The sequence below is a fragment of the Chelonia mydas genome, chromosome 5 (genome assembly GCF_015237465.2).
Source record: "Chelonia mydas isolate rCheMyd1 chromosome 5, rCheMyd1.pri.v2, whole genome shotgun sequence".
In the NCBI taxonomy this organism is placed as follows: domain Eukaryota; kingdom Metazoa; phylum Chordata; order Testudines; family Cheloniidae; genus Chelonia; species Chelonia mydas.
The window spans coordinates 117,561,452-117,690,354 of NC_051245.2; the positions used below are offsets into that span (position 1 = coordinate 117,561,452).

Sequence of the window (128,903 nt, forward strand, 5' to 3'; positions counted from 1 at the left end):
TGTACAAGGTGCAGTTGTGTGTGCAGTGTACTTTATTTCAGAAGAAAAAAAAAAAAAACCCCAACATGGCCTTAGTGAACTCTTGCTATTCCTTATGGTTTCTGCACTTTACCAAAGCTCGGGCAGTGAGCTGCCCAGCATTGTACACTGGGAGGGTTTCCTGTGCACTTTGGTAGCTTTGATAAATAGCTCAAAAGGTAAGACACTGCTTATTATGTAACTTTCAGCCTCACAGCCCAGTCCTGCCTTTGCTCACATTCATGCAACTCTGCTGACCCCAGCAGGCCAGAAGTGGCCATCAGTGCAATCTATACTAACTGGCAGTAACCCAGCTCAAGGGGGTAGCTGAAAGATGAGACAGTGGCTTCAACTGCTCCATTGGGTTGGGGACGGAGCGAGGACACCAGCCATATATGACTCATGCATAACATTAATGCCAGCTTTGAAGGTTGGAAAGTGCTGGGTAGTTGAAATTTTGACACAGCAATAGGGAAAAAATTACCAGTTGCTTCCAAGAACAGGTCATGCACCTTTATTTAATGTTACCTTTTTGGTAAGTGGGAGGGTTTTCTTTCAATCAGTCCATTTACATACGTCAACATCCAAGTACCGATCGCAATGAATTCGATGGAGACCTTGCAACATTAGAAAACTTTTCTTAATATACATCCATTTAAGCAAGAGCTTGCAGGTTAGAACGAGTGCTAGTGTCAGCCTTGCCCACCTCACTCTTGGTATACAAAGCAGCATTGCAGCAGCACAAGAAATGCCCACCTTGGGCAAAGTACAGTGTGGTTTACATAGTGCAATCACTTTCAGAGGAAAAACTCTAGGAAGGCCACATCTGTTTGTTTGTTTTTTTTTTCCTGTCAAGTTTATAAATGAAAAGGGGGGTGGACCTCAGACCTTGGTTTAAATTCATATCAACTTCTGTGCAGGTAGGTTCTGTGTATAGGCACATGCTTTAGAAGAATTCTGAATCTGTACTTTTGATCATTAAAAACATATTGCTTTATGAGTCAGAGATTCAAATACTCCATCTCCAGCTTCCCAATAATCCTGGCCCCAGCTGTCAATAGAATTTCTAGAACCTGTTCTTCTATGAACTATGCACCCCTGGCAGAATATGGCAGCTAGCCCAGTTGCTCTACCTATAGCTACATAATAATCTTAGGTACTGCCTCACAATACACATGTCCCTGCTGAAATCAAGAGACTGGGAGTGCTTGGTTTACCGTAACCGTCTGTTACTTTGAACTAAAGAACAAGTCAGACAAACAACGGTGACGGCAAAGCAACAAGGGGAATTCTCATTCCTACAAAAATGAGCTCTTGTGAAAAGATTTCATGGAAGGCCAGTTGTTTAAATGGTACCATCTTATGCAAGTGATTTGCCCAATAAGCTTTTAAAATTTACAGATGTGCTTGGTAATCCAAACAATGTAAACAAACAGCAGCTCCCTGCCACTAAGTCGTAGATCAAATGTTTTAGCACCAGCTCCGAGGGATTGCCTAGCATGTGCTAATACAAGATGCGGTAGCGCTGGCTGAGGTCTCAGATACAGAAGTGCCGTAAGAGGCTTACCCCACCGTTGGCTGACATTTTCTGATCAGATGAGTATGGACTGCACTGCCCCTTCCCCTAGGTACCACATCAGACTATTAAGCTAATACAGTAGCAAAACCATTGAACGTGAACTAGCACAGACCTGAGGGAAAGGCAGGTACTGAACACTCAATCCTGACTGTGCCAGCAACCCGGAGCAATGACTGTTGGCAAGGTTATTTGCAAGATTCTCTCCCCCTGTAAGGTTAAGTCAGAAAGGGATGGGAAGGAGTCCTTAAGAAAACAACAAGACTTTCTCTGCTGAAATCCATGGCTGTGAGGTTGCCAACACTCATGATTTTATTTCATAATCAGCACCGCGGTGCCCTACCCACGCTAAGGTTACAGGGGTCATTTTACATTTCTAAAGCCTGTCGTCACAGCATCCAGGTTTCCGCCTTTTGTCTGAGAAGAGAAAGAGCGGGGTCAGGGTAGCGTGGCCATTTAATTAAATAGAATTTTTACTCCATGTTAATGCAGATATGGTCTTTCTTATTAAGTGCAAATTAAAAGTATTTTCTAGAAACCAGTGTGAGCTGGCGACTGATAGATTATTCAGTTTGTTACAAACATTGAGAAGTCTACATTGTTACAGCTTTCCAAAGCAAGAACAGAGTTACAAACATGAAAAAAAAAAAAAAAAAAAAACACTATTACTATAAAAATTTCCATCATGGCAAACTGAACACTCTGGAAAAACATTTTCTAGAAAAAGTTTGGGGGTGGGGAGAGTGTCATTTTTTGCTGCAGTTAAGGAGTGTCATGCAAAACAACTTTGAGAAGAGCAGTGTCCCCTACCTGTCCTGTCTTACAGATCCAAACCACCTCAGCCCCAGACAGCTCATTAAAGTGCTCTTTCACGTGCATACTTTTGGAGAAAATCATTGTTGTTTAAAATGTGGGAGGCAGGGATCCGTTAGCTGTGAAGGGGGGCATGGATTTGCTAAATCCACTCTGAAGTCAGAGATGGAGGAAATAAGTCAACAATATTCTGCATTTCACAAAGGGTGGGAGCGTGTGCCAGGGAGGACCAGACTGGGCTAGCCGTGAGATGGGAGTTCTGGGATGAAATTTTGCCCCCAGTGAAGTCAGTGGGGGTTCAACCCTTGTTAATGGAGGCAGGATTTCAACCCTTGTTAATACAAATATTAGTTGCCCCCGATCTCCTGGAGAGACTTAAAGAATCACTATTTGGGCACCAAGTATTAAACCTCCACATGCAAGGTACGGTGAAAAGAAAATAAGCATTTAAACTTTCCAGAGCTGTTGGTTCTTCAGCCACCTTCAACAATTCTTTACAGGGGCATTTGGGATCCAGAGTAAATTAAGTTACATCCTTTGCCTATTTTAAGAATCAGATGCTTCTTGCCCTTAATACTTCTTTTAGGTTACACACCTATAAGTCTTTTAGGGCACATCATTAGAGGTATTTACTGATCCAACTATTTTTTTCCACAACTTAAAAGTTGTTTACTAACCAGCTGCTTAAAACAGTAAAAATACAGTTAATGGGGAACAGAATTTAAGGCATTTTTTTATTTTGGCCAAGGAATGATGCATGCTACAGATTAATCTTCATTTCCCCACTTGGTTTTCAGATCACACTGCACTTGTTTTTGTTTTACATGGCACTTTGCTCTTGGTGTTTTATAATTTAGTCAAGGTTTTCAAGTGTTTTCTTCAAAAAAGATGCTTTCTCTTGCAGCTCAGGTCTGCTGTCCAATACCATGGTAGTAAGGGAGCCAATGAGGAGCTCTCTGCTTTCCAGCGGCAGGCTGTCCCATTGTTTAGATTCTGCGTGGATAAAAGGAGACAAGCAGCTGCATTTTCAAATGAATACCCGAATGATGCAAAGTAACTAGGCCCCCGGACATCGTAAAACAGGAACCGCTTCGAGTTCTACGCATGATCCAAATCGCTATTCAGGGAGGAGATCCTGCAGGATTATCAACCATATGGGGAAAGTTCAGCCTGCCTTACACAGATGCAAGTCCCATGGACTTCAACAGGAGCTGTGCCCACCAAGGCCTGGCTAAATGTGGTTCACAGGGCTCAGCATGAAGGAAAGAAGGGCTTGGGGGGCATTTCTTTCTCACTTCATGGTTGCTCCAAGTGAATCACGGAGAAGCCAGAAGAGCAGCAAGAAAAAGGAATACACAGCCCTCTTCCACTAAAGGAGACACATGGAGCTAGAGCAGGAACCTAAAGGCTCAACAGGAGAAAGTTCACTAAATAAAGAGCAACTGCAGCCATGTAGGACGCTTAAAGGAACACACCTGTTTAGGCCTTAAAGGGGATGGAACCCCAAACTGAGAGGCTAAATTCAGCACAGGTGTTACAAGAAGAGGAGAAGCACTTCCTGCACAGCAAAGCCTCCTCCAGCCCTCCAGGGGGCAGGCAGCATTTCCACCAATGCCAGCCATGGAGCAGCACAGAAGGGACAGAGCACAATGCAAAATCTGGCACCTTGAGTCTGAGACAGAGCTGGAGAAAGAACCTCAACATCCTGACTCCCAGGCCTGTGCTTTCTCCACCTAACTCTCCGTCTTGAAGGGTTCTCACACCAAGGGGGGCATACCTTGGATTCCCAACCTTGGATTCATCCACAGCTTCTCCAACCATAACTCAGAATTTCTCCCTCCCACTTTTCCCGCCTCCACCCCATGTCAGTGCTGCGCAGTCCTTCCAGGTGAGAAGGGCTACATGCAGGGGGTCGACGTTGCTCCTAAATCACCCAGCAGAGTAAATGCAGAGCAACAAAAGGCATCGCCTTCTCCGCCCTTACAGGCCTTGGGGCCACACACTGAGCTGGAATCTCAGACTCGGATCTTCCGCATGATAAGCAGACAAAGAACCTCACCTTTAAGTCTGGTGAGCAGCAGTTCTATCACAGACAACGCTTCTGTTCTGATGGAGGTGTAGCTCCTATTTTCTATGGAGAAAGAATGCAGCCAACTTTCAAAGCTGAGTATACATCAGTGGCACAAATACAGCTTTAGCCATTTGTTGCCACAAAGTACTTTAGCTTTTGTAGCTCCAAACACTTCTGTCCATCATATGGCCAGCTCAGAAATCCCCACGGATAGTCAGGTGTATTAACAGCAGAGAGTCTGCAAAGACACAGACTCCCCCACCATGTTAGAAAAGCATCATGCATCGCCTTCTGGTACAGTGCCCACAGTGCAACCATTCCACATGTTAAAGACCAATTGGAGGCTAACAAACACCAGTGAAATTTTAATACAGTCATAGTCCTACATCGGAGCCCTTCAGAAACAACTCTTTATGTAGAGGAGTCTCCTTTCAATAAACTTGTGGCTTGGTAATGCTTAAAATAACCATCCGGGTATTTCCTAAATCAATAGGGTATTAGGTTATATGGGCTTTCACCCAACGTCACCAGAGACCAAGTTGTTTTCCTGTGACCATAACTTGCACAAGCACTTCCATGGTCCTCAGCCCCTGGGGTGACATCCTTATCCCCACACTGGCCCCTTTGAGCCACATAAAAGGACGGAAGTGGCATAAAGAGGCCCTAAGAGCCCTATATCTGCCCAGGGGTCGATTCCCCAACACAGACACTGCAGACAGCCTTAGGGCGCCTTCCTTGGCCATGGGGTTGGGTGCAGGAGAGGCGTGTTGGGAGCATAGCAGGACTGGGAGGGCACGAACATGGCCTCTCTTAAAAGGTGCACCACAGACTCGCATCTCTGGTTTCTTTTTGCAGCCCATCATCTCCCACCATTCTGAGAGGTCTGGGAAGGGGCTGCTCCCCTTCACTCTGCAGGTCCTGGAGGTGCTTCACGGCTGGTCATACCCCCTCCTCCCACTTGCTGCCAGATCTCCGACCTCTGCAGCAGTGAAGTGACAGTTCATTTGCGCCAATCTCTTTATTGTTTCCTGCCCTTTCCGGGCAGCAGTGGGCCTCTTCTCTGATCTCAAGCCTCCCTCCCTCTTCCTTGGTGGGGGTCTGTGCAGCTCCAGCCCCTGGAGCCTCCACTGCAATGCCTTTCTGCTGAGCTCCTTTGCCCCCTTACTGGCATGGCACCGCAGCTGCACGAAGGCCAGGGGAGATCCAAACAGTGCTCTGCCCATGAGGGAGCCTTCCCAGGATCAGCAGAGGGCGAATTATGCCCAGCCTCCTCCCATGCAACCAACCCTAGTGCCCGCATGGGCATGAGGCTCTGAGTCAGACAGACAAGCTAGGACCCCTCCCCACGACTCCACCCCGAGAAGCCTGACCAGGAGACCCAGGGCAGAACAGGGAGAGGCTCTGAGGAGGACTTCATCCAGATGACCCAGGGGTAAATCTGGGAATGGGCCTTGAGCACCCTCAGGGCTTATATCCAGCCTTCCCACCACCCCCAGTTCGAGTCAGAAAACGGTGATAATGAGATCCCATCTCCTGCTCAAGAAGAATGGGATCCTGAAGGAGCACACAGCTAGGGAGAAATTTCTCCGGGCTCTGCACAAAGCAAGCCACGTCTGGGTTGCACTCTGGTCACCATCTCCAGCAAATCTCGCCAGAAAGTCAAAAAAGTCCACAAGGAATAAAAAGTGGGAGGAAAAAGAACAAAATAATCCAGAAGAGACACCTCCGAGTCAGCCTATTCCTCCTCTGCCGAGGAAGGAGAGCTTCCGGGCTCCAAATCTGTGCAAGACTTGGGAAAAAATGCAAAAATTTTTTTTCCCTCTGAGAAGTTTGAGGCCATGTGCAAGAAGGTTTTGGCCACAGTCCAGATCGAACCTCAGCAGGCTTCCGAGGATGAGCCTAAAAGCAAATACCTTCCCTCCAAATCCTCCCCCGAAGCAGCAAGTCCCCTGCGCTCCTTCTTCAAAGACATAATCAGGGACAAGTCTGACACAGGTTAAATGTAGCAGCGATCACGACCTTTGGTTCTATTAGCTGCAAGAACCAGAGAATGCTCTCACTGAAGCCCAAAAGACCAATGCCACAGAAACCTCCCTAGCTAGGGACATGGTTATTCCTTAAGAAGGGGAATTGTTCCCTAAGGACCTAACGGACAGGAGAGTGGAAGCCATGATTTTTAGTGCTTGATTTTTAAGCTTAACTTCATAACTTTAACATGAAAAATCCCGAACTGAATAAACACAGTGGATTTATGGCTTACTACAACAATCTATAACCCACTAAACTATCCTACCCTCTAGCTTCTTCCCCGCCCCCTTATGACCGGAGAAGTGTGTTAATGGGCCACTTTTCCTTGAATGGTCCCTTGAAATATGTATTAACTCCTGCTAAACAATCTGTTCCGCCTTGTACTTAGCTGTGATATTTCCCAGACCCGAAAAACAGCTCCGTGTAAGCTCGACTGCTTGTCTCTCGCCAACAGAAGTTGGTCCAATAAAAGATCTTACCTCATCCACCTTGGCTCTCTAATATCCTGGGACCAACGTGGCTAAAACAACACTGCACGTGACTTTTTATACAGCTTTGAAATGACTCATCTGATGGCCAGCACACATTGCACTGCAGCTTTGAACTGCCTCCAGAAACTGCAGAGTGCGAGGAGCAACCCAGACATATTAGAATTATGGGAGACGCTGCTAGCAGAAAGGAAATTCTTGGGTAAGAAAATTTCCATCCTAGACAATGATCATGGATATATAGGGCCAAAATAGTCTGTGGTACAACTCCATTGACTTTGAGGGAACTACACCAGAGATAAATATGGGCTATTGTTTCAGGTGTGAACTTGGCCAAGCTATAAAAAGTCTGAATGAAGAGACTGGGAAAATTATGTTTCATTCAGTTCTCCAGTCCTACGTGACTCATCTTCTGCAAGGAGAACTCTTAAGGGGGAAGTTATGGATTTGTAGAAAGTACAGTCCTGGAAGGAGCCACACAGCAATCTACCACCTCCAAAATCAAGGTATTTACTATTGGAGAGGAAGGGGTGTGCCTGCTCTAAAGGAGTCTGACACTTCTGGTCAAAGCGTCATGGGCAATACTGTCTTCAACAGCCAACCCAAGGGAGGGAGATTAAAGGGAACTCAAGGTTGTGGGCGATAACGTTACAGATTACACTTCACTGAACGTGTCCCGAGAGAGAGGTTCAAAGCCAGCTCCCAGAAGACAAGCATTTAAACAACCTGTTCATCACCAGCCACCTGCTGGGAAAATATATTTACCTAATGAGTGTGTGATAGATGAGCAGGTTTCCAACAGGATTTCTGTCAAAGCCCCGGGGTCTGAGTGCGCCTCTTCAAAAAGCATTAACCTAGCAAATTTAAAAGCAGTGTGAGACTCATTGTGCCGAAGGAAACAAGCCACTCTACGGATCTGCTTGGCTGACTCTGAGGAATCATTACAGCCAACGTAATAGTGCATTTGTCACAATTTCATGAAAAGGACGAAATGCCTGAGTGAAGGCAGGAAATAAAAGTGAAGTACAAGCAGGAAAATTACCCTTGAAAATAGGCGTTCATGGCCTGTAGCACTCCAAGCTGCACTTTCCACGTACTGAGTTTCAGACGCTCACACATTAATTTGCACAGCTCTTGCCAATAGCAGCCTGAAAACAACAAATTAGGGTGGCATTACATTAATAAGGGGAAGGCAGATGTGTACTTTCCCTACTTCACACTAATATCGCTGTCTATGCCCATGCTCCAAATTAGATCAGTCACTGCAAGGAGCTCAAAACACCCTCCTCCCACAAAGGACCCTGAAACCCTGGTTGATCCTGACGGGGCAACACTTCCATACATGGAGGCCTAATCACAGGCAACCAAATCCACATTCTGTCATCTCAGTAAAAAGGGGCCTGATCATTCAGAGATGCTGAGCCCCTGAAGTTCCTGTTGACATGAGTGGAAACAGTGGGTGCTCAGCATCTGGGAAAACCAGACCACTTATTTAGGTGTCTTGCTTCAGACACCCCCAGTTAGGAAACATTGGCCTACACGTCCCATCACATCACTCTACACCTTCGACACAGCCTGGTATATGGCACTGAGTGCACTTGTAAGGACTCTTCAGGGGTTGGCCTGGGCAAAGACAGACTGTGCAGTGTACATTTGTTGGAGTGCAAAAGACAGAGCATCTTCCCCAATTACTGTAAATTACTGCCAGGATTGCAGCAACCGACCCCACTGCTCAAGCAAATGGCTCTTGAAAGCCCTGGACATTCCTCCGCATCCCTCAGCGTGCTTTCTGGTTGAGTCCCTTTTTAAAGCAAATACTCTTTGATCCACACACTGCCAGCTTTGCTCATTATTTGTCTGATCCAACTTACGCTGCGTCTCCAGATTCCTAGGCCAGGCCTTGCCCAAACTCTCAAAGGCACAGAGCAGAGATTCCATCTGAAGCTCCTTTTCTTTTTCGTTCTCATCATCATCATTCTTTGGTGAACCGGCTCCTACGCTCTCATGAGAATTCTGGAGAGGTACCAGTAATGGGGGGAAGGATATTATGCTTTGTTTATTCCACAGGACGCTTTCCTAACAAACAGCCCTTGTATCTAGTCATTATATAATCCACCCACACCACACATTTAGAGAACCTCAATTCACTGACGTTCTGTTGCCATCAGGAAAAGCTACAGAAATGTTACTAATTTCTATGCTGTCTTTCATCCAGAAGGACCCCAAAGCGCTTTAACAACACAGGGCCGAATTTTCACAGGGGCAGCATGTTTGTAGTTCCCATTGACTTCAGCCCAACCTGCAGATGCTCAGCACTTGAAAAAAATCACACTCTTCAGGATTCAGATGGGGGGACTGCAACCAGCAGACATCGCACTGCGCAACTGTGGGTTTGGAGGAGAAATGCTATGAAAACACAGTGGGCAAATCCCTGTGGTTTGAGACAGTGTCATGGAATCTTTAGTTTCCAGCAGAGCAGCCAGGGACTTGGGTTTTAATGTCTTTCTGGAGAAGCACCGCACCGCACGCCGGAAACCACACACAACTCCAGTTTAGCCCCTCATCCTTCCAGTGAAACTAAGTCTAGACAAATCAAAAAAGTGGGGACAAGGAAAACCTTGTGAGATTACAAGTGGGAGACGTTCACACCTGTACTGGACCAGTCTGAATGGGGAGAGCTTTTCAAACCATCAGCCCTGAGGAGAAAAAGAGCCCCATGGACATGACTTCACCCGGGCAGGCCTACCACCGCCAGCTGGTTTTAAAAACAAAGTAAATCAAAAAGCTGAAGCGTCACCTTCTTTATCATCGGAAAGACGATGTCCGCCAGCTCCTGGAACCGGTCTTCCTTTGTCGCTTTCAGCACGTCTGCCGTACATCTGAGAGCTACCATCTTGTACTTGAGGTTCTCTTTGCGACACTCTTTCAGGACAGCCTGGACAACATCATTGACGCTGGGCTGATTAGGCACAGACATCTGCAACTCTGCACTGAAACACCAGAAGCACATGGAAGGTCAAACACAAGTTACACCCCTCTGAGGCTGTTTGTTAAGTAAGCAGCTCCGACACCTTGAACCCAGGACCCCACACCTTTTACTGCCACAATTCACAGACTTTCCATCCTTTTTATTTTAATACAGGTTAAATAAAATGGGTTATTCCAAACACACAGAGTCTTACTGGTGCCAGTGAAAAGCTCAGAGCCTGATTGGGCCCTTTTCTAGGCCTAAGGGGCACGGCTGGTTCACAGTGCTCTAGACAAGATCTTCTGGCCATCCCCAAAAACATCCAGTAATTTGCCTGGAGAAGATGCAGCCCTTGGAGGTGCGTTCTAATGGCACTCTCCTCTGGGAAGTTTTTCTTGGAAGAGGGAGGGGTTCCTTGTCATTTGGTGGAGTCTAGGGCATTTGCAAATGGGAAAAATGCTGTCCCGTTAGCTCCAGAGTGTGCAAATCTCCATCAGAGGCAGGGAAATCCTTCTCCCAGCATTCACCAGCGTACATACACGCACCCTCCGTTCTAAGGGCAATGTTTCACTCTCTGTGGCTTCATTCACTCTCCCTTCCTTCCCATAAGTACATTTCTGTACCTGAGCTCTTCCTCAGTCTTGCAGTATCTGTTGTTTCCTCTTCTTCTTCCTCACACTTGTCCCACTTCCTGTGTTCTTCCTCCTCACACTTTCAATACAACCCTCATGTCATTTCCTCCTCCGTCCCCCCTCCCTCTGTCTTTCCCACCCCTGTAATCCACTCGCCCATCCATTCACCACCGTCACCATCCCACTTCTCCCATCCTGTCCCTACATCCACTGAGGAGCTCTGCTGCCAACTCCGGCTTCTGCCCAACAGCCCCCAGCCCGAGATCAGAGGGGAGAGGAGATAAAGAGTCTATGTCCAGGGGGAGATTAGGGTGGCATCCAGTTCCGGTTACCTGCATGCAGAGACAACGCTGGCGATTGCTTTCAGCAGCTCCTCCTGTGAGCATTAAAACAAAAGTGAGATGTGCTCATGAGAACAACTTCACGGTGAGACAGTGCTTTCCTCCTGCACAGTTTTCACTGGTATCCCTAACTCTGTGGCTCAGACTCAGATGCTGGAGAAGCATCCAAATGCCACTCACCTCTACAAGGGGCACATTCTTTCCATCACGCCACTATAAACTGCACTGTTTTAATCTCATCCTCCCCACTCACTCATTCTTCCCGCGGAAAACTAGCTGACTAGATGCCTACATTCCAAAAACATGACACAGCCGGGTTCTCACTCACACTGTCCTGGCTGCGAAACTGGGCCTTAAAGTGTGTCTAAATGCGTGCTGCCAGAGGAATAGAAAGTAGTCTGAAGAACCAGATTCTCATTTCCATTAAGGTTTTTTTGTTTTGTTTTTTTTAACTCCATGTGCTTACGTATGCTACTTGGTGCACTTATTTCCATTACCGACTGGGCATAGCCAGAGTTTTCCCATTTCCACCACCTTTAGTTACTCTGGTTCCATGCCTTGTCATTTAAAAACATTCACAAGTCCCACTCGCTCTAAATCAAACAGGAACAAAGCAGTTTGGGTATCTGATCTATTAAACAGCCACATGCTCAAGCCAGAAAACCTCAGTGCCCCTCTTTGTATCATATGAACACACAGGACAGGAAGGGTCCATCAACCAAAGCAAGATACATTTGGAATCACACTCCCTTCAGGGATGGGAATGTTTATGGCTCGCTATGTTCCATTTCTGGCTAAGGGACTGAACACCTGAGCCTCTCTCAATCCACTTGGCCCCATTTGTTTACCTTTCCTGTCCACGTTCTTCCAGACAGACCTTGCAACAATGCACCAACCACCATTCCCAGATGGGGCGGCACCAGGGAACCAGTTTGTTTGGCAATAGATGCCATGGCAGCCGCTCCCTGGGCTTTCATCTTCCAAGACGGGGACTGCAGAGCCTTCTGGGTAATGGCGATCAACTCCTGCATATACAACCTAATGCCACCATAAGTGCCTGTGTATCAAACACAGAGAAAAGCTGTAATTTTAGGACATCAAAGGGAAAAAAAGCTGATCCTCAAGCAGTAAAAGGATTCTCCTCTTCTGGCTGTGAGCTGAGTCACCACAGTAACCTCCAGATGACTCATCGTAGGGCCAAGTAACTGGGAGTCATTCCAGCTCCTCCTCACCATGTTTGCTAAATCCTTCAGAACTGATTTAAGAGGGTCTTTAATACACAATTGAACAGGAGAGCCAATCTCCATCGCTTGATCTCTCTTGTCAATTTCCAGGGACATTTTATTTTTCTTCAAAAACCATATCCCTTACTAAATTTGATGGCTGCAGTTCCTCAGGTCCTGGGGAAGAGGTCTGCAACAGTAACCTACTGACTGGTTGGGACTTTTGAAACCAGATCACTAAACAGCAGAGAAAGAGCACGCAAGTCACTCACAAGGGGCAAATTACACAGCTGCATCGTCCTTCATCCCAGGACATAAAGCTGTTGAAACTGGTATCCAGAGCCCTCCTATTGGGTAACACCCACTCTTTGGAGTTAATACTATGAGCACCACCTACTAGACCCCAAACCAAAAGAGATCTCCAATTTCAATCAGGCTAGCACAGGCACTGGGCATCAGCCTTAATACCCCTCCCTACATCAGTACCTGCAGAGAGAGCAAATTTCATTCCATGAAGCTTTTGAATGCTGGGGCTGAGATTTTCAAAAATATCTAAGGTATCCCCCATTACAGTAGCATCCAGCGCCTCACAACCTGTAATTCATGTATATCCATCACGTGTTGTCCCCATTTTGCATATGGGAAACTGAGGCACAAAGAGGCTAAGTGACTTGCCCAAGGTCACACAGGTTTTGTGTGGGAGAGCAGGAAACTAAACAGGCATCTCCCAGACCCGAGGCTACAGCTGTAATCATTGGGTCATCCTTCTTGATAAAAAGGCGGCCGAAAGATAGTAGCCTACACCCTGATTTAAGCACCTAAATAAGCAGCTTGATTTTTTTTTTTTTTTTTTTTAAACAAGCATTGGCACCTAGCAACTCCCACTGAAGCCATCTTGTCACCCAACCCTCCCTACAATATCTGGAAAGTGCGAAAGGTGGGCAGGGTCTCTGGTAGGAAATTAAGGTTTGGTTGGGTTTGGTTTTAAAATAAAAAAAATTAAATTAAAAAAAGCATAGTTAGGGTGACCAGCAAGTCCTATTAAAAACAGGTCCCTAAAGATACAATATTAGTGTTTTCAATTGATATCAAAATGCATGGTTAAAAATAACCCTGCAAATTTTCCCACACTTTTCAAAAATTTTCTGCAGAAAAGACAGTTACCTTTTTCCGAAACTGGTGTTCTTCGAGATGTGTTGCTGATGTCCATGCCACATGAGGTGTGTGTGCTTGCCACGTACACTAGTGCCGGAAGTTTTTCCCTCAGTGGTATCCGCAGTGGACGGCTCTGGCACCCCCTGGAACGGCGCACACATGCCGTGGTATAAGGGGCGCCGCCAGCTCCCCCAACTCTCAGTTCCTTCTTGCCGGAAACTCCGACAGTGGGAAAAGAGGGCGGGTTGTGGAATGGACATGAGCAACACATCTCGAAGAACACCAGTTACAGAAAACGTAACCGTCTTTTCTTCTTCGAGTGCTTGCTCAGGTCCATTCCACGTTAGGCGACTCCCAAGCAGTGCCAACAGAGGCACCGGGTAGGACGAGTAGATTGCAACACAGCCCTGCCGAACCAAGCGTCGTCCCTGGCCTGCTGAGTGATGGCATAATGCGCCGTGAACCAAGGACCACATCACAGCCCTGGAAACGTCCTGGATGGGAACGTGTGCCAGGAAGGCTGCCGAGGACGCCTGAGCTCTGGTCAAGTGGGTCCTCACAATCAGCGGCAGCAGTGGGACCTGTGCCAGCTCGTAACAGTCTGGATGCAAGAGGTGATCCAGCTGGAAATCCTCTGCGAGGACACCAGAAGGCCCTTTACCCTGTCCGCTGTCGCGATGAAGAGCTGCGTCAACCTGCGGAAAAGCTTGGCACGCTCCAGGTAAAACGCCAGGGAACGTCTGACGTCCAGGGCGTGCAGCCTCCTTTTCTCGCTAATGGTGTGTGGCTTGGGACAAAACACAGGGAGGAAGATGTCTGCCTTCCATGTTAATCAGGACACCACATTTGGCAGAAAGGCTGGATGGGGTTGCAGTGGGACTTTGTCCTTGTAGAATACCATATATGGTGGCTCCAATATCAGGGTTTTAAGCTCTGACACTCGCCTCGCGGATGTTATGGCCACAAGGAATGCGTCCTTCCATGACTGGTGGGAGAGGGAGCAGGAGCCGATAGGTTCAAAGGGCTGGCCCGTGAGCCCAGAAAGAACCAAGTTAAGGTTCCACTGTGGGACAGGCGCCCGCGTCGGTGGGAAGAGTCTCTCGAGGCCTCTCAGGAATTGGACAGACATGTCTTGTGAGAACACCATCTGACACTGGATCAGCGGATGAAAAGCGGAGATAGCAGCAAGATGCACCCTGATGGAAGAGCGGGCCAGCCCCTGGTTCTTAAAATGGAGCAGGTAATCTAAGACAGATTGTAAGAAGGAGCACGACGGAGAGATGCTACGCTCAGACGCCCAGTGGGAGAACCTCATCCACTTAGCCGGGTAGGTTGCTCTAGTGGAAGACTTCCTGCTTTCCAGGAGGACGTGCTGGACCACGTTAGAGCAGGTCCACTCCTCCAAGTTCAACCACGCAACATCCACGCTGTGAGGTTGAGGGGAGCGAGGTTGGGGTGAAGGAGATGCCCGTGATCCTGGGAGAGCAGATCTGGTCAGTCGGGAAGGGCCAGGGAGTGGCCACCACCAGGTCCATCAGTGTGCCGAACCAATGTTGGCCATGCCGGGGTGACCATGATGACTTCGGCCTTGTCTCTCGACCTTTGACAGGACTCTGCTGATGAGTGGGATTGGAGGGAACGCGTACATCAGTTTCCTCCGACCATGACAGGAGGAAGGTGTCGGAGAGGGAGCACTTGCCCAGGCCCTGCAGGGAACAGAAGAGATGACATTTCCTGTTCTGTCTGGTGGCGAACAGGTCCACTCAGGGAGCTCCCCACCTCTGGAAGAGTGTCTGGGCTACCTCTGGATCAAGCAACCACTCATGGTGAAAGAAAAGACCTGCTGAGGCGATCTGCCAGCGTGTTCCTGACACCGGGGAGGTGACAGGCTTCCAGGTGGATCGTGTGGTCGATGCAGAAATCCCACAATCTGAGAGCCTCTTGGCAGAGCGCCGAAGAGCGTGCTCCCACCTGCCTGTTGACGTACAACATCGAGGCTGTACTGTCCATCAACACTCTCACCACCTTGCCTGCTAGATGCGGTAGAAAGACTCCGCAGGCCAAGTGTACTGCTCTGAGCTCTTTGACGATTATATGCAACGTCCTCTGGGGACCACATGCCCTGGATCTGGAGGCCACCAAGATGCACTCCCCAGCCGAAGTCCAAGGTGTCCAATATCAACTCAATTACGTGACAAGGGTTGTCAAATGGAACTCCTTCCAGGACCGCCCTGCGGTTACTTCACCATTGTAGCGAGCTAAGTAGTGTCAGTGGGATGGTAATGACCTTTTCGAAGTGATCTCTAGACTGAGAATAGACCGTCGCCAGTCACTGCTGTAAGGGCCGCATCCGGAGCCTGGCATGGGGGACAACGTATGTGCACGCTGCCATGTGGCCCAACCGGCTCAGGCAAACCCTGGCCGTGGTCAGGGGAACGCGGAGACTCCCACGATGAGGTTCACCAACGCTTGGAACCTCTCCTGCGGCAGGAACACTCTGGCACAGATAGAGTTGAGCACCGCTCCAATGAATTCTATCCTCTGCATCGGAACGAACATCGGCTTTTTGTCGTTTACCAGCAGGCCCAGGGATCGGCACGCGGCCTGCAGCACCGCAACATCCCTTTGGACTTGGGACTTTGAGCGGCCTTTGACGAGCCAGTCGTTGAGGTACAGGTAGATCTGGACACCTCGACGTCTGAGGTAAGCGGCTATTACCGACATGCACTTGGAGAACACCCTCGGTGCTGACGCGAGACTGAATGGGAGGAGTGCGAACTGATAGTGGTCAGGTCCCACTGTGAAACGTAGGAAGCTTCTGTGACCTCGAAAGATCGCTTTGTGGAAATATGCGTCCTTCAATTTGAGGTCGGCATACCAGTCTCACAGATCCAGGGACAGGATGATTGAGGCCAAGGAGACCAAGCGGAACTTCAGATTCTTCAAGTATTTGTTGAGGTTTTGCAGGTTCAGGATGGGCCATAGACCACCCTTGGCCTTCGGGATTAGAAAGTACCGGGAATAGAACCCTTTGTTCCTGTACTCGTGAGGAACCTTTTCCACTGCACCCAACTGCAGCAACCCTTCTACCTCCCGTGCAAGAAGACTCTTGTGAGAGGTGTCCCTGAAGAGGGATGGGGAAGGGGGGCTACAAAGAAACTGGAGGATATAACCCTGTACCAAAGTATTGAGGATCCAGCAGTTCGAAGTTAGAGGTCCATGCGGGGAGGAAAAAAAAAAAGGTGGTTGGAGAACAGCAGGAAAGACAGATCTGGGCTATAGTCTGGTAGGTCACCCTCGGACGCACCCTCAAAATGCCCACTTGCCCCCCTGCTTATTGCGGGTCGAGCCCAATTGGGCAAAGCGGGGAGGTGGGTGGCTCGGGCAGTGCTTGTAGCCCCTGCTCTTTTTGTGGGGTGGCTCCTGCTGGGGTGGGCTCCCTTGACCCTGAGATGGCTGTGGTTTGAGCCACTTACGGGCTGGACCAGGGACGTACAGCCCTGGAGTTTTCAGGGTGGTGCTTTCGGTCCATGCAGCTTTGGTCTGCAAACAGCCTGCTCTGCAAACAGGGCCTGGCCGTTGAAGGGGAGGTCCTGCATCAACTGCTGAGCCTCAGTCGACAGACCTGAGAGGAGCAGCCAGGATGCCCTCTGCATGGAGATGGCAGAGGCCATGGTGCAAGCCATGGAGTCCGCTGCGTCTGAAGCTGCCTGGAGGGCTGCTCTGGCCACAGCCATGCCCTCCTCGAGGATCGCCCGGAATTCCTTCCTGGACCCTTCGGGCAGCGAGACCTTGAATTTGGCCATGGCCTGCCACATGTTGTAGTCGCAGCGGCTAAGGAGGGCTTGGTGGTTGGCCACTCTCAACTGAAGACTGGAAGACGAATCAAGTTTTCGCACAAACAGACCCAGCCTCTTCAAGTCTTTATTCTTGGGCATAGCCCTGGGTTGACCCTGCCTCTCCCTCTGGTTAACTGCCTCAACTACGACGGAGTTTGTGGCTGGGTAAGTATAGAGATACTCGTGGCCTTTAGCTGGCACAAAATATTTGTGCTCAGCTCTTTTTGAAATGAGTGCCAGGGAGGAGGGGGTTTGCCATAGGGTATTAATAATTTTCAATACCTCTTCATATGGGGTAAAGCCACCCTGGCAGCAGTGTGCCCTCTAATTTTTCCCACCCATGTGCGGAATGAATTTTGTTATGTGCACCAATGTGGAGGCGATGTGACACTCTGGCTGGGAGTGTGCGCTTTAGGGTGGGGCTGGGGATGAGAAGCTCGGGGCTGGGATGCAGGGTGAAGATGGGGGGGGTGAGGGTTCTGGCTGGGGGTGGGGTGTGGCCGGGAATGAGGGGTTTGGGGTGCAGGACTTCCCCCAACTCTTTCTCCCCACAGCAGCACCTGGGCTGTGGGGCCGGGGGGAGAGGCGCTTCTCCCCAGTCCTGGCAGGTCAGGGGACAGCCCCGAACCGAGCCACCCTGCTCAACCAATCGGTCGCGTGATCGGTGCCAAGGCATGGAGACATGAAGGGTCAGTCTTGACGGTCACGCCGCGGAGTGCGTGCCTCTGAAGGTCTGTGCCAGGTCACTGGCAAGCCACACCTTGAATCCTGCTGTCGGTGCCCAGGCTCCGGAGACCGAAGAGGGCTTCTCTGAGCCTGCCTCCCTACTTCCGAGGCATGATGGCTCCGTGCGGGCGAGTGCTGGCGGGACGTCTCCCACGATGGGGAGTGGAGCCGCTGAGGCGGGGACATGCAGAATGGTCCCAAAGTCAGTTTAGCCCTGGGCCTGGGTACCGCCAGAGCCAGTGTGGGCGGCACCGGTAGCGTCAGGATCTCCTGCGCTGCCTGCAGGTCCTTGGGCATCGACGGGACTTCGAGTAGACAAAGGCCCTCATCACTGTCTGGTGTGGCAGGCATAGTACGGGATGGGCTAGACCGCTCGAATGGAGCTGGGGACTGACTCCCTGATGGAGGCGTTGAGCTGCCCAGCATGAGTCTTGGCTCTCCTCTGGCCCTCTCCTTTCCCTTATGGGAAGTGGGAGATGTTTCCCTCACGATACTCTTGGGCTTCTTGGCCGGGAACAGGGATCGGTGCCAGCTTGTAGATGGCACCAGCGGGGCGCTCCGCACCAACGCTGCAGTTCTTGGGGCTAAGTCAGACCTGTGCTCCGGTGCCAAGGTCAGCACCGACTCCATCAGGAGTGCCCTGAGATGGATGTCTCTCCCCTTTTTTGTTCAGGGTTTAAATGATTTACAGATGCAACACTTGTTGCTTATGTGTCTTTCACCTAGACACCTTAAACAATTACCATGCGGGTCGCTGATGGGCATAGGCTGCTTACAATGATCGCATGGCTTAAAGCCTGGGGACCGGGGCGGGGACCAGGGCATGCCCCGGCCCTAGGCTGAGTCCTGTCTGGGACCAACTAACTAGAACTAACACTGGGGTAACCAGACAGCAAGTGTGAAAAATTGGGACGGGGGTGAGGGGTAATAGGAGCCGATATAAGAAAAAGACCCAAAAATGGGGGCTGTCCCTATAAAATCGGATCACCCTCACTAACACTAAGGGTAACTATTAACTATATACAACTGTTTTACAGGAAAAAACGTTCGTGAGACACACTGAACAAAGCGAAAAGCTAACCAAAGCAGCAGACGTTCCAGCACCATCACTGGCGGCAAGAAGGAACTGAGGGTGGGGGGAGCTGGCGGCGCCCCTTATACCGCGGCATGTGCGCACCGCTCCAGGGGGCACCAGAGCTGGTCCACTACGGATACCACGGAGGGAAAAACTTCTGGCACTGGTGCATGTGGCGAGCACACACACACCTAACATGGAATGGACACGAACAGGCATTTGAATTAGAATTAAAGGTTAAATTTTTCGCATATTTTACGGATGATGTTTCCTCTAGATTCCCAGCAACCCCAGCAATAAGCAAGTGTCTACCGATCTCCCGGTCAACTTACCAGGTACATTTTCCTGCCACACTTCGGTCCACAGATTAGAATCATCCTTCTCTCCTTTCTCTTCATCTGGGACCTCATGCATGCCCAGAAATGCGAGAGGCAAGACCTGTTTGGCATGGTTCTTCAACACATCCGGGCTGTAGCGCCCGATGGCATGAACAGTTAAAGCACAGCCTATCCTATAGATTGGTTCTGAAGGACAAGGGGAGAAAATAATGACACAGTTTGGTCATTTGGAGCCAGAGACTTCTCTTCCTCGCTGGTGAGAATCCAGAGTGACTCCACGGAAGCAGGGGAGGGAGTCCCATGGGTGTATAGGAGAGGAGCAGCATTATGTTTTCCATTAGTTATTCATCTAGTAAATTTACACATTAGTGCACTGCATGAATGGGGATGAAAAATACTAGAACACGCCTTGACCAGCATCTCCCACACCCAGGAGCTGGTTCCCTGCATCGTATGGTAAGCCTGAAATACCACCAAAAACCACATACCTTCCTTCTCCATGTACCAGCTGTTGAGCTTCTGCAGTAGTTTCTCAGTGCTACTATCCCGGGAGGTCTTTAAAAAAAGTCAGAGAGAGACTCAAATCATTTAAATACACGTAACCATCCTCCTCCCCAAAAAACCAATATAATAAATACAATTGAAAGACACCAGCTCACCCGAACTAGATGCCCCATCGCAAATGCAAAAGACTTCTGCACCACGCTGTTGCGATCAGTCAGCCCACTGAGTAAAGCACTCATGAGTTTGCCTGTTTGAAAAGAGACAGGATTGATTCTGCTAACGCAAACTTGGACTTGTACTGCTGTGGGTTAGAGTGCCTGTATTTTATTACATCATTTCTGTTTCTGCATCAGTCACTTCCTTTAGTTTGTTAATTATGCATGAAAAAGTGTCCTTTAACAGGATGATAAAACTCCATCTGGCCCCATGTAAACACGCAAAACTGAAACCGGTTAGAACAGCTGTCACGGGAGCGTAGCCAGGAGGACAATACTGCTGTTCTGCAGCTAGTGACACGCATAGCCATAGCTGATCTATAAGGGCATCTGGTTTCAGCACCATTGTCCCCCAGCCCATTCAACTATATTTCCTTCTCGTAACGTAGACGAGACCTGCCCAAGGCTCCCAAATCGTGATAAAGCCTTGGATGCTCCAACAGCAGCTGTGTCCCTCATTAGGTGGCCAGTCGGGGCTGAACACAAGGCTTTCAGGTCTCACAGCATGAGCCCCTACTTCCGGAGCTGAAGAAGCAACTCCATCAGCTTGAAGGCAGTAGCAGACTTATAAGCATGAGCGAGTCCCTACAGCAGAACAAAGACACTGCTGGCCAGTGCATTAAACAAGATTTTGGCACAGTTGGGCAGCACTGCTGAAGTCCCATTCCAGGGCGGAAACGTGCTCTAGCTGTGTCAGGGGGACAGCCCTGTTACACCCTTAATCCCTGGTCATGCTGGTGAAGGAAAATGTGCTCGCAACTGCAGTTAAAACACAGCTATCGCTAGTCTGCGTCAGACATGGCAGGGAGAGGCCCTAGGCCCATTGCTGAGCCACACCCTCAACCCCTTTTAGGGCTTATCCTACAACCCTTTTCTGCGTGAAGCAGCTCCGAGGGAGGGCCAGGGAACACAAAGAGCACTCTGTGCTGGCAGCAAATAGCGACAGTGGAAACCAGGCTATTCAGAAAAGAGTCTAAACGCATCTGAAAGCAAACCTTACCTGAGTACGGCGTTAAGTCCTGGGGACACTGAGTGGTTAGGGACACAATGACGCTAGCACAGCCTCCCTGAAAGGTCGCAAGAGAAAAATCAAGGTTATTAGCTTATCCTACAGAATCCACCAGCTGCACAACAAAGGTGAGTTTATTAGTACACATGTAGAGAAACAAGTAACGTGGGTGGACAGGAATCCCGATCGGAAAGGTGCAGTTTTCAGCTATTACAAGCACATCATAAGGTTGCCGTTGCAGCATTTTGCCTCCCCCACCGCCCAAGTCTTAGTAATGCTGCACACATACCTTAGTGCCCAGGCCTATTCCACTTCTGATCAGCTCACACAGCCTAGGAACCAGCTCACCCAGGACAGACACATCCAGATACTGCAAGCACTATGGAAAGGGAAGGGATGAAAGAGTACACCTTGAGGCGAAGACACTGAAGCCAGGTCTGTGCCATAAACAGAAAAGATGCAATCTGCTTGTTCTTCACTGCACTTGGGAGCTCACTGTAGCGTACAGCACTCATTTGAAAGGGACACTGTCAGGCCCCAAATACAGATTAGCAGCCTGATTCATCACGCAGTTACACCCGTTGTACACTGGGGTGACCCCACTGAAACCAACGGTTGCCCCGTTGTAGAGCTGGTGCATCAAAGTGCTGAATTGGGCCCTTGGTAGCGGTTTTATTTTACATAGTCTTAAAAATACAAAGTAAATAAATTTGTGGGTGTAAATTTTGGTGGGGACATGAACATTCCCCAGCAACCATGTGAAACCTCAATACCGCAGCACTAATGCATCAGAACCAGACAATGCTGAGATTATTTCCAACCTCAATCATCTAAGATGTTAATAGCAAATGGAAGGAAATTTCTCTTCTAAAAACCATGATTTTTTAAACAATCATGTCTCCGGAACACCAGAAACCCCAACAAAAGCATAGCACTTTCCTCCGCTTCCTTCCTAGGGTTTCTATAGATTTAAGTCAGTAATAAAAAAAGAAGCATTCCCATTCCAAGTTACATTGCTCATGGAGTTATGCTGACAGTACAGAAACCCTCAGATTATTAGGACGTTTGGCAACATTGTCACCAAAGGTAAGACTGAGCCATTAGGTGGAGCCCAAGCATGGTGCGTCAGCTGGAGGCCTTGTGTCTCACGGACAGCCCTCCAAGGCCAATACATCCTGTGAGCAATTTGCTATTGCCCTTTACCAGGGAGTCTGCTTCTCCGAGCCACATGAAATTGTGTCCACATGAGCAAGGGATGCACAGAAGACAAGATGGCTTCATTTCCCTTTACACCAGATGGCTGTGCTGTGAGCAGGGCCTGTCTTTGTGGGGCCTGTGCCTGAATACTGCAGGGAGTACTGCGGTCTCGGTGAGACCCAGAGAGCACCCAAGGCAGGGGGCAGCACAGTCACACAGCAGGGAGGAGGTGGGAAGACACCAGCAGCAGCCGCCTCTTCTCTCCCAGCCGGGGGGAGACAGCAGCAGCCGCTGAAGTCTTTAGGGCACCAGCACATACACTGTCACATACAGCCTTTTATCCACAGGTGCTTTAGAGACCACATCACTGAGCCCACAATGGCACGGAACAGCCACAGCACCTCACACAACAGAGGTTTTATTAAGAACAACTGGGACAGCCGCCAGCGCCGGTGTTTATATTCCTGTCTGCCTTCATGTCACAGGCTGGGTAAAGAGTGGCGGTCACAGCCCTATCCCTTCTGAAGACAGCCACAGAGTTCAAACCGAAGAAGAGGCCACAGCTGTACTTTTCACTCAGACGGCAGCTCCTCCAGCAGAACAGCATCCCATGACAGCGTGCCTGGGCACCAGTGAAGACTGAACTCAGGAAAAACAGGTGTGGAATACTGAATAACCTACACCATTTCAATAGCAGCTGGATTTTCCCCAAAGGTTTCCCACTGAAGTACTGTCCTGGCCCAGATCTAAATGTCTAAAGCACTAAAAACCACTGGTAGGACAGAAGAAAGGGAAAAACAACAGAGCTCTGAGCCAGTGTCCAAGAGCAATTCCCTCACACTGCCTCCTGTGGACCCAAGCTGGGAACAAATTAGGAGTGCAGATCCTCAGGCAAATGGAGACAAGGCTAACTACAGAGGAGAAGCATTTCGACTCTTGAAGAAGGGGAGGAGTCCCTCCATGCTAGCATTCAGCATCCCCCTGAAACTGTTGGGTCTCCCACGGAGCAGCATTAGTTGTCACCCTTAAGAACAAAACAAACACTCCTATGCTCTTCACCACATCATGGGCAGCTCCTCAGCTGGTGCCAACTGTCGCAGCTCTACTGACCTCAATGGAACCATGACAATGGACACCAGATGAGGATCACCCCATGTGTCTGCATGGCAGCTGCTATGATGCAGAAGGAAGGCCAGTCGCCTCCTGTATGAGGTATTGGGGGGGAGGGGGGAGAGAAGGCATTAACCAAATGAAGAGGTGGACAAGAGCCCATACCCGTGGAACTCTGACAATCAAATGAATGGTTGTCTGATAAAAGCCTGAAGAGAAGTTCCCCATCATGTTACCACTTTGATCATTATCCACCCTCCCACAAGTCTACTTTAGGACCTTTCCTAAATCAAATACCTACCATATTAATTGTTTCCATCATGGGAGACGATTTAGCAGCACTAAGTCTTGCACTATCCATTGCAGCCTAAAGGAAACCGAACAAACAAAACAGACTGAATCTGAAGGCAGTGGAAAAAGCCACCAAATCTGAGCATCAAATGGAACGTGATTCCCCACAAACTCTGACTCGGGCATGTTTTCAGATAAATAGCAGATGTCAGCAATGGGGCCTTGGGAGATCACAGTAGTCTAATACCCCTCTCCATTAGGAAAGCCCAGGGTTTAATGACAGTGCTGAAAACACCCCAGTCTGATCTACACTGGAGTTTACACTATAACTAGCAACGGTGCTTCAGAGGTAGCATTTCTGGGAAACAGGTGCCAGGTTTGTTAGTGTAGATGCAGCCTACATACTTACAGAGGTCTCTGGCTGTTCCAGAACTTTTTACTCAGGGCTGAAGTCAGATTTACTAACAGTTATTGTCAGGACTGCTTTTTTCCCTTTATGAAAGATTGGGGGCACACAAGGCATTTAAAAAAATCCGCCAGTAACTCCATGGTTCTCTGTGTCATATACAAACAACAGTTCAGTAGATACATTAGCTAATTCCCTTAACACCCTGGGATGCCTCTCATGGAGAGTTGCTGCTTTGTTTTGTGTCTGTGGGAGCCTTGAAGCTCTAAATCCTTGTGAAACAGCTGTGAAAGCATCCTCCATGGTTGTTACACTTACTTTCTCCTGATCCGTAGCACGGAGACTCAAATAATTGAGAACCTGGGGTTCCAACACGCTTAACGACTCCAACAAAGCTGGAATGAGCTTTGGTGCATGAGGCTTCAGCATAACACCAGCACTTTTACTGATCTTCACAAGAGTGTTAATGCTGGAAAAAAATTGAAGCTCATGTCATCACAGAGCCTGTACAACTTAATCATTTACAAAAGCCCTTTCCCCAGGGGTAGCTGGTATCCATGGTAACTCTGTTCTGACACACCACCAGATTCAGATCTGCTGCCTCGGTGGGAATCTGGAGTATGTCTGTGAATGTAATTTTCCTGTGTCTTTTCTATTTAACGGAGACCAGAATCTTGCCTAGAGTCTCTACTGATACTCACACATTGTTCAGGCTATTTTATCCTCTTGTCCAGATTGCCTGGCATATCCAGTGTGTTGCAAAGATAATATTATTTAGACACATTTGAACACAGAAACAGGAAGCAGCTAAATTATTAGATTAAGAGACACTATGTAAAATCAGCTCAGGGACTTCAGTCATCTCTGCACAAGTAAAACCCCCACCGTTTAAAACAATATGTTCAACCGCATCACTCCATTCCACACAGGCTGCTTCTCTCTCACACATTCCATTTGTTATACCCTCCCTCAAACAATTATTGGCTCAAGACGTGTGCTCATGGACTGTCACTTGAAAATCAGGAAGGCAACAAAGTACTTTCAGACTCTCACAAGGAAGAAAACAATTCGTGAGAGATTTGTTACGGTTTGTTGTTTTTTAATCTTGCTGGATAATAACTGTGATAGACGCATGCCAGTTGGGTACAGCAGAGTAGTAGAAGGCAGATATACTGGCCACTGGAGAAGCAGTTTTCCGTTCCCTGACTGACCAGAGCAGGGGCTGCTCTGGGCTAGGGTGGACATATGACTCCAATTAGCCTGCAAAGAGTCAGTTGAAGCCGTTAGGCTAATGAGAACACGTGACTCCAATTAACCTGCACAGAGTCAGGTGAGGCTGTTAAGCTAATTTGAACACCTGACTCTAATTAAGGCCCTTCTGATAGTATAGAAGGGCTCACTCCAGTCAGGCTGAAGAGAGTCAGGGAGCCAGAGGAGAGGAAGTGCGGCTGAAGGGCTGGATAATGAAGACATCCTCAAACCACTGGAAAGGGAGCCCCAAGGTAAGGGTGAAGAAGGCGTTAAGAGAGAGACGTGGGTGAGCTGTGGGGAAGTGGCCCAGGGAAATGTAGCAACTCTGGCGGTGAAAGGTCTGCTGCCAACAGCTACTGCCATTAGGGTCCCTGGGCCAGAACCCAGAGTAGAGGGCAGGCCCGGGTTCCACTCAACCCGCCACTACAGAAACACCTTCTGGGAGGGGAAGACAGACCCCTGTCAGGACAGGAGGCTAAACTGTTCTTCAATAATCCATAGGGACAACAGAGACTGTGGGAGTTCTCTCACCAACCTCCTTGCTGGCTTATGATGAAAAGAGCTCAGTAGACTGTACCCTGGCCCTAGAGAGAGAAGGGCTACGTGAAGGGTCGCAGTGAGCCTCTGAGGCTAGCATAAACCACCTGGAAGCGCAAGACCCATGGGGACAAGGTCAGAGCTCTGCAACATAATGTTAATGGGATCATATTATTTCAGACCGCTTCACTTCAGCTTTTAGCTAACTTCAGAACCTTGGTTACTGCTTCATTTACTTCACTAGCAAAAGGATTACAAAATAATAATCAACGGCAATATGTGCCATTCTTTCACCTCAAAGGATCCTAAAGGGAGACAGAAAGTAAAATATATGTATTTAGTACCACTGAAATGCAGCCACCTCTGGAGTGTGCACAACCAGCACAACGAATGCTGAAAAAGAGCGATGAAGAGGGAGCAGTGGAGAAATGTTGGCCAAGGAGACACATGGGTAAATACCTTTTCATGAGCACTTTACATGTGCACACAGAGCAGACACATCATCAGCTTGTGAAGACCCATAGAAGAGTCTCACATACTACAAACTGCATGGGGGTCAGTTTACTTGCTGCAGAAATATGGAAAGCTGTATTGACTCCTGCTGAGATGTGAACCTGTGCAACCCCAGAGAGTCTTTAATTTGTTGTCCGCAGATTTTACTTGAACACTGGACTCAGTAGCTCCTCTCCTTAGACCAAAGGGGAGGGGGCCTTTGGATGCCCCCAGGAACTCAACAGGTGCAGAGAGGCTAGATATTCTGAATTTGATACTTACACCATTGCACCAGCCCTCTGTTTAGTTAAAGAAATTGCACTCTAGGAAACAACTAGAATTCTCTGAGCTGCTGTTTTAACTGGATGAAAGCAGGGGGAGGTGAGAGGGTTGTTTTTTCTGGGGATGGGGAGAGGGGATTAAAATGGGAACTGATTATTGGACACGCTGCAGTTCAGGTGAATAAACCGAATCCCCTTGGAACAAACACAAGCCCAATCCCAAGGGAATTCACAGGATGTAAAACAAACCTCAGAGCCCGAACTTCAGTCACTGTGCTCATCATCCCTTTGTCCAGCAGGCAGGGGAGCAACACTGCTATAGTTCTCTGGCCCGCTGCGCCTTTGGAGGGGTCGCACATCTTCACACACACCTAAGGATAAATAGAGTCAACATCACAAACTGCTAAATCTTTCCTCAGATTTAACCCAAAGCCTTCCCGCATGCAACGGGAAAAGTTACAGAGGAACCAGAGCCAGGAGACTGGGTCACATTCAGACTTGGTGTACGTAGGTGCAGCCCACTGAAGTCAACGCAGTTGTGCCTGATCATGTCAGGTCTGGGTTTGCCCATTATATCACCATTATTTTTGTATGGGGGATTACACGCTCAGCCAAATTCCAGCTCACTGCTATCCCGATATTTGCTCCTGAATGGGGACATGGAGACACGAACTGTGCCGTCCTCCAAACCCAGGCATGGCATCGCCCTGGCCCTCAACAATTGGATCTAGTAAAGGTCAGAATGGAAACACGGCTGCTGTGCAGGTTATTTCAGCCAGATTGGCCCAAATGGTCAATGGCTGCAACAGTAGTTGCCAAATTAGGAGAGTCTCAAACGCCAGGAAGGGCAGCTAAACCCTCTTTAGTCAGCTCCATTTCTATGTGCACTATATACTGTACATACCACCACTCTAACCCTCTAGAAAAAGAAGGGCACACAGGGAAGCAGATTTCAGATGTCTTCCTCCAACGTGCCACATTGATTTCAACAGGGGTTATCAGTGTGTACGGGATGCAGGATCACACCTATATTTATCTCCACTGGGCTATAACGTAACATTGCACCTTAGTACCAGGGTAGTTTCTATGACAGTAATTTATAATCAAAGGCCATTCTTGGACAGGTGGAAATGAACTATTATACACCACCACATACAACACACCCACCGCATACACAGTCTGCAATGAAGAAGTTCAATTTTACCTTACTTAAAGTTTTCAAGGCTAGTTCTGCTGCTTTTCGTACAGACTCCTACAGAAGAAGTTAAAATTCCATTAATAATTTTATTTAAACTTTTTACTTTATCATTATTGACCTGTCTGGAAAGTCCAAACAAGTATTGACTAATCTGATTCATAACCTGTAGGTTACGTTTAAAAGATCTGTTTGTGTATGGTCAACCTCTTATCACTATTTGTGTATTTACTTTGTTCAGATTCCAAAAAATGGGAACCATGCGCTATGAAATCAATTTGATCCTGATTTATGGCTGGCTGTCATTTTTCCATTTAAAGGAGTTCCCATGCTTTGTTCCTCCATGCCACTAATGTTAGAGGATCCGTCCTTTTCCAAAAGGAAGCATAAAATCTCTCCTGTATGCTTTATTCTCTACTCAGAAGCATTGCTGAGGAATTCGGTTATATGCTGTTTTTACCAACATCATATTTAGGACTGGTTTTATTTGGCCTTTCACTACACAGCAAAAATGATGCAGTTCCAGCTGAGTTTGTGAAAGTGACAAGGCCTAACCTCCACACCTTCAATCACAGCACAATTTCAGATGCAAAGAAGCTTTAGTCCTGCTTGAACAGGCAAAGCTGGATGTTAGAAAATATAAGGATTGATCCTGTAGGACGCTGAACACACTGGCCTGCAGAAACACTTAAGCGTGTGCTTCACTTTCACACGTGAGCGATCCCAGTTGGACTACTCATGTGCTTGAAGTTAAGCATTCGCTTAAGTGTTGTGCTGGGTCAGGGCCAGACAGTTCAGCACTTTGCAAGATTGAGCATAAGAGAAATGGAAAACAGGGTGTGCTGTATCCGCACCTCCAAACCGACTTGCTCTCCCAGAACTGCACAAGGTGCTCTGGATAAGCCAAGTGGAAAAGCTCTCAGAAGGAATCCCAACACTATAAGGAAACCATATGAAGAATTTCCCAAGCATTTTACTCACTGGGACCTGAACAGTGGTGAGCACCTATGACTTCCATTGGCTTCAGTGAGAGCTGGGGATGCTCTCAGGACCAGCCCCTAGCTAGTAACTGATACTTCGCAGAGCTACTTTTCTAAACTTGCAGCAGATGGGATATTCCCTCCAGATTTGATAATTACACTTTTTGTAAGAGCTGACAATTTAACAGGAAGCTCTATTACCTTAATATCATCTTGCACTCGGAATAGGGTTTCCCAGATTTCTGGAAGTTTGTCAATAATGTCATCCAGTGGTCGACCTCTTAATAAGTCATTCAGTGCTAGACAGCTGCAAACACAATTTTGTTTCAGACAGGGATACAATACAATACAGGAATAAAATACTAAAAGCCAAAACACCACAAAAAGTCCCACCACACATTATTCTTATCTAAACTTACTTCCAAAGGCAGGCCGTCCTTGGCAGGAAAGACCTCTGGGTCTGACTCTCATTTACATTAAAGCCACTTTGCATCATTTTGGCAGTGTAAAGGGGCCTGAGAATCAATGAAAACGTCACACATACCTACTAAAAAGCCCCTTTACACTGTCAAAAAGATGCAACGTGACCTTTGTGTAGATGAGAATCAGGCCCCTCTGTCTCCAGAATAAAGCAGTAGGCTCATGAAGCTCTATCTCCTTCAACAGATACCTTCATTATATTTCCCGGCCCTGATTCACCACTGCTTTCCTCCAGCTTGACTACATTTGATTTTGGAGGAGTGACACTGGCATAAAACTAGATTAAGGAAGTGGTGAATCACACCCGACAACTGCTACTCACCGCCTTCTCCGACAAGCCTGCTTCCTCATTCAGTAAGGATCTGCTTCATTGCACATTTAAAAAAATGTGTATATACCAAAGTACAACACAAAAGCCCACACATTGCAACCTGCTTCCCTTTACAACACAAGCAGATGGTAATTAGAGAAACTACCATAAATGCAATTTGGTTTCAAATCCTTGTAACTCACCTGGATCAAAACCAGTTTTCACCCAGACACCAACAGTACATTATATGCTGCAATAAAAGACCCCACAGCACCGAGTCTCAGAATCTGGGTCAGCTGATTCAGGCTTCATCCTCCTTGCGGGGTGTCAGAGCCCAGGCTTCAGGCCAAGCCTGAATGTCTAACCTGCTGTTTTATAGCCTGAACCCCAGAGCCTGAGTCAGCTGACCCAGACCTGTCACTGAACTTTCACTGCAGGGGAGACACCGCTCCCTATGAGGGGTCTGAGTGTCCACATGAGGCAGCACTAACGCTCTTCACATAAAGATGGCAATCTTTTTTCCTTAAACAATGAGGACAGCATTTTATTCTCCCCACTCCTGTATTTCTCCAGAACTGCTGAACTAGTTTGGGTCCAACTTTTAACAACAATAAGAATGCAGCCTTTGGCAGAGACCAGCCCTGGAAAACTTCAGCCAGAAAAGTGAAAACTGGAGAAAGTTATGAGCAACTGAAAAAGATGGTTTATAACGGAAATGCTTAAGCAACCTTAATTACAGCTGCTGTAATCCAGCTGTAGGTTTATTTTCTAGCCAGAGTATGATATTCTAATGAGTCCCTCTAAGTCTGGGTGGGGAGGTGGAAGGAGGCATTCGATGGATCAGGTTTGGAGCACAGATTCGATATTTATGCTGGTTTACTGATGAGCTATAATCAAAAAATGTTTAACTAACAGCAGCTCATGTATCTAACTGCACCCTCCTATCACCAAATCCTTATACTACACACTGATAAATGGATTGTCCATAGACTCTGACCATGACACAGGATACAACCACACTTCAAAACCCCTCCCAAAACCCAACCAAGCACACCGCACACAGAGTGTGCCTCAGAGCCCAGGTCAACCAACTCGGGCTCATGCTACGGAGCTAAAAAAAAAAAAAAAAAAAAAGCAGTGCAGACATTTCTGCTTGGGCTGGAGCCTGGGCTCGGAGTCGCTCCCCGCTCGCCATGTTTCAGAGCCTGGGCTCCAGCCAGAGCATGTACATGGCTGTTTTTAGCCCTGCAGCACAAGCCCGAGTCAGCTGACCCCGGTTCTGAGCCTCACTGCTGCAGGTTTTAGTTTGCAGTGTAGACATACCCTGAAACTTTTCAGGCTCTGGGACGCCCAAGAACTTTGCAATCAGAAGACCCTTTTCTTCAGAGCCTTTAGCCCAGTATCGCAGCAGGGCTGAATGGGATCCAACACTGAAACACAAGGTGTTGCGGTACATCCTACCGCAGCACGACTCTATTCTGGGGGTGGGTTCCGTTCTGCCCCCTTCCTCCTCCCCACCCCTCGGCCCTTTTCCTTTCTAAATTCACTAAAATTTCTAAAGACTTGCTGGCAGTTTTGTTTAAAGAGGAAGAGGTCACTGTTCAACTATACCTGGATTCTCTGATCCTCCACATGTTGCTGGTCAGATTGTTGATCAGATCATCCAGAATCTCCTTCATGTATTTATCAACCTGGTGGAAGAAAAGAAAAAATCATAGACAAGTAGCAGCCTGCAGCTTCCCACCAAGGCTCTGGCCTTGCAACTGGATCCACATACACGGGTGTGACTGCATGATTGGGACAGTAGCAAGCAAAAGTCCAGGTCTTTAGCTAGTACCTGCCAAGATTTTCCACCTTTCTAAGAAAGGTCTTTGTGGACGAGAGACAGTGCCCCCAGAGATACCAGCCAAAGTACAGCAAATCCTGATCAACTGGGAAAGGCCAGAGCTGACCTTGCATGAGCCTATTCTGCTCGGGCTGGCTCTCTTGTTCCAGTTTGGAAGGGACTTCCCCTCTGCTGATTCAGAGCCCAAGACTGAGGGGAGCCACATTAGCCACGTGGAGGAGGGAAAGGCTAGAGCCCTCCAGCCCTTTTGTTATGGAGAGGTTTGGAAGCAGAAATAAACAGGTCTCTAGAGCCTCTGAATCTGCTTATGGAGTTTCTTATGGGGAGAGATAGGATTGGGGCTAAGAAGAAAACTCACTAATCTATTCCAGAGTTTCAGGAGCCTAGTACTGAGCTCTCCTACCTCCTGTAGCTTGGGGACAGCTTCTTCCACTGAGTCAGCATCTGCCTCTTCCAATGAGCCACCTCCTCGCCACTTCAGGGAAGCTGATCAGCTGATCTTTGGCTGCCACAACCCCAGAACCCTCTTCAGCCACTGACGGGTGAACTGTACCCTCACAAAGCAGCAGGGGCCCCTAGGAGCTTCTCATAAGAAAGGCAGGAAGTGCTGCAACCCCCTAATTTATGGGGCATCAGAGCTTGAATGTGGCCCTTGCAGATGAGCTCAGGAAGGTCCTTCCATGCATAACAGGGAGCGTGGAGACATCTGTGCATCTTCCATTTCTCCCAATAAATTCCACATCCCCAGTTCTATTTGGCTATGTTAGGACCTACTCTACATAGCGACGGGTTTCCTCCTCCTCATACAGCACAGATCATCAGTGCCTTTCACAAAATGCTCCTCAGCTACTTCTTGCAGAGAATCCCGTTGAGATGCTCAAGCACGTAGCTTTGCACTCCAACACCCTACAGACCCAAATGGAACACGAGAACTCATGCTCACTGACCGCAGATTTGTCGGTGACAAGCGCGTTCCAAATGCTGGTCATAGCCTGTCGAATGCCCATGTTGGGATCAAACTGGTAACGATAGAGACGGGGGACCAGCTGGGGCAAAAACGGAGCTAGCTGCTCGCCAGCCTTTGTAGCGATCACGTTGAAACCGAACGCTGCTCCCTAAAAGGAGGAAGAATGGATGTATTTGATTCATTTCAGCGGACAAGTGCATCTATATTACTTGTTTAGGGCCCAATCCTGAGCCCACTGAAGTCAACGGCAAAGCTTCCACAGAGATAAGCAATGTAGGATCAGATCCCTGTTGCACCACTGATTTGTCATTGCTCAGTTATGTTCCCTATGTTATCTGGTTAGTATAAAAGTGAAGCCAAATATTGACCTTAAGGATCAATCACACAGATTTGAGCCACACCGTCAGCCTCCCAACAGGTAATGCAGTACATGTGCAGCGAAGGGAGGATAACTTAATGACATATCACATATTCTCTCTCCCTCACTCTTCTTCATTTTGAGGCATCTCCTCAGCCCTCTGATCTAGAGATGGTGAGTGAGGGGGATATACATCTGTGCGGCAGTGAGCATTACAATAAGCAGCAAATTTTCCAAAGAAAACGTGTTCCCAAAAGGAATTGGCCAGGTCGGAGTTTTCCCTGCACACACACTGTGTTGCATTTATAAAAACAGGGACTTTAAAAAAAATTAAAAAAAAAAAATCTCAGGTTATAAGGAGAGAGAGAGAGAGAGCTCGCGAGCGAGCACTTCTCTGCATTTCTTTAAGATGCTTGGGATTACTGCTTTGTATTCATCAGGGTTTAGAGGAACTCAGATGGCACTACTTCATCAGCCTACTGCAGTCGGAAAGCGGGACTGTCAACCACTAGGCTGACGTGTAGCTATTCACCCAAGTAGTCCCAGTAACATGGGTGTAACCAAGCAAAGTAACGGCTCAGCAGTTGAAGTAAGAGGTTCAGAGTCTAGCCCACAGTGACGATTGTTTGCATTGCTACAGTCCGTACTGTATCACAGCTGGCATTTAGCTACAGAGAGAATCTTGTGTCACAATTTTTTTTGAAAAGCATGGCAAGTAAATACAAAGAAACTCAGTCTTCATTTCCCCTACTGCGGCAGGGATCTAAGATCAGTGGCAAATCATAAGGCTACTGTAAGAGGGTGGCAGAATCTACGACCCCACTGAGGACGGAGTGCTCTTCTGTTAGCAGACATTAGAATCCAGCATAAAGTTGCTGTGTAAATTCTGCTGACTCATTACAGCAGGTGCAGCTTGTTAACTCCACCAGGCTACAAGAGAAAGGTGTGAACCTCTGGTTATAGGAATCAAAGGCCAGAGATAGGGAGGTCCTGCAGGAAACACCGTGACTAGTCAAGCTTTGGAAGAAAGCTTAGGCAGAGGCTTACGGTCTGCTTAAAGTGGAGTTTCCAATAAAGCCAAATCACAGCAAGGGAGCAAGTGGTGAACTTGTGCAGAGCAGACAGGGTATTTGAAGTATACAGGAGCACTGCCTGCTTGGTTATTAAAACAGCTTATTTTGTATTTCAAATGGGCTAATGAAAAAGGATATCACATTAATAAAATCTTAATTTAAAAATGTTAAAATAAACAAAAATATTTTTTTAAATTAGTTAGAATGAATAGGAATTATGGTTATTTGACTTCAGGAAGCATGACAAGTCACATTTTGGCTTCGATAAAGGGTATAATGGCTGAAGAATGTGAGTAGTTGATCTTTTGGTAAATAAAGTTAAGAGCATTATTTCAAGGACAGTGATTAAAACAGCTGGTGTGCTGTGACCAGTGCTTATCACAATCGTCTCACTGCTACCTTGTGCTCCACGTCCTTTTTGTCAAATCCACCTGTTTTTTGCCATAAATTTAGGATTTGAGCTCTTCTTGTTAAATATTTGTACAGAAGCTACCACACTGGGCCCCAGCCCCTATTTGTTACCACAGTACAAATAATAAATAACAACAACAACTATAATTAATTACACAGTGGAATGTGGATTCAAGCAATACAAATAGTATTAAGATTTGTTGCAATAATTTGAAGAAATCTGTAATGCACCACTTCACATGCTGGTAGAGTCACACTAGAACACAGTATCTATGGCCAGAAATTGCACACCAATTGTTAGAAGAGGAATAATGCAATTATTGTTTTTTTGTTTGTTTGGTTTTTTTTGGGGGGGGGGGGCGGTTTACAACTCACATAGGTATTTGCATTGTTGTATCAAGTTACCTTGCGCGAGTTCCACATGGCATGGTGGTTGGCCAGATTCATGAATTTGTACACCAGGTCTGGTTGGCTGAGGTCACTAGCCAGTGAACAAAGCTCCTTGTAGGTAGAGAGACCCTGACTTGGGAAGGCAGGAAGGAAAAATTAGTGTAGCTTTTCAGTCACAGACAGCGCCATGATACCTATAACTCCCACCGAATCAAGTCATACCCTGGAGCAGAATTTAGTAAGTAATTCAGCGAAGATATAAACATGTGTCCAATCAGTACCCCAGAGAAAGAGCTACAGTAACCATTAGAGAGGTAACGAGTAACACAATCAAAATTCTAGACAAATAAAATCCCAGGAAGGGAGGATTTACAAGAGGAGTATATAGCTCTATAACAGCAGTTCGGAGCAGAATTGCACCTGTCTCATGGAAAAGTCATCACTAAACCTACCCATCTGGGGTTTTGCCAAGGGCTCCCTGGAACACCACTGTTTCTCCAGTCACTTCGTGTTTGACCCTAGTGGTAAAACAGGCCCAGCATTAGATTTTCCGTGCATTGTCTGGGAACAGGCTATCGTTCACACGCTGTACATTCAAATACCAATGAATTTGTTTTGCTGTATTTGCCTGGTAAATTCTTGTTCGTTGGGTCCCGATCATGCAGACTTCTGTGCATGCTTAACCTCATACACTGCAAGGAGTCCCGCTGACTCCAGCAAGGCAGAACATTACACACATGTTTAAATCTTTGAAAGGTCAGGGTCCTACTGTTCAAGTCCAAGTTAAAAGATGCAACGTATATAAACAGCTGCTTTTTACTTCTAACTGTATCTGTTCCCATTCACTGGGGCCAAGGATCCAAACACATATTTAGACAAGGTCTCTATCCCATTCCAAAGGGCAAAATACAATTTTCATCTGCCTCTTAGTCCCAGCTACCACTGGAATTTTCCCTATATTGCCCCACTATCCTAATTTATGGTCCTCTGAAGTTAGTGGCAACACTCCCATTGATTTCTGTGGGAGTTTTTCTAACCTTTGTCTAACCTAACTGCTTCCTCCTCTCAGCAGGAGAGCTATCCACTCTACCGCAGAACCATCAATGCTTGCTATGTGGTCATTTTAGCTATAATCAAACATTTTTTAAAATATCAAAAATATTAGAAATATAACAGCAAAATTTAATTTCCAGCCATTATTCCTAGCACCAAGCAAGCAAGGGGACTCCCCTGCAGAGAGCTGCCTGGACTCTAAATAACCCAAAGCAGAAAGGACTTTGGACTCTTTTGCACAAAAAAAGAAATAGTTCTTCGTTAAAACTTGATCAGCACAAGATGCATTTGACCCACAAGGCAAACCCCAAAACACCTTTTTAACATTTCAACCATTCAGCACAGCTCAATAGGCTAGAGTTCATTGTACTTAGTTATCACACTGTCAGACACGTGGGGAGTAGGTGAAAGTTGACTTCCACCATTCTGATCCTAAGAGACCTCTCTCCACAGACTGTCTCTCTCTCACACACACACACTTACTTTCAAAGTGGTTACACACACTGCAAGTTCTGTGCTCACCATACCTTTTCCCAGTCATAAGCGTATCAACAAGCGTGGTGACCAGCTCCTGTTGATCTTGTTCACTACCTAGTTCATACACTAGCCCAAGGCCTTTTGAAGCAACATCTTGGCTAAGTTCTGCAACAGATTTCATACAATAAAAGCCAAGTGTGTAAGTAGTAAGAAAAATACCAATGAAGAGAGACAATTAAAATAGGAGCTAAAAAAATGGGATCTATGACATAGTTAAATGACATCAAAGGTGCTGGGGCCTAATCCAAAGCCCAGGGAAATGAACAGAAAGACTCCCCCTACTGAGTTCCTTGGGCTTTCGTTTAGCCCCCTAGGCACCATTTCTTCAACTGGACCTATGCAGGTGGACCCCTGTAAGGATTTAAATGGGGCACAGCCAAAGGTCTTGCCCATGCGGATCCAACTGCAGGGCTGGAGCCCTGGTACACAAACCAAACAGGGGAGCCCCATTGGTCTCCACGACACTATAATCCCAGGAGATGGGGAAAGCCTGCCTTCCAATGGAAATGTTGATGCAAACAGGTTAAGGGAGAGAGAAATGTTTCATTTGACATTTCTGCAAACAACAGCATGCAAATGTGTCCATTTTCCAGTAAAAATTATATTTCTACAAACATCTCGCAGGGCTGAACAATAACGGTTTAAATGGTTTTATGTAACTACACTGAATAGCAAAAATTCTCTCCCCTCTGTTAAGAAACTGTTTGTTCAAAGACAAAGCACATAGATATGGTATTACTTACCATCATTATCAGACAGAACTGAAACAAATGCACTTTGAATCTCCTTGAGATGAGACTGAAAGATGAAAGAAGAACATGTCTTTTTTTATTCTGGGTTTTTACCTCCATTCAATTCCATCTAACAGGGTCTAGCAGATACATTCAGACTATTTTACTGCTGTCACAATCATAGTTCAAACAGACATTACAAGAACTGCACTCATTTCCTGAGAAATTAGAAACAGGCCACCTGAAGTTCTGAAATTATAATACTTTGCATTTATCCAACATCTTGCCTCCAACCTCAAAGCAATTTACTAAGTGTTACTCCCTTTTTTTAGATGGGGAAAGAAAGGATTTTTTGCGGGGGGCAAGGAGAGGGGGAGTGTCAAGTAACTTGTCCCAGGCTACAAACTGAGTAAGTCAGAAAGAGAACCCATATCTCCAAACTCCTAGCCCCTGTCCTCATCAGAAGATCATACTGCTTCCTTGAAGACCCATTATTTAGATGAGAACTCTGCAAAAATAACCTGATGTGGGGCAAGTGTGCGAGTTTGAAATTTAGTAATAGTTTAAACCTATGTAGCATCTTTCATCCCAAAGCATTTTGTCAACTATGCACAGGCACATTGCTGCTGAAATTCATCAACCTTGGGTTGGAAGGTGGCAGCCAACTGGATCATCATTGCCTATTGCATCAGAGTGGTGGGGAGGGGAAATTTTGGCCAAAACCACTGGGGTAAACTCCTGTACTTAGGCAGGGGACCAGGGAATCTTTAGTGGTCATACAGAGTGGATAGGCCCTCAGTTTTAAGGTCTCATCCAAAAGATCCCAAACACAATATCAGCTTATCTGCCTTTGCAGGACAGAACTGACCCTGCGGTTCCAAGTAGTCTGGAAAATCCAAACCTGATTTATTCTTAGAGATTTAGCGTTCTGCAAAGAGAAATTCTTTAAAATGCCAGTGACACCAACCCCCTTCGCCTAAGGGAACATGTCTTTGGGGTCGTATCCTGCAGTCCTTATGGAAACAAAACCCACACTGACTTCAATGGAAGTTAAGGAGCCTATTAAGGATTTAGGAGCAGTGTCATCCCATGGGGCATGCAGGGGTCACATGAAGATCTCAGCGAGTCCATAAGGAAGGAAAGAGGCAAGAGCGGCGAGGAGAGAGAAAGAAGGCAGCAAGGCAGAGGCAGGTTTTCACCTTAATTTCTTTGTGCGTACTCAGCTTCTTCACCAGCGACAAAAGCCAGATGCAGGCTGCCTGCCTGACATGGGGGTTAGGGCTGACAATGTGCTTATTCAAAACGAGGTCCAAAACCCAGGGGACCACGTCGTTCACTTTCACGTCTGTTTGAATGGAAGAAGACAATAAGGACCATTACATTGACACTGAAACACACACATGCTTATCGTCACTTAATGCAGTCAATCAACTCATTGATAGCTCTTCACTATGGTGTAAGCACTCACCCTGCACCGTCAAACTGCTTACTCAGGAAAAGTCCTGCGGGAGTCAATGGGAGTGTTGAATGAGTAAGGAGTGTTGAATAGGCACCTCTTGGCCAGTCTTAAAATATCCTTGGCCAAGACTCTGAACATCTGGTACAGGTTTGAAAAACCCACAACAGTCCTTGGACTAATAGGAATGGTGCAGACTATGACTGAACGTTTTAGGGTTTTCTTAGTACCAAATTCCCCAGAGTGACTCAAGCTAGCTTCTACCTGATCCTGCAAACACATATACATGTGCTTAACACTAGGCACAATTGAGATCAACAGGACTACTCATGCCTATAAAGTTAAGCATGACTGTGAGCGTTTGCAGGAATGGGGCCTAAGATTGAACCTATGGTTTTTGTAGGCAGCATTTTTCATGCTCACTTTCTTCCATATCCAAAAATCCGACTAGCAAACAAAATGTGCACTTGGGTGCATAAAATTGGGTAGATATCCAAGTCCATGCACACGCAAATGCAGTTTGTTCATAGCAATCCAAGCGTTTGTGTAGAAAACCTCTGGCAAGAAAAACCGAAGATTCCGTTTTAAAGTCTGCTTTGGGAAATTTGGCTCTAACTGTTTTAAAGGACTTATACATATTAGATATGAAATGAGCATGGGAGAGCATAATAAATGATCAAAGCAAAAAGCAGTTAATTGTATATTAGTAAGAAGCCGATTTAAACAGCACACACTTCGAAAATCTTTTTATTGTCTCTCGATATTTTTCAGATTGGTCAAACGGGGGGGGGAGCCACTAAATAGTAAAAAACAGGCAAACTGATTGGTGAAGGGACCAAACCTGCAAGGTACTGAGCACCACCTGGGAACTGCTAAGAGCTACTCCCACTAATTAGAATCAGTGTCCCAGAAGTGCTCAGCTCCATGCAGGACAGGGCCCTCAGGTTCTTCATTCCACCTCCAAATCTCCCACATCAACAATGTATACCTGCAGGAGGAGTATACTCTTCCTCGGTGACCATCCAAGCATCACGGGCAGCCACTGAGCTGGTTCCTATTGCAGCACTGGTAATGGCTTCACCAACGGTGAACTGAAGTTCTATTTGCTTGGCCTGAAAAATACAATAGGTCCTTGCTAAATAATCACCTTGTTACTGACCGACCCCAACAATTCCCACCCCAGTTCCGAGTAAAGCGGCACAGTCAAGTGGCATTTTGCAGAGATTTTCAAAGCTCCCTAGTTTGGATGCTCAGCCACCAATTGATGGCAATTCAGGGTACAAACCCCCAGGGCAACTTTGAAAACCTCAGGCCTTTACTTTTACAAAATGCTTTATGGACTATTTGACAGCCTGCTATAAAGTATTCCTGGAAGTCATTACAACTGTTCTGCGTTTGTCCAAACCAGGGAACAAAGGTGATGCAGCGTCCTTGACTGAACAACAAAAGGTTTATTCCCTTTATTCAGCTCTCACAGTCATTCGTGTGAAACATTGAGGTTTTATTGTACTAGGCAGAAGTAAAATAAAAGATTCCCCTACCCACCACTTCAGGGAACAAACTGCTGTTAAATGTTCTACCCAGACACACTGAAAAGCTGAGCAGCACATTCTAACTTCAAGAGATGGAAAGAAATTCTTTTCCCCTCACAAGGGACACGCAAGTAAGATTTAGCTTTGTTCTGTGTCCCTCTACCACTTCCTCTCTATTCCTTTTACCTGCATCAGGAGCGGAGCAGGCACTGAACTTTGCTACTAGTTTAATTTATACATATATAATTTTTTACTATTACCTGTAGCCCTAAGGCCTAATTTTCAAAGCTGCTGAGCACCTACAGTTCCCACTGACTTCAATTAGAGCAACAGCGTCTCAGTTCTTAGCAGAATCAGTCCCTCAGCTTACAGTCTTTCACAATTAGTTTCCTGCAAGCTCAGATAAATCCTTGTGCTCAGGTAAACATTTTATACAGGAAGCTCTCCAGTCCTCGGAGAAGTTCTAGGAAGAGAAGCGCTGCCTTTTGAAAGACCCACTTTGAAGATACAAATGTCATTTTTGTTGCTTTTATGATCATGTCATATTACAGGGCTTGGCCACGGCAGCAGATCTGATATTCACTAGTCACCTCTGAATTTGCTAACTGCTAAATGTGATTATGATCAACTGAGAACGGGAAAGCCAACCTGCAAATGTAGAACACTACCCTAATGTGGAAGGAGTTTTTCATTCTTCCTTCCAGCATCTCATTCAATAAATTAGCAACTCTGAAATACTGTACAGTATGGAACAAAATACATTTCCAACACAGAGCAGAGTTCCGGGATTAACAAAAAAAAATATTGCTTATTTTTTCTAAAATGATAAATTTAACCGAGCTACACCACTCAATGTCTTTCCAATACAATTTCTGTCCTTTGTTTAAAATTTGTCACAGGACCAAGATATTCTGACATTCAGTGTGTATATTTAGTACATTTTAAAAGACCAGATTTTCCAGAAGTGGCCTCTAAAAGGGCCCGTTAACACAAGCACTTACACCTGTGCTTAACTTTACAGACGTAAGCAATCCCATGGACAATATGTATGTAAGTGTGTACAAGCCTGGGAGCTAAAACTGAGGCCACAGGTTTTACATGCACAAAACTTCTCCTCACCCTCTACCAGCCTGCTTTGCAAACAGAAAGAACAGATCTGAAAAATGGAATGAGTCACTTCAAAGAGCAGCTCCCTTTTCCCTTTGTAAATGTGGCCCAAAGTATTCAGAAGGCTAATACAAATTGGAACACTCACTGAAGTGTAAGGGATAACGTTACTGCCTTACCTCCACAGAATCCATTAGTCCTTGCAGCAGTAGTTTCTGGTGGGGAAAGTCTCCATCTCCCACTGGAAAGTAACCCAGCGTTTGTATTGCTCGCTCTTTCATCTTAAAAATAGAATCACAAGATTTTACTCATAAACCCAGCAGGCACTTTTTCCAACATATATGCCTCCTAATTTGAAACCCAGAGCTTTTATTATTACTCTTTTACACCTTCCCACTGAGTTTAATCACCAGCAGTCATAGATTCCTAGAAATCAGAGATGGGGAAAACCTACTAGGTCATGCAGTACATCCTCCTGTCAGTGCATAACTTTTCCCTACAGCACAGCACGAGCTGGACAAAAAACCCACTGGAAAATGTCTCAAGTGGTGGCGTTTCCCCTCATTCCATTTGAGGTCGAGTTCAGGGCCTAGTCCCTTTCACGCAGTACTGTTAGAGAAGTTCTTCCTGATTCTCAGCCACAATATCCTATTTTCTTAGTTTCATCCCAAGAAGAGAAAAACCACAACAAATATTATTATTTATTCAAGGGATTTTCTAATCCCTTAGCTTTTGGCCTAACTCTCCTACACTGAAGCCAAGGGTAAAACTCCTATTGACTTCAGTGGGAGCAGAGTTAAACCAAGGCTGAGTGCTTTTTGAAAATGTCATCACCAAGGCTGTAAGGGTGATGTCTCTCTTAGCTTGATAGGTAATCACGTTAGCGTCAGTTTAACCCGAAACAAACAAGAACAAACACGGAGAGAAAATATGCCAGAAACAAAATTAACAAACCAACAAATCTTACCTTATTTGTTTCCTTGCCAGAAGGGATTCTGGTCAATAAACTTTCAACAAGATGCAGCTTTGTAAACCCGGTGCCTTCGCTGGGAATTGGCAAGGGGCCGTTCCTGCCAATTTCCCCCAGTGCTGTACAAGCAGCAACTGCCAGGAGCGGAGAGGTGCTGTCCAAAAAGGAACCTACAGAGAACCAACAGGATGACTTGCTTTTTGTCCCTACAACCTGAGTGCAGTCAGAAGTATAATTTTTTTTTTTTAAACAAGAGGCCAGGTTTTGCTCTCCTGTATAACAGAGAGAATCAGGAATGAAGTCAGAGTTACAATGGAGTAAAACCAATTTAAATGAGAGAAGAATATACCACAAAGGTACATCTGTGTGCATCTGCTCGTCTCTTACATGGGAGTCTATTTCTTAATTAATATTGGAGCAGTGAACATTGTTTACATCTGATCAGACAACAGTGATGGAGACATTCTTAAAGACCGTCAAATCCATCAGACAGGTGTTATTCAGCATCAAGGCCACTATCAGTAGATGCAGCCAACCTGAGACACATCCTGAACCAGTTGTGACTGGAAACTATGCTTACATAAATTCTCATATCAAGAACCAACAGTGCCAAGGTGCAATATAATAGCCAAGAGCAAAGTTACCTATTGTTTCTGTTGTGGTCTTTATGAGCTGGTCTTGTTCTGGCATGACAACAATATTTGGCTCTTCAATGTCATGCATCTCCATCATCCTGGTTTTCCTTTTGGCCAGGTACCTTCCTACAGTGAATCCCAAAGCCAACAAGGATCCATGTTGGATCTCCGGGTTCTACAGACAATACCAACATGGTAGGAAATCTACATAGACACAATCATGTGTTTTACATAAAGCGTACATGAAAAGACAGATGTATAGGTAGGCCCGCTGGAAAGGTACAGCATGAAAATTCTGAGCTATTGCCAAGCCTATGGGGCTCTCCATAGGTTGTCGATACTGTCAATATTTTCTGCACAATTTAGGCTTCCGGGGAGATTTTCAATAGCTAAGGGATTTAGGAGCAGAAGACCCACAGAAGGTCACAGAAGGTCACTCTGCTCCTAAATTGCTTAGGATTTTTTGAAAGCCTCCCCCTCAAGTTACCAGGAGAAAAAAGCCATCTGTAATCCTTTAGTTTATAAATATATCCTTCTGCATGTGAGCAGTGCTGTCTTCCCCAGTTTACACACACAAGAGACTGAAACAAGGGGACAAGTTCTGCTCTTGCGTACTCCAGATAAAATCCCTTCAATTCAGTTACTCAGAATTCACAAGTGAGTGCACAATCTGGTCCAGTCATTCTAGATGAGGTTAAAGCAAGAACGTTAATTATTTCAGTGTTGATCTTTGAATTAGAAATGTCTAGTTAATGTGTTTATCCAGTAGTCTGGATTCATTTGAAAGGATACTCTGCAGGAATAAGGCTTCAGGATTTAAAAGATGCAAACAACAGAATTGCTTTGCTTTTTTTTTTTTTTAATTTAAGTTTTTGTTTGATCCTCAACATATTACTCTAAGAAGGAAGGGAAAAAGAGTAGATCTAGGGGGGGACTGGAAGATCTCAAAGAGGGAATGAAAGTTCTCGCAAAAAGTATTTCTTTTAAGAGAAGACTGAGTAAAATAAAGACTATTTTGTTTCTCATGGCTCAGCTTAGCTTTAAACATGGGAGTAGTCCCATTTGACTTCAAAAAGAACATGGTGTTAAGGTACTAGTAAAATAGCAGATTACTGAGATCTATGTAAGGATTAAAATCAAATTAGTTCTTTGGGGAAACATATCTTAGGGAGCTAACTCTTTCCTTAGACTGCGGTAGGTGAGTCGCATCAAGAAAATTATTTGCCTGGTTTCTTTAAGGAGGGGCGGGAGGGTTTGAATTCCTCATTGTTTGCAATCCTATTAGTCAAGGAACTCAGGTAAGCTCCAGAGATATGAATAATGAGAGGAGGAGTGGGGCTCAGAGGGAGGGAAGGAAGCCCCATACAGTTGTGATAACAGTCATAGGAGGTGAAGGCTGTGGACCCTTAAAACCATGCCCTACATAGCAAAGGCTCCTGGGTAGGAGAAAGCTTTCACTGGCCTGCGGTGAAGGGAGGGAGCTATAGCTTAGCCAGGGGAAGGGCAATGGCTGACCAGCTAAATACTTTCTAAAATCTGTGCTTACCTTTAATTGCTCATCAATAAAAACAAAAACTTATAACTGCCTGAGGTAGCTGGTGCAACCCATTATCATGCAATAGGATGACGACTATTTAACTGACTAAACTTCTTAATAATGGTTCCTAACGGTCCTGGTTGTGCTTAGGAGAAATGTCAAATACTGACTGAGTACAGTTTCAATTATGTATTTACTTAGAAAAATAGTTCTACTCAAATATAGCAACGTTTTTTCCTACCTCCAACAAGTAACTGACTAATTCAATGGTGCTTTTCCATATTAAAAAAAAAAATCACTAAGTAATAAATTCTGGACTGCTATAAGATTAACATCTTCAATTAAAATGTTGCAATTAAAAAATAATACAAGAAATGGATAAAGAGAATGTAATTACATGATTGTCTTTTGCGGTCTTGATCAGTTGCTGTACAGAGGACTTCAGTTCATTTCCAGACATTGTAGACAACACTACAGAATACAACAGTGCTGCCAGCTCACGCATCTCTTCCTTGTTTGTATTCATCAGACTCTGTACATTTTAAAAAAAAACAAAAAACAAACAACAAAGAGGGAGCATACTTCACTGATGGTCTAGCTTTAATACATTAGCACACCGTTCAGATGCAACTACGCACCTACACTCCATATTTTACTCTAACCTCTTTTTTACCCTTGGAATATAATTATCATCACTAAGTAACTTGCTTAGGACCCAGTTCAGCAAAGCACTCATGCTTAGGTTTAAGCATGAATAGTCCTGTTGCCCTCAAGGGGGCTACTCACATGTTTACAGTTAGCGTGATGCTTAAATGCTTTGCTGAATCGGGTATTTAAAAAAGAAACTTCATGTTCCCCAGCCACGGGGAGCTAAAAACTCCATGGAATTGTACGAGACAAAATTCCTGTCTTGTACTATTCCATAGTGCCACAGAGTACATTTTCCTTTCGTTTGCTCTTTCCTCCTCACATGATAAAGGAAAAAAAGCTGAAGAGATTAAACCTACTTAATGCGAAGGCTGCAAATGTAACAGACACAGAAGTCAAGAAATGGAAAAGTCACAGTTCTCTCAGCAACATTAATTCACCCATGTTATTTGTATGGAGTATTTTTTATTACGTAGACTGTTAAAAAGGTCTGGTTATTATGGCAGTGTTAGCATAACAAACATAATATAAACATTTGTTTCCTAACTTGTGTTTTTAAGTTTATAACCTTACTCTTTGCATTTAACTCTACACACACACACGCGCGCGCGCTTGTGTGTGTGTGTGTGTAGAGAGCGATAAATGCAAAAAGTAGGGTTATAAACTTAAACAACATTCTCAGGTCACCAGAACCCTTCAGTTCGAATTGTGTGTGTGTGTGTAAATACACACACATACACACTTCAGACTGAAGGATTCAGGTGACCTGAGATCATCAGAAAAAAAAAAAAAAAAAAAAGAGGTTTATCACCACCAGAATACTGCCAATGGAGTTACATAGCTTGATTCAAAACTTACATCAGTATATTAGACTGCCCTCCACCCACCCACCTCAAGAGAGCTGCCAGAGCAGCTCCTCTCACTGGTAGATTCTTTGAGGGGGAAGTCCTCCTACCCGTGAACTACCAAAGAATGGAACTGCTCTGATTGATACAAGTGAAAGTTCTGGCCCTCAGGGTATGTCTATACTGCACTAAGACACCGGCAGCTGGCCCATGTCAGGTGACTTGGGCTTGCGGGGCTCTGGCTATGGGGCTGTTTAATTGCAGTGTAGATGTCTGGCTTGGGCTTTAGGCTGGGATTTGGAACCCATGAGTGGGGAGGGTCCCAGAGCCTGGGCTCCGGTGCAAGCATAAAATGTCTACACTGCAGTTAAACAGTAGCCCAAGCCAGTTGTCACAGGCGAGCCATAGCTGTTTAACTGCTGTGTAGACATACCCCTCAGAGTCTACCAATGTGAGGGAATATAGGGTATGTCTACACTGCAGCTGGGAACATGCTCCCTGTTGTAGGAGCAGCAGTGATCTGTATGCTCTGTATAACCTGTATGTTCAAGAGGTTCCCGCCCCCCCTTTTTTTTCTCCTCTCCCTCTTTGAATACCTGTGAAGTGGCTTTCCCCTTCCCCCTCCCTCCTGGAATGCTTGCGGGATGAATGGGCTGGTTGAACAGCTGGAAGATCGGAAGAGCTCCCAGGTAGACAAGGTGTCTGGGACTCTGATTAGGCAGCAATCGCACGCCCAATGCATGGACAGTGCCCGAGGTGGAGTGTGACCAACCACACGCAGCCAAGTCAGCTCTAGTTGTGGGCCGTGAGGAGCAGGTCCTTAAAAGGGGAAGGGGCCATGTGCTCAGGAGTGCACTCACAAGCTTGTACCTCCTGTGAAGGCCCTTCGCCCGGACGGCCTGGCCAGTGGTTCGCCACATTGCATTCCATTGTGCCCCAGGAAGACTTACCTTCATCACACCATCCATCGCTGCGCTGCAGGACACTTACCTTGAAGGATCCTGACATCGCCAGTGCCGTGCCTGTCCTGGGAGCGTGAGTATGCGAGTGTGACCCCCACCCTTCTTTTGAGCTTAGCTATCAGTATAATAAACGTGCTGCTTTCTGCCAAACTCTGGTGGGTCATTAGTCTTCCCTACGCTTACTAGCTGGCCCAATTTTGGGTAACACTCCCCAGCACAAGGAGACAGACAGGCGCTACCTCTGCTTGGGCTAGCACACTAAAAATAGCCATGTAGCTGGGGGTAGCATGGGCATCAGCTTGGGCTAGCGCCCTGGGTATGTACTTGAGTGGCTAGCCTGAGCCACCACCAGTGCTATCCCCAGCTACTATGCTAATTTTACCATGTTAGCTCAAGCAGAGCGACCACGAGACTATCAGCCCACGCAGGAAAGCACACTCCCAGCTGCAGTGTAGATATACACTTAGTAGCATCAGTCTAAAACTATGATCTACCAAACATATACCAGGTCACAGAGTAATGAACTGAAAGAGAGAGAACCGTGCGAACTAAACCCGCAATAGACTTAGAAAATAAAAATGCTGCAAAAAAGAATCTTTCACTCCTCAAGATTACTGATCAGCTAATCAGCTACCTGGAAAATTATTAGGCCTTGAAATGTCAGATTTTGCGAAGGTGAACAGAAAAAAAATCCACGTGTGTGCAACGTACCTTTATCCAATCTATTTTGTCTGCAAATCTGGTAGCTAGTTTTTCTGGATACACCGAAACAACTTCTAGAAGACAGTACATAACTGGCAAACCTAAAGAGTAATTAAAGAATCAAGTTAAGGAAAATGAAATGCAATTTTTTCTATTTACAACTAATAGTAAAAACAGGCAAATGATGCCACATCAAGCAGTTTAATGCAAATTTAAAGACCCCAGATAAAGTTACGACTGACTTTCCGTATTATTTCGGAGTACTCTCTCTCTTATGGATGTCAGACAGGCAAATATGCGTATTTCTAGTAAACTGTTTTAAAGGTACACAAGCAGTTTGTGATGAAACTTTAAATTGCCTCAGATATCTGATGAAGAGTGTCATTCCACAAGGGCACAGGCATGGACTTTTGTTTTTGCCAGTGGGTGTTGGCTCCTCTCCCTTCCCATGTGAGTGGGGCCTCAGAGGGAAGAGGCGAGGCGGGGCAGGGGCAAGGGCAGGGCCTCGGGGGGCCGGGCCACAGTCCAGGCACTGGGGCAAACAAAAGATGAATCTGACCCTGTGGGTGATGAGCACCATCTACTTTTTTCAGTGGGTGCTTGAGCCCCAGAGCACCCACGGAGTTGGCGTCTATGTACACGGGAACTGTTCAGGTATGCAAAGACTGTAATAAACACTGACAATGGCCTGAAAATTCTGACACCCCAATTTAACAGATAATGTTGTGGCGCTCTCTCCCCTTAATCCCTTTCACAATTGTGTGCGAGGGAATAACTCTAAACCACAAACTGGCCTAAGACAGTTTGGGTTAGTTCTCCTTACAACCTATGGTCACTGAAGCAAAGTTCAGGGTATTGAGTATTCAGAGTATTGAGAACTTCAGAAGTTCTAGAAAGAGCTTTTTTTCTTTCCTCAGCACCATGGCCTATGGTTCCTCACCTCCAACACCAGACAACAGCTGCTGAAGAAGGCCAATATAGATTTGCACTGGGTTGGTTTCTCCACTTTTTGAGGAAGATGAAGAGGACGAGGAAGATATGAAGTTGCCAGACAGGAGGTTCCTGATATAACGGCCAATTGCCGGAGCATGGTCTTGCATGTCAGCTAAGCTCTGAGAGGCTGGCACCACACCTGCACTATGAGCAAGACACATTCGCAGGTACAAGACTATCTAAACAGAGAAGAGAACAAGATAGGCTTAAGGTATCTCACAGGGAAACAGGAGTCAGATCCAGCAGGCGCCCCAGTCGTCAGTCCTCTGGGCGGGGGTGCAACCAAAAATTGTAACTCAAAGGGTGTGCTCAGCTCAAAAAAGTTTGAAAACTGCTGGATTAAGTCATATGGGTCAAATAAAAAGGTGCTTCTAAACAGGTGTAACTTGCATCTTTTCTCAGCATGTAAGTTACACCAATTTAGCATCCCTTAGCCCACATTGTGTAAGTAACACATCACCTCTGAATTTGGTTCATGGAGTCTAAGGCTCATCATTGACATCAGGACCACCCCACCTGCTACCAAGCTATAAGAGCAATGTCTCGGGGGTGCGGCGTCTTCGGTCTTTGATTTCCCACAGTTGGGGGAGACCGTCAGTGCCTTCTCTTGAGACGTTAGGATGCTAGGTGTGTTCAAGGAGGCACTGTCAATATATCCTCCTCAGAAAACCATCCCTTGCCAGTGACACACCAACTACCGACCTAACTCAAATCTCCCTTTTTAGGGAAGATTATGGAGGAGGTTGTGGCAAAGTCAGTCAGGTAAAGGCCCCAGAATTCCTTAAAGAACTGAACCTAGATTGCCCGAGTCCCAGGTTAGTGCCTTACATCCTATCACCGCTGTTCTCCCAGTGTCCCACAGGTTAAATAACGACATGTAAGAATGTGTCGCTATTGCCGTGAGACAGACACAATTACCTCTCCAAATGTAGCAGGATTGAAAGGCAGGACTGCAGTTCCGGTCATGTATTTAGCAGGAGTTTTCATTCGGTGAGAGGCCTAAGTAACAAACACATAGATTTAGCAGGGGTACACTCCAGACTGTAAATGGTATATACTTAGTAATAATATTTTCTGCTGCAACTAATTGTACCACTATCTTCCATTCAGCAAATGTAATTATAAACAAAACGCTGTGCATTTGCATAATGCATTTAACCAGAAGATCTCAAAAGTGCTTCAGAATAATTAATTAAGCCTCACAACTGGAGCTGGAATTTTCTTCCTAAAAATTTCAGACCAAATTATTCAAAACACACCATTTAATTTCAAAAATTTCAGACCAAATTCCAAAAAGTCTTCCGAGACTGCCAGCTCAGACTGGCAAGAAGCCAGGAAGCTTAGGAGCCAGCAGGAAACCTGCCTGGTTTCCCATGGAAACTCATCAAAATCAACACATTCCCACAGAATGTTTTAATTCCAACAATTCAATATCTTCCAAGAGTAAAAGGTTCCGTCAGACAGCTTCCAACCAGCCCTACTTTCAACACCCCAGTAAGGTAGGCAGATATTAATTTATCAGCATGTACGATGGCTCTAGACCTGGATTCAACAATTGTGGAGTCAATTATGTCCTCAAATTCTTTGCTTAATTGGGGCCCTAATGAGGCACAGACAGCTTAAGCAAGCGTCCAAAGTCAAATGAGTGAATGAGTGGAAGACTTTGGATCAGAGTCCACGACTCAAGACTCTCGAAACACTGGATCTTACTCCTCCTTTAAATTTAGTTCTCTAGATTTTGAGGACAAGAGTTAAATTAAGTCATTTTGCACACTGATCCTGGCCGTAAAGTGTTCCTTACATGGACCAGCTCCAGCACACATTTATTATTCACCACTTGCATATGAGAAACAAACGTAAAGGTGTCTCAGCAACGGGGAAAAATTGGTCTTGATGCTTCTGTTAAAGACAGACCTGAATAATGATGGGGGTGTGAACATGGGGTTCTCCTGTTTATTTTTCACACTAGAAACTCAGGTTGTGTCTAAGCTGAAGGACTCTGCGATCCTGAGTGAACTAGTGACATCACAAGAGCCACGAGAACAAAAAAGTGAACTGAAAGGGATTTTTAGTCACATTGATGAAAATTCTGGGGGTTTTTTTAAACACCTGTTTAACTGGAACGACTCCTATTTTGGATAAAGGAAGTCCTTGCTAGAAATTCAACGCCATCTCCCCTCAGTTCAATGAGATTTGCTGAGGACGCAAAGTTGGGGGGTATTATCCATACACGGGCGGATGGTAATATTATACTGCAGGACCTTGAAGACTGGAGAAACAGAAATGGGATGAAATTCAATAGCACAAAGTGCTTAGTGTCTAATATGAACCACCAGTTTGTAGCAGAAATTCTTCAGTGGAAGTGACAGAGGAGGAGAGTGACCTAGGTGTACTGGTCAATTACAGGATGACTATGTGCAACCAATGTGATGCAGCTATGAAAAAGGCAAACGGGATTCTAGGATGTATCAGGAGAGGCATTTCCAGTGGGGATAGGGAAGCATTAATGCCATTGTACAAGGCACTGGTAGAACCACATTTGGAATACAGGGTACAATTTTGTTCACCCATGTTCAAGAAAGATGAATTCAAACTGGAGTAGGTGCAGAGAAGAGCAAGTAGAATGATCAAGGCCAATGAAGGATCTAACTTATGAGATGAGACTGGAAGAGTCTGGCTTGTTTAGCTTAACAAACGGTGCTGAGAGGGGATATGACTGCTCTCTAAAAATACATCAGGGAGAGTGAAGAGCTATTTAAGTTAAAGGACAATGCTGATATAAGAACAAATGTGTATAAATTCATAGCCACGAATTTATCTTATGTGCCTAAATCTCATGCTTCAGGACTTCTGCCAGTCACCTGCAGGGGGTCAGGAAGGAATTTTCCCTCAATGCATTCTGGATTTATTTTAATCTCCCTCCTCTGAAGCATCAGAGTTGGCCAGGGTTGGAGATGGGCCACTGGACAGGATGGGCCAGGGCTCTGAGGTGGCACCAAGCATTCTCTCTCTCAGCTACTTGGCTAACTGGTTCTTGTTTACATGCTCAGGATCTGGGTCAGGAAGGAATTTCCCCCAGGTTGAACTGGCAGTGACCTTAGGGGTTTTTGCCTTCTTCTGCAGCGGGTCATTTGCAGGGATTATCTGGATACATCTCAATCGTTTCCCTGCCATTACAGGGACCTTGGGCACTAGCACATCTCAGTCCCTCCCATGCTTTGCCTGGGGCACATAATATAGATTAGTTTCCTGTGGGCTACAATACTTTTGTCTAATTCCATTCGTTGGGTTTAGCGTGCTGGCGTTGGTAACTAGTGGTATACAGAATTTCAGACTAGATGACCTGGTGATCCCTTCTGGCCTTAAACTCTATGACTATGACATTGAAGTATCAGCTGTCACAATAAACATCCCTGAGACCTCCCAGAGGTCCTGCTAGAAAGGCAGTTAAGTTCCAATTTGACATCCCTGATATTCCTAAGGAAGAAAAAAAACATGCAAAAAAAACCCTTTTAAAACAAGTCATTTCAGACTTTTTACTTCATAAGAAAAGCAAAGAAGGGCACAAGCCCATTATTTAAATCTGTACAGGTCACCTTTAAGTGCACACGGAGGGGAACAAACTGCTAGAGCAGTATGTCACGTCAGGCCCTGGGGCATCTCACACTGTAGGACTCACACAATGTCATTTTCATTTTTCCACTGAGTTAGTATGAAGATGAGTAATTAATCCTTTGAGTTAATAGCAACCTCCTTCATTTGTTCCATTTTCTCTCTCCATATATTGTAATGCTTTTACATGCTATACAATATATTCCTCCCTTTCTCTGGGCCAGACAATACATGGTCTTTGTTCCTTTAAGAATAGTGTGTGTGAAGTAACTGCTTGTGTAAGGTGCTGGATGACCGGCCCCGGACATTGAACTCTCCCCACATAACTGATTCAGCACAAGCCGCAGCAGTTCAAGCTTTCCCCGCTGACCTAAAGCAGTTATTTCAAAGGATCAGTTTCCATAGCCCTGTTTAACCTTTTGTTTCTTTGCCAAGGTGGTCAGTAATGGTGCCTATTAGGACCAACTGAGAGGGAGGTTCTTGCAATCTCAAATCTGCTCTTTACTCGAACTTCAGCTAACACCACTGCCTTGGGGGTAAAAAAGCCTGCAATCATTACAAGCCCTGCCGCTGTAATCACCCGTGCTGCGGTAATGTACCTTGTCTTGAATGTAATGGACCATTTCTGGGAAGGAAGGCATCTGTTTACCAGCACTTTCCTTTTCATTTTTACCAGGAAACATTCTCAGTACACGCTGGGCTTCTCCATGCACCTCCTCCCGTCTTTCAAGGGGAAAAATGAGAAAGGAAGGTCATTTGCACATGAGCACAGAACGAATGTTATTTAACAAACAACAAGTGAATTTCTTGGGGAAAGAGAGGGCTTTTAAGGAAAGAAGCTTTTTTAAACACTGCAGAGAACCAGCTCCAGGTTACAGAATATAAACAGCCTTTTGATTCTGGAAGAAAGGAGACTGGATGATAAAAGACTTTCTTGGCTTACATATCACAGTGTTCTCAAGCTTACCAGGCTAGCATCTTAACCAACCTATATAAACTGCCTTCAGTTTCCAGTCTTTCTACTCCCCCACCACAGAAGTTTTGTTTTCCCTCTCTTCACCTCTTCTTTTTCCCCATTTTATGCCCTGCCCTTAGCTGACCCATTGCTAGTCCTCTCACAAAGTACTTATCTGAACCAGCAGTTCCCCAGGCATCACTAACCCAATGCCGTGCAAGACATGCTAGCTGCAACGGAATTACTTAGCTTGATTTAATTATATGATGGGTTGGTAAATCAAAGCTTGAGCACTTCAAGTTTTGACATTGTCAGTCCATCCTTACCCATGGTTAAAGTGTTGTTTTCCCATCCTTCACCCCACATTATTTTTCTGGTTTAAATTAAAAGACAAAAGTACCCCGTGAAAGATTTTGATTTCTCTTCTTCCTCCCTAGTTTGCCAAGATAAGGCAGAGCTACAGGTCTCTGCAAGTCTGCCATTACAATGGCAACACAATGGCCAATTTCCAAACAACTGCATTGAATTTATTTATTTATTTTAACCCAGATGCAAAGTTAACACCTCCTGAAACTTACGGATCTCCTGCAGCTAAAAGCAGTAAGTATCTGGAAGGAATGTGATCGGAAGGGAACACTGTGCTTGCAAATTTCACGGCCACCTGACGTACTTGGACTTCAGGCTTAAAAAAATTAAATAAATAAAAATCATTAGCCCATCACAACAGAAAGCTTTTTAAACCAAGGCAATTGCATGAAAGAAAAACCTTAAGATGAACCTAAATAGTTGTTTCAACAATAAAAAAAAGTTTACTTCAGTTGGAAAAGGAAATAATTGTTTTGCCCCTATAAGTTACAGATACAGACAAATTAGACGTATGTGCTTGTACAGTATCTGCCACAGTGGGTCTTGATCTTGGTTGGGACTTCTAGTTTCTACTATAATGCAAACAATAATTTGCAGCCAAAAACAAAGGATTTCTATGTGGTATGCATGCAAACAGATATCTAAACCATCTTCACTTTAGATCTGATCCAATTAAGCCGAAAGTAATTATGGAGGTGCAAGGAAACATGGAAGTGCATTTGGAAACATATCTAGTCACAGCATCCACCATAAATGTTTTTAGCAACATCCTTTTTCATAGACATTTTGTGACAATTCCTATGGAACACAGTGGCTATGCTGGGGATTTAAACATTTTCTTCAAGATCAGAAGAGGTCATAATTCTTCCTTCTATTATGTTACACACCATTCTGTGTTACTTCTGCCCCAGAGGAACAAACACGGTCCTGTGAAGGTTCCAATCCTAAACTGTTACTGAAGTGAAAAGAACACAACACTGAAGTAGCTACTCAAATTAACACTGAAAAGGTTATTGTACTTGAAATTGACCAGCATTAACAGTATTCTTATCTGGTACACTACTGTGTCTCAACCCCTACTTCGACAATTCAAGGCCACCTCTCTAAACCAATTCTTGGTGCAGCAAGACACAGAAAAAACACCACCAGTTTTTGCAGTAAGCACAGTGTGAATAGTTAAATGTGTAATTACACACACACACTCTCACTCTCTTACTATTAGGAATCATGGGCCACGATCTCAAACCCTTAATCATCTACACAGTTAAAAAACAAGAACTTGCAGGATTAGACCATAACAAATAGAACTGCAAATAGGATCACAGTAGCCAGAGATGAAAAAAAGAACTATTAGCTCAGTGAGTCCCAGCCTCTCTACAAGGTCTGGATAGCATCTCCAGATGTAGGACAGGTTCTTTCTTAAAAGAATACTCTCTTGAGGCTCAGATATCTAGAATTGCAAGGGCAAAACTGTCACGTATTTGCACACCTAGTTTTGCACAGGTAAATGTGTATATCACAGGAAATGCACGCACAGCTATCCCTACCATTGCAGAACCTCCAGGTACACATTAGCTGCACAGCTACAAGCAATTCTGAAAAGACAGGCCTGGACAGGGACATTTTTTTTTTGGCGGGGGGGGAGAAAGGTGCACTGATATCATGATTCCAGTCGCTAGAACATTTTCAGATTGTTTCACTTCATTACATGGAAAGCCTCTGCATAGATGTAACAGCACAAGGAAAATGGAAGAGCGAACCTCTCTAACAAGACACAGCGGAGACTGTGTTAGAGGTTAGAGCTGAGTGAATCACTGGTTTTTTTTTGGTTAGTTTCAAGCTGAAAACAGAATTTGGGTGGGGTGTAGAAGGTTTTCCTTGAAGAAATTAAAAACAAAAACAAACGAAAAACAAAAACAAAAGTATTTGGATCAAATGAAATGTTTCAAATGTCAACTTGAAATGACCACATTTTCTAAACAAAATGTTTCAACGCTTCTGGGAAAAAAAAAAACAAAACCACACAACTTTTTTTCTGGCCAAAACTATTCCCCGACTCACAAATGGATTCAGAGCCCTGAAAAATGCATTTTTAGTGAAAATGTCTATTAACTGAAAAATATTTTCTTCGCTCTACAGGAGATACCACACAGATCTCTCTTCTTTAAAAAATGATAGTTATCCCTAATAAAATACCTTTATTAGGTATGAAGCCACAAGAGCCTCCATAAGCGTACGCTGTGCTCCTTCCAAACTACTGTATGCTCCAACCATCATAGACAAGGCCTCCTGAATAGCCAGCCTGGTATCGGGCTCTTCCTGCAACATGAAAACCAGAGGATTCATTACTCTCCAGCGTGTCCCCCAAACATTAAATAATAACCTTCTCCCAAACCCACGTGATCACCTACCTTGCACAAAGCTTCAAAAAACTGCTGGACAAGAGCTATGTCCTTGGTAAACAGCTGAGGCATTCGACTGAAATAGAATCATTTGAGAAGGTTTTTTAAAAAGAATTTGAGAGCAAAGCCATATCCACACTCTGCATTTCACTTCCCTCATCTCTTTACAACTCACCTCTACCTCCAAGCATCATCTCATGTTCTAAATTATCCACCTCCACCACTGGGCAATTATTCCCATTAACAACCGCTCAGCATGGCTCAGAAATCAAGATATTCTATGAAACAGTCAATTTGATAGCCAGTGTGGAGGTCCACTTTTGAACACACAGCTCACAGAGTTCATGCGTGCTAACCTCTGCTAAAAGTCATAAATGAACAAACCTGCAGCAATCTAGAGAAGCGAACCATTTTTAGATCCTCTCTGCATGCTTCCAAGAACTACCATCAGTCATTCCTAGCATAACGATCAACCACCAACATGCTTCATTTTACAGATGCAGAGATGACACAAGACAGTGCTTCTCCACACGCTGTGCTCTGTTGCAAATGGCCATGTGGCACGACACTAACACGCCAGCCTGCTGACAGAGTTACAAATTGCTTTGGAAAAAATATCCGACATCCCGTTACTTAAAATACACTTTAGTTACCTGGAGAGTTTTCCAACAGCTGAATAGGCCATTGACAGCAGTTTGGGGTCCTTGAATTATAAAACAATAAAAAGCCCAGTCAGCAGAGAGCCAGGAGAGAGAGAAACACAGACACCTATCCCTTACAATTATGCCTTTACTTTACATCCTGTCTCCTAACCTTTGAAACATGTTCCGGAGACATTGAGCCCCAGAAAATAATCAAATCCCAGAGCTAAGCACCTTGTAAATGAAGAACAGATGCGTTACGTTCTTCCCACGGAAACGGAAAATTACACCAAAAAAGCTGCCTTGATCTTTCAAGAAAGAAAAGCTGCTGGGATTTGATAGGTCTGTGAAATGGCCAGCAAGTGACAGACACCTTTCATTGAGCCCACCCACCTTGCCACAGAGCCTCTCACCAGTCACACAACAGGTTCAGGGTCCCCGGGCAAACAATTATTTAAACGCTTGGCTCCGGTAGCACCCATCCAACCATTTCTTAAATGCATACCCACCACACCCTTCGTAAGGAAAGGAAAGGCCCATCCCTCCTCCTATCGGTACACCTTGCCTGGCAGCCTTATTGGAGTCACTGGGACTAGGAAGGGGTCTGCATGATCAGGCACTGGTAACGTGCTTTAGAAAAACCACAAGTTTGCTTTATGAAATGACACTGGGAAAACCTGCATTGTGTTTTGGGCCAGAGTACGACACCCTTAGTTATGGCTGGTAGTACCTGTTGAAATGATACCATCCCTACCCCGCCTTGGGTCCCACTGACTTCACATGGAGGAAGGCATTACTCAGGGAAAGTCTAGAGGAACATCTAGTGCATGGCAAGCTGGGGTGTCAATCAAACTGGCCTGCTCCACAGTAACTGGCCGCGTAGACCCTGCCGCTGAGCACAAAGGAACTTTTAGCGTGCGGCAGCAGGACCCACGCGGCCAGTTAGCGTGCAGCAGGCTAGTGTGGGGTAGATTTGCACCCGTCTGCCGCGCACTGAGTGTTCACCTACATAAGCCCTCAGCCTGAGTTAGGGTATCGCAATCAGGCCCGTGCAGCGCCTAGCATGAAGGAGTCTAGGTCCATGACTTCGGCTCCCAGGTCCTTTCACAATACCAGGAGTGAATAACAATCGCTGCAAGGTTACCCTGGCCCATCACCACTGATTGGAACTGCAGCACTATGGTCCACTAAAGACTCTACAAACACTATCAATGCACCTTACACAAGGGAGAGAGATTTTAATTATACACCCAGCATTTACTAGCACCCCTCTCACCCTGTTTCCTCCTTGCTTTCTTTACGTAACGTGCATCTAATGCTGTTTTCCTTTGTTTACCAAACTCCCTCATGTCTCAGCAACATTTACATTCCTGCATCCCCTCACCTACTCCTCTCACTGCCTCCCTGCCCTACTCCCCTGTTATTTTCCTGTCCTCACCACTACCACCCCCGCCTCCATCTGTGAGGCTTTTGGCGTTTAAATTGGTAGTTAACAAAAACACCCCGAATCAGAAGGTTATTAAACGTGTCTGGTTCAACTTCGCTTGTTACAGCCTCAGCTTTCCCTTTGCAAGCTCAGCCCAGAGAGGAGTGACATGTTGCTGATGCACAATGGAGAAGCATCCAGAGGACCTGATAAAAGTGGTTTCCGCTCCCACCGTTGGCAAGAGATGGACATACCCTTGCAACATGGTCTACAATCTAAGTTTGGCCCATTAGCTGCTCCTGGGAGGTAAGCTACAATTGTGGCTACGTGCAGTCTTCTGCCTTTGTTAGGGTAGAAAGTTGGACCTTATCCCCTCCGATGCAGACTGCACACACTAACCAATGCTTTGTATTAAGTGATGGTATACTTCTGTATTAAACAACTGCAGTGCACTCTGCTTGGGACTACGCCTGAAGACCACTACATGGAAGTTTCATCAGGCAGTGAGTGACACCAAGGTCATACTTAAAGTTATACATGGGCTTAAGTACCTCCCTGGATCTGGGCATGAGAGAATAAAGTCCCAGTCCTGCAAATAGTTACGCATATGCTAACTTCAAGTACATGAATAGTCCCATTGAAGTCTTGCAATCAACATGACTGCTCACATGCATGTGCATAAGTGTTTGCAAGACTGGGAGCCAAATGACTTGCCAAAGGTCATACAGGAAATTTATGGAAGAGCGGGGAATGTAGTCCAGGCCTCTTGGGTCACAGTTCAGTACCACGAGATCACCTTTCCTCTCTCTGACCTATCTGCTGAAAATATTTCCTTATACTTTCTTTTAAAATAAACATCATGCAAGAGTAATGAGGTATAAGAATCAGATCAGTTCAAATCAGACCAATCATTTTTTTCTTTTTTATAAATCTAAACAAATCAACCCTTGCAGTGTTGCTGTAGCCATGATGGTCCCAGGATATTAGAGAGACATGGTGGGTGAGATAAGAGCCATCCCTTGGGTAGGGCGAATCAGGGCCACCGCCCCGGGGCCCGCGCTTCAAGGGTCCCAGCGGTTCGATAAAATCGGGACTGTCACGATATTTAGCCTGCGTCCCGACCGATTTAAGATCGGGATGCCATTTGTCCCGATAGTCAGGTGAGGAGGTGGGCAGGGAGGTGAGGCAGGAGGGCGAGCAAGGTGAGGAGGCAAACAGCAGGAAGGAGGGTGGGGGATGAGGAGGCGAGCGGTAGCCGAGTGGGCGGGCAGACTGCGAGGAGACTAGCAGGGAGGCTGATTTGTCCTGGGACCCGCACCACCCTAGGGACGGCCCTGGGTGAGGTAATACCTTCAGCAAAAGTTGGTCCAATAAAAGGTATTTCCTCACCACCTTGTCTCTCTAAATAAACAAATGTGATTCTACAACAAAGAACCTTCCAACTCACCTCTTTGTATTCATTAATCAGTTTCGTAAGTCCATTTAAAAGCATTGGGCCTAGTGGCTTTATTTTACTTTCTGGACAACTGGAATTTAAAAGAAAACATGTTAAAATATATTCTTTGCACCTCCTACTACCAAAAACCAATTGCTTTCTATAACTGCCATCATCATCATCATCATCTCTATTCTGCCAATATTACAGCTTAGCATACAAAAAGTTACACAATATTTTAAAAAACCCCATGTGCAATAATTAAATATTCTTTGCCTTCAGCACAACAGCATATTTACCATACAAAGTTGTCTCCGTAAATTGCTTGAAATAGTTTTGCATCTATTACCATAAACCATGTAAGTTGCTTACCTTATACAAATATGATGTACAAACTGCAGGGACAGAGTTCTCAGTTTCGTGTTCGTATTTGCACCAAAGAGCCCATCATACACCACCTGGTGGGAAGCACGAGACGATTGGATACAGTGACTGGTTTAATTTTTGAATATTATTTGCACTCCCTTCCTTCCCTAGCTATCCCATGCAGTAGTTAAGTTTCAGCATTTTCCTAGGCCCTGGAGGAATGATACAAATAGTAGATGTGTTATGAATAGCTGCTGTGGAGTGAAGACGTTACCTGAATATTAGCAGGGAATGTTTCTGCAGCTTGTCTGGAACGCAGGAGATGAGGAACGATCTTTAATTTAACCCGGGTGCTGACTGGATCTCGTTTCAGTTCTGGCTTCAGAACAACTCCCTGTCAGGAACAAGGTAAAAGATATTTCTTTGGATGTGGCTACTACTACTTGACTGCTAACTACTGTTAATAATTCACGAAAAAGTGTGTATTTTTTTTCAAAAAAGAAAAAAAATATTTACTCAACAGCAACTGTCTGGCAAAAACACAGATCAAAGGAAGTGACAAACTGAAAATGGATGCTTTGTCCAACAAACAAACCAAGGCAAATAAAATAAGATCCTCATGAATAAAGCAGGAACACAGCACTGGACGCAAGTCTTACCTCTTTAGTTTTCAGTGGTATATCCCCGAGGTACACTTTGTACATTTTGTTGACGATAATAGGATTATTCCAGTCAATTAAGCTAAAGAATTGTAAAAGCAACATGTTAAAATTATGCCTTAATTATTTACAAATATATTTTACAGCACTGTGTAATGTTGTGGAAAAAAAAATCTAAATCTAATTAGCTTCAAGTGCAGCCTAATTTCACCCCTCACCCCACGTATAACCTGCAGTCATGAGATAAAGAATTACAAGAAATTACAAGCAAGTCCTCACATCCAGGTACTCCACAGATGAATTTTTACTTCCCAAATAAGCAGTGAAAAAACCCACAGTTGTTTCCTTCTCTTCCTTTCCCATTGAAGTGTGGGGGATGTGAATTTAGTGCGGGGGAAATCACTTTCAGCTCAAGTGACTGCCCTGGAAAACAAAGACCTCTACTTATCCACAAAACTGGTCAGGCATGGGCACCAGGGACCACAAGCTTCTTACCATTGCACCTTGACTCTGACCTGGATGGGACACTCCTACAGGGGAGAAGATATTTCAAGCTCCAGGCCCATACATCCTTGGCTTCTCTGATGAGACTGTCAACCAGGAGGGCAATCACTATGGTGGTTTTAGCAATAGGGACCCTTGTAAGCTGGGAAATGGATTTAGTCCAAACGCGTTTAACACAGGCCAACAAACAGCCAGCTGATCAGAGCAACTTGGTCACTGTAGACCTGAGCTGGGCTTGAATCACTAACCTAGGACCTTTCACCCCAGTGTCCTATGTTGTCCTTTGAACAGTAGTGTCCACAGCCAAGTGAGCCAAAAAAATAATGGGGGGGGGGCACAGAGTAATCAAGAAGGAGGGCACAAACATTTTTGCCTATAACAACTGAGCCCTAAACATGGGGTTAACATATGGGACATCTAGCAGCTGCATACATAATGTAAGATGTGTTTAAACAAACATGTTTTATGCCGAGGTAGTTCTTAGGGCTCACAATACAACCAAAAGGGGAGTGAACAACCAGGTTCTAAAGAACAGAGAGTCATTTCCTCCACCAAATTATTCCAATGAATTAAAATAATCTCTCTGGCCATGACTGAGGTGCACTGGAGAAGGCGTCAGGTCACTTGCTTATGCTGTGCTTGGCTCAAACCAATACTATTTAGCCCCACACTATCAGCAATACAGAATTCACCCGCACATTCAAAAGACTGGCTAATCCAGCTCCAATAATAAGGAAGTCAGTTTGTGTATGCTCCAACCACAAGCTGCGTGAACACCAGGCCGCCTCCTGTGTGAACGGAGTAGCCTCTGCTTAGCAAGTAACTCAGCAAATAGCAATAGCAACTACATCTGCTAGCCTGGGGCAAAAAATCGCAGATTTTCCTCCAGGAGGAGCATTATTTCCACCCAGCACTGGCTGGGGAGGAGACAGTCATCCTGCAAGAAACCTTGCTGCTGCTGTTGTGGAAGAGGACAGCGCAGGGCAATGTTGAAGTGATTAACCAGCGGGATAAATATGCATTGTCAGAGAGCGATGTGGCTTTCCCATTTGATAAACTACGCTGGGTCCCACTAAAAAAGTATTCATAGAATCATAGAACATCAGGGTTGGAAGGGACCTCAGGAGGTCATCTAGTCCAACCCCCTGCTCAAAGCAGGACCAAATCCCCAATTTTTGCCCCAGATCCCTAAATGGCCCCCTCAAGCATTGAACTCACAACCCTGGATTTAGCAGGCCAATACTCAAACCACTGAGCTATCTCTCCCCCCGTATGAATGAGCTAAGAGGACAGCAGCACAACCACTCTGAGAGGAGTTGCTGTCCCCTCTCAGCGTGTAACCTTTCTGGATCACTACATCAATTGCAACTATTATTAGACATGCCAGTGCCCAGTTCTTAAACAGAAGCCATTACCTTTGTTTGCTTTTCAGTTCCAGGTCTGCTGCAGTTGCTACACTGTGTCGCGTGTCGCTGGAGGCTATTACCAGGTGTATGACAGCTTCAAGCTCTGGTACCTGCTCAGCTTCAATGAACTTTACTATTCCCAGTTTACACTGCTCAGCAATGTAGAAGAGAAAGTAAAAATTACTGACCAGACGACGTGCTACATTAAATGTCAAGGCTTAGCAGACTGAAATCTGGGCCTTTTGTAATCCTAAAGAGGGAAACTCTCACTCTTTCCATCTCCTCAACTGAGAAGCTAAGCTTTCTAGGTGGCAAAAAGTTCATTTGCAGTGGATGTTTAACATAACTGAGAGAAGAGCTCAGAAACTCTATTACATCAAAGAGAAAGACACAGGCAAGGACAGAGCTCAGCTGTGCATTTACTAGCAAGTTCTGAAAATATGTTTTAAAGTTAGATGGAAAAATTGTTGACAGATCAACAGTGGCAGCCTTAGACCTCTGTCTCACTCTAATCATTTGTAGGTGCTTTAATGCATGAAGTGCAGGTTTCAAAATAACGTGCACATAGACTACAGAGACCTACTCAGACATCGTGTGCTTTACATACAAGCTGGGCAAGCCATTTTTTGGAGTGAATTCTTCATTTACTTCCACACCGTGCATTCCTTGCATGTTGCAGCCATTGTACCCACCAAGTCATTTTACTGAAGTTCCCATTTCATACCGTGCATAGCCCAAGTGATTTGCATTACCTGTTCCAGCTGTTCAGGTGTCCATGGGCTATCTCCAATTACCCGTTTGGCTGCGTAAAAGCTCATCCCTGGGGGAGGTTGAGGGATCCCCGAACTTCCAGCACTACTAGATGCAGAAGAGCCCTGTGCCGATGGCACATTTTGGCGACTCTGGGATTCATTCAGTACATATCTGGAAGGAAAAAAGGAACACGTGAGTGGACTTATTAAACTACCCTATGAACTGAAGTCAATTCCTCATTACAGGCACGGAAGAGATCAAAATAAATATCACTCCTCCCTCCCCCTCAAAAATTATTTTTTGACCACATTGTGACGGGTTCGGTCACAGAGACTCCCTTGGGACTGTCACCTGATGTGCTGAAACTACCTCTGAGCCTGTCTTCCCTGCCAGCTTGGGACTTCAGAGTAATACTTCATATTTCTAGCTTCAAATACAAGAATGATACATTCATACAAATAGGATGACCACACTCAGTAGATTATAAGCTTTATAATGATACCTTACAAGAGACCTTTTGCATGAAGCATATTCCAGTTACATCATATTCACACTTAAACATATTTCCATAAAACATATGGAGTGCAACGTCACATATATACATAAGACAGACTATTTAAACACACTGCAGAGCCTTGCCAAGTTGCATTGCTGACAGGGAGACCCATTGCAAGTTAGCCTGTAAGCGAAGACAACAGTGCGTCACAAAATGTAGTTTGTTTATTGAGTGAGTAGCTCAGATGATACTTCTCAGTATTACAGTCGGTCTGCTACCGTAAAGGCTACAAAAGGAACAAAAGCCCAGTAACTCCAGGCTTCCCAATAACGCTCTGCTATTAAATGTTTGTTGAGAGAGGAGAGGGATGGCAGGGCTTTTTGGTGAGCGTTAGCAGGTTAGTGGGTCAGTAAATTAAGAATTAATGAGGTTCTGCTGTGTTAGAAATCAACACACATTAAACACTGTATTCGATAAACTCTTATACAAGTACTAACTGGAGCCTGTATGCGGGGTGCTGGACTAGATGACCTCCTCAGGTCTCTTCCAACCCTGATCTTCTATGATTCTGTGATTCCCTCAGTCTCAAAGAGGAGGCTGGGATGCATGAAAATACAGAGAAGGCAGCAAAGCAGGCCCCTTTCTGCTCAGCGGGCAACCCCGGGATGTGAAGGGAGGGGAGAGCTGTGGTAAAAAAAATAAATATCCCTTGGAAACAGCCCATCTCTGCAGTGTTGATAGTGGAGACAGGCAACAGAATTCAAATTCTCAGGCACTCGGCATTTGGGGGCTCAGGCGCCGGTCTTCATAGGGTACATCGATACTGGAACCGGAGGTTTCGTTTCCAGCGTGGGTAGGTGTACTGACGCTAGCTCGGGTAAACCTTCCTGCACTAGCTCTGATGGAGCTTGTATGCTAACAATAGCAGCGTAGCTGGCCACCGAGTACACTCACACCCAGGACCTAGGTACTCACTCGTGCGGCTAGCACATCCCACCACCTGCGCTGCCATGGCTGCACTGCTATTTGTACCACGCTAGCTCCATCAGTGAGCACACGTACGTCTACCTGCCCTGGAAGTTACACCTCCAGCTCCAGTGTTCACGTAGCCTCAGAAAGTGACCAGCCAAGCTTTTCTGCGAGCACCCACATGCATGCCTAGGGTCCAGAGTACCAGCCACTCTCCCGTGTGCTGCGGAGCCAGCTAAACCCATCAGAAGATGAGAACTGTGGCACAGAAACCAATCTGACCAATTTCCTCTTGCTCTGAACAATGTGTGTTCAGCATACAGACCACAGAGGCAGAAAACAATCTCAGGAATGCAATCGAATGCTCATCCCAACTCTAGAGATGAATCTTTCACACACAGAGTTTAAACAACTGTGTGATTTGGGCTTTTAAACCCTCCTTTAAAATCTTTCTTGGAGGCTCCAGCTTACAGTAAGATTTAGCACTAAAATTTAAGGAGACAAAACCATCAAGCAACTATGCAGTAGGCTACTGGGAACAGAGATCAGACCTGGTAATTCACTCCAAAGTTCAGTTCCAGCAGAAGTTCAGATCAGAACATAATAAAGAAAACAGCTTGTAACAAAATATCACCTACAGAACAGGAATACAGATCCTTCTACGGCCTGACCAACGGCCATAGCCTTATACCAGGCTACTCCTTCCCCCTCCAGGCTGTATCACTAAATACAGCAGAACGTAATAAGGGTCTATTTAGAGAGCACTTATTCCTGATAGATTTACCAGCATCACGGCTTCCGTACGCGTGGACCAAATCCAACCCCTGAAGCATAATCACAGAGCAAGTTCCACCGAGCAATTTTATGTCAAGAAGGGTAAATCAAAGTTACAACAGGTTATGCATAGTTTCCACACAGAGACCAAGGTTTTCAAAGATGGCCAGTGATTCTGGATGCTCATACTGAGATACCCTCTTAGCACTTTCCAAAAATCAGGCCTCTTAAAGATGTCTCAAGTCAGGCACCCAAAATCACTGGTCACTTTTGAAAATCTTGGCCTGAGCTCTTTGGCGCTTTTGAAAATCCTACCCAAAGTGCACCAAGAGCACTAGTCTCACTGTAACACAAAAGGGCGTGTCCTCCTAACTCACGCAGGTGCATTAGAATATCCCAGCTTTCACCTGCAGCCAAGTGACAGTCAAAGGGGACAGTGGGGGAGGAGTCCTGCTTTTAAAATACTTTCCAATGTCCTTCCAAGTGAATGCTTCCAGAACAATATAAAGGAGTGGAAAACACAGAGTCAGATGGGAAGTGGCTTTTGAAAAGTATTGATTAAATATGCAAAAGGGCAAGATCAGTAAAACCCAACGGCACTATAAATAATGTGTGTACACAAACTTGCTCTGGGAGCTGATGCACACACCGACACCAGCTGTTAATCAAGATTACGACATCTGTAATGAGCAGAAAGTCACAACATAAACATCGTGTCACTACAGGGCCGATCCTGTGAGATATGAGCCCTCATTGCCCATTTCGATCTAGTGCAGTTGAGAGTGCTCAGAACCTTGGGTGATTGGGCCCAAACAGACCAAGCACAGAAATGGGGAGGTGCAGGGGGGAGATGATAAAGCAATTTGATGTTTATTTTATTATAAATGCATGAGTATTTAAAACCACAGTTTACCTCTCTAAGGGCTTGATCCTGCTCCCAACGGAAGTTAATGAGAGATTTGTAAGACATAGATTCAATAAAGCACTTAAACCCTTTGCTGAATAGGGATGGGATTACTCACAAGCTTAAAATAAGGTTCCTGTTTAAGTACCTAGGGCCTCATCAACTTTATTGGGAAAAAGAGGAAAGGAGCACACTTTAAAGAAGTCTCTTTTGTGCACACTTCTGATCATCCATCATACACAAGATACTCCAAGTGTTACAGGATTTTGCTGCAGCTCGCCCTCACTTACCCATAAGGCATGAGGAGCACATCCAACATAAAGTCCAAGAGCAGCTGTACAGTCTTTGGTTTTTCAGCAAGATTAAACGGAGAAGCTGCTTTCGATGGTTCCACAGGATATTTCATGTGAAAAAGGGCTGGTATTAGAAGATGCATTAGGCTGAAAAACAATTACATTTAGTGCAACTATTTACAAAAACACCTTTTGATGCTTAGCATTCCACACACAAACTGTACAGCAGAGATTTAGGCAAGGTTTTTTTTTGTTGTTTTTTTTTTAACGTGAAAATCCGCCGAATCTTATTCAGGCAGCTTTCATTTGATACCCAACATGCCTAACAATGGGAGGCAGGAAGCAAATTGGGGGGTTGTGTTTAAACAAAACAAAATACAATACAAACCCACAACCAAGGATAAGAATTAATTATCTATGTCCACATTTTTAAGAACATTACTACGTTGTACTTATGTGAATTCATTTACACACACACACACACACACACACACACACAAAATCTAGCTTCAGAAACTGCAACCAAAGAGACACTCACAGAGAACACCGCTTGTTCAAAACTTGGGCTCTGATCCTGCACAGGGCTGAGCATCCTCAAAGTCCCATTGAAATTAACTGGAGTAGAGCGAGATTAGCACCTCATGGGATCAGACCCAGAGTTATGAAGCATACATACACCATGTCTATTTTCTGTACATGTACAGCCAGATTTCCAAAAGGCCTCAGCACCCAACAGTTCCCACTTACACACCTATGTTGAAATCCTGGCCCCACTGTAGTTAACCAGAATTTTGCCATGGACTTCAACAAGGCCAAGATTTTACCCTGATTCTCGTTGATAATTAAACCACTTTGTGCCACTCTGGTAGCATAAAGGCACCTTCAAGTAAGTGGAAATGTCATTTACACTCATTTTAGGGCCCCTTTACACTGCCAGAAATGCTTGGCACACAGCAGCTCCTATACCTGGCCTGTAATTGTCAGTATCTTAACTATTATGATACATTTCCAAATGTGACATGAGTTTGGATGCCTCAATTTTTGGGTGCCCAACGTGACACACTTTAAAAGGGCCCAGTTCTCAGAGAGCCAGTGCTCTGCACTCTGTGAAGGTCAGGTTTCTTTAAGGTGTCTCAAGTTGGGCACCCCAAATCACCAGCTGCTTTTGAAAGTTTAGACATAGCTGTACTGTAGTACCATCTAGAGACCCCGCACCCCCATCAAATTGAGGCCCTGGTGTGCTGGGTATTATGTAGATTCAACATATGAGACAATCCCTGCTCTGATGTGTCCTCCATGCTAACTAATGGTCAGGAAGCGAAGCTGGATTTCTGCATATATAATCCAACGTGCAAGTCTTGCTAGGTAATCAAATGATCACCAAGAAAAAGTGCATTTCATTTTATTCTTATAATATAAGCTTCTTTCATTCCAACTGTACATAGTCATACCTGTCTTGCTGTGGTTGCGGTTTCCCTTCCATTGCAGTGAGGAGAGTAGGTGCCAACTCACACTGTTTTTCCACAGGCAAACGAGGGTAACCCATCTTAACATAAATTATAGTAAAATTCTGCAAGGGTAAAAAAAAAAAATATATGTAGCATCAATACAAAAGAAAAATCAATTTTGTTAAACTAGCCCCATATGGTATGTTTCTGACGTTGTATATAAGAACTGAGGGTCTGAAAGACCAAGCAATTATTTCCAGGGCTAACGATGATTAACTGACAGTTTTCTACCGGCAGGTTCAGCACCTATTCCGCTCTTATTCACTGCTGACTTCAATGGGAGTAAGGCACTGTGATGGAGTGTACTCCCCACAATGGCCCTAAGAGAGTAAATTAGGCACAATTAACCCATAGGTGGCACTCGGAGGAGGAGCCAGGGAGCAGGGATTGATTAATCAGACATGAAGCTCAGCTGGACAAGAACAGGAGGGTCCTGCATAAAGTCAGATAGCTGGCAATAGAAGGGGGCTGCCGGGAAGAAGGCTGCAGTTATTCCCTGGGAGGAGAGAGGTATGTTCAGGACTATAGAGGGTAGTCCATGGTCACTCCCTGGGAGGAGGGAGTTGGGAGGCTGGCAAACCGGGGGACAGGAAGGTAGGAGAAGGCTCAGGGGAAGAGCAGCAAGGAATAGGAGACCAGACTTGGTTGCTAAAGAGAGGGCCCCTGGGCTGGAACCCAAAGTAGAGGGCGGGCCCGGGTTCCCCTACCAGCCATTGGGGACACGGCACATACCAGGCAGAGGACAGTGGACCACCTGGAACTATTTGTTCCAGGACAGACTTTACTCCACCCCCAAGAAGGGGAACCATGTAGTGACCCAGCCAGAGGGCCAAGTCACAAAGACGACGCTGCAGTTCCTGGGTCCACAGGATGAGAGAATGACGAGAGAGACAGCACCAGAGGATGGCGTAATGCCTCGCCAGAGCTAATCTCCAGCGCAACCAAGGAGAGGCGGCACCTGCGGTGAGTGCACCTCAGGACAGGCACTTAGGAGGATGCCTCTCTCTCACTTTCTCAGGTCCCTATTTCTGAAAGGAAATAAAACTGAACTATCGGGTAACTATGGAGTTCTGCAACATAAGCAAGAGGTCCTTTGAAAACATTTCTAAATGCTCCTTGTTAAAAGCTGCAAATAAAATTAAAAATACAGAGCTGTGGGATAGGACAGCACAAGAGGCTGATAACGGGAGAGGAACCCCTTGCACTGCTAAAGTGCTGGTTCAAATCCAGCTCAGGTTTGTAGTGATGTAGAATGGTTACCTGCTGGCTGTTCAATAACTTAATGGTTAAAATTTTTATATATATATTTTTATATATGTTTGGGGGCAGGAGTCAATCCAATTCCCAGTGCACAAGTGCCCAAAGAGCCAGGCATGGCATGGCCTGGCCTCCAGCCCCATCCGACTCCCCACTTCTCATCCCCTGATGGCCCCCCCGCAACTCCTGCCCCATCCAACCCCCCTGCTTTCAGTCCCCTGACCGCCCCCGGACCCCCCGCCACCCCATCCAACCCCCCACCTTTCTGACTGCCCTCCCCGGGACCCCTGCCCCATCCAACCACCCCTTCTCCCTGACTGCCCCTGGACCCCTCGCCCCTAACTGCCCCCCACCACCCCATCCAACCCCCCCTCTCCTTCCTGACTGCCCCCCCCCCGGGACCCCTGCCCCATCCACCTCCCTGCTCCCTGTCCCCTTACCACCCCTGGAACTCCCATCCCTGACTGCCCCCCGCCGCCCCATCCAACCCCTCCTCTCCTTCCTGACTGCCCCCCCCGGGACCCCTGCCCCCATTCAACCCCCCTGTTCCCTGCCCTCTGACCACCTCAACCCCTATCCATGCCCCTGACCACCCCCTGAATTCCCCTGCCCTCTATCCAACCACCCCCAGCTCCCTGCCCCCTTACCGCGCTGCCTGGAGCACTGGTGGCTGGGGGGCAGCTGCACCAGGACAGCAGCTGCGCCGCGCAGCGCAGCTCCAAGCACCAGCTCAGGCCGGGCTCTGCAGCTGCGCTGCCCCAGGAGCTCACAGCCCCACCACCCAGAGCACTGTGCTGGCGGCACGGAGAAGTGAGGCTGCGGGGGAGGGACCAGGGGTGAGCCTCCCGGGCCAGGAGCTCAGGGGCTGGGCAGGACGGTCCCGAGGGCCGGATGTGGCCCGTAGTTTGCCCACCTCTGCTCTAGCATGTAGAGGTAGTCATTCAAAGTCAAAGCTTAGTTGTAATGGCTGGGTAATGTGGGATCAGTACATTTGATCTGTGGATAAATAAGGACTCTATCTGCGTGAACAGGAATTTTGAGCCCTGGCTGAAGATTTGTTGAGCCAAGTATGGTTTTTATGACAAAGTGTAGCTAAAAACTAAGTCCAGGTGTCTGATAAAAATTTGAAGGCTTTGTTATAAGTATCAACAATTATCTAACCATATTACTCCAACTGGATTAAGTTAAGCACGGACCTACTAAATTACTATTATCTTCTGAAATGGTTACAGTTCTCAAACTTGCATGCCCACATGACCGTGACTAGTTTAATCTGATTAATAATTTTTTTAAAAGATCAAACCATCGTGTGAAGTTAGCAAAAGACCATTCTGAGGTGACCTCTGTGGTATTTATTGCAAATTTTCAGTAACTAAATATAAGCAGTGATTCGCAATGGAAAGGAAGTAGCACTGTGAAGCAGACCAACACAATGCAGAGGTGAGCTGTGCTATGTTTCTTTGTAGGCACGGTATTTATTAAAACATGAAACTGACTACGCTACGAGAAACAGCATATATCACTTCAGTATAGGATGGTCAGCAGACTTTTGCCATAGACAACAACGATGGCACACAAAGCTGCTTTTCAAGTTTACCTTCACACAAGGTGTTTTTCTCAGTGTTCTGCAAAATATGAACATCTTGTAAATCCTTGGCCTCATCCAAGGGAAAGCTCATGTACAATTTCTCCCATTGTTAGCTCTTGTTTTGGACAATCAGCTGGTTTCAGGGCTCCAGCGGAAGTGAATTCTACTTAATGAGTTTAACTGTCACTCTAAACATTTCCATCTCTGCTCCCACGGTGTTATTTTCCATGAAGAACATGCATGAGTTAGCAGCAGAGCAATGAGAGGGAAGACAGGTCTTTTCCAATGTTCTGAAGTCTTTTCCATGAAACCGGTATCGGTATTTGTAATACACACACTACAGTTCAGCTAAGAATTGCCTTCACTAGTTTCACAAAGCGGTTAGTAGTTTTTAGTCTTTTTAAAAAAAAAAAAAAAAAATGAATTAATCTGATAAAGTTTCCCTTCTGAAAAATGGGGATATTATTCCCTTTCTCCTGCTTTGTCTCATCTATTAAGGCCCTGATCCTGAAAACACTTACACATACTACTCATACACATAAAGGCAAACACATGTTTATATATTTGCAGGATCAGGGCTCTAAACTGTAACCTCTTCAGGGCAGGGACTCACTCAGTAGGTGCTGGTTCTGCACCTGGCACAATGGGGCCTCTATGTGCGACTAATACAAACAACAAATCTGTCAATTCAAGTGAAAGTTGGAGAATAATTGAAGTGGTCTCACAAAAAGTTGTCAGTAATTTAGCGATGAAGTGAGCTGTAGCTCACGAAAGGTTATACTCAAATAAATTGGTTAGTCTCTAAGGTGTCACAAGTACTCCTTTTTTTGCGAATACAGACTAACACGGCTGTTACTCTGAAACCTGTCATAAAACTACTACTTTCAGCCATGCTGGTGGCATATAGTTGTTTATTTTTAAGTCACTTTAAAGCGTCTCTCTCATCACAATAATATGTTTCTGAAGGGAACTGACAGATAAGCACCACAAGGAGCCTCTAAAGAATAGAAAGAGCTCACCTTTATACAAATCAGGTAATGTTCTTGGAAGAACAGTACTTACTGTGACAAAGGAAACTGCAGCAGGATCTTGGTATTGGACTAGTAAAGTCTCTACTGGAAGTTGAATTTTTGGACGACTTTTGATGCGTTTATTCAAGTGAACTAGGAGCTCCATGACCTGGGAGGGAGAAAAAACCATTAACTTCAGCTTTGGGTTCAATATGTTCCCAACATACAATATGGTCCATTAAACACAGAACAGGCCAAAGAGTTCTGCAGGACTTAGTTCCCAACTCTTTGACAAGATGGCTGCCATCATTTCTCATATTATCCATTAGCTTGCATGAAATGCGTTGGTGGTCTCCAGACACTTTCTAGCGGACTGTCATCCACATCACAAAACCATCCACCACAAGCGGTGCTCTTGTTAGCAGTATTGGAAGAGATGTCAAGGAAGGAATGATTACGGAGAGTTAACTTGTCTCTCTATATAGTTGGCTGCCGCATCTCAAGATGGAGGAATGCTGGCAGACTGATGTGGGGAAGGTGGCAATGGGCTATCAGTGCTGTACCCTGTGGACAGAGGATGATTCTAGTACTGAAAATCTAGCACTTGTGCGAGTTGCCAAATCAGTCTGAGAAAAGAAAAAGGGTCCACATTAAAAGAGACAGTAATTAAATTGAGCTAGAACATTTGTATTCAGGGATGTCCCTAAGAGGGTGCGGGGCCTGGGGTGGAAGTGACTGATTCCTCTCTTCCGGGATCGACTGCACCAGCAAATTGTGTGGGGCCCGGGGCGGAAGTGACGGGTGTGTCTCTTCCAGGACCAACTGCGCCAGCCAATCGCACCTGCCCACAGGGCCCCCCAAAGCACGGGGCTCGGAGCGGTCACCCCAATTCGCCCTACTCAAGAGACGGCTCTGTTTGTATATCACCTCCTCCCCTGCCAAGTGCCTCATCTGGTCCAGCATGGTCAAACACTCCAGACTGCACACAGTCAACTCCGTTCCTGAAGCACCTGGGCACAATCTACGCAATATACACTATGAGTCTTCCTGGTGTCTAGCTGAGACTGGGCTTTGGATGAGAGTTAGGTAGCTGAAGCTCAGCATGGAGAACACAGAGCCAGTGACAGCCAGCTAGGGGAAAACGACCGGAGGAAATAGCAGAGATGACCTGTGCTATCTCAGCCGGGAGAGCCTGCACATCTTTTGTTACCCAAGTTAGCAACTTGGATAACTTGTTAAAATCTCTGCTACATCTGGAGCCGCAGATAGCAGCAGTGGCCACGAGTGCGTTTTCTCCCATCTAGCCTGGCATGAAAGTTGCAACCCTTTTCTTTTTGATGTGGAGCTCACCTTGGTTACCCGCACCTTCGTTACCACCAGAGGAGATTACTGCAATGTGCTGTATTTGGGGCTACTCCTGAAGACGTAACAGATGTTTCAGCAGGTGCAGAAAGCAGTTGTCTGCCTGTATGCTTTCTGTGAGAAATACTAATATACCTATGCTCTAGAGACTGCACTGGCTAGCTGAGTACCCCCAAAGATCCACAGAAGTCAGCTGGAGCTGAGGACAATTAGCACTTCAGTTTATTGCAATTCCAGCTGCTGATTTTGATCTAACTTAGCCTCTCATTGTATGGGCTTGTAGGGATAAAAATCTAGGCCACAATTCAGGAAGCACTTAGGCATGTGCTTAAAGTTAAGCTTGTGCTTAGCTCCCATTGTCTTCAAATGTGTTTAAGTGCTTCGCTGAACAGGGAGGCCAATGTTCTTTGCTGAATCAGAGCCAACGTTAGCATGCCATTCGGTATATTTTGAAAAGTTGTCAGTGTCTGAAAACATGCCATATTTCTCAGTCTCTTGTGGTAGTTTAGGAGTGAGACTAAAGTGAGGCAGCAGAATGAAAAGCAAGGCTTTGAAGTAAATAATGTATCAAAAGCAGAGCTTGTGTTGAACAGGTTTCTCTGCACAAATGCATAGTGCATATTAGATCTTTGCTGAGGTTTACGAGAGGTCAATTAATTTTTAATCACCTTTAATTGGCTGCTAAACACTTAATTTAGAATAATTTTCCCATATGTATGTTTAAGATTAGAACCGTAAACATAATTAAAAACCAACAACAGAATAATCTGTAAATCGGGATTTAAAATTTTCAAAACAAAAATACTGGAAGAGTCAATTCCTCCCCCACCACCTTTTGTCAAAAAGAACATTCAGGATTCTGTATTTCCCTGCTGAGAGCTGACCTTACAAACACTTGGGAGCACAGGAAAATGATAGATTATGTTCATGATAGCTTTTGAATGGAAAATATCAAACTTTGGTCTAGACAGGAAAGTAAAGCGAGTAAGATTTTTTGGTTTACAATTTAATGTTAAGCCCACACCGAAATAAAAATATTCACTTGTCATTTTAAAAGGTTTCTTCCTTAAATTACATAAGATTTTTAAAAATTGCAGTTTTTGGCCTTTTCCTACCAAGATTCAGATGAATCTGGTTAACAAATTCCAACTTGAAAGAAGAAAACACACCACATACCCAGACCAGCTAGCCGGATGCTTTCTCTCACAACACTAAGTGTACCAGAGCTGTGTGTATTTGACACTATACACCCTGTTGTGTCAAATGTTTGTCCTTCAGCATGTTGACAGCAATACACATCTAGCGCCAGCTTTTCAAGTGTTCAGCACCCACAATTGGGACCAGGTTTTGGTACTTAAATGGGAGCTGAGCTCTTTTGAAAATCTGGCCCCGACTGTAGGTGTTGAGCTTTTTAGAAAACTTGGGCCATAGTGGCACAATAGTTTCCCCACTTGAACAAGATTTATAACATTGGGGTAGGGATGGGGGAGGTTGGCAGATTAAAAAATAACCTTTGAAATTCCACAATAGCAACTGAGAGATGGGCTATTCCCAGATTTCTAGTGCACCCTGTAACAGATATGGCAGTTTCCTGCAGTATCTTTGGGAGATATTGAATTAAATTTAAGTATCTTTGGAGTCCATTGTATTAAATGCAAAGATTATGTATTATTGGGGGCCTTGATGATCAACAGACTGTAACGCACAATGTGGTAGATAAGTATCAACTCTTGGGACAATACATGTGAAGTGGATTTCCCAGGAAATATCTAGGAGGGAGATGAATGCAAATTCCCCATCCCCAATTATGCAAAAAACCAGCCCTCTGCCCTGAAGGGGGGTGACTGTCCCCCAAGATCAAAGGCCCAAACTATATAAAGGAGTGACTTTATACAGATATTTGGGGGAGCCTATTCTGAGCTACCAGCTGTTGGGAACTTGTAATCACAGAAGAATCCCTCACCTTAAGTGATCACTCTCGTTACAGTGTGTATGGTAACACCCATTGTTTCATGTTCTCTATGTATATAAATCTCCCTACTGTATTTTCCACTGAATGCATCCGATGAAGTGAGCTGTAGCTCACAAAAGCTTATGCTCAAATAAATTTGTTAGTCTCTAAGGTGCCACAAGTACTCCTTTTCTTTTTGTGAATACAGACTAACACAGCTGCTACTCTGAAACCTGTCATTATGCAAGGCACTGCATTTCGCCGCATGGAGTAGAAATCTATCAATTTCATGAAAAAACTCGTACAGATACAGACAGACATCATCTTCCTTTCCAAATGCAAACAGATGGACATCATACCAAAATGACTGAAGGTAAAAAATCCATTACAATCTACATACCATACAGACTATGCTGACAGATTGTGCCACATGCTCTCAAAGAAACTGCGGAACCACCTGATCAACATCCTCTACAGCAAACAGGGAAAGATTAAGAGTGAGCTCTCAAAACTGGGTACTCTCATAAAAAACCAACCTTCCACACAAACTTCCTCATGGCTGGACTTTACAAAAACACACACTTTGCTTCTCTACAAAAGAAAAAGGACACTAAACTGTCTAAACTACTACATGCCACAAGGGGCCACAACAGTGGTTCCCTTAACCCACCCAGAAATATTGTTAATCTATCCAACTATACTCTTAGCCCAGCAGAAGAATCTGTCCTATCTCGGGGCCTCTCCTTCTGCCCCTCCACCCCCACAAACATGACACAGTTCTGTGGTGACCTAGAATCCTATTTTTGACGTCTCCGACTCAAGGAATATTTCCAACATACCTCTGAACAACATACTAACCCACAGAGACTTTCCTACCAAGACTACAAAAAGAAGGATTCTGGGTGGACTCCTCCTGAAGGTCGAAACAACAGTCTGGGCTTCTACACATAGTGCTTCCGCCGACATGCACGGGCTGAAATTGTGGAAAAGCAGCATCACTTGCCCCATAACTTCAGCCGTGCAGAACACAATGCCATCCACAGCCTCAGAAACAACTTCTGACATCATAATCAAAAAGGCTGACAAAGGAGGTGCTGTCATCATGAATAGGTCGGAATATGAACAAGAGGCTGCTAGGCATCTCTCCAACACCACTTTCTACAAGCCATTACCCTCTGATCCCACTGAGAGTTACCAAAAGAAACTACAGCATTTGCTCAAGAAACTCCCTGAAAAAGCACAAGAACAAATCTGCACAGACACACCCCTGTAACCCCGACCTGGGATATTCTATCTACTACCCAAGATCCATAAACCTGGAAATCCTGGGCGCCCCATCATCTCAGGCATTGGCACCCTGACAGCAGGATTGTCTGGCTATGTAGACTCCCTCCTCAGGCCCTACGCTACCAGCACTCCCAGCTATCTTTGAGACACCACTGACTTCCTGAGGAAACTATAATCCATCGGTGATCTTCCTGAAAACACCATCCTGGCCACTATGGATGTAGAAGCCCTCTACACCAACATTCCACACAAAGATGGACTACAAGCCGTCAGGAACAGTATCCCCGATAATGTCACGGCAAACCTGGTGGCTGAACTTTGTGACTTTGTCCTCACCCATAACTATTTCACATTTGGGGATAATGTATACCTTCAAATCAGCGGCACTGCTATGGATACCCGCATGGCCCCACAATATGCCAACATTTTTATGGCTGACTTAGAACAATGCTTCCTCAGCTCTCCTCCCCTAATGCCCTACTCTACTTGTGCTACACTGATGACATCTTCATCATCTGGACCCATGGAAAAGAAGCCCTTGAGGAATTCCACCATGATTTCAACAATTTCCATCCCACCATCAACCTCAGCCTGGACCAGTCCACACAAGAGATCCACTTCCTGGACACTACCATGCTAATAAGCGATGGTCTACATAAACACCACCCTATACCAGAAACCTACTGACCGCTATTCCTACCTACATGCCTCCAGCTTTCATCCAGACCACACCACACGATCCATTGTCTACAGCCAAGCTCTACGATACAACCGCATTTGTTCCAACCCCTCAGACAGAGACAAAGATCTCTATCAAGCATTCTTACAACTACAATACCCACCTGCTGAAGTGAAGAAACAGACTGACAGAGCCAGTAGAGTACCCAGAAGTCACCTACTACAGGACAGGCCCAACAAAGAAAATAACAGAACGCCACTAGCCATCACCTTCAGCCCCCAACTAAAACCTCTCCAACGCATCATCAAGGATCTACAACCTGAAGGATGATCCATCACTCTCACAGATCTTGGGAGACAGGCCAGTCCTTGCTTACAGACAATCCTCCAACCTGAAGCAAATGTTCACCAGCAACCACACACCACACAACAAAAACACTAACCCAGGAACTTATCCTTGCAACAAAGCCCGTTGCCAACTGTGCCCACATATCTATTCAGGGGACACCATTATAGGGCCTAATCACATCAGCCACACTATCAGAGGCTCGTTCACTTGCACATCTACCAATGTGATATATGCCATCATGTGCCAGCAATGCCCCTCTGCCATGTACATTGGCTAAACTGGACAGTCTCTACATAAAAGAATAAATGGACACAAATCAGACGTCAAGAATTATAACATTCAAAAACCAGTCGGAGAACACTTCAATCTCTTTGGTCACTCGATTAGACCTAAAAGTGGCAATTCTTCAACAAAAAAACTTCAAAAACAGACTCCAATGAGAGACGGCTGAATTGGAATTAATTTGCAAACTGGATACAATTAACTTAGGCTTGAATAAAGACTGGGAGTGGATGGGTCATTACACAAAGTAAAACTATTTCCCTATGTTTATTCCCCCCCTCCCCACTGTTCCTCAGATGTTCTTGTCAACTGCTGGAAATGGCCCACCTTGATCATCACTACAAAAGGTACCCCCCCAGCTCTCCTGCTGGTAATAGCTCACCTTAAGTGATCACTCTCATTACAGTGTATATGGTAACACCCATTGTTTTATGTTCTCTATGTATATAAATCTCCTCACTGTATTTTCCACTGAATGCATCTGATGAAGTGAGCTGTAGCTCACGAAAGCTTATGCTCAAATAAATTTGTTAGTCTCTAAGGTGCCACTAGTACTCCTTTTCTTTTTGAGTCCTACCAGTGCCCTTGCTGGAGTTGGGGGTGATTTCCAGTAAGCTTATTAGCATAGGTGTAGCTTCTTTTGTTTTTAATGTTTTCTCGGTATTGCTTTCATCCAAAGAACAAACGTGCTTACTTAGAAAGGGCTGTGTGGTATAACTGGGGGCAATTACACTAGGTATAGCCTCCAAGGAGAAAGCGAAGTGCAGGCGCAGGCCATTAAGGCCATCGGACTTACTGGGAAACTCACAGTGTAAGGCAGGGAGTTGTGCAGCCTGGAAAAACTCCAGTCAGGAGTGGAGAGACGTGGGTCTCTGCCTATGAGACGTGACGGCTGAGGAGCTGGGAGCCTATGAGTGGGGGCCCTTGCTGGACCACCAAGGGGGGAAATACAGGTGCAGTTGCCCTGAACTGACATACAACCAGTTAAGTGAATGATAGCAATGACTACTGCAAGTATCCTAGTCTGACAGCAAAGAGGAGTGACTCTATACATCACGGTAACATCCCATGAACATTCTATACATCACATTAACATTTCACAGAATATTTTCTCTTGTGGAAAGCAGCTAGTAACACCAAATCATTGATACATCATGGATGTCTACATCTCCAGTGACTGGAAAGTCTACAACTGCACCCTTACCTTTTTACGCACTCCTTCCTGCGTGCTGGACAGTTTGAGCAGGACAGGGGGTAGGAATTTGGATATAATATTCTGTAACTGCTCATCTGTTTCTGCATGGCCAAGACGTAAGAATACACGTTCAAGTTGATCTGTAGTTTAAAAAAAATAAATAGTTAATTTGGAGTTAGAAACCCAAACAGCAGACAAATCTTTTCCTACCCGTATGGGTTTGTACTACAGCAGCTGGGACGAAAGTATGGTAAGGACTGAGCATCTTCAATCAAAGCTCTCAACAAAGCACGTTCTTCTATTTTTAAAACTGCATGCACACTTTCCATTGCTGAAAGATGCTGGATTGATGGCCTTCAACCCTCAATTATCCACAGATCAGGTTCAGCATGGACAGAAGTAGCACAAACTTCCACACACTGCCCCACTTATGGGCCTCAGCCCTAATCTGGAACACCACCATGGCTGAGACAGTACTTCAGCCTCCGTATCTAGTAATCCTTTGGCCTCGCTGCTCTGACTGCCAACTGAAGTGTCAGTTGTGGTGGTCGTTTTTGAGATACAGACATCTGTCTGCTGGACTCTGGACTAAGACCATAACAAAGGCCTCTAGACAGCTACTGAATGGCAACAACTTTTCATCTATTATTATTTATATTGTTGTCATGAACTAGGACCCCCTTGTGCTATACATGGCACAAACAGAAGGTCCCTGCACCAAGAGCTTACAGTGTAACGAGGGATGGATTTGATCCAGCAACCTAGAGAGGAAAGGCACTATGCTCTGTTACCAATCCACTGAGCCACCATCAGAAAAGCATTTATGAAGCTGAACGAACTATCTGAATTTGCTATTACTTGTTAACCCAATTTTCAAGCGAGACTGTCATCACCAATAGGAATTAAATGGGGGTGTCAGAAAAGTAACAATATTTTGACATAACTTAAAATGCAAAAGACTGTGAAGGTCCTATCACCCACATGAATGTGTTGGAGTGTTCTGACAATCTCATTTCTCTATCCCTCTCACCACCTCTCAGTACCACCCAACCCAGGAAGGAATATAAAACAACAGTATGAACGTCAGTAAGGACATAAGAGTTGCAAATGATACAAGATCAGGATGGGAGGAAGAGATAAAAAACATGCATCTGTTCCCTGTATGAACTAGGAAAGGATCCTTTTAGGAATATCAACAAGACCAAAATCCTCTGTCGACATCGCAAGCAATTGGCTTGAAGACCACCTGTCTTTAGGCTAATAAATGGAGAAGTCACTGTTTTAATCACTAGGATCTAGCTGACCTGATGGCTAAACTAGAAGAAAAGCAGACTGCCACATGGGTGGCAAGACACCTCAACAGCACTTTCACAGCTTGGTATGGGGGCAGGATGGTTCTGATACACAAGGGCAGGAGTGTTCCCTTCTCTTCTCCGCAGCTTCACTACGCACACCTGATCTACAATGGATTGCTAACAGGGTCAATCCAATTGGGAGATTACAAACAAAAAGGCAGCCTAAAACAAGGGGAAGCTAAAACCCTTACAGATCCAACATGTACTGCCCCACAATGCTTTGCTCTTAACTTAAATGGAGGGAAAATGTCCTTTGCCCTGTCCCTAATCTGTGATGCTTGTGGGACAGAAGTATGATGGTGGGAGCTCCAGGACGCTCCGATACAAGAGAAGAAAAATCCCTTGTTAGATGACCCATACTACACATTAAAGGATGTGACAGAGTGTACTCCCTGGAGACACAGGTAGAGCCAAGAGCCAGTCCTCCATCAGCTCTACAGAGTTATGGTCCACATGCAGTTGGTCTTGACAATCTATCAAGCCCTGCTGCTACATATCAGAGGAAGCAGCAACAAAGAGGGCCAGTCTAATACAGTCAAAAAGGAGGAAGCAGTACTCTTCTGCTTGAAACACCCAAAAGGAGAGAATGTTTCTTTTAACTTTGGTTATACCCTAAAAGAAGAGGAGGACTTTGATGGGTTGAGGGATGGGCTGCTCAGACTTGGGAGACGGAGAGGCCCTCCTGTCACAAAGGTTTAACCCTGTATTCCTTGGGAACCGAAAGCTCCCACGGAAGTCAATGGGTTTTGGATGGATATACAAGGGATGGAGGGAATCAGTCCCTCAACAGGCAACACAGACGTTTAAGTACAAATAATGTACCTGCAGATTTCAAGTGACTTCTGAACACTCACTATTCAGATAAGAAGGCCTTTGGAAACGATGCTCTGTCGTCTCAACTTTTCCCATCCCGTTGTTAAAGCCCTCACAGGGCTTGTCTACGCTTGCAGCGCTGCAGCAGCACAGCTGTGCCACTTTAGCACTTAGTGAAGATGCCGACGGGAGAAGGTCTCCTGTCGGCATAGGTACTCCACCACCCTGGAGCGACGTAGGCATACCGACATAAGGTGGTAGTGTAGACCTCTTAGCCACAGTATCATCTCTCTGCAGGCAGCAGACCAAGCGTATACACCTCCCTCCCAACATTTTGTTTCCGGTTGAACTAAACAGGGTAAGCAGTTGAAAAGACAAAATGACTATAAAATTTTAATGCCAGCTGAATTACAAGTCAAAATTCAGCAACTCCTCCAATGCATATTGTACTTGTCAGTGAATCTCTTGTCTTAGGGGGATTTTTCTTGCTTTCTCATGCTATCAGCTGCCTCAGGGAGCCAAGATACATTCTTCCCACCTAATTTTTAAAAAGCTTCTCTCATGTCCTGCCTTTTTCTGTCATATTTCATTTCCCTAAAGTATCTGCCTTCTGAGAACTCTCCAATGTTTCACGAATTGAGCAGCATGGGGTAATGAGAGCCTGATCCTGAGAGCCACTGGGCACGCACAACTCTGACGGCGTTCTGTAACCTTAACAGAGCCGTCAACAATGCCTGCAGTGTCTGTGCTCACCACTGGCTGCAGTGCACCCAAACTCCACATCTGGGAGACCTTCCCAGTGTCATTGTGGTAGAGAATAGGACTTGATTGCAGTGAATGCAAAGAAGAAGTTTATTTATTGTAACCTTCAGCTAAAGATATATATTTTCAAAAGCAGAGATATAGAGTAGAAGCCACAGGAAATATAGCAATTCTGTGAAGCAGCAGTCAAGCAAAAGGTATGTTAAAGGGGAAGGGTCAACAAAAAAAAAAAAAGTATACTGCTTTTCCAATTTTTTCCTCTGCTAATGGTATAAGTAGCACCCCAGACTACTATGATAAGATGAAAGAGTGGAGAAAGAGAACGATTTCCTCTCTGTCCAATGGATTTACATTGTGTGTTTGGCATGTACATTATTTTCACAGGTTTCCTCTATATGGTCAGTGAAGTTCCAGTCTCGCAAATGCTGACTCAGTTGCTTAACTTTAAACCTGGAGTAATCCCATTGATTGCAATGGAACTACTCACATGCTTGAAGTTAAGCACATAGGTGTTTACAGGATTATGGCTTGAGTCAGTTTCCTCTGTTGTTGGTGTGGGCTTGTCACATGGCAACAGGGAAGACGAAAAACATTTTAATAAAAACAAGTGTCATTGTAAAGCCACAAACCCTGACAGCTGTATCACCTGAAACTACTTTTAATTATCTAAACTGACCACTTCTCAAGTTGTTTGCTGAGTTGGTGTAGCCATGTTGGTCCCAGGGTATTAGACAGACACGGTGGTGAGGTAATATCTTTTGTTGGACCAACCGCTGTTGGTGAAACCAATTCCACACTCAAGCCAAGTCTAAAACACTCAGCCCACTGATTTCTCCCATGGATCAGGATCACAGTTCCTCCAGCTGGGTTATACATCATGTTGTTATTAATTCATCAAGGTTGTTTGAAAACCAGTTTCGTAATATCTCAGGAGATGCAGCAACAAGACAAGAAAACACTCCCTTAACATTTTATACTATTTCTTTTGGTTTTTTACAGTGCAAATACTTGTAATCAAAAATAAATATAAAGTGAGCACTGTACACTTTGTATTCTGTGTTGTAACTGAAATCAATATATTTGAAAATGTAGAAAACATCCAAAATATTTAAATAAATGTAGACTGTTATTAAGTGTGATTAATCGCAATTTTTTTAATCACGTGATTAATCATGATTAATTTTTTAATTGTTTGACAGCCTTAGTAATCGGATCCATTTTGGATTAGCCCTGGCAGTTCCATACTGCTGTGATCTGCTCCACAAAGTGTCTTCTCACAACTGGACCGTAAGATATATAAATTAAAACAAAAAGCCCACCAGCCAAAAATAAATAAATAAATAAATAAAAAGTAAACACCTTTGACATGCAATCTGTGCCCCTGCTAACCAAGACTAAAGCTTTTAATTCAATCTATTGACATATATGCTTTCTGTAAACTGTTATTTTGATGGGTCGGTTAACTCAGTGTTTTATTAGTTTTAATTTGTAAAGCATTTTGCAATCCTTGGATGAAGATTACAATGGTGGTACGGAAGTTAATTAAGCATCATTTCATCCATCACTGAAATGCAAGTTACATGTGGAGAACTGTTCTGAGATTCTACACCTGACTATTTCTGAGATCTCAAATCCAGGCTCACATTCCAGATTTAGGATCATAAAATATGCTGCTCCCTTAGCCCCATGTTTGCAACTATAACACACATTATACTAGCTGGTTAACATAAAGGACCGACTTGTGTACTCAGTATGTCTAATGTCTCTAATTCTTTGGTACACATAGTGACACTGGAAAGAGAATGTTGATCAAGGTCTGGGATTAAATTTAACTCGACCAAATGACTAAAATGAACTGTCCTTTTCAAGAGGGTAATGTGGTCTTTTAAAAAAAAAAAAGGAGGGGGTGGGTGGGGAGGAAATAAAGAGGGATTCATAGGAGATGCAGCTAGAATTGCTTAACGGAGCCAGATCATGTATTAAGTCAGTCCGAGAAATAACTTTTCTCTTCTATAGCTTTTAACCATCCTCTCAAATATAAGTCTGCCCAGACTATTAACTATGCATCCGATGAAGTGAGCTGTAGCTCAGGAAAGCTCATGCTCAAATAAACTGGTTAGTCTCTAAGGTGCCACAAGTACTCCTTTTCTTTTTACGAATACAGACTAACACGGCTGTTACTATTAACTAAGTTACTCCAGGTCCCTAGGTTCACTCCATGGCCATGACCCACACTGTGGCCATGACCCCTGTTTGGAGTGAAGTGGCAAGAGATCTCCTGCACAAGAGCGGTCTGTTTGGCTGGCAGGGGACTCCACCACCACTCCTCTTTGATAAGGCTGGGCCTTCCCTCTCCATGGGCCATCTCTTCCCTGTCTTCAGGTGGGCTGGAGTCCATCCTAGAGAAGGGATGTCTCAGCCCCACCCTTCCTGAGCAAAGGAGGGAGAAAGAGAGAGAGTGTGCGTGCGTGTGTGTGTCTGCCAACACCACCCTGGCACAGCCACAATGGTGACATGGCAATGAGGGGACACACACAATCCTCTGCTGGGGTGGTATCAGCTGGGCCTCTCCCAACAGTTGGTTTCAGAATTAACAGCCCTCTAGGATTAATGACGTAGTCCACCAATCAGAGTAATTGTTTAGGATGTTCAGCAGACATCACGGCATTAGTTACCCTTGGGACACTTTTTTCAAGCTTTTCTTCCCAACCATGAGGACTAGAAACAGTTCGTTTTTTCAAATGAAATCTAGTCACTATGTAACCCAGAAGTTGGGCCCAATGTGTGTAACCTTTTCCAATTGTGCTCCAGTTAACGATAACCACTGGCTATTTATCAAGAATAAATTAAAAACACAAGCATAAACAGTAGCATCAAGAGATTAAAACAGGCTTGATTATTTTAAAGCAGTAAAAACCAGAATCATTACATGAACGGTTAGTTTTCAAAAAAATCAGTCTGCATATGTTTTACCTATTACTATAAGAAACTGTGTGTACAATTCTCTCTCTTATTGCAGTTTGTATACTGTGTGCAATTAACATAGCTTTTTATAGTCAGTTCTACTCTGTCCCCCAGTATAGTAAGTTAGGTCTCAATGCCGCAAACACTCACGCATAACTCAATGGAGCTACTGATGTGTGTAGGTGTTTGCAAGATTGCGGCTTTGTTTTTTCCTACTACTGTAGGATCTTTTGCTCAGTAACAGGGGGAGAGTTTTAAGAAAATGTGTTTGTAAAACCACAAAGATTGGGTGGGGGACTCAGGAGCAGGTACAATATCTGAAACTACTTTAGAACTAATTTTACAAAATTGATCAGATTTCAGGTGTGTCCTTTCATATTCATTCATTTTGCACTAAGGAATCAAGAAAGTAGAGAAGCCGAAGAAATCTTTAGACCGTTGCTTACAGCACCAGGGTCAATTTGTGTATATAGCGAGATGGTATTTTTAGAAGCAGAAATAATTTCTCGCAAGTAGGTAACAGTATTTCCATGGTAACTTAAGGATTTCTAATGCCATTTCTAACCCCTTCTGGTTCTTTTCCAATCTATACGATAAAAGTATGTGAAAGAATATTGGTTTCAGAACTGATGTAAATACTACATCTCGCCAGGAGAAAGAACAATATCTTTTAAATTGCAGATACTACATAGTGTATAAAACCACAAGTATTGTCTTTCTTTTTAAGCCATCGAGCGAGTATAAACATTTTTTATAGCAAAGCCAGATTAATGGCAAGGCCCTGAACCACAAACTGTAAGTGACTAAGGAAGTTATGGGAGCTCCTTCACTGGAGGTTTTCAAAAGCAGGCTGGATAGCCATCTGTCTTGGATAGTTTAGACACAACAAATCTTGGCAGGGAGTTAGACTAGAGGACCCTTGCAGTTCCTTCTAACCCTATGATTCTATGACCCCCAGTCTCCCATATGTACTACAGTGATCTCTGATCAGACTTTACATCATGCTGTTTAGTAGCCCCCTAAATCTCTGTAGCCTTAGAGATGGACCCTTCAGCCACTGAAGTTAATAGCAAAATCCAACAGGAGATTGATTGGGCCTTTGCTCTGGTTCTCTTATATGGTCGTTTGCCATAAGAAATAGTGGAAAGGAAGGGGCAGGGAAGATTTTTTAAACGTTTACTATACTGCACCTTTTAAAAGACAGTTTTGCCACCCATCTCTTATTTCTTCAATTAAAATAACAAAATAAACCCTTCTGGATGTTCAGCCTCATCATTGTAGCTCATTGTTTATCCATCTGTTCAAAGAAGTCAGCTCTCAGTTCAAATGCTATTTTTTGTGTGTCCAGTTTCTCCTCCCTTCCTCTTATACTAAAGAATTAGCTCCCAGTGGCATTTATAGCCATTGTAAACAGCATGTCAGCTGTTCTTTACAGAACTCTGTGATGTGTATTCGTGTAAGAAGAGAATATCAAGCATGAAGTGCATACTTCTATTTATGAAAGTGGATTTGAGGGACTATTAAGGCTGGGACATGTCAAACCAGATGTACTTCACAACAGATCTAGTTAGCACAACAGTATCCTAGGGAACCCAGCCATACAGTCTGAGCCTGGAACACAACAGAACTCCAGGAGTTGTGACAGTAACTTTCTGTGAGAGGATGCAGGCAGCTACCTTCTTCATCTTTCCCAACCTAAACTCCATTTTATGGCAAGAGCACTATGATCTCAATATTAAAGGCATTCTAGAGGACGTACACATCCTTAAAAACAGCCTACTGTTACTGCACTAAGCCTATTTTATAGAAGTTATTTTGTGCACATATCCTGGAATTTTCCTCCAGAAGGCTCCATGTCAAATAAGTGCTTACTTCTACCTGGATACAGTCAGTCAACTTCATTCCTGGGATGATTCAGGGGAAAGAAGGGGAGACTGAGGCAAACATTAAAAGAACAGAAAGCAAAATGAGGTGTTCATTTCTCCAGAAGCTAAACAACTGATTCTGCACCACTCTGCACTGGAGGAGCAAGATACCCAGTTTGGGAGTCCAACTCTGATCTACTTGAATTATGCTTCCATTAAAACACCAGGCAAATTCTTGCTGGAATTGTATTAGGATTTGGGGAACGTACATCTAGAGTGGTTATAGCAGCAGACTGGGAGTCAGGGTTTGGAGGTACTCTTCATGGCTCTACCGCAATCTCAAATTACTTTAAGGGAGCACCACAAGGGACCTGTCCTAGTCACTACTCAAGTTTATAAAAAATGGTCTTTTACTGTGGGACTGTATTTTTGTGTTTTCATCATATTCCTCCATACCAGAGAAAAGTTTAGATACAGATTTGAAATGCCAAAATTTGGATTTCCATGTGCAGTGTGTCAGGTTTAGACTCCCTTCAGATTACTACCTGTTCTCTTTGAAAATGGCTTTTTTCTTTCTTTCTGAACACACACCGCTCTAAGCCCACTGTACTGATTTTAAATTAGGAGTCAAGCTATCACTGTTTAAATTATTCATCCACCAAATCATAAGCATCCTCATAAAAAGTTTAAGCAAGCACTCTTTTCTCAACAACAACAAAAAGGAGTAACAGCTCATCTATTTGAATGTTGCTACAGATCAAAGTTTCTTATCACTACATGCTTACAAAACAGAGACAAATTGGTTTTCTGATCTAAAAGAAAATTTTGGTTACTCCTTCAGGAGGCTCATTATCCTACAGATCAGGTTCCTTTCAAAATACAATTTGATGCATTTAATTTTAGTCTCTCGCACATTTCTACCTGAGAAGTCTGCCCAATTTTCCCACTCTGAATTTCTTATGCTTCCTGTTAAAATTCACCTTTGACTGTACAGCTCTTCCATTTATTCATAGAGGTGGCATTGAAAAAATCACCATTCTCCCTCTCCACAAAAAAACCCACCACCCTCAAGTCAGAAGGGTGGTATTATACACTCTCTAGTGGTACAGCTGACCGGTAAGTCATAGTTTACATAGTTTGAGACATCTGATGAGGGTGACATCAAACTGCTAAACTGGACTGTACCCTGTAAGACATTCTTCTTTCCCCTCTTCCAAGCTTGGATTAAATGCAAATGTGACTGCAAACTCAGTGACAATATAGCCACAGGACACCTTGCCAAAAACAGGCAACAGTTATATTCAGTTTGTAGGTGGGGGAAATTAGCACTCCATAGACTGAATAAAGCTGTGTCTGCAAGCAGGAACTCTTCCACTGAGGGCATGTCTACGCTAGACTTAAATCGACCTATGTTAGGTCAACTTACAGTCACTGCAGTAATTACTGCAGTGGCTGACGTCCACACTACCTGCCTTCTGTCGGTGGTGCACGTCCTCACCAGGAGCGCTTCTGACAACTGGAGAGGGGCAGTGTGGGGGGACTGAGAGCCTAGGCTCTCAGCTCTGCTCTGCTCCCCATTCCCTGCTGGGGCCAGACACCTGAGGTTCTCACCTCCCTGAGCAGGGATCCAGGCAGGGGCAGCCCAGCTGGGAGCGGGGAGCCAGGTGGACGCAGCCTGGCTGGGATTGGGGACCCAGTGGCAGCCAGGCTCTGGCTGCCCAACTTTCTTGTCAATTTCAGAGCTCCAGAATGGAGCCCTGAAATTGACAAGACAACCAACAGCTGATGTAAGTAATACAGTGTCTGAGACTGCATCACCCTAACTACATTAACATAAGCCCTAAGCCTCTCATGGAGGTGGAGTTATTATGTGTATGCATATGATGAAGTGGGTATTCACCCACAAAAGCTTATGCTCCAATACATCTGTTAGTCTATAAGGTGCCACAGGACTCTTTGCCGCTTATGTGTAGTAGGGCACTTACATTAGCGGGACAAGGCTGTACTATGTATACTGATATAATTAGGTCTACATAAGCTGCCTTACGTAAACCTAACTATGTAGTTTAGACCAGGCCTGAGTAGTTTTACAAGGTCTGCAAGTGAAGGGAACACTGGTGATGTACAGTTGACTGTACAGGAAGAATTTCATGGCTGATGGTGATCATGGAGTCTGATCAATTTTTCTAGACTACAGTGGTCATGACAATGATTCATCCCAACTGTCACTGGAATAAGTATGTTCAGATTTGTCTCCGACCTTAGAATCAGTGAATTCTGTAGGTTTTTCTTATTCCTACATGAAATTATGGTTCTTTGGTGGCATCAGGGCCACCACCAGTATTTCGGTGTTCTGCAGTCTATTCACCTCATCCAATAGTTCAGCGGTTCTCAAACTGTGGGTCAGGACCCCATTAAAAAGGGGTCGCCAAGGCTGGTTTAGACTTGCTGGGGCCCGGGGCCAAAGTCAAAGCCCGAGGACTTCAGTCCTGGGCAGCAAGGCCCAGGTTGGGCTTTGACATTAGTTCCCTTGCCTGAGGAGGTAGGGCTCGGGCTTTTGGCTCCCCCACCTGGGGCAGCCAGGCTTCGGCGGGCTCAGGCTTCGGTCCCTCCTCCTGGGGTTGTGTAGTAATTTTTATTGTCAGAAGGGGGTCACAGTCCAATGAAGTTTGAGAACTGCTGCAATAGTTTGTAGAAACTAAGCAGGCTAAAGGGGTTTTCTCCAAAGAGAGGACAGAAGAATCAAGTTAAACAGCAAGCAGTAATGCATGGTTTAAATCTGACAGCCTGGAGCTTGAAAGTCTGCATTAAAACCTTTCTTCCTTCTGCTGAGTTTCTGGTGGTGAAATCAATTCCACAGTCAAGCCAAGTCTAAAACACCACTTTCCTCAGCCCACTGATTTCTCCCATGGATCAGCATCACAGTTCCTCCAGCTGGGTTATACATCACGTTGTTATTAATTCATCAAGGTTGTCTGAAAACTAGTTTTGTTATATCTCAGGAGATGCAGCAACAAGACAAGAAAACACTCCCTTAACATTTTATACTTCTTCAGAGACAGATCTATTATGTACTGCACCAAATTCAGCAATAGATTTGAAGTTTAAAAAACACCCACAACTGGGCATCCTTTCCCTCCAAATAAGAAATATCTAAATTTGAACTCCGTCACTCAGATTCTGACTACCATCCTGATCAGCACTGGGAAGTGCACGGGCACAGGATCTGCCATGAAGTTCTTAATGCTGGATCAGGGGCATCATTTGCAGAACAGAAGAAAACTGAAATGGATAAAATGTATTTTCCAACATATTTTATTCTTATACTAGATTCCGACTTTAAATTCAAACAAAACATATCAAGCTCGGGAAGGGGAGAGCTTGTATATATGCACTTATTATTACAAGAAAAAATACGAAATGAGCGAAGGATTATTCATATCTATCAGACGCTACTCTGGAGATGGAATATAAACGACCAGAACTTTAAAATACTTTGCACCTCTGCAGCACTTCTGATCCAAGCATCTCCACGCGCTCTGCAATCATTAAGCTTCACAATACCCTCCTCTGGTCTGATAAGGGAGCATAACGAATCGCAGCTCACAGGTGGAGAAACTGAGTCACGGAGCCAGGAAGGGACTTGCCCAAGGTCACACAGCGAGCAGGTTGGCGAGATGAGCCAGAGACCCCCCTGTAACGACCGAGCAGGGACGGCATCTGCTCTCACCACGGAGCCAGCCTCGGCTGACGCCCACCAGCCACTTGCTAGGCCTGAGAACTACATTTCCCAGCCGGCACCCGGGTCACGGGCTGCGGACAGTTCCTGCTCCGGGCCCCGGGCCCAGAAACTCACCCCGCCCGCAGCAGGGCCCAGGCCCCGTGCAGGGACAGCCACCCCGGTGGGGGCATTAAACGGGGGGGGGGGGGCGGGGGCACCCCACAGCGGGGGCCCGCCCTGCTCAGCCAGCCCCACCCTCCCCGCGGGGCCAAGCGCCCAGGGCCGGCCCTGCCGCGGCTGGGGGGCTCCCCCCGTCTCCAGTGGGGGCTGGAAAGCAGAGTCACTGCGGCCTGCCCGGCTTGGGGCCCATCCCCGGGGGGGGGAGCGGGACATTCAGCCCCTGCCCCCAGGCGCCGCTGGCTGAGGCGGGTGTCCCCAGCAGGCCCGGCCTGGCAGAGCCCCCCCCAGGGGGACCATACCCCGGGGGGGCTGCGGGCGGAGACTGGCGGGGACCCCCCGGCCCCAGGCTGTGGTTTCCATGTCACACCGTGACTGCGCACAGCCGAGGCCTAGCCCCGGCCCCCTCCCGCCCCTCGCCCGGGGCGCCCCCGGACACACGGGGCGAAGAAACCAGCCTCCCCCCCCACCCCCACACACCCACCCCCTTTCCCAGCTCCCCGCCCCCTCAGACAGAGGGGACCCGGCCCCGCCCCAAGGACAGACCCACACCCGGGGGGAGGGGTCCTGTCAACCCAGAGCCCCCCCCTCAATAAGCTCCCCCCCCCGCCCCGGGGCCTGTGTCGGTATCACTTACTCAGCTCATCCTGGGCAGCCGAGGCGGCCGCAGCCATGTTGCCAGCCGCCGCCGCCGCCGCGGGGGGAGGGAGGAGGAGGAGCAGCGGCGGCGGAGCAATCCCGTCACCCGCGGTGGGGTCCCTCCCCTGCTCTCCGCGCGCCCCCTTGGCCCGGCCGCGGGGCCGCTCCCCAGCGCCGGCCACCGTGCGAGCGCCGCAGCTTCCCCCCCCCGCAGCCCGCGGCCCCGGCGCCCGCCCCCAGCCCAGCCTCCCTGGCTTCGCTCCGCTGTTATATTTAGAAAGAGCTGAGCCATCGCCCCAGCCCCGCGCTCCCTCGCCTGTTGCTCCCCCCCGCCCCCGCCTGGGCCCAGCCCCGCCGCGGCCTGCTCCTGAGAAACCCCCTGCCCCGGGGGCTCCCCGCCCCGCCGGGCTTCCAGGGGCGAGCCCCGAGCCAGCAGCCCTCGCCGGCTGCCCATGTGCTCAGCGCCCGCGGGCTCCTTCCCTGCCGCCTGCCCCCCTCTTTCTGCCGCTGCACCCAGCCTGCCCCCGGGCAGGGCGACTGACCTGAGTCCAGGCTGACCTCCATGGCTGCGGAGGCGCTTCCTTCGCTTCGCTTAGAAGGGGGTCGGGGCGAGGGAGGGAAACGGGTCCCTCAGCCGCAAAACGGCTGCCTTTCTCCCCCTATCTGTGGTAGGTGCTTGTAGCAGGCTGGAGGGTTTCCGACTGGGAAAGGTGCTGCCGGGGATTTGGAGCCAATGCTGGCCAGGTACAGATTTAGAGGAAGTGTGAAACACCCCCAGAGGGGGTGCCACTTCCTCCCATCTCTCCTTCCACTGCTACCAGGCTCCTGTCCATACCCTCAAACAGCTCCTGGAGGGATTTCCCTCCCTTACTTCAGTGTTTCTTTACAATCTAATTTAGGGCTTGTTTACATGGGGGAAAAAGAAAAGGAGTATTTGTGGCACCTCAGAGACTAACAAATGTATTTGATAACTTTCAGAGTAGCAGCCCTGTTAGTCTGTATTCGCAAAAAGAAAAGGAGTACTAGTGGCACCTTCGAGACTAACACATTTATTTGAGCATAAGCTTTCCTGAGCTACAGCTCACTTCATCGGATGCATACACGAAAGCTTATGCTCAAATAAATTGGTTAGTCTCTAAAGTGCCACGAGTACTCCTGTTCTTTTTGTGGATACAGACTAACACGGCTGCTACTCTGAAACCTGTTTACATGGGGAGTGATTCCCTAATAGCTAATCCTGAAAACTCCATGTGTAAGTGTTCTTATTCCAGAATAAGAGTGCTTTATTCTGAATTAGCTTAATCCACTGGAATACACTCATCTGGCCTATGCCGGAATAAGTGTCCACACAGGGACTTAATCAGGAATAGTTAGGCAACTTTAAATTCACATCCTACCATATTCCAGATTACTTTTCAGGTGTGGACACTCGTATTCCAGAATAAGAGTACCTTATTCCAAATTAGTGTATTCCAGTGTGTTAAACTATAGGGAATAAAGCACTCTCCATAAGGCTTCCACTCCTCTCAGTGCTTCTAATTTATAAATACTCCTTTAAAGAAAGACATTATCACCACTCCTTATTTAGTGCTTTGGCCCCGAATGGGTATCAGCATCATGGCGTGTCAGGTATAACTGACATCCTCCAAGGAATAACTCTGTCTCCAACCCTCCTGCGGCCATATTTTAAAAACTGCAAATAAATATTTGGGAAGGAATTGAAGTTTCATAATGAAAGCTTTTTTTTAGCATGAGGTTATTCTCACTGAGATATTATTTTCAAACCCTGTTAACAGAGGAGGCAAATGTTAATTCTAAGCAAATTTAAACGTAAGGTTGAATTGCTGTAATAGAAAACCAAAGACCTAGCAAAAATATTAGCCTTTCATGCTTCTCCAAACACCCTTCCCCCACCTAACTTAGTCATCTGACAGGATGGTATTGACCAAGGATTCCAAAAAATTTGGGCAATACCCTTTGTATCTCTCTCCATAGCATAATTTACAGCAGCGCCCAATTGTCAGCTTTTTTTTAATAATAATTGCTGCAGCTTGTCTGATTCTTGAAAGTTGGGTCAGCTGTTTCCTTACTGACCGAGGAACAAATGGTTTGGAAATATCCTGGCATTGACTCATTACCTATCAATTTGTTCTGCTTTTCTTTGTCAGGGTTGCCAGTGTTAGCAGAAGTTGCAGTTTGCTCTACGTGAGTCCAGTTGGGAGTGGAGAGTAGGTGGCTGGAACACCAAATACTGATCCCATACCAGGAGGAGTCGGGTGGGTTAGTGAGTGTGTATGCACAATCAGTTGGCCTGCTGCCACCAAGAAGACAACATGGACACCATACTGCTTCAAGCCCTAATCGGAATGGCTATAGGACAGGAGTTAAAATTGAGATTAGGTGAAACCCATTCACAATGCCAACAGTGATTTCCTCCTGCACAAAGTGACTAAAGGCGATAAAGAAGTGAAGGAGAAGATTCCAGCTCGGATTGGAAAAGCCAAATGACAAGAGAGCTCTTTTGTTTTTGTCGCGAGGTGCAACAAACCAAACAAGTGAAACGTCATCACCCTGCAGTGAGAGTCAAGTCTATCAAAGAATGGGCTGAAAAGAGCTGGTTGTGTTCATCTACCAAGAAAAGGATTTAAGGATATGGGAAGAAGCAAGCAAGAGTATCTGCTAATGCAGAAAGGAGACAAAAAAATCTGTAGGAAGCCTAAGTGAGAAAAACCATGGTGGGACTACAGTTTCAGTAGACGAAAGCATCACAGCTCAAATGAATATGGAGGGTATTTTTATGACATAATTTCCTGCACAGGGTGATTAGATCCCAATTTACTGGAAATGACCTGATTTTGAGAAAAAGCCCCTGCCAATTCTACCAAAATCAAGGGTTAGTCTCTGTATCAATTTAAATCTGCTCTGTGGCAAACCCCTTTGCTCTAATACACAGTGGATTGTAAAGGGCTATAAATCCCACAAGACCAGGTGTATATCAGATTCCAGGACATATGCAGGGATAATTTAAAGAGGCCTTATGTTGCAAAGAGAGTAGTGAATAGGTGGAATAGAATTACTGAGGAGAAGGCACAGGCAAAAAGTATTCCTGCATTACATATTTATCAGAAATTCAAGAAGATAAAGGAATATTAACCAGTTTAATGCTTGGAAGCAGCTGACTACCTTTTCTGGGGCTCAGGAGGACATTTTTCACTGATCAGGGTTTTTTTTAATTCCAGATCAACACTAGTTTGTGGAATTCGGAGGGTTTTTTTTTTTTTAAGTTTTAAATGATTTTTTTCCCACCAGTGTTTTGGCCGTGTTCTGACACCACAAGCTTTATAAAGGTTTCAGAGTAACAGCTGTGTTAGTCTGTATTCTCAAAAAGAAAAGGAGTCCTTGTGGCACCTTAGAGACTAACCAATTTATTTGAGCATAAGCTTTCCTGAGCTACAGCTCACTTCATCGGATGCATCCGATGAGGTGAGCTGTAGCTCACGAAAGCTTATGCTCAAATAAATTGGTTAGTCTCTAAGCTTTATAAAAAGTTTTGAGAGTTCAGAGCTTTAAGGAATCAGAAAAGCAGATTGGAAATGAAAGGATGTGCTCTAGCCCTGCCTCAGTTTCATTAGCAAACGAAACACGTAAATCACACAACTGAAAGTGAGAGGAAAGTTTACCTAAGTAACTGGACAGTGAAAGTACAAAGAAAGCAAGCCTAAGGGTGGAGTCTTTCTCCATCCTAGTCAATTAGGTGAGCATGTGCGGCATAGGTGCTTCTACCCCTAGTGGAGACTAGAGAAAATAGCAGGGGAGTGAAAACTGACAAGATCCTAGGGAGCCAAGCTGCAAAAACGGAAAAGGAGGGGTGGGAGGGAATAGCAGATTTGTTGGCTGGGGCTGATGTGCAAGTAACTGGAATTGGGAGATTAAGGACTGCAGCAAAGAAAAAAAGTGGAAAGCCAGCTGTCACTATTCCTGAGGCCTCCATGGCCTCCTCGAGGCACCCTCCCTCAGGCCTCTTAGCTATCATATTTCTTGGGGCAGTAACCTGTGTTCTTCCCCTTCTACACCAAGGATTTTAGGCTGCAATTTCTTCCTGAAACTCATTGTGATCACCTTAGCAAGTCTGTTTTTAGTTCAGCACTTGTCATACTGTTCTCTCCCAGGGGCTATGACAGGGTTTACCAGTGACCACCCAGCCTTCATAAGGCAAAGTATTTATTTAGAGCAAAACCATTGCAGAGATAACATACCTTGAAAACAATAAACAGTTTATATGCATGACTGTCTTGCCAGGTGTCACCCACCTTCCACATGGAGACCCTGGTAGGGTTCAAAGTCCTTCAAACCCTTTCTGCAGGCTCTGGCTCTCTCAATCACAGTGTCATTTCAGTTCTTGCATCTAGTGAGAGTGACACGCCCTCACACCCTATTTATATCAGGCTGGACTCTTTAAGTAATTCTTATGTCATTGTTTGCTGGGCTTCTTGAACCCTGTCAAAACCAGTACACACAATTTCCCCCAAGGAAGTGATACTTCTACAGATTTGTATATCTGTCTAGGGAATTGCATCAATTCCTCCCTCCCCTCTTCCCCCCCACCCCAGTGATTTTAGGTTTTTATTGTTCATTCACACTTAGTAACTCCCCCCCCCCCGACCCCCAACTCTTCATTGCTTGCTCTGTTCCAAGAAAGAAATTAACCTCTTTACACCCAGCAGGTAACCACAATACCAGGTGAGAGGGGAAACTGAGTCACACATATACTCTTTCATTAAAAAAGTCAGAAGTTTCCCAGTTCTCCACACCAGGTTAATCCCAATCAAGGAAGTTTGGTCTTCAGATCTCTAGTATGGAAAATGACTGTAGGTGTTAGCATTACCCCCCACACAACCACTAGATCAGAATCATGAGGATTTTAAATCATAACAGATTTTAAAGTGAAATTTCCATTGCTTTGAATTCAGAAAGGGTACAAAGGACTGAAAATTAGTTTCTGGTTTCAGACCCCTAAAGAAACCCAACAATTGAAACAACAGCCCAGCAAGGTCCTTGCTGTCATGAGGAATGAAATAAACCATCTTCTTAATCAGGAGGTGTTTATTAAAGAAAACAACTATTATTACAAAGAAACAATGGGTTTCTACGCACTATGAGCACCTGCTTTGTTACCCTTGTATACAAGGGACCATACCCTGGCTGGAACTCTATATAACATATGAGACATCTAGTGGCTGAATAATATATTTCAACTAAAGATGTTGTAATTCCTGCCTTTCCCTCCCATCACGACTGTTAGGTTGGGCACAAAGGCTCTACAGACATCTAAGAACTACAGTTCAATTTGGTTTTCCTTTATCATGCCCCTGCCCTCTATTCCACTCGGTATATCACATTTCTTAAAGGCAGGGAGGAGGGACTACTTACTGCCATCTTTCAATAAGAAGCTTTCTTATCAATTCTGCTGCATCTTGCATCTAATTGTGGCTGTGGCTGTCTCTAAAGGATGCCCTTGTAATTTGCTCCTTATCTCTGTGCATTCCAACTTCCTGATTTATGGTTCCAAGTGTCTCAACAAATCCTAATCCAACAGCAATGCCAATCAACGACAGACTGCCCCAGGCAAGGTTAACATAGTATGGTAGTAAAGACTTCCTCTCAGTCCTCTCCCTGGGGACTAGTGCTTCTGAACCCTCCTCCCAGAAATTAAACTCTCCCACACAACACCAATGACAAGCTTTCCAGCCCTGACAGCTCTCCCAACTCCTAACCCCCTCAGGCAATCCCCACCTGCCAAATAAAAAGGTCCTGCACACTATCAGAAGTCCCTCTTGCTTTCAAGTCCTGCCCCAGCAACAATATTAAAAATGGTTCCCTGTATTTTTTTCTTTTTTAAATATTTTTGTTACTAAAAGAGTTGTCAAGCGATTAAAAAAATTAATCGCGATTAATCGCACTGTTAAACAATAATAGAATACCATTTATTTAAATATTTTTGGATGTTTTCTACATTTTCAAATATATTGATTTCAATTACAACACAGAATACAAAGTGTAGAGTACTCACTTTATATTTATTTTTGATTACAAGTATTTGCACTGTAAAAAAACCAAAAGAAATAGTATTTTTCAATTCACCTAGTACAAGTACTGTAGTGCAATCTCTTTATCATGAAAGTTGAACTTACAAATGTAGAATGATGTAGAAAAAAACTGGATTCAAAAATAAAACAATGTAAAATTTTAGAGCCTGCAAGTCCACTCAGTCCTACTTCTTGTTTAGCCAATCGCTCAGACAAACAAGTTTGTTTACATTTGCAGGAGATAATGCTGCCTGCTTCTTGTTTACAATGTCACCTGAAAGTGAGAACAGGTGTTCGCATGGCACTGTTGTAGCCGGCGTCACAAGATATTTACATGCCAAATGTGCTAAAGATTTATATGTCCCTTCATGCTTCAACCACCATTCCAGGGGACATGCGTCCATGCTGATGACAGGTTCTAATAGATAACAATCCAAAGCGGTGTGGACCAGCACATGTTCATTTTCATCATCTGAGTCAGATCCCACCAGCAGAAGGTTGATTTTCTTTTTTGGTGGTTCTGGTTCTGTAGTTCCTGCACTTAACACTTAAAAGTGTTGCTCTTTTAAGATTTCTGAAAGTATGCTCCACACCTCATCCCTCTCAGATTTTGGAAGGCACTTTAGATTCTTAAACCTTGGATCAGTTAAGAAATCTCACATTGATTCCTTCTTTGCATTTTGTGAAATCTACAGCAAAAGTGTCCTTAAAATTAACAACATGTGCTGGGTCATCATCTGAGACTGCTATAACATGAAATATATGGCAGAGTGCGGGTAAAACAGATCAGGGGACATACTACTCTCCCCAAGGAATTTAAATTTAATGCGTATCATCAGCATGGAAGCACGTCCTCTGGAATGGTGGCCAAAGCATGAAGGGACATATGAATGTTTAGCATATCTAGCACGTAAATACCTTGCAATGCCAGCTACAAAACTGCCATGCAAATGCCTGTTCTCACTTTCTGGTGACAATGTAAATAAGAAGAGGACATCATTATCTCCTGTAAATGTAAACAAACTTGTTTGTCTTAGCGATTGGCTGAACAAGAAGTAGGACTGAGTGGCCTTGTAGGCTCTGAAGTTTTGCATTGTTTTGTTTTTGAGTGCAGTTATGTAACAACAAAAAAATCTAAATTTGTAAGGTGCACTTTCATGACAAAGAGATTGCACCACAGTACCTCTATGAGGTGAATTGAAAAATACTATTTTTTTATCATTTTTACAGTGCAAATATTAGTAATCAAAAATAACATACACTTTGATTTAAATTACAACACAGAATACAATTAATATGAAAATGTAGAAAAACATCCAAAATATTTAATAAATTTCAATTGGTATTCTATTGTTTAAAAGTGCAATTAAAACTGCGATTAATCATGATTAGTTTTTTCAATCGTGATTTATTTTTTGAGTTAATCGTGTGAGTTAACTGCGATTAATTGACAGCCCTAGTTACTAATTTTCCAACACCAGTATAGAATAAGGGCAAAAATCAAACCAGACCGTCCTTTTGTTGGGTTTGTACAACACCTAGAATGATGGTGTCTTAGTCCAGGGGTTCTGAAACTTTTTCCCCTTGAGGCCCCCCTCAACATGCTATAGAAACTCCAGGACCCAGTGGGGTGAGGGAGTGGGGGACTCAGGGCTCCGGGCCAGTGAGGTGGGGGTCTTGGGCATAGGCATAGTTTGACTTTTATTTGGGAGGAGGGGGGCAAGGGCTGGTGGGGCTCATGCCAGCTCCACACAGTGGCGTCCAGGGAGGGAGCACCACCTCCACCCCCTGACTCACCTCAACAGGCCACCCAGGGGGGACGCAACCAAAAATTATAACTCAAAGCGGGGGCTCGGTTCAAAAGGTTTGAAAACTGCTCGGTGCAGGGCGGGGGGTAGCTAAGGGTTGTGTGCAGGCAGGAGGTAGCTCAGGGTGCGGGAAGGGGGTTGCTAGGGGCTGTGTGCGGGCAGGGGGTAGCTCAGGGTGCAGGGAGGGGGTAGCTAGGGGCTGTGTGTGGGCAGGGGGTAGCTCGAGGCTGTGTGTGGACAGGGGGGTAGCTCGGTGCGGGATGGGGGTTGCTAGGGGCTGTGTGCGGGCAGGGGGTAACTCGGTGCAGGCAGAGGGTAGCTCAGGGTGCAGACACAGGTTAGCTAGGGGCTGTGTGCGGGCAGGGAGGTAGCTCAGGGTGCAGGCAGGGGGTGGCTAGGGGATGTGTGCGGGAAGGGGGTAGCTCAGGGTGCGGGAAGGGCGTTGCTAGGGGCTGTGTGCAGGCAGGGGGTAGCTCAGGGTGCAGAGTGGGGGTAGCTCGGGGCTGTGCGTGGGCAGGGGGTTGCTAAGGGCTGTGTGTGGGCAGGGGGTAGCTCAGGGTGCAGGCAGGGGGTAGCTAGGGGATGTGTGCGGGAAGGGCGTTGCTAGGGGCTGTGTGTGGGCGTGGGGATAGCTCAGAATGCAGGGAGGGTATGTCTAGGAGCTGTGTGCGGGCAGGGGGTAGCTCAGGGTGCAGACACAGGTTAGCTAAGGGCTGTGTGCGGGCAGGGGGATCTCAAGGTGCAGGCAGGGGGTAGGTAGGGGCTGTGTGTGGGCAGGGGGTAGCTCAGGGTGCGGGAAGGGGGTTGCTAGGGACTGTGTGTGGGCAGGGGGTAGCTCAGGGTGCAGGCAGGAGATGGCTAGGGGCTGTGCGCGGGCAGGGGGTTGCTAGGGGCTGTGTGCGGGCAGGAGGTAGCTCAGGGTGCGGGCAGGGGATAGCTAGGGGATGTGTGCGGGCAGGGGGTAGCTCAGGGTGCGGGAAGGGGGTAGTTAGGGGCTGTGTGTGGGCAGGGGGTAGCTAGGGGCTGTGTGCGGGCAGGAGGTAGCTCAGGGTGCGGGCAGGGGGTAGCTAGGGGATGTGTGCGGGCAGGGGGTAGCTCAGGGTGTGGGCAGGGGGTAGCTAGGGGCTGTGTGCGGGCAGGGGGTAGCTAGGGGCTGTGTGCGGGCAGGAGGTAGCTCAGGGTGCGGGAAGAGGGTAGTTAGAGGCTGTGTGTGGGCAGGGGGTAGCTCAGGGTGCGGGAAGGGGGTTGCTAGGGGCTGTGTGCGGGCAGGGGGTAGCTCAGGGTGTGGGCAGGGGGTAGCTAGGGGCTGTGTGCGGGCAGGGAGTAGCTAGGGGCTGTGTGCGGGCAGGGGGTAGCTCAGGGTGCAGGCAGGGGGTAGCTAGGGGCTGTGTGTGGGCAGGGGGTAGCTCAGGGTGCAGGCAGGGGGTAGCTAGGGGCTGTGTGTGGGCAGGAGGTAGCTCAGGGTGCGGGCATGGGGTAGTTAGGGGCTGTGTGCGGGCAGGGGGTAGCTCAGGGTGCAGGCAGGGGGTAGCTAGGGGCTGTGTGTGGGCAGGGGGTAGCTCAGGGTGCGGGAAGGGGGTAGTTAGGGGCTGTGTGTGGGCAGGGGGTAGCTCAGGGTGCAGGCAGAGGGTAGCTAGGGGCTGTGTGTGGGCAGGGGGTAGCTAGGGGCTGTGTGCGGGCAGGGGGTAGCTAGGGGCTGTGTGCGGGCAGGGGGTAGCTCAGGGTGCGGGAAGGGGGTAGTTAGGGGCTGTGTGTGGGCAGGGGGTAGCTAGGGGCTGTGTGCGGGCAGGAGGTAGCTCAGGGTGCGGGAAGGGGGTAGCTAGGGGCTGTGTGTGGGCAGGGGGTAGCTCAGGGTGCAGGCGGGAGATAGCTCAGGGTGCGGGAAGGGGGTTGCTAGGGGCTGTGTGCGGGCGGGCAAGGGGGTAGCTCAGAATGCAGGGAGGGGGTGGCTAGGGGCTGTGTGTGGGCAGGGGGTGGCTAGGGGCTGTGTGTGGGCAGGAGGTAGCTCAGGGTGCGGGAAGAGGGTAGTTAGGGGCTGTGTGTGGGCAGGGGGTAGCTCAGGGTGCAGGCGGGAGATAGCTCAGGGTACGGGAAGGGGGTAGTTAGGGGCTGTGTGTGGGCAGGGGGTAGCTCAGGGTGCAGGCGGGAGATAGCTCAGGGTGCGGGCATGGGGTAGTTAGGGGCTGTGTGTGGGCAGGGGGTAGCTCAGGGTGCAGGCGGGAGATAGCTCAGGGTGCGGGAAGGGGGTAGCTAGGGGCTGTGTGCGGGCAGGGGGTAGCTCAGGGTGTGAGCAGGGGGTAGCTAGGGGCTGTGTGTGGGCAGGGGGTAGCTCAGGGTGCAGGAAGAGGGTAGTTAGGGGCTGTGTGCGGGCAGGGGGTAGCTCAGGGTACGGGAAGGGGGTAGTTAGGGGCTGTGTGTGGGCAGGGGGTAGCTCAGGGTGCAGGCGGGAGATAGCTCAGGGTGCGGGAAGGGGGTAGTTAGGGGCTGTGTGTGGGCAGGGGGTAGCTCAGGGTGCAGGCGGGAGATAGCTCAGGGTACGGAAAGGGGGTTGCTAGGGGCTGTGTGCGGGCGGGCAAGGGGGTAGCTCAGAATGCAGGGAGGGGGTGGCTAGGGGCTGTGTGCTGGGAGGGCTCCCCTTGCGGTGGCTGCTCCGCGCAGGCTCTGCAGCCCCGGAGCTGGGTCCCCCGACCCAGGCGGCCTTTACCAGCTACATGAGCAGTCAAAGGGGGCTGGGAGCTGAGGAGCAGCCGCAACCCTGGGCACCAGCCGCAGATGTGGGGAAAGCCACAGCTGTCCTCTCCATGGCACCAGCAGCCGAAGAGCAGCTGTCCCACACTGCCCGGCTCCGGCTTCCCACCTACAACCTGGCCAAAGGGAGGGGCCTGAGGGGAACTGGTGGAGATGAGCGGGGTAGAGGGGCTGGACCTGCCCCCAGTGCTGCCCCACTCTGGGTAAGGCACTGCCGTCTGTGCGGGCAACACCTTTGTGCTCCCCCCAACTCTGCCCATGGGCTCAGGACTTCTGCCTGCACAGAGCACCGGGACTCGGGGCTTCAGACCTGCACTGCTTCTGGCTTCAGCCCAGGGGGAGCGCCCTGAGCGGGGGGGCACCAGGGCTCCCAGCTTCTGCCCCACACCACTGCTGGCTTCATACCTGGCGGGGGAGGAGAGGGCACCAGGGATCATGGCTTCTGCTCCATGCCACTGCTGGCTTCAGACCAGGGCGGGGGGGCACACGCTGCTCCCGGCTTCAGACCTGGCTGGGGGTGAGGGGGGGCACCAGGGCTCCAGGCTTCTGTGCTGTGCCGCTGCCAACTTCGGGGGGGAGGGCGCCAGGGCTCGGGGCACTGGGTTTCCTGTGGCCCCCCTGAAAGGTCTCACAGATCCCCAGGGGGCCACAGACCCTGGTTGAGAACAGCTGTCTTACTCCATGACCAGGCTTTGTAGGTGCTACAGTAATACAAGGTTTCAGAGTAACAGCCGTGTTAGTCTGTATTCGTAAAAAGAAAAGGAGTACTTGTGGCACCTTAGAGACTAACCAGTTTATTTGAGCATGAGCTTTCGTGAGCTACAGCTCACTTCATCGGATGCATAGCATATCGTGGAAACTGCAGAAACTGCAGGGGGCAGCTGCTCCTTTTGCCCCCCGCCTCCCTGTTGGCAGCCTGGGGGGGCAAAAGGGGCAGGGTACTTAAAGAGCTGCCATGGCAGCACTTTAAAGTAAGGCGGTAGGGGCCGGTATTGGTGGCCGCTTTTTACCAGTACACCGTACCAGCCCGTACCGCCCTACTTTCACCCCTGTGAAAGAGCCACGGTAGTGTGAACTCATTGCTTCATTTACTACATAGATATAGATATATTATTCTCACAACAAAATGACTAATTGATAATTGATCATTTAGATTGGTTAAAAACTAAATCACAGTGTTTTAATATCATATGCTGCAAAGAGCATCTTGAGGTTCCCAAGCTTCCATCTGATGAGTATCGCTGATCTAGATATATATAAAATATAATCAATAAATACTAAAATTTTATAATACATATGTAAATCTTCAAAATCATGAACAGTAACGCTAATCAATGTCCAACAGGATGTTTCAACCTCCCTTTAAATGTAATAGGAGCAGTAAATTGTGCAAGGACCCCTGCACCTGTGGGGAGTTGCACTGACTTTAATGGCTCATGCTTGAGCACACTGATAACATAGGCCCCAGTTCTGCAAACGCTTACACACATACTTATCTCTCAGTAGGCAACAGGATTACTCACACACTTCAAATTAAGCATGTGTGTGTTTGCAGAAACAAGGCCTAGGGCCCCAATTCAGGAATATACTTAAGCAAGTTCCTAACTCTGAACATGCACCATGTGCTAAAAGTTAGGAGGAAGTTTAAATATCTTCCTGAATTGAGGGATAGGTGAGTAATATTTCTCCTGGCATCAAGAAAGGCTCAAGGGGTGTATGGTGAAGACCAGGGGTTGGAAGCAGACAGAAACTGTAACCTGCCCAAGGCTACACAAGAAGTTTGTGTCAGAGCCTGGTCACATTAACAACTTTGAATTTCTCCCAAACTGTCTTGATATTGATGCGAGTTACACCTTTCTAATTAAGAGCAGAATTGTAGCATTACAGGGGAATTCATCCCTCTGCTGGTACAGAGATCACACAGGGACCAAGAGGGGAGGTTTTGCACCTACCTAACGCTGGGGCTGCATGAGCCCTCAGAGCAGGTTGGGGAAACTGGAGAGCTGTGCCCGCTCTGGCCATAATTCATTTGGGCATTGCACTAGCAGGGATTCACTGGGGCATAGTGATGTCCATTGCACCCAGGGCTGCTGCTGCAGAAGAGCAAAGCTCATATACTTGGTACTACGCCTGCCTTGTGCCTGGGCAAATTCACCATGGGGGACCCTGTAGTTGCTTTGTTGCTACTTTATGCCAACAGAGCACTTGTCCAAGGACAATCAACATGTGGTCAGCAGACATCAAGCTAGTCACATAGTGCTAACTCTGCTCTTTGTTTCCACCTATTTAAGACAGCTAAAATATTTAATATTTCATGTAAATAGTTACTGTAGCTGTGTCAGGAATGTTATATGGCTATGAACAGAAGGAGAGATGGTCTGTATGGTTGTGAATTGGAGAGAAGGCCACCCACAAAACCCTCTCTCTTCACTGAGATGCAGTCCACACTAGGAAAAAGTTTGAGAACTTTTGAGCCAGGGGAGGTGCAGGGAACTGTAACATTGTTCTGATTGTAAATTGTGTAAGTATTGTAGCTATATATTATTTGGATGACTGCTGAAATAATTTTATCATGCAGAGGTTTGGAGGATGGAGTTTAATAGCAGGACCTTTTTGGTACAATATGTTTGGTCAATGTAATATCCTAAAGCTCTGGTTCTTCAAAACACTGAATGCGTGCCAAGTCCGCATTTGCACACAGACGTACACATATTTGGTAGCTCATCACTATTTTTTGCAAGCACACAATTGAGTATTATTGCTTTATACCATACTTACACATTCAAACTGATCCAAAGCTCACAGAAGTCAACGGAGACTCCCATTGACCTCAGTAGCCATTGGATCAGACCCCAGCATTGAAAAATCTTGGGAGATATCTTACTTGTAAGTCAAGACAATATTTCTACATATTTTTTATTTCTTTGAAAAATTCCATAGGAGCGTGAAATGCTGATGCAGGGAATTTTTCTTTTCAAAGCAGATGCTGCTGATCCTGTGATAATTTTCTATTTCAACTGGTAGACTTGTTATCAAGTGTGCTTATGAACAAGGGGGAGAAATAACTGATCCCAACTCTGTAAGGATCTCTTTCTGTAATGTAAAAATATGTTCTTACTTGAATTCCAAGGCCAGATCCAGCTTACATTGACTTCAGCAGAAGTTGGTATTTTCCTTTTATGCCCAGACCCCCCCGCACCTGCTACCAGTCTCTCATCAAATCATCCCACCCTCTCCCTCACCCCAAGAATATTTTTTTGTGTGTGGTGGTGACATTTTGTGAACTTAAAATAGGATGTTAGGTTGGAAATGCTCAGGCAACCTTAGCTACTGGGGATGCTACTACTATACACAGTAGAACACTGCAAATTCCCACTGGGCTGTTTCTGGCTTTTATTCCCAAGACATGGTCAAGGGCAGCAGGGCCCTGTAGATCCTCGCTGAAGCCCACTCCCTCCACAGGAAAGGAAAATGGAAACTCTAGGTTCAGCCAGTAGGGGGGGATCTGAGCACAGCTAACTTGTTTCCACAGAGAGGGTGTCTACACTGCAAATAAAAACCAATGGCTGGCCTATGCCAGTTGACTCAAGTTCACAAGGCTTGAGCTAAGGGGCTGTTCAATTGCAGTACAGATGTTCAGGCTCATAGTGCAGTCTGGTCTCTGGGACCCTCAAGGTGGGAGGGTCTCAAAGCATTTACACTGCAATTAAACAGGCCCTTAGCCTGAGCCCCTCAAGCCTGAATCAGCTGGCACAGGCCAGCCACAGGTGTCTAACTGCAGCGTAGATATACCCTGACTGTAAAAGCACCTGTAGCTCCCCCTGCTGTTTGTCTCCAGTCTCACCCATTCATCAGATGAGGCACCATTGCTCTTTAGGATTTGCTGCTTCTTCCTCCCATCTCTTCCTCACTCACCAGGGTGGATAAAAACTCAATGGTTTTTTTTAAAAAAATCAAAAAAATCAGATTGTTTTGATAAAATGCTTTTTGAGGAAAAAACCTATCTAAAGATAGCTTTAATTAAGATACATAATAGCTCAAATATATTGCATCATGGAATAGGGATTATAAATTCTAATTCTATAGTATTAGAGAATATAGTCATGTAATGTTTAAGAAAAAGTTTGTAAATGAGTTCCAATAGTTCATGGATTCGGGACCCAATGTTATGGGGTTCCAGGGGCTTCTGTATAGATTTAGGTTAATCTTTCTATCTACCCACTGGAACTCAGTGCTCAGTCTAGAAGATACAATCAGAGATGCTTAGTTTTGCAGTTCTCCAGAGATAACATGCTTGTTAACAGCAAAAATGTTTGTTTTTAAATATATAGAGGTGAGAAATAACAGACCTCAACACTATTGTCCCTCTGCAAATTTGGGTACATGGAGTCATCCCTTATTTCCCTCTAAAAGTGCAAAGTTTCAAAAAGTTCAAACATAGAAGATTGTTGCGGAATAAATCTGGACAAGGAGAAGTCTAGAGATGGGAGAAGAGAGGGACAGGCAGTAGAAACAAAAATGAAACTGTTTGAGCAGCATATTCCAGAAGTCTTGAGGTCTGAGTGTAGCCTTCATTGATTTGAGTTCTACCATACCATTCTCTCACTAGAAGGGAAAACCTATAAAGGCAGCAGGCCGTAAAAGAGACCCAGTTTGGGAATAAGAACCATTCAAGAAATACATATTTGCTGATGATGATTTAAAGAAAATCACACCAGTGAACTGGTGGAAGTCACTTAAGCACCTGGATTCAGTTGAAGTAATAATCTCACTTTTAACAGCAGTAGCTTCTTCTGCTGTGTAGAAAGAATATTTTCATCCTTTGGACTAATTCATTCCAAACTGAGAAATTGTTTGGGACCTGAAAAAGCAGGAAAGCTGGTTTTTCTTTTCCAGATTATGAACAAGCAGGAAAATGAAGGTGAAGACGACTGAGTTAGCTGCAGAAGCCAATATTTTAAGTTTCTCATGTTGACCTGGCTGACATAGTTGATTTAATTTTTTTTAACATATATTTCATTTAACTATTTTAGTTAACAATTTTAACAAAAACAAACCTGACTTTAAAAAACTTGAATGTTTAACTAAATTCAAAAATTCATATGCTTGTTTTGTTAAAATAAAATGTTTGCAGTTGAAGAAAAAAATCCAGAATACATAACGTTGTTGTTTTAGTTAAATAAAACAATTTCAATGTCTCTCTGGTGATGTTCTCCTCCTAATACAGCATGGCAAGAAAACCCTCCAAATATTAATGATTAACCTGTTGAATCGGAGATAGTTCGTCTCCCAATTACGTCATAAACATCTGTTTCAATTACCTTTGGTAAATGAAATAACCAATTATTCATTTTCTGATATAGCTATAAAACTAATCTGAAAAATTTTCAAAATAAATCACTTAAAAATATATAGTGTGTACCTTCTAAAAATGAAACCTACATCTATTTCTGAGTTGTGAAGAACATGTATTAAGGTTATAACAACTGACAAGAATGCACTTTTATGTAGAAATCTGTGATTAAATGGAGACTTCCTGACTAGTGATTTAAATCAAATTGATTTAAATCAAATCCACCCTGCCACTCCCACTGCTTCCTGAGCAAGGAAGGTAGAAGCTTCACCTTTCCTGCCTCTGTTCCATCTCCCTCACAGCAGCTTTAGCTCTTTTTTCACAGGAAGAGAGGCTGCGCTGTCTCCTGCAAACTCCTGTCTTGTATTCTGCCTCCCTGCCCTGCTCCCTGGAGTTCTGGACTCCTGGAGCTGCTCCTCCCATCCCCATATTTGAACAGCTTAACTCGGCAGTCATCCCGGTCCCTGCTAGGATCTCTAAAAATGATGTCTCCAACGTTCCCTCATAGGAGCACAGAACAGCTCACTCTGGGGCCCCCAAGATTTTATGTTAAAAGGTTCCTGAGAAAGTGAGGGTCAGGTTTATAGCAGCACTGTCCAGTGGCAAAGCAATTCTTTTGAAATTAACATATGCAAATTAAATTGTTAATGGGGTAGCATAAGAGTCCAAATTTATACTCATCAACAAGTTTACACTTCACAGGAGGGACTTTTAAAAGTGGTCTTCAATGGATTTTAAATAACCATTTTATTGTTTTATGATGTGTAAAGGCAAAAAAAATCAAGTTGTTCCCCTTTACTCCACACCATTTTTTAACCTTTGAAATATCAAGCGTGATCTTCCCTGGTTTTCCTGGCAAGACCTGCTACATGTCTTAGCCAGAGTTGCATCATAATTGAAGTCTGGATGATGCTAAAGCTGGAACAAAGTTCAATTCTCCAAAATACTGGACAGCTATTGGAGTTAAATAGCTATTAGCAGAATTTACCAGTTTGACTCCCCACCCCGCAATTGTTCAGCTTTCACTCCTGCCCTCAGTCTGTCATTTCACTAGCTCTCCAGCCATCCAAAGCCTCAACTGCATGAGAAAATTTTAAAGAAGTCCCCAACAGATGCCACCAGCTGTTCAGCTGAACAGACACTGGTGTAAGTGGGAGCCATAGCATACACGTGACTAACATCAGCTGTTTTGTGCACTGTATTAAATGGTGGAAGCAACCTGAGCCTTGACTACACTAGGTCTTTCCACAAGTAAGGTTCCTTAATGGAGATATGGCCACAGAACCTTCCCAAGCAGATAAGAGATGAAAAATTCTCCCATGCCTTCTTCGTAAGTGAGAAGTAAGAGGGAAACATACCCCATTTTTTCCCTTCATAGAATACTTGTGAAGTAGCTACGTTCAAAAGAGTCAGACAAGAGCTAAAGAGAATATTTTATTTATAAATTTTAATTTGGTTTTAGAATTTGAAACGGATTGGGTTGTAATATAATAAACTATTTTTTATGTAAAACTTATTTACATAAGGCATCAAATTGCCCCTTTTAAACAAAAGGATTAGTTTCCCTTATACCAATACTATGGTGCAAGTAACGTGTCACATTTAATAGAATACTGGTACACTTCTTCCAAACAAGTATCTATAGTTCAGTGTACAAAGATTAAAACCCAAACCTAAGATTCTAGCAAAATCTGCTTAATGTATCATTCTGCAGAACAAAGACAAAAATTAAGGCCTGTTTGTGTCACATTGCTGAACAATCATGCACCAGAATGAATAAAGACTACGATTCCAACTGGACAGGGCATGGAAAAAAGCATATATAAGCTCAGGGTGGCCAACCTGACCCTGAGAAGGAGCCAGAATTTACCAATGTACATTGCCGAAAGCCACAGTAATATGACAGCAGTCCCCCACATCAGCTCCCCACACCCACTGCCTCCCAGCCACCAGCAACCCCGCCAATCAGCGCCTCCCCCTCCCTCCCCACACCTCCTGATCAGCTGTTTTGTGGCATGCAGGAGGCTCAGGAGGAGGAGGAGTGAGGGCATGGCAGGTTCAGGGGAGGGGACGGGAAGGGGTGGAGTGGGGTGAGGGCCTGTGGCAGAGCCGGGGTTGAGCAGTGAGCACCCCCCAGCACACTGGAAAGTTGGCGCCTGTAGCTCCAGCCGTGGAATCGGTGCCTATACAAGGAGCCGCATATTAACCTCTGAAGAGCCGCATGTGGCTCTGACACCACAGGGTTGGCCACCCCTGTATAAGCCCATTATGCTTAGTCTGCATCAAATATACTATTTGGCAAGATCACGCACATTTTGGAAGCTTTTGGGTGAGGATAGAGAGGAAAAATAGATAAAGAGCCACAAAATTGCCCTGCCTATAGAATTTTAATGAGTGTTTACACACCCCTAATGACCAAATGTACAAACCTTATGGTTTTAAAGAGGGGACAAAACAAGAATACAGTTAGCCTTCATCAAGAAATTTTTAGAAGGGTGTAAGGTATAGCTGGGTTGGTATTTGTTCTTACAGATTTCATGTGAAACACTTCTTTAAACAGTGAACTCCAGCTTCACAAGCAAGTAAAACATAAACAATGAACTAAGTCTCTGTTTAACAGATTCACTTTTATTTATAAAAAATGGTAAACTTGTACTAATTTCCTGCCTGATGAAATTATTCCTGAGTTTTAGATGACTGCCGAGGCACAGCAGATAAAACTCTGAAAATTTAGTTACGAAAATTTTTTGCAAGTCAGGTTTATCAGTACTGTACATTGTTCAGCACCCTTCAGTCATCAATAAACGTTAATCTTCCAGGTCCTTCATTCCTCATCCACCGCCTATATCTCTTCCATCGGGGGTCCATAGCCATTTTCTTCTTTAGCTCTTCCTCTTGTTCTTGCTTGTAGACCTGGATAGGAGGAACAAAAAGTGACTTTAAATAAAGCCCAAGAAAAAGTCAGCCCTCAAGGAGAGCCTCATACTAGAGGCAAGAGCTATTTCAGCTATTACAATGAATCAAACTGCTGACTTTTTTTTTTTTTTTAAACCACACACTCCAGGTTTCTACACAAGAGTCAGGTCAGTCTCAGATTGCTGGTGGGATGCAGAATTTGGCCCATAACTCCATTAACTTCAGTTGAGTTACTTTGGATTTAGGGTCTATGGTGGTGTAAGAGCAGAATTTGGCTTTATCTCGAATTTATTAAGCAATTACAAGAATGCATTGTAAAACACACAGAAACTTCAGCTAAAAGATGCCTGCTTGTGCAGGAGACAGTACTATTCACAGCAACAAAGATAGGCAATACTCAGGACACTAAGCAAACCCTTTACTATATACGAAATATTAAATGTAGTAGCTAGATTCACCGGCTTAACTGTTTCCTCCAGTTGTTTTCATACTTGTGTCCTTCTGTAGTCAAGACTAATTAGACAAATTTTGGAATGTGGTTAAATCTGATGATTTTTTTATTTTTTATCTCTCTAGCTGTGGAAGTAAATGCTTTTATCACCACATTTGATGCATTAGGATTAAAATTATAACTGGATATTTTAATTGCCAGGAAATTCTAAGCAAATGCTGATAGCTATTTTTTGGGGGGTGGGAAGCACTAGTTCAACACTCTAATCTTTAAAATATAATATCCTCAGGGGATACAACAGTACTAAAACACACAAGTTTCAAAGGACTAGTAAATATTGGGTCTAGACTACAAATTTCCCCTCCATTACTTTATGAGAAAGCCACCATGCCATGTGGAAGTCACCTGTACAGTTAATTTCCCCATTATCAAGACTTCACAAACTTTTTCAAGCCTTATCTAGGTTTGAAATTTGGCACCACTGTTACTGTGATTCTTTCAGTTCCTAGCCTCTTTCTAGTAATACAGTCAATAGGGCTGATCTCCAACAGTGGATAATTGCAGGGTGTCTCAATGGTAACTGAAGGTTTTTCTGCACAAGAGATTTGAAGAACTCTGCACCCTAGACTGGCTAACTGTAGACACTATGTGGCACACAGTATTACAAAATACGAAGTACTGCTCTCAATAGTCATAAGATCACCACAGCAACACAGTAAGGCAGAAAACTTTTAAATACAGATTTACTGTGCTAAAGAACTATAAGGGCTCCTAATGTGTTCTCACTTACAAATTCCTTGGGACAAGGATAATCCTTCACTTGCGTCTTGTACAACAAGGAGAGTCAGTACTTAAATCAAAGCAATAGGCTCTGGAACATCCCCAGGACCAGAGCACAGAACTTGTGTATTCTGTGGAGTCTCTGATCTGGAGCAATGGAGCACCATACTTGAATAAAACAGCCACTGCCTAGCAAGAAGTATGTCAGACCCTGGATTACCAAAAGTCAGAGGAACTACTGAAGGGTAAAGAGGGCAGAGTCAGGAACTAGCTAAATTGGTAGAGTGATAAAAACAAAACAAAATAAAAAAAAACAACACAATCTCAAACAGTTACTTTGGAGCAGGGGTTCTCAAACTGGGGATTGGGACCCCTCAGGGGGTCGCGAGGTTATTACATGGGGAGTTGCAAACTGTCAGCCTCCACCCCAATCCCCGATTTGCCTCCAGCATTTATAATGGTGGTGTTAAAAAAGTGTTTTTAATTTATAAGTGGGGGTTGCTTGCCTTGTGAAAGGAGTCATCAGTACAAAAGTTTACGAACCACTGCTTTGGAGGGTTTATGGGAGAATTCCCAGGTGCACTGTTTGAAAGATCCAATCTCACCACTCTGCTGTGCTATTCTAGCACATTAATAGATGAGCAAAGACTGTCTTTGGTTAGAAAACCTGAATCTCATTGCCAAAAATCTCCATCTTAATGAGTGATATCTAGAAATGAATCATAGCCTTACATGCAGTATAACCACAATAGATACCATGGGAGAACACCAGATTTTTAGGCTGGGTAAATTGGGCATTTAACGTTAATTTTCACAACATGCCACAACTACTCACCTCATAGTTCTCTCTTATCCATAGCTGCCGTTCCAGAAAAGTCTCTTTCTGATTATCTTCCAGACTGTCAAACTGAGACTGTGACATTTTCATGTATCTGCGTATGATATACAGCTTCTCTTCCTCACCATATTCTTGCCCTTTAATATTAAAACAGTAAATCCACCAACAATACCAAGCTATATACTTGCACAAGTAAAAAGGAGCTAAGAGGATTTGAAATAGAAGGATATCGTATATTTTAGGCTTCTGATAGCCGCCTTTTATATCTATTTTATTTTTGATAATGTCTTTGATTATTTCTTCCTCTTCCTCACGGATTTCTTCCTTAGACCGTTTGTTTTTGCCTTTTTCTTTAGCCCTGTTCAGTAGGCCTTGTTGCCTGGCAATCTCAGATGCTTGTATACGATATTTTGGCACTGTAGCTAGGTAGTTGATGGCCTCGTTGTAGCTACTCCACCAGCTGAAGAACTAAAATATAAAATAGTAATAGCTTGTTAGTTCCAGCAGTAGCTTTAACAAAGAAAACAGAACATAAGAAAATCCACTACCTCTGTTACATAATAATCATATTTAGTAAAAGAGGTAGTATCCCCAGTTTATAGATGCAGAGGGGTGAACTGACTTGCCCAAGGTCTTAGAGCAAGTCAGTAGCAACACCCATGTAAAAACATCCCTGCCCTGAAAGGGTCATCTGTGGGGATTGAAAAGACTTAAGTGTGATTTTCCTGCCTAAACTAAAGGACCAGGTCCCCTTCGCTTAACACCAGTTGCAGACACAAATCTTTTTGTGGGCCAGCTACTGGACGGGGGAACAAATGCCACAATGTGTTAGCATTGTTAAGCCCAGGATTAGAACTCTGTACTTCTTGGGCTCCAACCCTGTGCTCATTCCGCTAAAGAAAACATATTTCACAATCTAGAATGTACAAGGAAAAGAAGAATCTGATAACATTTCATTTCATTCTTTTTAATGAGACAGGTAGAGTGAGTTTACGACAGTACTAAGATAGTGCAGGATTAATTTTCATAATCATGTATTATATCAGATGGAAGTTATTTTCATACTGAAGGATTATCCTGTGGATTACATTAGCAACCTTTCCTGCTGATTTTCTCTGTCTCAGTGACAGGTTTTTAACCCCACATTATTAATGAAACCCAGTATACTAGCAACTGTTATGTTTATTCTTACAGAGATACAAAGAAATTACAGAGCAATGGGGGAAAGCTTGTAGGACATATTCTACAAACTAATTTACCAGAAGCATCATGTCTTGCTACAGAATATGACAATAGTTAAGAAAATGCTTCTCTTCCTTACTTAAGCACTGTGGGGTTCAGCTGCTTATACATTTGTTTGATTAATGTGCAGAATTTCTTTAGTCATTAAATACTGCCACAAGCAATGATGCACAAGAGAGAATATATTTTGAGTTTGCTGCTTGACAGAAGTTCTATACTTGTCCAGTACAATAGAACTCTATTATGGTGAGATCATTTCTCCCACATACGAACATCACTATCAGCAGAAGTTTGATACAAATGGAATTATGGTTTTCAAACTTTAATGCATTAAATAATTTGGGACCTTAATTCTAATTCTCCAGTTCATTATCAGGAGATTTCCCCACAGTAGCTAGTCCACATTATGGTATTACAGGACTATAAATCACTGTTTAGATTGGCACACAATATATCTTAGCTTAAAATGTCACGTTAAACTTTTTCAGTGTTTTGTACTGGACAAAAACGTTCTTAAAGATTTTTAATTATCTTGGATTTTCAACTAAAGCAGTAGTACAGTACATCATAAGTGGCACTAACCCTTTAAAATGGTTAATTAAACAGTTTATGTAGGGCAATCTTATTAGCTTGACAGGATTTGCTTTATGAGACTCAATCCCCCTCCATCTCTTGCTTCATTCTGGAGTTAGGCGGGGACAACAGACAAAACAAGGATAGCAAGATGAGAAAAAACAGCCTTTTCTTTGCCTAATTCACCCAAATAGTTACCAAAGTCTTACTGGGGCAACACTTCCTTAGTGAAAGATGTGAAGTGCAACTTATGGAAAGATCAACTCTTGCATTAAGGCAATAGCTATAGCAGAGGCAGTAGAGAGCCAAAGAAAGCCAAATGGATTTAGATTTCAGATTTTACTATTTCCAGTTTAGAAAATTTCAGGCAAAAACTAATCTCCCCATTTATACCCAAGGAAAAGAAGGAGAGACAGGTGCAACTTTGCCATCAGAACCAAGTGGACTTGAGGAGAAGTAGAATATGCATAAGCCTTTAGGGATCTACCAGTTCAAGTGAACACGGCTTGGAGGGCAAGAACTCTAGGACAGCTACTGATCTGCAGATGGTGCCATAAGCATTAAGGAATCAAAAGCTCCTAGTTGGGTTGTTTGGGGGAAAATGCTTAGACACACATCTGGACCATTAGATAGCAAGGTTCAATAATTTCTTCAGCTACAGCATATTAACTATCGGACATTTTATCTTTTATAAAAGTCTTGAACAAGTAACTCCAATATATGTAATGTTAAGTGTTAAAGAAAAGAGTTAAGAAATTTATTCTATTTAAACAATTGTTCAAAGATGTATACAAAGTTATTACCTTATCAAAAAACACAATATTTACAAATTTCCATATAGCAAAATACATGCATTTTAAGAGCAAGACTTCATTGATCAACGCTAATTCTTATTTTAATGGCTAATATGAAATCAGGAGCATGATGATTGTTTTAAATACATCAGTCATTATGAACATTCTTTCAAGAAGAATTTCAAAATTAGCTTCTTAAAACACTGATATAAAAATGAGAAATTGACTCAGTCTAACACTGACAAATAATCTAGCTCCTAATGTGGGGCTGGACTGTTCAGCCTTTAATTTTCTGAACCACGGAACTAGATTATTTCTCTAGCAGTACAAGATTCTTATCCTTTAAATATATAGTACCAAAAAATCCTCGAACAAACAAGTTAGTACCACTAACTGCCCGGCCATGGTCCAGGATATAGATTTATATGACTGGGCGAATACCTGTCTAGTACACCAACGACAGTAGACAACACTTAAATAGAAACAGTGGAGCCTTCTAATTGTACAATTAAAGAAAAAAAACTCAGTAACTGACTAATGGTAAAGAAATCTAGATTTCAGATTTTTCTATTCTCCAGTTTAGAAATTCAATATAAGAATAGTCATAATAAGCATAAATATTTTACCTGAAACACGGAGATAGCACATACAGTGACTAGAATCACTATTCTGACGTCCACTTTAGGTGCCAATCTCCTGCTGTAATAGTGATAATAATGGCTGTAATACTCTTCAGGATGATCCAACATATAGTCATAATCTTTACGTGTTTCTTCATCCTGGCAAGAAAACAGTTAAAATAAAATTTTGTAGGTTCGTATCCTTAAGCTTTTAATCAGTGTCACAGAACATTTCATAAGATGGCTTGGTAGTGGAGTGATTTTTATTTACCAAAATTACTTTAGTGTTACATCGTTAACCACAAAACTGTTGTCAAATCTGTGTTAGCCCGATTTCTATATGGAAGATAGAGAACCTTTTTTAAAAATTCAATTTTTAATATCCAGTAGTAAGCTTCTGCTTTCCAGGCATTATGAAAATTCTTCAGATCTTTTCCTGTACTCTGGTAACCTAAACGGATTTATTCTAAAACATATATGTAGCCCTGACTGAATAATGCATACCTGGCCTCGTCTGAAGAAATTTCATTTTGAAACAGTTAAGCATTTGACAGTCACATACTAAGCACACAGTATCAGACATATGGTATTCATTGGTTCTAATCCATGTCATAGTAAATGCAAGGTGAGGTATTTTGTTTTGAAATACACACTCTTAAAATACAGAGTATGTTTTCCAGTTTTTTGGGGGCAGTCTAATATTAAATGCATCAAGCGACTGGGCTGCTACTATTTCCTTTGGGAGATTTCCATGGCCCAACGGATCTCACTTTTAGCCTAAGCATCTCATCTCTTAATTACATTTAGTCTTAGTTATACCCTTTGTGCCATCCCGCATAATTCTCTTCTTTCTCCCGTAAAATATCTGTAGATTACACTCCTTATCCCTTAGCTGAGGCTAAGCCCAGCTACACCTATTTGGCCATTATAATCTTTCCTCACAAATCCCTTCAGCCATTCTGATCCTGCATTCATTACTTTGCTCACTGTTTTAAAGGAATATGCTTAACTTGAAAAGTCTGGAACATTACTTTTAAAAGTTGTTGGGTCATTTCACATACTATGCTTGTCCTCCCCAATTCCTGCTGCTAATTTATGAATGATTACATTTTACCCTTTTTTTAAAACTATCTTTCTCTTCCCTACTGCTGGGTAATAAAGCCAAACAGGGGGAAGCAGTGCTGATTCTGCAGTGTTTCCAAAAGCACAAAGTAAACAAACTGTAACAGTAGACTTTTTCTCTCATCTTTCTTCCAGTTATAAGAATCTCAGACACTACTTGTAACATTAGTATTAAAAAAATTCAGAACTGTGATTTTTAAATTGAGAGGATACCTGGATGAACATACCAAATGCAATGATCTAAGCTTCTGGAAGCTGGGCACAGAGGATTAATTTAATTGACTCCAGTTTTGCTACAATTGGAGATGGGGACTATTTCCAGATAAAATACAAGATATTTATATACCCTTTAGAGCTCTTACACATTTTACTCTACATTGTTCATATTTTTTTTCCTTCAGCAGCAACGTTTTACCTTGCCACCCAGTTAGTAGCTTAAAAACTTTAAAGCTAATGATATATAACTAAAATATGGATATAGCAAATGTGTCCACAATAGATCTAGGGATTAGTACATTACAGGAGTTACTGGAAGTTTCAGCTGAAAGACAGTACAGTAGAACCTCAGTTACGGACACCTCAGGAATAGAGGTTGTCCGTAACTCTGAAGAGGTTACAGACTTCAGGCACACAGGGGGTTGGGGCTGCATCTGCAGGGAGGGGGTTATCAGGGTTCCAGGCCGGGGAGGGAGGGCTTCTGACCCTCAGGGCTTCAGCCCAGCAGCTCTGCTCCTGGCTTCAGCAGGGGGTGGGGGAGGTAGGTGGCACCAGTGCTTGGGGCTTAAGCTACAGGGGGAGTGCCAGTGCTGAAACGAGTGCCCCCCTCGTTGATAAAGGCCAGTGCCCCAGCACCCCCTGCAGGGCTGAAGACCTGAGCCCCTGCCCCCCCCCCACAGTCTAAAGCCCTGAGCCCTGGTGCTCCTGAGGGTCAGAAGCCTCAAGCGCGCGTGTGAGCACGCACACACACACACACCTCTGCCCGGAGCCCTGACACGCCCTCTCCCACAGCTGCAGCCCCAACCCCCTGTGTGGCTGAAGCCCTGAGCCTCAGGGCTACAGTCCCGAGGCAGTACAGTATTTGCTGTTTATTTGGTTTTTTGGTCTACGCTGCTGCCGAATTGATGACTTCTGGTTCCACAGGGTGTCCGGTTGATCGGTAAATCCGTAACTCTGGTGTTCGTATCTTAAAGGTTCTACTGTAGTTTATTTGCAAAACCAGAGCTACCAGTCTGAATATGCCTCATTTTATTGGTAATGGAATGAAGAAGCCTTCCAAAGGGGGAAAAAAAGGTGTGGAAGAGACTGTACAGTTTGCATGCAGGCCTCAGGTAGCACTATTTTTGAGAGAAAACACATTGCTTTTGAGCTTAATAGGTAGCCCTATTTGCTTTTGCAAGCAAAGATCCTTGAATTTCTCTCAGCAATGGACTCTTCACAAATAAATAATCCATCTAATGCTTGCTTATTTGGATACCCTTCTGTAGTCTGCAGTGTCAATATTGGCAGGAACAAACAAAAACAAAAATTACAAAGTACAGTTTCAGTTACAATTGAAAGGGCACTTCCATTCTACCCTCCTGTTTCTGGTTTGTTTCATTTTTGGAACACTTCCCCTTTGGATTGAAATTTTTTATAGTCAATTTCTTAAAAACTATTTCATTAAGTATTCTGTAAGTGTATAGAACAAGGAAATGAAGTTAAACTACATTGATTTTCCTGACACTTGTTCAAAGAGTTATGGTTATATCACAATTTTAACTCTGTACTGCTGAATGCTAGCATTCTATGAGGATTATTATATGGTCACATAGCATATGGCAAAGTGACATAATCTGGAAAATACAGTGGAAACAAAGGGCATTTTTACATAAGAATGGCCATACTGGGTCAGACCAATGCTCCAGCTACCTCGGTATCCTGTCTTCCAACAGCGGCCAGTGCCAGATGCTTCAGAACGAACAAACAGAACAGGGCAGTTTATCAAGCGATCCATTCCTCATCGTCCAGTCCCTGCTTCTAGCAGCCAGAGGTGTAGCCACACTCAGAACATAGGGTTGCATCCCTGACTGTCTTGGATAATAGCCATATCGTCTATGAATTAATCTAATTTTTTTTTTTTAACCCAGTTCTACTTTTGGCCTTCACAACATCCTCTGGCAACAAGTCCCACAGGTTCACTGTGAGTTGTGTGCGTAGTACTTCCTTATGTTTTAAATCTGCTGCCTATTAATTTCACTGGGTGACCCGTGGGTCTTCTATTATGTGAAGGGGTAAACAACACTTCCTTATTCACTTTCTCAACACCATTCATGATTTTATAGACCTCTATCTTATCTCCCCCTAGCCCCCAATTTGTCTCTTTTCCAAGATGAACAGTCCCAGTCTCTTTAATCTCTCCTCATATGGAAGCTGTTCCATACCCCGAATAATGTACTTTTTCCAATTCTAATATATAATTTTTTGAGATGGAGCAACCAAAACTGCACGCAGTATTCAAGGGGTAGCCATGCCATGGATTTATATAGTGGCATTATGATGTTTTCTGTCTTATCTATCCCTTTTCCTAATTGTTAGATTTTTTTTTTTTACTGCTGCTGCATATTTAGCAGAGAACTAGCCACAATCACCCCAAGATCACTTTCTTGAGTAGTAACAGCTAATTTAGACCCCATCATTTTGATATATAGTTGGAATTATGTTTTCCAATATGCATTACTATGCATTTATCAACATTCAATTTCACCTTCTACTTTGTCACCCAGTTTTGTGAGGTCCTTTTTAACTCTTCACAGACTTAGCTGTCTTGAGTAATTTTGTATCATCTCCAAATTTTGCCACCTCACTGTTTATCCTTTTTCCAGATCGTTTATGAATATGAACAACAGCACTGGTCCCAGTACAGATCCTTGAGGAACCCCACTGTTCACCTCTCTCCTCTGTGAAAACTGACCATTTGCTCCAACCCTTTGTTTTCTATCTTTTAACCAGACTGATCCATGAGAGGACCTTCACTCTTATCCTATGACTCCTTACTTTGCTTAAGAACCTTTGGTGAGGGACCCTGTCAAAGGCTTTCTGAAAGTCCACGTATACTACATCCACCGGATTACTCTCGTGCATCCATCTGTTGAACCCTCGAAGAATTCTAATAGATTGGTGATGCAGGATTTCCCTTTTACAAAAAGCAGTGTTGACTCTTCCCCAACATATTGTGTTCATCTATGTGTCTGATATTCTATTCTTTGCTATAGTTCAGGGATCCGCAACCTTTGGCATGTGACCCATCAGGGTAAGCCCCTGGCAGGCCGGGACGGTTTGTTTACCTGCTGCATCCGCAGGTTCGGCCAATCGCAGCTCCCACTGGCCGGGGTACGCCGCTCCAGGCCAAGTGGGGACTGCGGGAAGCGGCGCGGGCCAAGGGATGTGCCGGCTGCCCTTCCTGCAGTCCCCATTGGCCTGGAGCAGCAAACTGTGGCCAGTGGGAGCTGCGATCAGCTGAACCTGCAGACGCAGCAGGTAAACAAACCGGCCCAGCCCGCCAGGGGCTTACCCTGACAGGCCACGTGCCAAAGGTTAGCAATCCCTGCTATAGTTTCAACCAATTTGCCTGGTACTGCAGTTAGGTTTAGCGCCTTTTGCCCAGCATTGCTTCTGGAGCCTTTTAAAAAAAAAAATTGGATCACATTAGCTATCTGCTAGTCATCTGGTACAGAGGCTGATTTAAGTGATAGGTTACATACCACAGTTAGTAGTTCTGCATTTTCATATCAGCTCCTTCAGAAATCTTGGGTTAATTCCATCTGGTCTTGGGGACTTATTACTGTTTAATCTATCCATTTGTTACAAAACCGCCTCTTATTGACACCTCAAACTGGGACAGTTCCTCAGATGTGTTACCTAAAAAGAATGTCTCAGATGTGGGAATCTCCCTCACATCCTCTGCAGTGAAGACCAAAGCAATCATTTAGCTTCTCCTCAATGATCCTGACTTCTCTGAGTGCTCCTTTAGCACCTTGATCATCCAGTGGCCCCACTGATTGTTTGGCAGACTAGCTGCTTCCAATGTATTTAAAAAACGGTTACTGTCAGGTTTTGTCTTTCACTAGCTGCTCTTCAAATTCTTTTTTGGGCTGCCTAATTATACTTTTACACTTCACTTGCCAGAATTTATATTCCGTTCTATTTTCCTCAGTTGGATTTGACTTCCAATTTTTAAAGCATGTCTTTTGTCTCTAACTACCTCTTTTACTCTGTTTAGCGATGCTGGCATTTTTTTGGTCCTCTTCCTTTTTTTTTCCTTCCCTGTTTGTGGTTCATATATAGCCTGAACATCCATTATGGTATTTTTAAAAAGTTTCCATGCAACTTGCAGGTATTTCACTCCTTACTGATCCTTTTAATTTCAATTTAACTAGCCTCCTCATTTTTGTGTTGTTGCCCTTTTTGAAGTTAAATGCTACTGTGGCAGGTTTCTTTGGCATTTCTCTCCCACTCCACACACAAGGATGTTAAATTTAATTTTTCTCTCCGGTGTTCCTCCAGTAAGATTATAAAATGACAGCTATATTGGAATATCTAAAATGCACCTTTTTCTATAGCCTTCAGATACAAAATGTTATACTTTGCACTGTAGCGCAACGCCATTTATCCAAAGTGTTTAGGGGTCATCCAAATAGATTGTTACTTATTTGGTCTTTTGTGGTGAATTTATATGGGCAGGGGGGAAAGAGAAAATGGAGAGTCTTCATTCCCAGCTGCACAGATTAATCATTTATTGAGAAAGCAAAGAATGTACAAATACTTATGATGAATCTCCTATTACAAGAAATTATATTAATAGGCTGCTGCAAATAAGATCCAGACAAATCAGCACAAATCATACCCTAAGAGAAAAATACCACAATGCATTCTTCACACATATACCCTTTCATCCACTAGGTGAGAATATCCTGCCCAGGAAAGAGGAAAAGCATAACTTCTGTAGGAGCTGTACTTCTAGGGATTTCTTCTACTATAGCTGTCACACAGGCAAAAAGAAAAGGAGTACTTGTGGCACTTTAGAGACTAACAAATTTATTTGAGCATAAGCTTTCGTGAGTGAGCTGTAGCTCACGAAAGCTTATGCTCAAATAAATTTGTTAGTCTCTAAAGTGCCACAACTACTCCTTTTCTTTTTGCGGATACACACTAACATGGCTGCTACTCTGACACAGGTAAAAGACAGTCATGTATGCAGTTTTCTTCTGTAGATTTTTTTGGGGGGCGGAAGGAGTGATATCTGGATTAATGGAGCTGGCTCCCTCCCCCTAACTCCTCATACTCTGCAGAAGCCAAAATGGGGAACCCTACAGAGTGGGGAGGCAGAAGTAGCACTCATCTTGTATCTACCCATCCCGAAGGCTCTTATCAGCCCAGAGATGTGGAGAAGAGCATGAGGCTTTAAACGTACCCTACAACTAGAAACTAGCCTCCTACGAGACCATGTCATCTAGGAGGTAATATCTGCACCAAACATGCACCTGCCTCCTTATTTTACACCCAAGTTTAACTGTACCCCATAAAGCTGTGGGTCCCACTTTTTCATCACTGTAAGTTAGTTATGTATGAAATGCAGAATTGTAAGATACATGTTTTGAAAAGGGTTAGGATGCAAGTGATCTTTACTTTACACAGTTGTGATGTGGTCCCCATGCTAACAGCTATTTCAAAAGTGCAATTAATATTAACAAAATGATTCTTCTCTTATTTTACTTCACCTACACTTACTTTTCTCATGTTTCCTCCCAGCCCAACCCCATCCTTTACATCAATTTACTCTAGTGGAGCCCTAGTCTTCTAGCCACAAAACAGGGCAGCTGCTCTGTCTGCTTCCACCATGTTGCCCCACCAGTTTCTCCGACCTGCTGTGACCACAGCTAGTGGACAGTGACTCAGCCCCTCTCTGCTGAGGATGCCAACAAAGATGTGAGTTACTGCCAATTGCAGAGGCTGGATTTTGATACCTGGCCACTGCCCCAGGACCAGACAGGCCTGCTGATGGGAACAGGATCCCCGCCGCAACCAACCGGGGCCGGACCCCAGCTGTGAGCCAAGTCCCAGAGCCACCCGGTCACCATCCCCATACACCTGACTGCGACCCCTGGCATCACCCCGGCCCCTGACCTGGGGCGCTCCCTTCCGGCCCGGGACACACCCCACCTCCTGCACCACCATCTGCTGCCTCCCTCTTATTGCCCTCCTCTCCCCCAGCCCAGCCCCTACTCCCTCAGTTTGGGGAACCCCCCAGCCCTTCTCCCCCGCCCCCCAGCAAGTGTCACCCCCTGCCCCCACCCTATCCCCCAGGTCCACCCCTTCCCACCACCTACTCCTTCTCCCTCAGCTTTCCCCAGCCTGACCCCTCGGCTGGCGGCCCCCCGGGGAGCCCCCGACCCCCCCGCCCGCTCCCCCCGCCCGAGGACTCCCCTCCCGCTCGCCCCCCGCGGTGTCTCTTACCGGAGCGGCTCCGGCCGGGGCAGCGGTCCCGCTCTCTCACCTTGAGGGTCTCGTAGGCGGTGGCGATGAGCAGGAACTTCTCGTGCGCCGTCTGCAGGGTCTCGCCGCCGGGCCCGGCCGGCTCCCCGCGGTGCCGGTCCGGATGGTACTGGCGGGCGAGCTGCCGGTAGGCGCGGGCGATCTCGGCCTTGCCCGCGGCCCGGCTGACGCCCAGCACGTCGTAGCACACCTGCCGCCCGCAGTACAGGCCCTCGATCAGGGCCCGGGCCGGCCGCGGGGCCAGCGCCGCCGCCGCCAGCAGCCACCACAGCAGCCAGCGCCGGCCCCGCGCGCCGCCCCACAGCGCCAGCGCCGCCGCCGCCGCCGCCATGTCCGCCCGAGCAAACCGCCGCGGGCCAGCGCCGCGCACGCGCACTGCCCCTGGGCGGGGCCAAGCCAACGAACGTGGCCACGGGGAAGAGCGGCAGGCCGCAGGAGCTGGCGCGGGGGCGGGGCGGGGCCGGCGCCAGAGGGGAGGAGCCAGGGAAGTAAAGGGGCGGAGTTTGGTGACGAGCGCGGACCGGGCCTGAGGTATGGGGAAGGCGGAACACAGAGAGGGTGGAGGGCGGAGCCAGATAGGGGCGGGGCTATCAGAGGGAGGCCCTATTGGGTACTGGGAAGTGGGCGGAACCAAGCGAGGGGGTGGAGCCAGGGGGAATCACAACGTGGCTTCCCGATGTGGAGACACGCGCCGCCTCCCCTCCGACGCCTTAGCCTCGGCCAGGTGCCCAGGTGGGCAAAATTCTTCCTCCAGCCCCACTGGGAACTAGGAAGCCCGGTGCCATTCAAGGATCGTCAGGGGCTGCCCACAAAGCAGGCGACACATTTTGGGGTGATTTGCAAGATCCAGCCGGCCACCCCTTGTAACACTTCCTAACACTGAAAGAAAACACACAGAATTAGGGACCCACGCAGATACTGCCTTATGTCATTTATGGGCAGCCCCGAAGAGAATTTTTGGGGAAATAGGGGACAGCGCCCCACAATGCACTAGTTCTGTACAGGTTTCAGAGTAGCAGCCGTGTTAGTCTGTATTCGCAAAAAGAAAAGGAGTACTTGTGGCACCTTAGAGACTAACCAATTTATTTGAGCATGAGCTTTCGAGAGCTACAGCTCACTTCATCGGATGCATACTGTGGAAAATACAGAAGATGTTTTTATACACACAAACCATGAAAAAATGGGTGTTTATCACTACAAAAGGTTTTCTCTCCCTGCACCTACTCTCCTGCTGGTAATAGCTTATGTGAAGCAATCACTCTCCTTACAGTGTGTATGATAATCAAGGTGGGCCATTTCCAGCACAAATCCAGGTTTTCTCCCCCACCTCCACCCCACTCTCCTGTTGGTAATAGCTTATCTAAAAAAGAAAAGGAGTACTTGTGGCACCTTAGAGACTAACCAATTTATTTGAGCATGAGCTTTCGTGAGCTACAGCTCACTTCATTGGATGCATACTGTGGAAACTGCAGAAGACATTATATACACACAGAGACCATGAAACAATACCTCCTCCCACCCCACTCTCCTGCTGGTAATATTGTTTCATGGTCTCTGTGTGTATATAATGTCTTCTGCAGTTTCCACAGTATACATCCGATGAAGTGAGCTGTAGCTCACGAAAGCTTATGCTCAAATAAATTGGTTAGTCTCTCAGGTGCCACAAGTACTCCTTTTCTTTTTGCGAATACAGACTAACACGGCTGTTACTCTGAAGCTTATCTAAAGTGATCACTGTGTATTGTAAGGAAAGTGAAACATTTTCTGTATTTTCCACAGTATGCATCCGATGAAGTGAGCTGTAGCTCATGAAAGCTTATGCTCAAATAAATTGGTTAGTCTCTAAGGTGCCACAAGTACTCCTTTAGTTCTGTACAGTCATACATTTTTATTACAGCATAGGAGCCCTTTCAGCATTATTGCCTGAAAACAATGTTTTTAAGCAGAACAGATGCTTCTTAATACCTCTATATTGTATATAATATAAGAGACATTAGGTACTTCATAAAGGAAACAGGAGGAGTGTTTACCCTCCCGGACAATTTTATTAAAGTGACAGTGTCTTACAGCCTGTTCTCCAGTGAAAGGAAAGTAAATCTCTGACAAATGGAACACCCCTTCACTGGAGTCAGCACAGGAAAAATGGACACAAGCAGTTTCAGAAGTTGTTCCCAAATCCAAACACATCCACCAAACCTGAATTCTTTCTAGTACATGGTATTTTGCTGGTGAATGGTTCTGTCATCCTGGATGTATCTGCCCTGCAGTTAGCTTGAGTCAGAGCAGCCACACTGCAAAATTACACTCAAGTTGCACAGAGTGAGCTGATCAGCAGTACCAAGTGGCTGCATTTCCACTTAATTATTAGCTTGACTGTCCGCAGCACTCAAGCTTTCACCCACACCCCCTGATGGGCCTGCTAGCTGGAGTTTAAAGCACTAACTAACTTAAGCTAGAGACTTTTATGTGTGGACAGGAGTCAGGGTAAGGGCCACACTCAAATTATACCTCCAGCTAACACTGCAGTGAAAGTGAGCCCTAAGACTATGTCTACACTTCCACGGTAAATTGACCTAAACTATGCAACTCCAACTATGTTATTTAAGTAGCCAGAGTCGAAGTAGCTTAGGTCGACTTACCGCTGGGTCCACACTATGCTGGGTCGACGGGAGATACTCTCCTGTCGACTTACCTTACTCTTCTCGTTTGGGGAGCAATCTGCGGTCAATTTGGCAGGTCTTCACTAGTCCCGCTAAATCAACCCTGGGCACCGATCCCTGGAGCATCGATCCAGGGGGTAGAGTAGACATAGCCTAAGAGTTAGCAAGATGGTTATTGTGCAAGGTGCTTTCCATACACAGAGGAAAACAGTCATTGGCCAAAAGAGCAGACAACCTTAGGCTATGTCTACACTACAGAGTTTTGTCGACAAAAGTTATTCCACTTTAATTAAATTGCTTTATTTAAACCGCTGTTGGTTGTCCACGCTATTCTCCTTGTGTTGGCAGAGCACATCCACAGTAGCAGCTCTTGCACAGAGCAGTGCACTGTGGGTAGCTCTCCCACTGTGCAACTGGCTGCAGGGTGCTTTGGGAAGGGTTTGCAATGCCTCATGGGGCAGGTACAGCATCACATGATGCAGGTTTCTCAATCCCATATTCCATGGGCATCATACTAGATTGCCAGCTGCTTTTCAATTGAAGAGGGTGGGGGAGGCAAGAGTGTGTGACAGGGAGTGTGTGTGTGGGGGGGAGTGAGACAAAGATTAGTGTGTGTTGGGGGAGTGTGTGTATGTGAGAGAGAGTGTGTGTTGGGGAAGAGTGAGTGTGTCAGCAGCATGCTGTCTCTTTAAGTTCAGACAGTGGCCAGAAGCAACCAGTCCTGAGGCAGGGGGACACCCCCCTATCAGCCATCGCCTCCCTCCCTGACTATAACAGGGTTCAAAAGGGAGCTAGATAGATTAATGGAAGATAGATCCATCAATGGCTATTAGCCAGGATGGGCAGGAAAGGTGTCCCTAGCCTCTGTTTGTCAGAGCTGGGATTGGGTGACAGGGGATGGATCACTTTGATGATAACCTGTCTGTTCATTCCCTCTGGGGCACCTGGCATTGGCCACTGTCAGAGGACAGGATACTGGGCTTGATGGATCTTTGGTCTGACCCAGTATGGCCGTTCTTATGGATCTCCACGGAACAGCAGTGCTTCCGCATCCCCCCCCCTCCGCCCCCCACTCCCGAGCAGCCGCCTGCCTGCTGCTGCGTTCCTATTGCCCTGGGAGAGCAGGATTTCAGGTTAATGATTTGCTGTTTTGCAACCACATGCTCAGCTGTCAGAATTTCCTGGAGCTTTGAAAGGGAAGGGGTGCATGCATAGCTGTATGCAGTGCAGCCAAATTCAAAGCAGTGAGCAGTCACGGTGGACACTGTGGGATACTGGGAGAGGCCAATTATGGCAACATAACGAAATGGCAGTGTCTACACTGACGATTTGTTGCTTTAACTTCGCTGCAAAAAGCTCTATGCCTCTCGTCAAGGTGGTTTTATTTTGTCGGCAAAACAGGAGAGTTTTGGTGACAAAAGTAGCATTATAGTGTGTACACCTCCACTATTTTGTCAGCAAAAGTTGCCTTTTTCCAACAAAATGGTGTGCTGTAGGCCAGGCTTTAGGCTGGGTCTACACTAGGAACACTACAGCAGCACCCCTGCTGTTGGGCCACTGTAGTGTAGACACTCACCACAGCAATAGAAGGGTTTCTTCTGTCACTGTGGTAAATCCACCTCTGTGAGAGGCGGTACCTAGTTTGATGGAACATCAGCCACGCTATCAGAGGCACGTTCACCTGCACATCTACCAATGTGATATATGCCATCGTGTGCCAGCAATGCCCCTCTGCCATGTACATTGGTCAAACTGGACAGTCTCTACGTAAAAGAATAAATGGACACAAATCAGATGTCAAGAATTATCACATTCATAAACCAGTCGGAGAACACTTCAATCTCTCTGGTCACTCAACTTCTGATCTAAAAGTGACTATTCTTCAACAAAAACACTTCAAAGACAGACTCCAACGAGAGACTGCTGAATTGGAATTAATTTGCAAATTGGATACAATTAACTTAGGCTTGAATAGAGACTGGGAGTGGTTGAGTCATTATACGAAGTAAAACTATTTCCCCTTGTTTATTCCTCTCTCCCCCCACTGGTCCTCACCTTGATTATCACTTCAAAAGGTTTTCTCTCCCACAACCCCACTCTCCTGCTGGTAATAGCTCATCTTAAGTGATCACTCTCCTTACAATGTGTATGATAAACACCCATTTTTTCATGGTCTGTGTGTATATAAATCTCCTCACTGTATTTTCCACTTTATGCATCCGATGAAGTGAGCTGTAGCTCTCGAAAGCTTATGCTCAAATAAATTGGTTAGTCTCTAAGGTGCCACAAGTCCGCCTTTTCTTTTTGCGAATACAGACTAACACGGCTGTTACTCTGAAAATTGTCCTAGTGGTGTCTCCACTGCACCAGAGTTTAGTTTGACTTAATTACATTATACAGGGCATGACATTTCTCTGTGCTGAGCAATGTAGTTAAGCTGGCCTAATTTTCTTGTGTAGACCAGGTGTAAGTCTCTGATCCTGCATTTGGATCAGTGTAGACAGATGCTTTCACTTGACTTCAATGGGGTTCTGTACAGACACCGGTGGCTATGCATGTAGATCCAGGCCTAAACATGAATAGTAGTGCGGAATTGGATGCCTTTCAGGGGGTTGATTTTTCTTATATGTTGGGTCTATTTAGCCTCAGGATAGTTTGTAACTTTTGAGCACTGGTACCTGCGATAACTTTCAAGTTCTATCTGCAGGTGACAATTTCTAACGGCTGTGTGGCTGGGGTTTTTTATGATGTTTATTAATCTTAAGACTCTGCAGGTTTGGCCACTGAGTAGGGCCAATATTTATATTTTTGTTTAGCTATTATCTGGAGAATTTAGCTAAGTCTACTGGTTGCAGTACAACTGTTCTACACCCAACGTACATATTTAAGCCCAGATCCTGAAAAGATCCACATGAGCAAACCTCTGTGAGGTCAGCGCTACACAGTCAAAAAAGTCTAATCCAAAACCCTGAAGCTAACTCAAAGACTCCTATTGACTTTAAACAGCTTTCAGTCAATGCCAAAGATTCACATAAACAACAAGGCGCCCGGTGGCACCTTAAAGACTAAGGATTCACATGTATGGCTGGGTCCCTTTACAGGCCTAAGGATTGAAGCTGTAAGATCTTCAGGCCAGGGACGCTGTTCTCCTGTTTTTATTTTAAACAGTTCCATGAACACTACCGGTGCCTAGCAAATAAGGAGAATGTTTACACTCATGTTAACGAAAACATGCAAGTGCAACGGCAGCACACGTGTGCAAAAGGAATCTTGCAACACTTCCACCCAGCCAGGGCGACATGGTTCTTCGGAGAGATCCATGTAAGGCAGGGCCATTGTCCTCCCGCGTTCGCCG

At 45.3% G+C, this 128,903-nt stretch overlaps 2 protein-coding genes across 4 annotated transcripts; both read right to left on the minus strand.

Annotated features, from left to right (window-relative positions):
* Window positions 1–516: 516 nt before the first annotated feature.
* On the minus strand, window positions 517–91,704 carry ECPAS (Ecm29 proteasome adaptor and scaffold). Of its 3 annotated transcripts, none has more exons than XM_007065187.4 (49): window positions 91,569–91,704; window positions 78,740–78,870; window positions 71,679–71,795; window positions 67,715–67,833; window positions 66,261–66,410; window positions 62,827–62,998; window positions 62,084–62,223; window positions 60,165–60,246; window positions 59,780–59,899; window positions 59,512–59,597; window positions 59,152–59,230; window positions 56,291–56,340; window positions 55,647–55,713; window positions 55,432–55,554; window positions 53,448–53,551; window positions 52,514–52,637; window positions 49,221–49,301; window positions 48,250–48,481; window positions 47,319–47,410; window positions 44,550–44,684; window positions 42,625–42,790; window positions 41,978–42,150; window positions 41,190–41,291; window positions 39,360–39,483; window positions 38,115–38,260; window positions 36,928–36,982; window positions 36,175–36,289; window positions 35,047–35,112; window positions 34,610–34,727; window positions 32,343–32,510; window positions 31,161–31,240; window positions 28,961–29,066; window positions 27,789–27,836; window positions 26,834–26,955; window positions 24,342–24,492; window positions 23,628–23,693; window positions 21,309–21,398; window positions 21,011–21,077; window positions 19,951–20,042; window positions 19,780–19,846; window positions 19,286–19,477; window positions 11,784–11,992; window positions 10,927–10,970; window positions 9,792–9,984; window positions 8,866–9,007; window positions 8,037–8,142; window positions 7,760–7,848; window positions 4,467–4,538; window positions 517–3,400 (listed from the first exon to the last, which is right to left on the minus strand). In XM_007065187.4, exons 1-49 carry the CDS (start codon window positions 91,588–91,590, stop codon window positions 3,261–3,263), a joined length of 5,535 nt encoding a protein of 1,844 aa, XP_007065249.2. In that variant the 5' UTR covers window positions 91,591–91,704; the 3' UTR covers window positions 517–3,260. The 3 variants fall into 3 exon arrangements, with proteins under 3 accessions (XP_007065249.2, XP_037758055.1, XP_043403305.1); XM_037902127.2 differs by lacking the exon at window positions 91,569–91,704 and adding an exon at window positions 91,025–91,217; XM_043547370.1 differs by lacking the exons at window positions 78,740–78,870; window positions 91,569–91,704 and having other exon boundaries at window positions 71,636–71,748.
* Window positions 91,705–109,627: 17,923 nt separating this feature from the next.
* On the minus strand, window positions 109,628–123,225 carry DNAJC25 (DnaJ heat shock protein family (Hsp40) member C25). The gene is made up of 4 exons (XM_037903109.2): window positions 122,890–123,225; window positions 115,242–115,394; window positions 112,004–112,474; window positions 109,628–109,934 (listed from the first exon to the last, which is right to left on the minus strand). Exons 1-4 carry the CDS (start codon window positions 123,217–123,219, stop codon window positions 109,812–109,814), a joined length of 1,077 nt encoding a protein of 358 aa, XP_037759037.1. The 5' UTR covers window positions 123,220–123,225; the 3' UTR covers window positions 109,628–109,811.
* Between the last annotated feature and the right edge of the window lie 5,678 nt (window positions 123,226–128,903).

What these genes read in the sequence shown, in the direction of transcription:
- DNAJC25 (XM_037903109.2), bottom strand. Translation starts at nt 123,219, where the DNA reads ATGGCGGCGGCGGCGGCGGCGCTGGCGCTGTGGGGCGGCGCGCGGGGC. An exon ending in GTGCTATCTCCGTGTTTCAG is followed by an intron (nt 112,475 to 115,241) that starts GTAAAATATTTA and finishes TTTATATTTTAG; the next exon opens with TTCTTCAGCTGGTGGAGTAG. An exon ending in GGATAAGAGAGAACTATGAG is followed by an intron (nt 109,935 to 112,003) that starts GTGAGTAGTTGT and finishes CCTCCTATCCAG; the next exon opens with GTCTACAAGCAAGAACAAGA.
- ECPAS (XM_037902127.2), bottom strand. Translation starts at nt 91,061, where the DNA reads ATGGCTGCGGCCGCCTCGGCTGCCCAGGATGAGCTGA. An exon ending in ACAAAATAGATTGGATAAAG is followed by an intron (nt 44,685 to 47,318) that starts GTACGTTGCACA and finishes TAAAATGTACAG; the next exon opens with AGTCTGATGAATACAAACAA. An exon ending in CCATGTGGAACTCGCGCAAG is followed by an intron (nt 32,511 to 34,609) that starts GTAACTTGATAC and finishes TCCTCCTTTTAG; the next exon opens with GGAGCAGCGTTCGGTTTCAA.